The sequence below is a fragment of the Crotalus tigris genome, unplaced genomic scaffold (assembly GCF_016545835.1).
Source record: "Crotalus tigris isolate CLP2741 ecotype Arizona unplaced genomic scaffold, ASM1654583v1 scf7180000024422.1470167, whole genome shotgun sequence".
In the NCBI taxonomy this organism is placed as follows: domain Eukaryota; kingdom Metazoa; phylum Chordata; class Lepidosauria; order Squamata; family Viperidae; genus Crotalus; species Crotalus tigris.
In genome coordinates, this window is record NW_024100588.1 from 350,001 (window position 1) to 471,467 (window position 121,467).

A 121,467-nucleotide genomic window follows, 5' to 3' on the forward strand; every position below is an offset into this window, starting at 1 on the left:
TTTCCTAGCTTTATAAGAAAAGAACCCACCAGCCACATAGTCAGATGAACAGAACAGAACAAAACAGAACAGAATAGCTTTGTTGGCAACGTTTTATCGGACACATAAGGAATTTGTCTCTGGTGCATAAGCTCTCAATGTACATACAAATAACAAAGTAATCTAATCATAAGACACCCATAAGAGAATGTAATAGAAAAGATAAATTATATCTTTAGACATAAGTCAGTAAGACATAAGACAGTATTGTGGGAATTACGTGTTTTAGCAGAAGCACCTAATTCCCACAATAACTCCTCCACAGAAAGAAGTGGGAGGGTGAGATTGAGCATCATGAATGGTCAAGAGGAAGAGTTGCATTCAACTAGAAAATTAATTTAGTTTTAAATACAGCCTAATTATTTATTTAAAACATTTACATAGCAGCCTATCTTATAACCAATTTTCAATTCAATCCAATCCAACCTAACCCAATACCATTTTAATCCAATCCAATCCAATCCCATCCTGACTTTGCTAATACCTTTTGCATTGTGTGCTTCAAAAAGAAACAAAGCCTGTATGGTAATCACATATCACAGAGGTTGGGTTCTCAGTGGTTAAGTCAAAAGCAAACCACAACAAAACTTGGTATGTTGCATGACAGAGAACAAAACAAAGCACAAAGTATGAGGAACATGAGCACAATGATTTTCTCTGTCTTTGGGTTTGACAACAATAAAGGCAGCAGATACAGAATACTTGACGGGTCCTTGGTGCTCTCTGAGTTTGTTCATTTTCTTGCAGACATATCATTACCCAAACTAGGTAACCTGCTCAATTACCTAGTGAGGGAAGTTAGCCCAGAGAAAGAAATATTAAAAAGGGCAGAAAAATAATTTTTCCTCAAAAGGACTTTTTAAAACCAAACCTGGCCCCAAATCTATCTCTCTGCCCCAAGCAAGACTTTAGCCCCGTACAAATGCAGATGTATAACCATCAGAAATTTGGAGCCAGAGCAATCAAGAAGACAAAAGAGAAGATCTGCATACCCCACCCAAACTCTAGGAGTCAGCCTCATCACCTGGGAAGCAAGATATGATAATAGGATTAAACCACAGATATCAAGGCCTAGACAAACACTCAGAAACAGCCTCAAGGTTCATGCCACAGGAACAGGAAACTATTCCAAACAAGGCTAGAGAGGATATAAAAGCCTACTACCCCATGTGCTCAGCCCCCTACTTTCCTCTGCTTTCCTGAAGAACCATCTCTCTGCAATAAACTGTAACCTTCTTCCCAAAGCAATCGCCATGTTTGCTTATTTATTCCCGGCTTGGATGAACCAGGATGAAGACTTTACTTCTAACACTAGTAATGCTTGGGGTATTGTTTACTTGATTATTGGTCTGATGTTAACATTGGAGTTAATCTATGCTGATCTGGGTGCTGGGTGCTGGTGGAGAGGTGCTTGTTAATGTCTTTTCAATAGATACATAGACATTAACAATATCTATAGACTAAGCAAAAGGGACTATCACCCAGCCCAAAAAGACGCAAGAAGACCCAATCACTTCTCCATCAGCAATCAGCATCCAGAAAAGCATAGATTAACTCCAAGGTTAAAATCAGACCAACAGTCAAGTAAACAATTCCCCAATCAAGAAACTGCCAATGAAGCCAATAGCAAACAGCCCAATCAAAGAATCTCTAAGACCATCCCCACCATCACAGACAGGAAAGTCACTAGCAATAGCAATTAGACTTATATACCACTTCACAGTGCTTTACAGCCTTCTCTAAGCAGTTTACAGAGTCAGCATATTGCCCCCAACAATCTGGGTCCTCATTTTACCAACCTTGGAAGGATGGAAGACTGAGTCAACCTTGAGCCAGTGAGACTCGAACTGCCAAATTGCTGGCAGCTAGCAGTCAGCAGAAGTAGTTGCAGTACTGCATTATAACCATTGCACCACTACGGCTCTATAATATAGAGTAGAACAGGGGTCTTCAAACTTGGCCCTTTTATGACTTGTGGACTTCAAGTCCAAGAATTCCTCAGCCCGCGTACCTGGCTGAGGAATTCTGGGACTTGAAGTCCACAAGTCATAAAAGGGCCAAGTTTGAAGACCCCCTGGAGTAGAATATACACTAGAAAAGCGGTCCTCAACCATGGCAACTTTAAGACTTGTGGACTTCAAATCCCAGAATTCCTCAGCCAGCAAAGCTAGTCTAGAATATAAACTGACAGCACTGATGATGTTACCTAGTTTGGGCAATGAAATTTCTGCAAGGAAACAAGCAAGCTCAGAGAGCACAAAGGATCCCTCATGTCAACCCTGAGCTACAAATATTTTCCTTTATTAGTAAGAGAATACTTGATACAGATTCCTTGCAATGCATTTCTTTGCTCCTGAGGGATCTTCATGAGCAAGACTTGAATCACTCTTATACTACATGCTTCAGAAGAGTAACTAGTTCCATTGCCTATGAGAGGTTGCTTCTGTTTTCATTGCCATGACATGTTATTGAAGACAAAGACAGAGACATTGCAGGGGAGGTACATCCATGAGCCAAGAAGACGAGGTATCTTCTCAAAAGCCCTGAGAATGGAGAATGTTATGCTTCCCAAACACTGAATTAAGAGGTAATATTTTAACAGATGCTTTTGCTTTGCCTCTGATTTGTAGGCATATTGAAACACAGTTTAACCATCTACAAAATGGCTTCTACCAGCAGAAATTATAATGAGACAATAGCATAACATCATAACAATGATATGAATATTTTTATATGTAGATTGCAAGGGGTGAAAATGTTAGGCATCAAACATAAGTTGATAGTTCCTTTTTTTCCAATTCTTTTTTCAATATAGGAGTACCACAACTTCTGGAGGCAAGTTGTTAAACTGATTAATTTTTTTTCACTGTCAAGAAGTTCTCCTTAGTTTTAGGTTACTTTTCTCTTTGTTCAGTTTGCATCCATGGTTTCTTGTCTTGCCTTCTGGTGCTTTGGAGAATAGCTTGACCCCCCACTTGTTTGTGGCAGCTCCTTAAATATTGGAACACTGCTATCATGTCATCCCTAGTCCTTCTTTTCATTAGACTAGATGTACCCAGTTCCTGCATGCATTTTAATCATCTTTATCTGTTCACACTGATTCTGTTAACAATCCTCTGTTCCCATTGATTTTAGGTAAAAAAAAATATTGAAAGAGAATTTGAACCCATCTCAGAAGAACAGTCTGGAGAACATTGAGCAAAGGTGAGATAACCAAAATATCATCATCCAGAAACAGATCCTTGCATGTCCACAAAGATGAATTGTTTTTGAGAGGCTGAAACATGGAGAGGTCCCTTGTAGCTCCACTTGGATTAACCACACTCAGAAGAAGACTACAGTGAAGAATTGCCCTGTTTGGAATAACATATTAAAAGAATCGTGGTCTGATTCAAAGCATCAGGTTTTTAACTTATCTTTCATTTTTAATGCAAAGAATGGAAACTGATAAGCTGATGCCCATTTGAAACATGCAATTAAAAGAAGAATGGGGATCTGGAAATTAATATCTTCACTCAATTTTTAGGAATGAACTAATGGCAAATAGGACCACAATAAATGAATTCACACTGTTGGGGCTGAATGCCAACCCTCCAATTGAAGTTAGCCTTTTTCTCCTCCTGCTTGGGATTTATCTTTTGACATTAATAGGAAACACAATGATTGTTATTATCACACTGGTGAATGTTCAACTCTGTAGCCCAATGTATTTCTTCCTCCGACATTTGGCATGGGTAGATATTGGGTATATGAGTACTATAATTCCCAAAGCACTGGTCAACATAGCTACTGGTACTAAGAGCATCTCTTTAGCTGGTTGTTTCATACAGGTATTTCTTTATTTGGTCCTTGGCACCACTGCGTTCTTCCTAGTGGCCACAATGTCTGTTGATCGCTACATAGCCATCTGCAACCCTCTTCACTACACAACCATCATGAATCCCCGAATCTGCTCATTATTAGTATTTTCTTGTTTGGTTGGGGGGTTATCACTAATTCTAGTTATATCCATTCCTTTATTTCTTATGCCATTTTGTGGTCCTAATGTCATGAATCATTTTTTTTGTGACTATGGACCCCTAATGAAGCTGGTATGTGTGGACATCAGCTTCCTAGAAATGACTTATTTTGTAGTTGCCATATTCAGTCTGCTTGGGACCTTAAATGTCAACATTGTCTCTTATGTCAAAATCATTTCCACCATTCTACGCATTCCATCAGCTACTGGTAGGAAGAAGACCTTCTCCACTGTTGCGTCTCACATGACCGTGGTCACTATCACTTACAGCAGTTGCATTTTCATGTATGTCAAGCCAAAAGGCACCGTTGGATTAGACTACAACAAAATAGTGGCTCTTCTGAATACTGTTATTGCGCCCTTTCTCACCCCAATCGTGTACTCTTTGAGGAACAGACAACTGCAGAATGCTTTGAAGGCTGAACTGAGACAAAGGATTGGTTTCGCAAAAAAATGATATGATTGGCTATTGCTAGGGCTCCAAAATAGAAGTTCAGATTTAATGTCTTTCAATGGATTGTGCTGCCTTCAGATGTAATAATTACCCAATTGAGATGGTCTTACAAGGGGATTTGAGAAAGCATAGAGTAGTGGTGGCGAACCTATGGCATGCATGCCAGAGGGGGCACTCAGAGCTCTCTCTGTGGGCACACATGCCTCACTCTTTGGCTAGGTTTTCATAGGAAAAAAGCCATTTTCAGCTTTGAATTATATCAAATCTGACACCAGAAACAGACTACAGATGACCTGAGTGCTGCATATGTTGATTTCAAACTTACAAAATATAAGCCAAGGTTAGACAAATTATCAGCATGCATACAACAACAAAAATCACATTAATGGTTCAAAAGCATGCCTAACGCAAACTGTTTACCTTTCAATAAAAAGTTGTTTGTATCATTGAAAGCTTTGTTATGGTGTTTTTCTTTTAAGACAAAAGATGTTAATCTATGAGTTGTTTTTTCTAAACTAAAACTTCAGTATTCACATTAAATTGTGCTGTTGGCACTTTTCAATAAATAAGTGGGTTTTGGGTTGCAGTTTGGGCACTGGGTCACTAAAGGTTTCGCTGTCACTGGCATAGAGGATGGGATAATCAAGAATGGAAACATCTGATTGATATCAAAGGCCGAATCTCTGAAAAAATTGGTTTGCTAGTGAAGAACAATGGAAAAAGACAATTGCCCATCTCTCCTGGTTGTCCATTTACAAAAGACATCTGGTTGCACATTATGTGACCTAGGAGATATGAGAACTTCACTTAATGCACCCTCAAAGCTCTTACCATCTTCAGAAGAAGAACATACAGCCACCATCTCCTGATTGTTTCTCGGGTTCAAGTATGTTTTATTATTTCTCACTATATTGTACAATATAGTACAATAAGATATTTGGTTTTGGTTTACTTATGGGAGTCAATACTGGTGAATGTAGCTATTCCTCTTGATGTTTATCACAGATTAAAATAACTGAACTGGAGAATGAAGCTCAGTGATTATAGAATATCAGCAGGCAATGCTCCCACTGATAAAGCTGAATGTAACAGAAAATGCATAGTAAAGGCATGAAACATGAGATCTAGAGCTGCAGAATGTTCCTAATATAGAAATTAATGGTTGTAAGGTGCTCATAGTCACCTTAATCTGAGGTGGGCAGTAAATTTGGTTTAATAAATAAAATGAATAAAACAAGTATCTAATTAAGCAGTTTTATTGGTTAATTCAATCCAAACCACAAGAATAAGGACTTTTTAAATTATAGCATCTTATTTCTCAAGACCTATCATGAATTCATACAAAGTTGCCTTGGGATATTGGAGAAAAATAGCAGACAAGACCTCCCTTCCTTTATCTTGCTCAATATGACACATAGTTCTCATTTATAAACATTTTTGGGTATCCAAATAGCTAGCAAAGGTTGAAAGCAGAGGGAAGTTCTTGAACGTCTCAGAATGCAAACAAAACTACAGTTAAATAAAAGAAATGTGAATCCAGATCAGAAATGGGCATTGATGTCCATGTCTGATCATGTTTTGTGATGCTCTGGAATCCTCCCTCAAATAATTTCTGTCTGAATTCACTGTCCCACTGGGAGGCTCAGTTTTATTACCAATGGCCAATGGAATTAGACACGGCCTAGTCCATTTGATTCCCACCATTTTCAATGAGTTTTGTAAATGTGTGCTTTAACTCTTGAATTTGATTGAGAACTGATTTCTATTATTAGATCTGAATTAAATGGCTAATTAAATAAATCTTCAACTGAAGTGAAGACATCCCTTGGAACTTGCACACAATGGTCTTCTCTGTCTTTGGGTTTGACATTAACAATAGAGGGAGATACAGAATATTTGATACAGATTCCTTGTAATGCATTTCTCTGCATTGAGATGTCCCTGAGGGATCTTCACAAATCAGTCTTGAATTTTTCTTATACCACATGCTTCAGAACTGTAACTTGCTCTATTGAGTATAAGATGTTGTTTCTGTGTTCATTGCTATGGAAAGATATTAAAGATGATGGCTGAGATGTTGCAGAAGGGGTACATCCATGAGAAGAAGAAGTAGAAGACAAGGCTTCTTTTCCAAAGGCCTGCGAATGGAGAATGCTATGCCTACCAAACATTGAATTTGATTTATAGGCATAATGATACATTGATTAACCAACTGGAAAATGGCTTTTATGTAGATTGCGAGGAGCGAAAAATAGTTTCCATCCGAAAAATAACTTAGGAAGCAAAATTTGATAGCTAGCTGCTTCAAAACAGTAACTAGTTCTATTGTTTATGAGAGGTTGCTTCCATCTTCATTGTCATAAAAAGGTATAGAAGAAGAAGGCAGCAAAATTGCATAGGGGCTACATATGTGAGCCAAGAAGACAAGACATCTCCTCAAAGTACTAAGAATAGAAAATGCCATGCTTCTCAACAAACTGAATTAAAGGGGTAATATTTTAACAGATGTTTTTGCTTTTCCTCTGATTTGAAAGCAAAACGGACATAGTTTAACAATCGAGAGAAGTAAATGCTATTTCTATATTATTAAACTGTGGTGATTTTGCTTACAGAACTAAGCAAAATAAGCAAAGCATAAATAGGATGACAAAATGGCATAAGGATCTCAAAAATTATGTGAATGCTACAATGATTGATAGGATTCCCAGTGGTGAAAATATTAAGACCATATGCACCGCAATCTAGAAAAACCAGGCCTAATATCATTAAAGTTTGATGCCACCAGAATGTATACACTTACTTACAAACTTTACTCTCTGGGGAACCTATTAACAAATGTCTCCAAGGGTGTATCTCAACTTATACTTTTTAAATGCTAATTTATTTAACTGATTGTTAAAGAGGGATATTGCTGGCTTGGAATTAATCACCTGCTAAGTTCATTTGTGGGGAAAAAGTGTCACAGGATGGAGGAAAATAAAAACATATCCTATGTGTAGGCACATCCATCAGAATGCCAGTCTAAAAAAGACTAAATTGGAAGTGACCACATGAGATCTTCCTGCTGAAAGTTTGGGATATGGAGATGAAAATAGAAGCCACTACTTCTTTTCTTCTTCCAGTTGCAAGCTAGACCTCTCACTGATGATCATCCCAAAGTTTCATTCTTGGGGCCTCTAGTTTCTCTCAGTTCATGTACACCTTATGAGAAGGATACTAGTGATGTTTTCAGATACAGTATGTATTGTGCAATTGTCTATGCATGATTTAGAGGTAGCAACAGGAAGCCACTAGGAATTATGATCAGTCTGGTGACCTTTTCCTCTCATCACTTATATCAGGTATGGCCAATAGGAAACCATAGGAAGAGCTATAAGGTCTAGGACCTTAAACTGAGAAAAGGACAATTCTAGTTCACATTTGTCCTCAATGGCTTCTAACTCCACCTGTCACAGGTATTATAAGCAGCACAACCTCACTATCCATGATAATTCAGAAATCTATACCTTCCAGTATGCTATGTAAAGTAGCACAGATGATGAGACTCATTCATAGAACCTCAGCAATTATGTTTTCATGGTTAAATTGATTTATAATGTAGAATTTCACTTTCAGAGAACCAGTTGGGTTCTTCCTTCCAGAAGACATAGACTTCAGTAAATACATTCCTGAAGAAAAGCCTTAAGTGAAGGCTTTCTGCCTGTCAATCAAGGAGGCATAACTGACAGCATTAAATAGAAAGATGCAAAACTCCATTGATAGAAGATAGTACAGGAGGGCATGGTTATTTCCACATCAATGTCACCCAAGAGATTTTATCTTATTATTGCAAGCTCTGCATGACTTAAAAGAAATGTATTTTATGGTCAGTGTGTTTTACCTGTACCAATAGAAGAACTGAAAGCCACTTGCGGTAAGTTAAAAGAGTTCCTACATGGTTCTCTTAATGTTCCCCTAGTGTGGTTTTGAGTTCTGCATATTTTGTTGAATATACTTACTTAAAGAATACTTTACTTGGCCAAGTGTGATTTATCTCTGGTGTAGAAGCTCTCAGTGTTTAATGAAATGGAGTGGAGTGGAGTAGAGTAGAGTAGAGTAGAGTAGAGTAGAGTAGAATAGAATAGAATAGAATAGAATAGAATAGAATAGAATAGAATAGAATAGAATAGAATAGAATAGAATAGAATAGAGTTGGAAGTGACCTTGGAAGTCATCTAGTCCAACCCCCAGCTCAGGCAGGAAACCCTATACCATTTCAGACAAATGGTTGTCTAATATCTTCTTAAAAACTTTCAGTGCTGGGGCATTCACAACTTCTGGAGGCAGGTTGTTCCACAGATTAATAGTTTTAACTGTCAGGAAATTTCTCCTTAGTTCTAGGATGCTTCACTCCTTGATTAATTTCCATCCATTGCCCCTTGTCCATTCCTCAGGTGTTTTGGAGAATAGCTTGACCTCTTCTACTTTGTGGCAAGAGGTTTATATACAGTACTGTATCTTTATATACTTACATAAAAAGAAGTATCTTCATATACTTCTCTATAAAGGCATTAATTTTATAGACAGTCTTTGTTCATGAAATATGGGAAAGAATAATTTGAGTGAATATCACATAATAGCAGCAATGCCACCTTCCTCCATAAAAACAAGTTCTTCTTTTATTAAAAACCACACACAGTGACTGAAAAACAATGATCCAAACAAAATATCTTCTTTTGCAGAGTTATATTTTGAAGAAAAGTTGACCATCCATTCTCAGTTTCTCCTCCTTGAGAGAAGTCATTTCAGTGCTGGTACATTTCTATCAGAAGAGGCATGATCTCTTGACTTCAGAAGGCTGGGGAGATTTTTCATGAGAGGTCTCCAGTTTTGAACTTGGGACTTAAGAGAAGAAGGCAAAATATATATTTTCTAATTACACCAATCTGAAGTGGTTTGTTACTTTGTTTGATTTATCTCCACCAGCAAATTCGCAATGAGAACTAGGACTCAGAACAGCACAACACAAGTGACAGAATTCATCTTAATTGGCTTCCAACTACCTAGGCCCATGGAATTCTTCCTTTTTTCATTGCTTCTGGTTGTGTTTTTCTTCACCTTAGCTGGAAACCTCATGATTATCACTCTGGTATGCATAGACCAACACTTGAAAACCCCCATGTATTTCTTCCTTTTCAACCTCTCCTTTTTGGAGATATTTTTTGTTCTGACAATCACACCAAAGATGATGATGGATTTAGTTTCTCAGAACAAATCTATCTCTTTCTTGGGCTGCATCAGTCAATGCTATTCTTATTTCTTCCTTGGTACCTGTGAAATCATCCTGATTGCCGTAATGGCCTTTGACCACTACATTGCTATCTGTCATCCGTTGCGCTACACGATCATCATGAATGGACGGGTTTGTGTGAATTTGATATTGGTGTGCTGGATTGGTGCTTTCATGAATAATTTTGGCCCCATTGTTCTCCTGAGCCAACTGTCCTTCTGCAGCTCTAACGTTATTGATCATTTCTTCTGTGACTATGCTCCACTGATAAAGCTTTCTTGCAATGATGTAGATACTCTCCTGACTCTGGAATCTACCCTCTCTCCTCTGGTGTTACTCAGCTCTTTGTGTGTAACTGTCGTCTCTTATCTCTACATAATTGTGACTGTCTTGAGCATGCAGATCAGTGGCAGCCGTGGGAAGACTTTTTCAACCTGTGCTTCTCATCTAACAGTCGCTTCCATCTTCTACGGCAGTGCCATCTTCATGTACTCTTTGCCCAGCAAGGGTCATTCTCGGGATGCCCAGAAAGCTGTGGCAGTTCTAACTGCTGTGGTCACCCCATTACTGAACCCTTTTATTTACACTTTGAGGAATGAGAAGGTCAAAGATGCTTTGCGAGACTGTTTACAAAGGCACAAACGTATTTTGTGAGAAGAAACCATTGGAAACACTTAGCCAACCTTGGCTGATCTCAAACAAATCAACATAGAGTTGGAGTTTGTTGATACATGGATAAGAGAACTATCACCTACTGCTGTAGTCTAGATTGGGATCTCAAAAATACATTCCAGAAGAGCACAGTGAAAAAAGGGCTTCTGTGCTGCTACTAGAAGAATAGCATGGGTATGGCCACAGTTACATCAGAGTTAAATTTTGTGAAAGGTGGTTTTTATATTATGATGGATTGTTCAGGACTTGGAAACAATCTGTGTACATTTTGATGCTTTGAAATTGTTGCATTTCTATTTCTGGTTGTAATCATGATCTTGAATGAAGACTAGCACTGAAATTCTCCTCTGTTGGGACTAGAATTCTTGCTTGGCTGTTCCTTAGATCTCAGCACTCTTGTTTGATCTTTCACCTTCTTGGCTTTTAATTTCTAAGTTACTATTAGAGTAATGTAACTGGTGACGTAGTTTCAAATATATGTGTAAGTATGCAAGGAACAGAATTATTTTCACCCACATAATGTGAAACTGTCACATCATCCTTTTGAAAAAAAAATCATTTTGGGTTGCAGTATCAATAGTATTTAAGAAAAAAAACCAGCTGACATAAATTGATTTGTTTCCTAATTATAATTTAAGTCTTATATGAGAAATATTTGCAAACTGGGAACAGAACAGAAATGATATAAAGAAATGATGATGTATATTTAGAGGTATGAAACTATGGAAGCTGGGAGGAAATAAGTAAGGTATTGTGTCTGGATACAGATCAATGACCTTTGAGTCATCACAGCATGGTTCTAGTGGAGAAAAGGTGACATATTTCCTACATATGTTGGACATTCCAGATGGATTATATACTACCCATGATTCAACACATCACTTCTTTTCATTATTTCTCCAATCATGTCCCCCCTCCCTAAAGCAGGAATGTCCCAATGCTTCGTGTGACAACTATTCTACCACTATTTCCTAGTTTTATAAGAAAAGGACCCACCAGCCACGTCGTCAGATGAACAGAACAGAATAGCTTTGTTGGCAACGTTTTATCGGACACACAAGGAATTTGGCTCTGGTGCATAAACTCTCAATGTACATACAAATAACAAAGTAATCTAATCATAAGACACCCATAATAGAATGTAATAGAAAAGATAAACTATATCTTTAGACATAAGACATTATTGTGGGAATTACGTGTTTTAGCAGAAGCACCTAATTCCCACAATAACTCCTCCACAGAAAGAAGTGGGAGGGTGAGATTGAGCATCATGAATGGTCAAGAGGAAAAGTTGCATTCAACTAGAAAAATAATTTGGTTTTAAATACAGCCTAATTATTTACTTAAAACGTTTACATAGCCACCCATCTTATAACCAACTTTCAATTCAATCCAATCCAACCTAACCCAATATCATTTTAATCCACCCAATCCCATCCTGAATTTGCTAACACCTTTTGCACTGTGTGCTTCAAAAAGTAACAAAGCCTGTACCATAGTTACATATCACAGAGGTTGGGTTCATAGAGGTTAAGTCAGAAGCAAACCACAACAAAACTCAGTATGTTACATGACAGAGAACAAAACAAAGCACAAAGTATGAGGAACATGAGCACAATGATTTTCTCTGTCTTTGTGTTTGACATCAATAAAGGCAGCAGATACAGAATACTTGAGGGGTCCTTGGTGCTCTCTGAGCTTGTTCATTTTCTTGCAGACATTTCATTACCCAAACTAGGTAACCTGCTCAGTTACCTAGTAATACTTGGGATATTGTTTACTTGATTATTGGTCTGATGTTAACATTGGAGTTAATCTATGCTGATCTGGGTGCTGGTTGCTGGTGGAGAGGTGCTTGTTAATGTCTTTTTAATAGACACATAGACATTAACAACATCTAATGACTGAGGAATTCTGGGACTTGAAATCCACAAGTGGCATGGCAACTTTAAGACGTGTGGACTTCAACTCCCAGAATTCCTCAGCCAGCAAAGCTAGTCTAGAATATAAACTGACAGCAAACCCCACTCCTTACTAGCACTGATGATGATGTTACCTAGTTTGGGTAATGAAATGTCTGCAAGGAAACAAGCAAGCTCAGAGAGTACCAAGGATCCCTCATGTCAACACTGAGCTACAAATGTTCTCCTTTATTAGTAAGAGAATAATTGATAATTGATAACAAATTTATTATGCACTCGGTCCTGTAAAACAAAACCTCATCCTGGACAGGCCTTGGCCGGGACAACTCACTGTCAAAAAGCTTTTCAAACACTGAAGGCATTGTTTGCACAAGAGCCTGTGTTGTTGCACCCAGATCCAGAACAACCATTTGTAGTACAGGCTGATGCTAGTGATGTTGGTGTGGGGGCTGTGTTACTCCAAGTGAACAGTCAAGGGAAACAGCAGCTCTGTGCGTATACCTCCCTCAAGTTGACAGAGATGGAGAGAGCAAGGGCTATCTGGGAGAAGGAGGCATTTGGCATACGGTGAGCTCTCTCCACTTGGCAACATCTGCTGGAGGGAGCTAAATATCCATTTGAGGTCTGGACTGACCATAAGAACTTGGAAGTATTGCAAACCCCTAGGCGTCTGTCATCGAAGCATGTGTGTTGGGCACAATATTTCAGAAGATTTTGCTTTCACCTCAAATATGTGTCAGGGGTAAGAATTTCCTCGCTAATGCTTTGTCCCGACTCCCACAATATGACAGTAAAAGAGTTGAGGTAGTGCAAGCAATCCTGCCTACATATGACCAACCTGGGGTACATACTTGCACCAAGGTGGGGTCTTTTGAGGATGATTTGAGAGCGGCACTAGTACAGGATATGTGGCTGTGGGACAATCCTGGCTTGCTAACTCAAAGGGACGGATTGGCATGGTATAGCAATAAACTATACATACCAAAAGAAATGCGAAAACGGGTTTGTCACTGGTGCCATGACTCGAAACAAGCGGCTCACTTTGGATTTTTAAAAACCTTACATCTAGCCAGACGTCAGTTCTTGTGGCCCCGGATGAGGCGGGATATCTAGACATATGTAAATGATTGTCATGTGTGCACTCAGTGAAAACCATATCCCGGGAAGCCGATCGGGTTGCTTCAGCCTGTCGTAGACCCGGACCGTCCATGGCAAGATATAGCCATGGACTTCATTGTGGAGCTGCCTAAGGTTCGAGGGTACACGGTGATATGGACCATAGGAGATTTGTTTTCCAAACAAGACCATTTCATTCCCTGTAAAGGACTATCGTCAGCCAGAAAGTTAGCAAAAATATTTCTGACCCATGTATATCGACTCCACCGGACACCACATCGCATAATCTCAGACCGCGGAGTTCAATTCACAGCACAGTTTTGGCATGAATTCATCCGGTTCCTCGGCTCCACCCAAGGTCTTAGTTCAGCCTATCATCCAAGCACCAATGGTGCAGCAGAATGAGCTAATGCTGCAGTTGAGTGATAACTCCTAAGTTACATCTCATACCAACAGATGGATTAGGTGGATCTGGTAGTATTTGTGGAGATGGCATACAATAATGCTGTACATAGCAGCACTGGATTCACCCCTTTCCAGGTGGTGTACGGTAGGGAATTCGTACCAATACCGGAGTGCAGAACCCAGGAGCCCCAACCCTGTAAGGTCGATGACTGGTACAACCACGTAAAGGGGGTGTGGGATGTAGTCAAAAGAGCACTGACAAAAGCAGGGGAAGTGGCGAAGAAACAAGCAGATGAAAAACGTAGAACTGAAACACCGTTCAAAATGGGTGACCTGGTTTATTTGTCAACAAAATACATAAACCTCCAGGTGCCATGTAGGAAACTAGCCCCTAAGTATATTGGTTCCTTCAGGGTGACCCAAAATCATCAACCCGGTAGCCGTACGATTACGACTACGGCGATTCCTGGGTAAAATATACCTGATGTTTCATGTCAGTTTGTTAAAGCCAGTGGCGGCTGAGGCCATACAAGAAGGGCCAGTCCCAGTCACCCCAGGCAGATATGAAGTACAGGAAATTCTGGATTCAAGAGTAAGGAGGAGTCTACCTTGTACTACCTTGTCCTGTGGAAAGAGTATCCTCTATCCGAGGCATCCTGGGTGGAGGCTAGAGATGTTTCTGCTCCCCGACTTATAAGCAGATATCATCAAACCCATCCCGGTAGGCCGGGCAGGCGGGACACTGGGGCTCAGTAATCAGGGGGCTTCTAACCGTGTTGTGCTTCCTTCCAGGGGGACTCCTGGTAGGGGGAGCTGAATGTCGTGCCCTGCGAGGCCTAGTCGCATTTGGCCTGGTCGGAGCCAATGTTAGTTCCCCATCTGACAAGGCCTTGGTTACCTGCTCCGATGCGATGCTGCTGCCGGTGTTGCTGCTGTTGGTCTCCTGTCGGGGACTGCTGGCGTGACGCATCTGACCATGATGATGTCATCAAGGTGCACCTGGCTGCAACAAAGGGCTGTGGCTATAGAGAAACACCACAGAGAAACACCTCGCTGGGCCGACAACCTTCCATGTGGAACCAGCTTGTTCCAAGGGGCCGCAATGGGTCGGTGGGCCGCAGCGGACCGCAGGTGGTGTTCGCACTGATGGCAAACCCCCCTTGAGAGTAGGACCAAGATGGAGACACTAGTGGGTGGGGCTGGTGCTCGGAATGTGGATGGTGGCTAGGGTGCTAGGGTGGAGACAGGCAGGGTGCTAGGGTGGGGCCAGGCAGGGTGCTCGGGTGCTAGGGTGGGGTCAGGCAGCTTTAGGGTGGAGTGCGTGGATGATATATAAGAAGCTGGGAGGAAGCCACTTCCAGTGCTAATTTTATTTCCAATATCGCAATAAAGCTATTGGTGGTCTCCACGTTCCTGTTTACTGGCTTACTTGCGGAGAAGCTCAAATAGGATGGTCTGACACAGATATTCACCACTATTGAATATTGGACAGTAGAAGGGAAGTGTATTTTTGAAAGAGGGCATGATGCCTCAGCAGTTAAAGATGCTCAGCTTGTTAGCTGGAAAACTGACAGCCTACATTTGAGACCTGAATGCTGTGCAACAGGTTGATCTCTCATAATTTGCTGCAGCTCTTGCCCACCTAGCAGTTCTAAAGCATAGAAATGTGAGTAGATAAATAGGTACCACTTTGATAGGAAGGGAGAAGCATTTTGTGTCCCTCAGCATATAGTCATGCTGGCCGCATGAACACGAAAGAGGTTTTTTTTGTTTGTTTGTTTTGTTTTGGTTTTTTTTGACAACACTAGCTCTCTCAGCTAAAACACAGAGCGTTTCCTAGAGGATATGTTTAATAATGTTACAAATCAGAGGCAAAGCAATAATGTATATCATTTTTTCTCGTTAGTTTATATTTGGCAGGCAGTATTTTCACCACATACAATATACACAAAACAGATTCAGAAATTGTTCATGGTCTCTAGGCTATGGTCTTGCAATTTTCTGTGAGTAAGAGTCATTTTTCTAGATTGTGAAATGGTGCAAAGCAAATGCATCTGTTAAAATGTTACCCCTTAATTCAATGTTTGGGAAGCATAACTTTCTCCATTCTCAGATGTACCTGCTGTGCAGTTTTGCTGCCTTCTTCTTCCATATCTCTTCAGGGCAATGAACATGGAAGCCGCCTCTTATAAACAATGAAGCTAGTTACAGTTTTAAAGCATAATGCGCAACATGTATTCGAGACTAACTGTGAAGATCTCACAGGGCCTTCTCGAGGATCAAAGAAACCTATTGCAAATTGCAAGAAATGTCTATCAAGCATTTTCTTTCAGTTTCCTCTGTAGATATCGAATCCAAAGACAGAACAAAATATTGTGTGCATGTTCCTGATATATTGTGCTTTATTTTGTTGGGGATTATCAGATCTTTGGCTTCCTGATTACCATGTCCTGTTGTAAACCACCTCAGTGTGTGATCATTACATCTGAAAGCAGCACATGCTATAACTTAACAAAGCAGAAGTTGAACTTTAAAATCTGATTCAAGGTCACATCTATAACAAATCACTTCAATTTCTTGCAAAACTCAATCCATTGTCTCAGTTCAGTCCTCAAAGCATCCTGCACTTGTCTGTTCCTCAAACAATATATGAACGGGGTCAAAAGTGGAACCATGACAGTATTCAGAAGAGCTATCATTTTGTTGAAATCTAATTTGCTGCTGCCTTTGGGTCTTATGTACATGAAAAGACAACTGCTGTAAGTGATGGAGACCACAGTCATGTGAGATGCACAGGTGGAGAATGTCTTCTTCCTCCCTGTAGTTGATGGGATGCGCAAAATCGTGGAAATGATTTTGACATAAGACACAATGTTGACACTTAAGGTCCCAAGCAGAGAGAATGTGGCAATCACAAAATTAATCAGTTCTAGGAGACTGGTATCAACACATGAGAGTTTGATTAGTGCTCCATTGTCACAAAAGAAATGATTGATGATGTTAGGACCACAAAATGGCATTTGAAAGAAAAGAATAGATGGAACTAGAATTAGTGACAAACTCCCAATCCAGCAACAAAGTACCAATAATGAGCAGATTTGTTCATTCATGATGGTTGTGTAATGAAGAGGGTTACAGATGGCTATGTAGCGATCAACAGACATTGTGGCCACTAGAAGGAATAAAGTGGTGCCAAGAACAAAATAGAGGAACATCTGTACGAAGCAACCAGCTAAAGAGATACTCTTGTTACCAGTGGCTATGTTGGCCAGTGTTTTAGGAATGATGCTACTTACATACCCAATCTCTATCCAAGCCATATGTCGGAGGAAGAAATACATTGGACTACAGAGTTGGGCATTCAGCAATGTGATAATAATAATCAACATGTTTCCTATCAATGTCAAAATATAAATCCCAAGCAGGATGAGAAAAAGGCCAACAGCAATTTTTTGGTTGTTAGTCAGCCCTAACAATATGAATTCCCTCACTGTGGTGCTGTTTTCCATTTAGTTCATTCCTAAAAAAAGAGTGAAGTGAGAAGAGATTATTCCAACTTCAATTTTGTTTCAGTTGCCCATTACAAATGAACACAATTTCACCAGCTTTAATTCTCTGTAGACCATCAAATGGTTGGTCTCTGACATAAGTAATAAATGATGGTTTGAATCAGATCAAGGTACTTGTAGTCATCAGCCTAAGAGCGTACAGGAAACCACACTGTGTTCTCACCTGTCCAAAATAAGTCATACTTGGAGTCATGAAAAAAATCTATTTTTGCATGGTTAAAGTAACTGATTATTTTATATTTGCTCAATGCTCTCTTCCCATCTCACCTGAGAAAAGTCATTTTTCTCTTTCTGTCAGAAGAAAATTCTGCTTAGAGAGGGCAATAAAGCACTGTATATAATCTAAGTGCTAATGCAGCTGTAGTATTTCTGAGAAAAAAGTCTTACAGTAATTTTATATCTTCTATAATGGTCAATGAATATTGAACAGCTTTCTACCAATACTATGCTAAAGTAGTTATTGCTACTAACCTTGTGTTTCAAATTGATAATGTTTCAAGTCCTGAAGAAAAGATGATCCTATCATTCTTCTCAATGGAGCTGCATTCAGAAAACATACTTGGACCGCTTAGCAGCTTCTCTGGGTTTAAGACTTATCCTGTTGCACTAGCAGAAAATGATGAATCTCGCTTGAAGAGGAATAATTTTTGAGAACTTCCTTGAACAAGGGTGACAGCTCCAGTCACAATTTTGGATAATTGTTGAATAAGGAAGAAAGATGGGGAATAAAAGAAAAAAGAATACTGTATTACCAAATTGGAAAGATGTCCAATATAGATTAATTATCAAATCATTTCCAACTCCTACTGAACAGAAGATCTGTCTTTAACCTAGTCCTTCAAGTCTTCCAATAATACGTTCATCATTGCTGGAACTGAGCCTGTCCACCTTACTGCTGATTGTCCTATTCTGTTGATTCCTTTCATTTTTCTGAGCATTAGATCCTTCTCTGGAAAGCTAAGTGTTCACATTATGTGTCTCTCCATTGTAGACACAGTAGAAAATTCATCAGTCCCTTGTTTCTTCCCAATGATCCTCCCTTCTTGGGTCTACAAGAGGATCCATAGTAACAGAGATAATACAGAAATAGAGAAGAATAGAGTAGGAAGAGTCCTTGGAGGTCTTTAAGTTCAACCTGTCCGAAGCAGGAGACCCTATACCATGCCACACAAGTGGGTCTCCTGCCTCTTCTTAAAAGCCTCCAGTGATGGACCAGCCAGAACTTCTGAAGGCAAATAGGTTACTTGCTAATTGTTAAATGTCCCTTTTGGAAGTTCACTCTAGGACAACACCTTTGTGCTGGTTAACATCTCCTTAGCATTTTGCCATGAGGGTAAAGTGGGGAGATGAATTCAACATAAAGCTTATTCAGGGAAATTTCAGACTAATTAACTCTCTGACAAAATATTCATCATCCAGATTTGTCAGCCAGGCAAATACAATCTGCACGCTTATAAACTAGGATCAAAAGAGACTTGATTCAGAAGTAAGTTCTAATGGGTTCTGCAGGGCATATTCTCCTATGATGAATTATAGGAGGAAAACAAAATGGGCTTGAGTTTTGTTTCTAAACGCATCCTAAACATCACACATTAAAAAGCCTTTACCTACTGCAAAAATCTGAAACTCTGCAGTCACGGTCTTGATATTCAGAGCAGAAGTAAACCTCAATGTTCTTGACCCAAGAATTGAAACATTTCCAAAATACTCACCGTTTCCAATTTATATTAAAATATTCATGCAGATTTTGTGAACCTTATGCTATCTTCAGTAAAATCATCCTCTAGTTTATTAGACTGGGTTGAATATATCAATAAATAAAAAACAAGGAAAGAGCATTCATCAAAACTTTACTCCCTAATTCAAATTTGGGAAAAGAGAACATTCACCGTCCAGAGTGCCTTTCAGAAGATTCTTGGGTCACAGATATACAGAGGACAATTTTTCTGCATACATACATACATATTTTTTCACAGCATTGAGCATAGAAGTAACTTCTTATAAACCATGGAGCTTGTTATTGTTTTGAAGCTTGTGGTGTAAGAGGTATACAGGATTGGCTTGCAAAGCTCCCTCAGAACCTCCTCAAGCAGTAATAAAATGCATTGCAGGGGAATCTGTATCAGGTTTTCTATAACTTCTTCCTCTATTGATGTCAAACCCAAAGACAGGGAAAATCATTGTGTGCACATTCCTTGTGTAGGGCACTTTATTTTCCCCTCTCTCATGCCACACACCAAGTTTGGTTGTGGTTTCGTTCTGCCTTCACATCTGTGATAAATCACATCAACTGCTGTGATTTATAAACCACAACCTAGGGTTTGTTAGTTTTTGAAGCACAGAGTGCAAAAATGGTGTCATCTCATTATGTTATAGGGATAGGTAATTTCCCCCGTGCTTTGGCTGGCCTTGGTTCAATAGATATGTCATTTCAACAGAATAATCCCAAAGGTGCTTTTTCAAATGGTAACTGGAACATTAGAGGTTTTTAAGAAGAGGTTGGACAACTATTTGTCTGAAATGGTATAGGGTTTCTTGCAGGGGGTTGGACTAGATGACCTCCAAGGTCCCTTCCAACTCTGTTATTCTGTTACACACAGAGACACACTGACAAACTTATTATTTTCCAAAATAATCAGAATAGAGAATAGAGCTGAAAGGGACCTAGTACTGTGTTTCCTCAAAAGTAAGACCTACCCCCAAAATAAGCCCTAGTTTGGGGGCAAGGGACACACCTAAAAATCAAACTAGGGCAAGAGTGAGGGGGTAGAGCTGTCCCACACACCCCACACCTGTTTACCTTACCAGTAGGACCGCCGCAGCCAGACTTCCCATGCCCCAACACCTATCTTGCCACTGCCTGAGTTCTTCTGTGTCTGCTTGTAGCTGCATGGCTGGTAACGTGGCAGGAGGCCACATCGCACTTCAGGCTGGTGCCACTCACACCAGCCCGAAGCACCATGTGGCCTCCTGCTGTGAGCAGTGGCACCATCCCAAAGAACCATGCAGCCTCCTGCCATCAGCAGCGGCACCACCGCTATGTGCCACGTGGCGTCTGGCCACAAGAAGCAACACGCAGCCACTAAAGAAGTCAATCAGCAGTGCGACAGGTGTCAGGGTGTTGAAGGCCTGGCTGTGGCAGTCCTAAAGTAAGACATCCCCTGAAAATAAGACCTGGTGCCTCTTTTGGAGGCACAAAATATATAAGACTGGGTCTTATTTTGGGGAAAACATGGTAGATCTTCTAGTCCAACCCCTGCTCAGGAGACCCTATATCATTTCATAGGTGATTGGCCAGTCTCTTCTTAAAAACCTCCAGTGGTGAAGCACCTACAACCTCTGAAGACAAACAGTTCCACTGGTTAGAATTTTGTCCTTAATTCCAGGTTGCCTCTCTTCTTGATTAGTTTCTACCCATTGTTTCTTTTCTTGCCTTCTGGTACTTTGGAAATTAAGTTGACCCTTCTTCTTTGTGGCAGACCCTCAATAATGAAATATTGCTATCATGTCACTCATAATCCTTTTCTCTAGATTGGCCTACTCAATTCTTGCAACTGTTCTTCATGTTTTTGTCTCCAAGCCTTTAATCATCTCAGTTGCTCTTCTCTGCATTTTTTTCCAAAGTTCTCAACATCTTTTTTGTAATGTGGTGACCAGAACTGGAGGCAATATTCCAGGTGTGGCCTTATTCAGGATTTATAAAGAAATACTAATATTTCACGTGATTTTGATTCCATGCCTCTGTTTATACAACCAAGGACTGTATCAGCCTTTTTGGCTTCTGCCCACAGTGCAGGCTCAATATAGTAAGAATACTATATCAAATATTCTATAGTATATCAACTACTTATAAAAATGAAATATATAGGTTGTATTTTAAAGGAATCCATCTTTAAAGAAGCAACAGTCAATTTTTTTACCATTTTACTCTATATTTACCAATTATACTCTATTACCCTTTATTGGACACACTTTTTTTTTTTTAATGCAGGAGATCATTTTAGACTATAATATCTCTATTGGAGTTTAATATTATGGTTATCCTTATAGCAATATATAAACAGTGAGTGGAGCAACTCAACTTCAGTGTATTCCCTGCAGGCTTGGCTGCAAGCTAACATTTTTTTCCTTTACTCTTTGCTGGGAAGGTTTTTTCAAATGAAAGCAATAGGAAGACATTTATACAAATCAAATCTCTGCTTTGAGGTTGTGATGGAAGGCTGAAGATTCTCTTGCATCTAAATCTTATATTTTCAGCCCTCCCCAAATCCATAGTGTGCCCCATTTTTGACCTTTGGAGCCACAAAATTTCCAATATGAAAAAGGACAATAGTGAAAACGTGCAAGATCAAGTTTCTTATCGTTTTTTCATTGAGAAGAAAAATAACCATATCAAACCACCGAAGTCTTCACATCATTTATTTTTGAGCAGAACAAAAACCAACCACCCGACTTTCTTAATAATGAATGGGAAAACTCCTATAGTATCTGTTATAACCTCTACAATAATTCATGGTTGAAAAATGGTTGAAAAGCTTTTCTTCCTGAATGTGAAAAAGTTGTCTCCCATGACATTAAATGTGAGTTGTGGTGCAAGCAGTTTAAGCTGGATCCCAGGTTTTCTCATTCTGATCCAAGGAGTGACACCAGATGTAAATTCTATCAAGAATGCAAAATTCATTAAAGATTTAATTGTAAATCAGACCCTTTGGCCTTAATGTATATAAGTCATTTTTTCTGCCCCTTTAATTTGACTTTCTCTACTTAAGCATTAGCACTGAAGCCAGTTTTGTGAAGCTTCTTGAGGAACTCAATTTGTTTTTAGGATGACATCTTCACATAGAATCCAAAACCTGTCACCTTGAAATGAAATCCATGCTGATTCAGTGACCTCATTAATTTTTGTAAGTAGATATAAATGCCAGCCTTTCTTTTTGTAGAAATCAGAATAAAAAATGGTCTACCATGCTGGATACGGAACTAGAGGCAGAACAAATTATTGTGTACATACTCCAAAATTTCTCTGCTGTCCAGGAAGGGAGTGATGAGAGGACTAATTTGCCAAAGCACAGTGCTTCCCTTTGATCTCGGATGAAATCTCTTCTTATATTCTTTATTTCTTACATTGGTGTGCTGGTCTATTCCATATATATATATATATATATTCCACATATAAAAAGGCAAAGAAATTACTAGACCTACAAATATGAATCAAATTTCCTATATACTATCCATGCATAAACTAGTTTTCCATCAATTTCAGCAACCCTAATATGAAGCTTGCTAAATGCAGATAGGGGTAAACCAGTGGTTCTCAACCTTTCTAATGCCGTGACCCCATAATACAGTTCCCCATGTTGTGGTGACCCCCAACCACTTATACATCACTGGGTGCCAGGGGCGTGGCCAAAGAAAAAGAGGAAAAATGGCAGACAGCCTTGTTTGGCGACCCCCGTGACATGGTCGTTCGACCCCAAATGGGGTCCCGACCCAAAGGTTGAGAACCACTGGTGTAAACGGTTCTCAATGTGGAAAAGAGTTCTTTAGACACTCCTTTAAGACATCCTTGACCTTCTGATTTCTCAGAGTGTAAATAAAAGGATTCAATAATGGAGTAATAACTGCAGTGACAAGTGCAATGGATTTTTGCACACCCTGCGAACGTCCTTTGGTGGGTAAGGAGTACATGAAGATGGAACTGCCATAGAATATGGTAGCTACTGTAATGTGGGAAGCACAGGTGGAAAAGGTCTTCTTCTGGCCTTTGGTGGAATGCATCCGTAGGACAGTCGAAATAATATAGAGGTAGGAGACCCCGTTGACAGATAAGGAGGTGAGCAACATCATTAAAGAGAAAGCTATCTCAAAGTCCAAAAGGAAATGGACGTTCTTGCTGCAAGAAAGCTTTACAATTGGGGCATAGTCACAGAAATAATGGTCAAGGAGGTTAGAGCCACAGAAAGACAGACTGAGAAGGAAGAGCAATGGAATGAGGAGGAGAAGGAATCCCCCAGTTCAGCAGCCCAGAACCAAGAAGACACAGAGATGTTTGCTCATGATGATGACATAACGGAGTGGGTAGCAGATAGCAACATAGCAATCAAAGGCCATCACAGCAATAAGAACACACTCACAGGTACCCAAGGAGAAGTAGAAATAGCATTGGGCAATACATCCCCCAAAAGAAATAGCTTTGTTCGAAGAAATCAGGCTGATGAGCATCTTTGGGCAGATTGTCAAGACAAAGAAAGTCTCCAGAAGAGACAAGTTGCAGAGGAAGAAGTAGATGGGGGTTTGGAGGCGTTGGTCCATGCATACCAGTGTGATGATGGTGAAATTCCCAGTTAATGTGAGCAGAAAAATCAACAGGAACATCCAAAACAAGAAGCATTCCAAGATCCTGGAAAGTTGGAAGCCAACTAAGATGAACTCTCAGCCACCTCTGTGATGTTGGGAGAGTTCAGTTCCATGTCCAATAGGAGTCTGAAGGGTCCTGCAGCATGAATTCTTAGAATTTCAACACACCCTGAAACTTCAGAACAGATTATCAGAATTCCAGATTGTTTCAGCATATAAACTTGTAATTGTCCACATTCAGAATATGAAGGATATCTATTTCTGTGCTGTTTCTGGATTCTGTCTTGAGGTGCTTTTCAATAAGATCACACATCCCAGTAAATTATATTGTTTAAAAACAACAGTCCAAAATGCATACAGTAGCTAGTGCATCATCCCTTACCCATATTTTACCGCCCCAAAAGCTATTTTCTTAAGAAATCCACATTACCAGTGCATTCTTTTTTTTCTTAGATATTTGTCCTTATTTTTCAAGACTAAGGATTACTAGATAACATGGTGTTAAAGTCCACCATCCCAGAATAGACATTAATTTTTATATACTGTTTCAAAGATGCACTGTTTTTAACTTATTTATCTAGCTGAAAGTGTTGATAACAGTAGTTTTCATTCATTTTATCGTTTCTGTCCTCATCTGCAGTCACCTCAATTTTGATGATCTTCTCAGTGAAATATCAAGAACATGGAGAAAATGAGACCAACTTTTTTCATCTTTGGTTGCAGATTTGTGTCACATCCATTGACTGCATGGATTGGATATCCTGCCTGGGTTTCATTGCTGTTATGAAGCTGAACATATGCACTGCAAGCTAGGAAAATCAGGCCTAATATTAAAGTTTGATGCCACCAAAATGAATATATTTACTTACAAACTTTACTCTCTGGGGAACCTATTAACAAATGTCTCCAAGGGCGTATCTCAACTTATACTTTTTAAATGCTGATTTATTTACCTGATTGTTAAAGAGGGATATTGCTGCCTTGGAATTAATCACCTGCTAAATTCACTTCAGGGGAAAAGTGTCACAGGATGGAGGAAAATAAAAACATATCCTACAGTATGCGTAGGCAAAGCCATCAGAATGCCAGTCTAAAAAAGACTAAATTGGAAGTGACCACGTGAGATCTTCCTGCTGAAAGTTTGGGATGTGGAGATGAAAATAGGAACCACTACTTCCTTTCTTCTTTCAGATGCAAGCTAGAACTATCACTGATGATCATCCCAAAGTTTCATTCTTGGGGCCACTAGTTTCTCCCAGTTCATGTACACCTTATGAGAAGGATTCTTGTGATGTTTTCAGATACAGTATGTATTGCCTCTGATTTGTAGACATAATGAAAGACAGTTTAACCATGTACAAAATGGCTTCTACCAGCAGAAATTAAAATGAGACAATAGCATAACATCATAACAATGATATGAATACTTTTATATGTAGATTGCAAGGGGTGAAAATGTTAGGCATCAAAAATAAGGGAATAAAATTTGATAGTTCCTTTTTTTCCAATACTTTTTTTCAGTATTGGAGTATAATAACTTCTGGAGGCAAGTTCTCCACTGATTATTATTTTTTCACTGTCAAGAAATTCTCCTTAGTTCTAGGTTACTTCTCTCTTTGTTCAGTTTGCATTCATAGTTTCTTGTCTTGCCTTCTGGTGCTTTGGAGAATAGCTTGACCCCCCACTTGTTTGTGGTAGCCCCTTAAATATTGGAACACTGCTATCATGTCATCCCTAGTCCTTCTTTTCATTAGACTAGATGTACCCAGTTCCTGTATGCATTTTAACCTTCAGCCCCCAAATCATCTTTATCTGTTCACATTGATTCTGTTAACATTCATATGTTCTCATTGATTTTAGGTAAAAAATATTGGAAGAGAATTTGAACCCATCTCAGAAGAAATGTCTGGAGAACATTGAGCAAAGGTGAGATAACCAAAATATCATCATCCAGAAACAGACCTTGTGGACATCACAAGGATGAATTGTTTTTGACAGGCTGAAACATGGAGGGGTCCCTTGTAGCTCCACTTGGATTAACCACACTCAGAGGTAGACTACAGTGAAGAATTGCTCTGTTTGGAATAACATATTAGAAGAATCGTGGTCTGATTCAAAGCATCAGGTTTTTAACTTCTCTTTGATTTTTAATGCAAAGAATGGAAACTGATAAGCTGATGCTCATTTGAAACATGCAATTAAAAGAAGAGTGGGGATCTGGAAATTAATATCTTCATTCTGTTTTTAGGAATGAACTAATGGCAAATAGGACCACAATAAAGGAATTCACACTGTTAGGGCTGAATGCAAACCTTCCACTTGAAGTTAGCCTTTTTCTATTCCTACTTGGGATTTATCTTTTGACATTAATAGGAAACACAATGATTGTTGTTGTCACACTGGTGAATGTTCAACTCTGTAGCCCAATGTATTTTTTCCTCCGACATTTGGCATGGGTAGATCTTGGGTATATGAGTACTATAATTCCCAAAGCACTGGTCAACATAGCTACTGGTACTAAGAGCATCTCTTTAGCTGGTTGCTTCATACAGGAATTTCTTTATTTCGTCCTTGGCACCATTGTGTTTTTCCTACTGGCCACCATGTCTGTTGATCGTTACATAGCCATCTGCAACCCTCTTCACTATACAACCATCATGAATCCCCGAATCTGCTCATTATTAGTATTTTCTTGTTTGGTTGGAGGGTTTTTACTAATTCTAGTTGTATCCATTCCTTTATTTCTTATGCCATTTTGTGGTCCTAATGTCATGAATCATTTTTTTTGTGACTATGGACCCCTAATGAAGCTGATATGTATTGACACCAGCTTCCTAGAAATGACTTATTTTGTAGTTGCTATATTCATTCTGCTTGGGACCTTAAGTGTCAACATTGTCTCTTATGTCAAAATCATTTCCACCATTCTGCGTATTCCATCAGCTACTGGGAGAAAGAAGACCTTCTCCACTGTTGCTTCTCACATGACTGTGGTCACTGTCACTTACAGCAGTTGTATTTTCATGTATATCAAGCCAAAAGGCACCATTGGATTAGACTACAACAAAATAGTGGCTCTTCTGAATACTGTTATTGCTCCCTTTCTAATCCCAATTGCATACTCTTTGAGGAACAGACAAGTGCAGGATGCTTTGAAGGCTGAACTGAGACACAGGATTGGTTTTGCAAAAAAATGAGATGATTGGCTATTGCTAGGGCTCCGAAAAAGATGTTCAGATTTAATGTCTTTGAATGGATTGTGCTGCCTTCAGATGTAATAATTACCCATTGAGATGTCTTATAAGGGGATTTGAGAAAGCATAGAGTAGTGGTGATAAACCTATGGCATGCATGCCAGAGGGGGCACTCAGAGCTCTCTTTGTAGGCATGCATGCCTCACTCTTTGGCTAGTTTTTTGCAGGAAAAAAGCCATTTCTCAAGCCCCTTCGTAGCCAAAACAAGCCTCTGGAGCGAGCGTGCTCTTTTCAGCTTCGAATTATATCAAATCTGACACCAAAAACAGATTAACAGATGACCTGAGTGCTGCATATGTTGCTTTCAAACTTACAAGTATAAGCCAAGGTTAGACAAATTATCAGCATGCATACAACAACAAAAATCACATTAATGGTTCAAAAGCATGCCTAATGCAAACTGTTTACCTTTCAAAAAAAAATTGTATGTATCATTGAAATCTTTGTTATGTTTTTTTTTTCTTTTAAGGCAAAAGATGTCAATCTAGGAGTTGTTTTTTTAAACTAAAACCTCGGTATTCAGATTAAATTGTAGTATTGGCACTTTGCAATAAATAAGTGGGTTTTGGGTTGCAGTTTGGGCACTCGGTCTCTAAACGTTTCGCTGTCACTGGCATAGAGGATGGGATAATCAAGAATAAAAACATCTGATTGACATCAAAGGCCAAATACCTGAAAAAATTGGTTTGCTAGTGAAGAACAATGGAAAAAGACAATTGCCCATCTCTCCTGGTTGTCCATTTACAAAACAAATCTGGTTGCACATTATGTGACCTAGGAGATATGAGAGCTTCACCTAATGCATCCTCAAAGCTCTTACCATCTTCAGAAGCAGACCATACAGCCACCATCTCCTAATTGTTTCTTGGGTTCAAGTATGTTTTATTAGTTGGCACTCTGTGTGGATCATATGCAATACAATATAGTACAATAAGATATTTGGTTTTGGTTTACTTATGGGAGTCAATACTGGTGAATGTAGCTCTCCCTCTTGATGTTTATCACAGGGTAGAATAACTGAACTGGAGAATGAAGCTCAGTGATTATAGAATATCAGCAGGCAATGGTCCCATTGATAAAGCTGCATGTAACAGAAAATACATAGTAAAGGCATGAAACATGAGATCTAGACCTAGAGAATGTTGCCAATATAGAAATTAATGGTTGTAAGGTGCTCATAGTACCTTAATGTGAGGTGAGCAGTAAATTTGGTTTAAAAAATAAAATGAATAAAACAAGTATCTAATTAAGCGGTTTTGTTGGTTAATTCAAACCAAAACACAAGTCTAAGGACTTTTTAAATTATAGCATCTTATTTCTCAAGACCTATCAAGAATTCATGCAAAGTTGCTTTGGGATATTGGAGAAATATGATAGACAAGACCTCCCTTCCTTTATCTTACTCAATATGACTCACAGTTCTCATTTATAAATATTTTTTGACATCCAAATAGCTAGCAAAGGTTGAAAGTAGAGGGATGTTCTTGAATGTCTCAGAATGCAAGCAAAACCACAGTTAATAAAAGAAATACGAGTCCAGATCAGAAACGGGCATTGACATCCAAGACTGACCATGTTTTGTGATGCTCTGGAATCCTCCCTCAAATAATTTCTGCCTGAATTCACTCTCCCATTGGGAGGCTCAGTTTTATTACCAATGGCCAATGGAATTAGACATGGCCAAGTCCATTTGATTCCCACCATTTTCAATGAGTTTTGTAAATGTGTGCTTGTAATACTTGAAATTGATTGAGAGAGAACTGATTTGTGTTATTAGATCTGAATTGAATGGCTAATCAAATAAATCCTCAATTGAAGTGAAGACATCCCTTGGAACATGCAAACAATGGTCTTCTCTGTCTTTGGGTTTGACATTAACAATAGAGGGAGATACAGAATACTTGATACAGATTCCTTGTAATGCATTTCTCTGCATTGAGATGTCCCTGAGGGATCTTCACAAATCAGTCTTGAATTTTTCTTATACCACATGCTTCAGAACTGTAACTAGCTCTATTGAGTATAAGATGTTGTTTCTGTGTTCATTGCTATGGAAAGATATTAAAGATGAAGGCTGAGATATTGCACAAGGGGTACATCCATGAGCGAAGAAGACAAGGCTTCTTTTCAAAAGCCCTGTGAATGGAGAGTGCTATGCTTCCCAAACATTGAACTAAGGGGTAATATCTTATTAGATTCTTTTGCTTTGATTTGTAGGCATAACAAAACATTGATTAACCAACTAGAAAATAGCTTTTATGTAGATTGCAAGGAGCAAAAATGTAGTTTGCCTCCGAAAAATAACTTAGGAAGCAAAATTTGATAGCTAGCTGCTTCAAAACAGTAACTAGTTCTATTGTTTATGAGAGGTTGCTTCCATCTTCATTGTCATGAAAAGGTATAGAAGAAAGAGGCAGAAAAACTGCATAGGGGCTACATATGTGAGCCAAGAAGACATCTCCTCAAAGTACTAAGAATGGAAAATTCCATGCTTCTCAACAAACTAAATTAAAGGGGTAATATTTTAACAGATGTTTTTGCTTTGCCTCTGATTTGAAAGCAAAATGGACATAGTTTAAAAATCTAGAGAAGTAAATACTATTTTCTATATAGAAGTTTGGGATGAGGAGATGAAAATAGAAGCCACTACTTCTTTTCTTCTTCCAGATGCAAGCTAGACCTCTCACTGATGATCATCCCAAAGTTTCATTCTTGGAGCCACTAGTTTATCCAGTTCATGTACATCTTATGAGAAGGATTCTTGTGATGTTTTCAGATAGAGTATGTATTGTGCAATTGTCTATGCATGATTTAGAGGTAGCAACAGGAAGCCACTAGGAATTATGATCAGTTTGGTGACGTTTTCCTCCCATCACTTATATCAGGTATGGCCAATAGGAAACCATAGGGAGAGCTATAAGATCTAGGACCTTAAACTGGAAAAGGACAATTCTAGTTCACATTTCTCCTCAACGGCTTCTAACACTACCTGTCAGTGGTATTATAAGCAGCACAGCCTCATTATCCATGATAATTCAGAAATCTATACCTTCCAGTATGCTATGTAAAGTAGCACAGATGATGAGAGTCATTCATAGAACCTCAGCAATTATGTTTTCATGGTTAAATTGATTTATAATATAGAATTTCACTTCCAGAGAACCAGTTGGGTTTTTCCTTCCAGAAGACATAGACTTCAGTAAATATATGCCTGAAGAAAAGCCTTAAGTGAAGGCATCATTCTGCCTGTCGATCAAGAAGGTATAACCGAGGAGCTTCCTGTGACAGCAGCGGCGATGGTGGCTGTTTTCAGCCGTCTGCCCTGGAATGTGTCAAAGCCAGCTGAGACAGCGAGCAACAGCAGTCTCGTGGCTTGGAATCTGTCTCCCTGGGCGAAGGGGAGGAGATGAGTTTCCCTCGGATAGTGGCAGGGCTCCCTGAGAGACCCCAAAGTTTTTTTTTCTTTGGTGGTCGGAGGGTGAGAGCTCCCACGGAGTCTGAGGCGTTCTCCACATTCCAGGATGCCTTTTCTCTAATTTTTTTGGGGGGGCAAAGCTAGACGCTGCTTACACATCTGCTTTCAAAATGAACTTGTGAGTAAAATTTAAAGCAGACAGAGCTGACCAGGGAGATTATATCTGTGATTATTTTGAGACTTTAACTCTGGAAAAGATTTCATCTTCTCTCTTTTCTTATTTGAGAGGGGTGAAAAATGGCACTGAGATGTTGTTTTTAAGAGTGAAAGGACCGGAACTTTAATTTGAAATAATGTAACAGCTTTCTTTTTTCTTCTTTTTTTTTATTTACACAGGGGGCTTTTGTTGTTTTTTTTCCCTCCTTTTGTCTTCTTTTCTCTCTCTCTCTCTTTGTTAAAGGTTTTATAAGATTTTAAGAGTTTTTTTTTTTTCAAGATGGCTTCAAAGCATTTTGGAGCTTTTGTTTCTAAAGCCTCAATCTCCTCTTCGGTAATGCAGACAGCTCAGCAAGTCAAGTCTAAATTTCCACCACTTTTCTCAACTTTACCAGCAGTTTTACCTAAAGACTTACAGGACGCTTTGGAAGATAGTGTACGACGGATTGAAAAAGAGATAAGTGAAATTATTGAAAATAAATTTAGGAAATTGAGAGAAGATATAGCGTCTGTGCTTCAGAGGTTTGCTGATCACATAGATCACTTGGATCAGCCTATTGACGTTGCTGTAGAAAATTCTGAAAAATTGGAAGATAAAATCGAAAATAAGGTGGAAATAATTCAGGATGAAATTACTATGTTACAATACAGAAGTATGGAGTTTGCTTTAAGAATAAGGGGAATGCAGGAAAATAATCAACAAGATTTGAGACAAGTGGTTGCAATGGATATAGCTCTTATTTTGGAATCCGAGCCTGAAGAAATATTGAGAGAGACAGAAAAAGTTTTTAGGGTTAATTCAAGGGTTGCAAGACAGAGCAATCTGCCACGAGATGTGGTTATTTATTTTTTTAGTAGATCACTTCGTAATAAAATTTTACAAGCCTTTTACAAGCAGAGATTTCAAATTGCAGCCCAGGATGTTATACTTCTAAAAGAACTACCTTCAAGAATTCTCAAAGTAAGAAAGCATTTTGCTTTTTTGGCTGATGAGCTTAAGAGGCGACAGATTCGTTTCAGATGGGAGATACTGGCTGGAATAGTGGTGAATTATGCAGGGACACGCTACAGACTTGATACAATTTTAAAAGCGAAAGATTTTTATACTTCTGTTTTGAAGGCGGGCTCTTTATTACCTACAGCTGAGATATTAGAAGAAAAATTGGAAGAGCAATTGATAGAAGATATGCAGGTTAAACCTTTGCAACAATCTCTCTTGACAGAAGATTCATTAATGAAATTGAGTACTTGTGGAGCTTTTAGAAGTAAAATAAAGGTGGAAGAAAAGCTGGAAGAGCAGCTGATTGGAAAAAATATGCAGGTTGAACCTTTGCACCAGTCCTCCTTAACAGAAGATTCATCAAAGAAATTGGGCATGACTCGCGCAGCGTTTAGAACTGAGGTATTAGAAGAAAAGTTGGAAGAGCAACTGATAGAAGATTCGCAGGTTAAACCTTTGCAACAATCTTTTTTGACAGAAGATTCATTAATGAAATTGAGTACTTGTGGACCTTTTAGAAGTAAGATAAAGGTGGAAGAAAAGCCGGAAGAGCAGCTGATTGAAGAAGATATGGAGGTTGTACCTTTGCAGCAGTCCTCTTCAACAGAAGATTTATCAAAGAAATGACTCGTGCAGTTTTGTGTCTGGATACAGATCAATGATTTTTGAGTCATCACAGCATGGTTCTAGTGGAGAAAAGGTGACGTATTTCCTACATATGTTGGACATTCCAGATGAATTATACACTACCCATGATTCAACAGATCACTTCTTTTCATTATTTCTCCAATCATGTCCCCCCTCCCTAAAACAGGAATGTCCCAATGCTTCATGTGATAGCTATTCCGCCACTATTTCCTAGCTTTTTAAGAAATGGACCCATCAGCCACATAGTCAGATGAACAGAACAGAACAAAACAGAACAGAATAGCTTTGTTGGCCATGTTTTATCGGACACACAAGGAATTTGTCTCTGGTGCATAAACTCTCAATGTACATACAAATAACAAAGTAATCTAATCATAAGACACCCATAAGATAATATAATAGAAAAGATAAGCTATATCCTTAGACATAAGTCAGTAAGACATAAGACAGTATTGTGGGAATTACGTGTTTTAGCAGAAGCACCCAATTCCCACAATAACTCCCCCACAGAAAGAAGTGGGAAGGTGAGATTGAGCATCATGAATGCTCAAGAGGAAGAGTTGTATTCAATTAGAAAATTAATTTAGTTTTAAATACAGCCTAATTATTCATTTAAAATGTTTACATAGCTGCCCATCTTATAACCAACTTTCAATTCAATTCAATCCAATCCAACCTAACCCAATACCATTTTAATCCAATCCAATCCCATCCTGACTTTGCTAATACCTTTTGCATTGTGTGCTTCAAAAAGTAACAAAGCCTGTATCATAGTTACATATCACAGAGGTTGGGTTCACAGAGGTTAAGTCAAAAGCAAACCACAACAAAACTTGGTATGTTGCATGACAGAGAACAAAATAAAGCACAAATTATGAAGAACATGAGGACAATGATTTTCGCTGTCTTTGGGTTTGACATCAATAAAGGCAGCAGATACAGAATACTTGAGGGGTCCTTGGTGCTCTCTGAGCTGGTTCATTTTCTTGAAGACATTTCATTACCCAAACTAGGTAACCTGCTCAGTTACCTAGTAATACTTGGGGTATTGTTTACTTGATTATTGGTCTGATGTTAATATTGAAGTTAATCTATGCTGATCTGGGTGCTGGTTGCTGGTGGAGAGGTGCCTGTTAATGTCTTTTCAATAGACACATAGACATTAACAACATCTATAGACTATGCAAAAGGGACTATCACCCAGCCCAAGAAGATGGAAAAACACCCAAGCACTTCTCCATCAGCGATCAGCACCCAGAAAAGCATAGATTAACTCCAAGTTTAAAATCAGACCAACAGTCAAGTAAAAAATACACCAATCAAGAAACTGCCAATGAAGCCAATAGCAAACAGCCCAATCAAAGAATCTCTAAGACCATTCCCACCAACACAGACAGGCAAGCCACTAGCAATAGCAATAGCAATTAGACTTATATACCGCTTCACAGTGCGTTACAGCCTTCTCTAAGCAGGTTACAGAGTCAGCATATTGCCCCCAACAATCTGGGTCCTCGTTTTACCAATCTTGGAAAGATGGAATGCTGAGTCAACCTTGAGTCGGTGAGACTCGAACTGCCAAATTGCTGGCAACTAGCAGTCTGCAGAAGTAGCTGCAGTACTGTATTATAACCACTGCACCACCTTGGCTCTGAAATATAGAGTAGAAGAGGGGTCTTCAAACCTGGCCCTTTTATGACTTGTGGACTTCAACTCCCAGAATTTTTCAGCCAAGTACGCTGGCTGAGGAATTCTGGGACTTGAAGTCCACAATTCATAAAAGGGCCAAGTTTGAAGACCCCCTGGAGTAGAATATACACTAGAACAGGGGTCCTCAACCATGGCAACTGTAAGACTTGTGGACTTCAACTCCCAGAATTCCTCAGCCAGCAAAGCTAGTCTAGAATATAAACTGACAGCAAACCTCACTCCTTACTAGCACTAATGATGTTACCTAGTTTGGGTAATGAAACCTCTGCAAGGAAACAAGCAAGCTCAGAGAGCAACAAGGATCCCTCAGGTCAACGCTGAGCTACAAATATTCTCCTTTATTAGTAAGAGAATACTTGATACGGATTCCTTACAATGCATTTCTTTGCTCTTGGGGAATCTTCATGAGCAAGACTTGAATCCCTCTTATACTACATGCTTCAGAACAGTAACTAGTTCCATTGCCTATGAGAGGTTGCTTCTGTGTTCATTGCCATGAAATGTTATTGAAGACAAAGACAGAGACATTGCAGGGAAGGTACATCCATGAGCCAAGAAGATGAGGCATCTTCTCAAAAGCCCTGAGAATGGAGAATGTTATGCTTCCCAAACACTGAATTAAGAGGTAATATTTTAACAGATGCTTTTGCTTTGCCTCTGATTTGTAGGCATAATGAAACACAATTTAACCATGTACAAAATGGCTTCTACCAGCAGAAATTAATATGAGACAATAGCATAACATCATAATAATGATAGGAATACTTTTATATGTAGATGGCAAGGGGTGAAAATGTTAGGCATTAAAAAAGGGAATAAAATAAAATAAAATAAAAAAGTTCCTTTTTTATCCCAATACTTTTTTCAGTATTGGAGTACCATAACTTCTGGAGGCAAGTTGTTCCACTGATTAATTTTTTTTCACTGTCAAGAAATTCTCCTTAGTTCTAGGTTACTTCTCTCTTTGTTCAGTTTGCATCCATAGTTTCTTGTCTTGCGTTCTGGTGCTTTGGAGAATAGCTTGACCCCCCACTTGTTTGTGGCAGCACCTTAAATATTGGAACACTGCTATCGTGTCATCCCTAGTCCTTCTTTTCATTAGACTAGATGTACCCAGTTCCTGCATGCATTTTAATCATCTTTATCTGTTCACATTGATTCTGTTAACAATCCTCTGTTCCCATTCATTTTAGGTAAAAAAAAAAATTGAAAGAGAATTTGAACCCATCTCAGAAGAACAGTCTGGAGAACTTTCAGCAAAGGTGAGATAACCAAAATATCATCATCCAGAAACAGATATTTCCATGTCCACAAGGATGAATTGTTTTTGACAGGCTGAAACATGGAGGGGTCCCTTGTAGCTCCACTTGGATTAACCACATTCAGAAGTAGACTACAGTGAAGAATTGTCCTGTTTGGAATAACATATTAGAAGAATTGTGGTATAATTCAAAGCATCAGGTTTTTAACTTCTCTTTGATTTTTAATGCAAACAATGGAAACAGATCAGCTGATGCTTATTTGAAACATGCAATTAAAAGAAGAATGGGGATTTGGAAATTAATATCTTCACTCTATTTTTAGGAATGAACTAATGGCAAATAGGACCACAATAAAGGAATTCACACTGTTGGGGCTGAATGCCAACCCTCCACTTGAACTTAGTCTTTTTCTCCTCCTGCTTGGGACTTATCTTTTGACATTAATAGGAAACACACTGATTGTTATTATAACACTTGTGAATGTTCAACTCTGTAGCCCAATGTATTTCTTCCTCCGACATTTGGCATGGGTAGATACTGTGTATATGAGTACTATAATTCCCAAAGCACTGGTCAACATAGCTACTGATACTAAGAGCATCTCTTTAGCTGGTTGTTTCATACAGGTATTTCTTTATTTGGTCCTTGGCACCACTGCGTTCTTCCTACTGGCCACAATGTCTGTTGATCGCTACATAGCCATCTGCAACCCTCTTCACTACACAACCATCATGAATCCCCGAATCTGCTCATTATTAGTATTTTCTTGTTTGGTTGGGGGGTTATCACTAATTCTAGTTATATCCATTCCTTTATTTCTTATGCCATTTTGTGGTCCTAATGTCATGAATCATTTTTTTTGTGACTATGGACCCCTAATGAAACTGGTATGTGTTGACACCAGCTTCCTAGAAATGACTTATTTTGTAGTTGCCATATTCAGTCTGCTTGGGACCTTAAGTGTCAACATTGTCTCTTATGTCAAAATCATTTCCACCATTCTGCATATTCCATCAGCTACTGGGAGGAAGAAGACCTTCTCCACTGTTGCTTCTCACATGACCATGGTCACTATCACTTACAGCAGTTGTATTTTCATGTATGTCAAGCCAAAAGGCACCATTGGATTAGACTACAACAAAATAGTGGCTCTTCTGAATACTGTTATCACTCCCTTTATCACGCCAATCGTGTATTCTTTGAGGAACAGACAACTGCAGGATGCTTTGAAGGCTGAACTGAGACAAAGGATTGGTTTTGTAAAAAAAATGAGATGATTGGCTATTGCTAGGGCTCCGAAAAAGATGTTCAGATTTAATGTCTTTGAATGGATTGTGCTGCCTTCAGATGTAATAATTACCCATTGAGATGGTCTTACAAGGGGATTAGAGAAAGCATAGAGTAGTGGTGGCAAACCTATGGCATGCATGCCAGAGGGGACACTCAGAGATCTCTCTATGGGCATGCATGCCTCACTCTTTGGCTAGGTTTTTGCAGGAAAAAAGCCATTTCTCAAGCCCCTTTGTAGCCAAAACAAGCCTCTGGAGCGAGCGTGCTCTTTTCAGCTTTGAATTATATCAAATCTGACACCAGAAACAGACCAATGACCTGAGTGCTGCATATGTTGCTTTCAAACTTACAAAGTATAAGCCAAGGTTAGACAAATTATCAGCATGCATACAATAACAAAAATCACATTAATGGTTCAAAAGTATGCCTAATGCAAACTGTTTACCTTTCAATAAAAAATTGTATGTATCATTGAAAACTTTGTTATGGTGTTTTTCTTTTAAGACAAAAGATGTAAATCTATGAGTTGTTTTTTCTAAACTAAAACCTCAGTATTCAGATTAAATTGTAGTGTTGACACTTTGCAATAAATAAGTGGGTTTTGGGTTGCAGTTTGGGCACTCGGTCTCTAAAAGATTCGCTGTCACTGGCATAGAGGATAGATAATCAAGAATGGAAACATCTGATTGACATCAAAGGCCAAGGCTCTGAAAAAATTGGTTTGCTAGTGAAGAACAATGGAAAAAAGACAATTGCCCATATCTCATGGTTGTCCATTTACAAAACACATCTGGTTGCACATTATGTGACCTAGGAGACATGAGAGCATCACCGAATACATCCTCAAAGCTCTTACCATCTTCAGAAGCAGAACATACAGCCACCATCTCCTGACTGTTTCTTGAGTTCAAGTATGTTTTATTAGTTGGCACTCTGTGTGAATCATATGCAATACAATACAGTACAATCAGATATTTGGTTTTGGTTTACTTATGGAGTCAATGCTGGTGAATGTAGCTATTCCTCTTGATGTTTATCACAGATTAGAATAACTGAACTGGAGAATGAAGCTCAGTGATTATAGAATATCAGCAGGCAATGCTCCCATTGATAAAACTGAATGTAACAGAAAATGCACAATAAAGCCATGAAACATGAGATCTAGAGCTAGAGAATGTTGCCAATATAGAAATTAATGGTTGTAAGGTGCTCATAGTCACCTTAATGTGAGGTGGGCAGTAAATTTGGTTCAATAAATAAAATGAATAAAACAAGTTTCTAATTAAGTGGTTTTGTTGGTTACTTCAATCCAAACCACAAGAATAAGGACTTTTTAAATTATAGCATCTTATTTCTCAAGACCTATCAAGAATTCATGCAAAGTTGCTTTGGGATATTGGAGAAAGATGGTAGATAAGACCTCCCTTCCTTTATCTTGCTCACTATGACTCATAGTTCTCATTTATATAAAAAAAAATGGTATCCAAATATCTAGCAAAGGTTGAAAGCAGAGGGAAGTTCTTGAATGTCTCAGAATGCAAGCAAAACTACAGTTAAATAAAAGAAATATGAGTCCAGATCAGAAATGGGCATTGATGTCCAAGTCTGATCATGTTCTGTGATGCTCTGGAATTCTCCCTCAAATACTTTCTGTCTGAATCTACTGTCCGACTGGGAGGCTCATTTTTATTACCAATGGCCAATGGAATTAGACATGGCCAAGTCCATTTGATTCCCACCGTTTTCAATGATTTTTGTAAATGTGTGCTTGAAACACTTGAAATTGATTGAGAACTGATTTGTATTATTAGATCTGAATTGAATAGCTAATCAAATAAATCCTCAACTGAAGTGAAGACATCCCTTGGAACATGCACACAATGGTCTTCTCTGTCTTTCGGTTTGACATCAACAATAGAGGGAGATACAGAATACTTGATACAGATTCCTTGCAATGCATTTCTTTGCACTGAGATGTCCCTGAGGGATCTTCAGAAGTTAGTCTTGAATTCTTCTTATATCAGATGCTTCAGAACTGTAACTAGCTCTATTGAGTATAAGAGGTTGTTTCTGTGTTCTTTGATATGGAAAGATATTAAAGATGAAGGCTGAGATATTGCAGAAGGGGTACATCCATGAGCGAAGAAGACAAGGCTTCTTTTCAAAAGCCCTGTGAATGGAGAGTGCTATGCTTCCCAAACATTGAATTAAGGGGTAATATCTTATTAGATTCTTTTGCTTTGATTTGTAGGCATAACAAAACATTGATTAACCAACTAGAAAATAGCTTTTATGTAGATTGCAAGGAGCAAAAATGTAGTTTGCATCTGAAAAATAACTTAGGAAGCAAAATTTGATAGCTAGCTGCTTCAAAACAGTAACTAGTTCTATTGGTTATGAGAGGTTGCTTCCATCTTCACTGTCATGAAAAGGTATAGAAGAAAGAGGCAGAAAAACTGCATAGGGGCTACATATGTGAGCCAAGAAGACATCTCCTCAAAGTACTAAGAATGGAAAATGCCATGCTTCTCAACAAACTGAATTAAAGGGATAATATTTTAACAAATGTTTTTGCTTTGCCTCTGATTTGAAAGAAAAATGGACATAGTTTAAAAATCTAGAGAAGTAAATGCTATTTTCTATATATAGGTTTGGGATGAGGAGATGAAAATAGAAGCCACTACTTCTTTTCTTCTTCCAAATGCAAGCTAGACCTCTCACTGATGATCATCCCAAAGTTTCATTCTTGGAGCCACTAGTTTATCCAGTTCATGTACACCTTATGAGAAGGATTTTTGTGATGTTTTCAGATAGAGTATGTATTGTGCAATTGTCTATGCATGATTCAGAGGTAGCAACAGGAAGCCACTAGGAATTATGATCAGTTTGGTGACGTTGTCCTCCCATCACTTATATCAGGTATGGCCAATAGGAAACCATAGGAAGAGCTATAAGATCTAGGACCTTAAACTGGAAAAGGACAATTCTAGTTCACATTTGTCCTCAATGGCTTCTAACTCCACCTGTCACAGGTATTATAAGCAGCACAACCTCACTATCCATGATAATTCAGAAATCTATATCTTCCAGTATGCTATGTGAAGTAGCACAGATGATGAGACTCATTCACAGAACCTCAGCAATTATGTTTTCATGGTTAAATTGATTTATAATATAGAATTTCACTTCCAGAGAACCAGTTGGGTTCTTCTTTCTAGAAGACATAGACTTCAGTAAATACATGCCTGAAGAAAAGCCTTAAGTGAAGGCATCATTCTGCCTGTCGATCAAGAAGGCATAACTGACAGCACTAAATAGAAAGATGCAAAACTCCATTGATAGAAGATAGTACAGGAGGGAATGGATATTTTCACATCAATGTCACCCAAGAGATTTCATCTTATTATTGCAAGCTGTGCATGACATAAAAGAAATCTATTTTATGGTCAGTGTGTTTTACTTGTACCAATAGAAGAACTGAAAGCCACTTGTGGTAAGTTAAAAGAGTTCCTACATGGTTCTCTTAATGTTCCCCTAGTGTGGTTTTGAGTTCTGCATATTTTGTTGAATATACTTACTTAAAGTATACTTTACTTGGCCAAGTGTGATTTATCTCTGGTGTAGAAGCTCTCAGTGTTTAATGGAGTAGAGTAGAGTAGAGTAGAGTAGAATAGAGTAGAATAGAATAGAATAGAATAGAATAGAATAGAATAGAATAGAATAGAATAGAATAGAATAGAATAGAATAGAATAGAATAGAATAGGAGTTGGAAGGGACCTTGGAGGTCATATAGCCCAACTCCCTGCTCAGGCAGGAAACCCTATACCATTTCAGACAAATGTTTGTCCAATCTCTTCTTAAAAACTTTCAGTGTTGGGGCATTCACAACTTCTGGAGGCAGGTTGTTCCACTGATCCTTAGTTCTAGGCTGCTTCTCTCCTTGATTGATTTCCATCCATTGCCCCTTGTCCTGTCCTCAGGTGTTTTGGAGAATAGATTGACCTCTTCTACTTTGTGGCAAGAGGTTTATATACAGGACTGTATCTTTATATACTTACATAAAAAGAAGTATCTTCATAAACTTCTCTATAAAGGCATTCATGCTAGAGTTTTAATATTATAGACAGTCTTTGAACACGAAATATGGGAATGAATAATTTGAGTGAATATCACATAATAGCAGCAATGCCCCCTTCCTCCATAAAAACAAGTTCTTGTTTTATTAAAAACCACACACTCAGTGACTGAAAAACAATGATCCAACCAAAATATATTCTTTTGCAGAGTTATATTTTGAAGGAAGGTTGACCATCAGTTCTCAGTTTCTGCTCCTTGAGAGAAGTCATTTCAGTGCTGGTACATTTCTATCAGAAGAGGCATGAAGGAGAAGAACCCAATCTCTTGACTTCAGAAGGCTGGGGGGATTTTTCATGAGCGGTCTCCAGTTTTGAACTTGGGACTTAAGAGAAGAAGGCAAAATATATATTTTCTAATGACACCAATCTGCAGTGCGTTGTTACTTTGTTTGATTTTTCTCCACTAGCAAATTCACAATGAGAACTAGGACTCAGAATAGCACAACACAAGTGACAGAATTCATCTTAATTGGCTTCCAATTACCTAGGCCCATGGAATTCTTCCTTTTTTCATTGCTTCTGGTTGTTTTTTTCTTCACCTTAGCTGGAAACCTCATGATTATCACTCTGGAATGCATAGACCAACGCTTGCAAACCCCCATGTATTTCTTCCTTTTTAACCTCTCCTTTTTGGAGATATTTTTTGTTCTGACAATCACACCAAAGATGTGATGGATTTAGTTACTCAGAACAAATCTATCTCTTTCTTGGGCTGCATCAGTCAATGCTATTCTTATTTCTTCTTTGGTACCAGTGAAATCATCCTGATTGCCGTAATGGCCTTTGACCGCTACATTGCTATCTGTCATCCGTTGCGCTACACGATCATCATGAATGGACGGGTTTGTGTGAATTTGATATTGGTGTGCTGGATTGGTGCTTTCATGAATAATTTTGGCCCCATTGTTCTCCTGGGCCAACTGTCCTTCTGCAGCTCTAACGTTATTGATCATTTCTTCTGTGACTATGCTCCACTGATAAAGCTTTCTTGCAATGATGTAGATACTCTCCTGACTTTGGAATCTACCCTCTCTCCTCTGGTGTTACTCAGCTCTTTGTGTGTAACTTTTATTTATTTATTTATTTATGAGACTTATATACCGCTTTAAGTGCAAGCACTCTCTAAGCGGTGTACACCAGTAAGCAATGTATATATATATTTACATTGCCCCCAACAATCTGGGTCCTCATTTTACCTACCTCGGAAGGATGGAAGGCTGAGTCAACCTTGAGCCAGTGAGATTTGAACCGCTGACCTGGTGAACACAGTCAGCTAAAGTGGCCTGCAGTACTGCACTCTAACTGCTGTGCCACCTCGGCTCTTTTGTCTCTACATAATTGTGACTGTCTTGAGCATGCAGATCAGCGGCAGCCGTGGGAAGACTTTTTCAACCTGTGCCTCTCATCTAACAGTCACTTCCATCTTCTATGGCAGTGCCATCTTCATGTACTCTTTGCCCAGCAAGGGTCATTCTCGGGATGCCCAGAAAGCTGTGGCAGTTCTAACTGCTGTGGTCACCCCGTTACTGAACCCTTTTATTTACACTTTGAGGAATGAGAAGGTCAAAGATGCTTTCCGAGACTGCTTGCAAAGGGAAAAACATATTTTGTGAGAAGAAACCATTGGAAACACTTAGCCAACCTTGGCTGATCTCAAACAAATCAACACAGAGTTGGAGTTTGTCGATATATGGATAAGAGAACTATCGCCTACTGCTGTTGTCTAGATTGGGATCTCAAAAATACATTCCAGAAGAGCACAGTGAAAAAAGGGCTTCTGTGCTGCTATTAGGAGGACAGCATGGGTATGGCCACAGTTACATCAGAGTTAAATTTTGTGAAAGGTGGTTTTTATATTATGATGGATTGTTCAGGACTTGGAAACAATCTGTGTACATTTTGATGCTTTGAAATTGTTGCATTTCTATTTCTAGTTGTAATCCTGATCTTGAATGAAGACTAGCATTGAAATTCTCCTCTATTGGGACTAGAATTCTTGCTTGGCTGTTCCTTAGATCTCAGCACTCTTGTTTGATCTTTCACCTTCTTGGCTTTTAATTTCTAAGTTACTATTAGAAAAATGTAACTGGTGACGTAGTTTCAAATATATGTGTAAGTATGCAAGGAACAGAATTATTTTCACCCAAGTGATGTGAAATTGTCACATCATTCTTTTGAAAAAAAATCATTTTGGGTTGCAGTATCAATACTATTTAAGAAAAAAATCCAGCTGACATAAAATGATTTGCTTCCTAATTATAATTTAAGTCTTATATGAGAAATATTTGCAAATTGGGAACAGAACAGAAATGATATAAAGAAATGATGATGTATATTTAGAGGTATGAAACTATGGAAGCTGGGAGGAAATAAGTAAGGTGTTGTGTCTGGATACAGATCAATAACCTTTGAGTCATCACAGCATGGTTCTAGTGGAGAAAAGGTGACGTATTTCCTACATATGTTGGACATTCCAGATGGATTATATACTACCCATGATTCAACACATCACTTCTTTTCATTATTTCTCCAATCATGTCCCCCCTCCTTAAAGCATGAATGTCCCAATGCTTCGTGTGACAGCTATTCCACCACTATTTCCTAGTTTTATAAGAAAAGGACCCACCAGCCACATAGTCAGATGAACAGAACAGAACAGAATAGAATAGTTTTGTTGGCCAGGTTTTATCAGACACACAAGGAATTTGTCTCTGGTGCATAAACTCTCAATGTACATACAAATAACAAAGTAATCTAATCATAAGACACCCATAATAGAATGTAATAGAAAAGATAAACTATATCTTTAGACATAAGACATTATTGTGGGAATTACGTGTTTTAGCAGAAGCACCTAATTCCCACAATAACTCCTCCACAGAAAGAAGTGGGAGGGTGAGATTGAGCATCATGAATGGTCAAGAGGAAAAGTTGCATTCAACTAGAAAAATAATTTGGTTTTAAATACAGCCTAATTATTTACTTAAAACGTTTACATAGCCACCCATCTTATAACCAACTTTCAATTCAATCCAATCCAACCTAACCCAATATCATTTTAATCCACCCAATCCCATCCTGAATTTGCTAACACCTTTTGCACTGTGTGCTTCAAAAAGTAACAAAGCCTGTACCATAGTTACATATCACAGAGGTTGGGTTCATAGAGGTTAAGTCAAAAGCAAACCACAACAAAACTTAGTATGTTACATGACAGAGAACAAAACAAAGCACAAAGTATGAGGAACATGAGCACAATGATTTTCTCTGTCTTTGTGTTTGACATCAATAAAGGCAGCAGATACAGAATACTTGAGGGGTCCTTGGTGCTCTCTGAGCTTGTTCATTTTCTTGCAGACATTTCATTACCCAAACTAGGTAACCTGCTCAGTTACCTAGTAATACTTGGGATATTGTTTACTTGATTATTGGTCTGATGTTAACATTGGAGTTAATCTATGCTGATCTGGGTGCTGGTTGCTGGTGGAGAGGTGCTTGTTAATGTCTTTTTAATAGACACATAGACATTAACAACATCTAATGACTGACGAATTCTGGGACTTGAAGTCCACAAGTCATAAAATGGCCAAGTCTGAAGACCCCCTGGAGTAGAATATACACTAGAACAGGGGTCCTCAACCATGGCAACTTTAAGACGTGTGGACTTCAACTCCCAGAATTCCTCAGCCAGCAAAGCTAGTCTAGAATATAAACTGACAGCAAACCCCACTCCTTACTAGCACTGATGATGTTACCTAGTTTTGGTAATGAAATGTCTGCAAGGAAACAAGCAAGCTCAGAGAGCACCAAGGATCCCTCATGTCAACACTGAGCTACAAATGTTCTCCTTTATTAGTAAGAGAATAATTGATAACAAATTTATTATGCACTCGGTCCTGTAAAACAAAACCTCGTCCTGGACAGGCCTTGGCCGGGACAACTCACTGTCAAAAAGCTTTTCAAACACTGAAGGCATTGTTTGCACAAGAGCCTGTGTTGTTGCACCCAGATCCAGAACAACCATTTGTAGTACAGGCTGATGCTAGTGATGTTGGTGTGGGGGCTGTGTTACTCCAAGTGAACAATCAAGGGAAACAGCAGCTCTGTGCGTATACCTCCCTCAAGTTGACAGAGATGGAGAGAGCAAGGGCTATCTGGGAGAAGGAGGCATTTGGCATAAGGTGAGCTCTCTACACTTGGCAACATCTGCTGGAGGGAGCTAAATATCCGTTTGAGGTCTGGACTGACCATAAGAATTTGGAAGTATTGCAAACCCCTAGGCGTCTGTCATCGAAGCATGTGTGTTGGGCACAATATTTCAGAAGATTTTGCTTTCACCTCAAATATGTGTCAGGGGTAAGAATTTCCTCGCTGATGCTTTGTCCCGACTCCCACAATATGACAGTAAAAGAGTTGAGGTAGTGCAAGCAATCCTGCCTACATATGACCAACCTGGGGTACATACTTGCACCAAGGTGGGGTCTTTTGAGGATGATTTGAGAGCGGCACTAGTACAGGATATGTGGCTGTGGGACAATCCTGGCTTGCTAACTCAAAGTGACGGATTGGCATGGTATAGCAATAAACTATACATACCAAAAGAAATGCGAAAACGGGTTTGTCACTGGTGCCATGACTCGAAACAAGCGGCTCACTTTGGATTTTTAAAAACCTTACATCTAGCCAGACGTCAGTTCTTGTGGCCCCGGATGAGGCGGGATATCTAGACATATGTAAATGATTGTCATGTGTGCACTCAGTCAAAACCATATCCCGGGAAGCCGATCGGGTTGCTTCAGCCTGTCGTAGACCCGGACCGTCCATGGCAAGATATAGCCATGGACTTCATTGTGGAGTTGCCTAAGGTTCGAGGGTACACGGTGATATGGACCGTAGGAGATTTGTTTTCCAAACAAGCCCATTTCATTCCCTGTAAAGGACTATCGTCAGCCAGAAAGTTAGCAAAAATATTTCTGACCCATGTATATCGACTCCACCGGACACCACATCGCATAATCTCAGACCGCGGAGTTCAATTCACAGCACAGTTTTGGCATGAATTCATCCGGTTCCTCGGCTCCACCCAAGGTCTTAGTTCAGCCTATCATCCAAGCACCAATGGTGCAGCAGAATGAGCTAATGCTGCAGTTGAGTGATAACTCCTAAGTTACATCTCATACCAACAGATGGATTGGGTGGATCTGGTAGTATTTGTGGAGATGGCATACAATAATGCTGTACATAGCAGCACTGGATTCACCCCTTTCCAGGTGGTGTACGGTAGGGAATTCGTACCAATACCGGAGTGCAGAACCCAGGAGCCCCAACCCTGTAAGGTCGATGACTGGTACAACCACGTAAAGGGGGTGTGGGATGTAGTCAAAAGAGCACTGACAAAAGCAGGGGAAGTGGCGAAGAAACAAGCAGATGAAAAACGTAGAACTGAAACACCGTTCAAAATGGGTGACCTGGTTTATTTGTCAACAAAATACATAAACCTCCAGGTGCCATGTAGGAAACTAGCCCCTAAGTATATTGGTTCCTTCAGGGTGACCCAAAATCATCAACCCGGTAGCCGTACGATTACGACTACGGCGATTCCTGGGTAAAATATACCTGATGTTTCATGTCAGTTTGTTAAAGCCAGTGGCGGCTGAGGCCATACAAGAAGGGCCAGTCCCAGTCACCCCAGGCAGATATGAAGTACAGGAAATTCTGGATTCAAGAGTAAGGAGGAGTCAGTTGTACTACCTTGTCCTGTGGAAAGAGTATCCTCTATCCGAGGCATCCTGGGTGGAGGCTAGAGATGTTTCTGCTCCCCAACTTATAAGCAGATATCATCAAACCCATCCCGGTAGGCCGGGCAGGCGGGACACCGGGGCTCAGTAATCAGGGGGGCTTCTAACCGTGTTATGCTTCCTTCCAGGGGGACTCCTGGTAGGGGGAGCTGAATGTCGTGCCCTGCGAGGCCTAGTCGCATTTGGCCTGGTCGGAGCCAATGTTAGTTCCCCATCTGACAAGGCCTTGGTTACCTGCTCCGATGCGATGCTGCTGCCGGTGTTGCTGCTGTTGGTCTCCTGTCGGGGACTGCTGGCGTGATGCGTCTGACCATGATGATGTCATCAAGGTGCACCTGGCTGCAACAAAGGGCTGTGGCTATAGAGAAACACCACAGAGAAACACCTCGCTGGGCCGATAACCTTCCATGTGGAACCAGCTTGTTCCAAGGGGCCGCAATGGGTCGGTGGGCCGCAGCGGACTGCAGGTGGTGTTCGCACTGATGGCAAACCACCCTTGAGAGTAGGACCAAGATGGAGACACTAGTGGGTGGGGCTGGTGCTCGGAGAGTGGATGGTGGCCAGGGTGCTAGGGTGGAGACAGGCAGGGTGCTAGGGTGGGGCCAGGCAGGGTGCTCGGGTGCTAGGGTGGGTCAGGCAGCTTTAGGGTGGAGTGCGTGGATGATATATAAGAAGCTGGGAGCAAGCCACTTCCAGTGCTAATTTTATTTCCAATATCGCAATAAAGCTATTGGTGGTCTCCACGTTCCTGTTTACTGGCTTACTTGCGGAGAAGCTCAAATAGGATGGTCTGACACAGATATTCACCACTATTGAATATTGGACAGTAGAAGGGAAGTGTATTTTTGAAAGAGGGCATGATGCCTCAGCAGTTAAAGATGCTCAGCTTGTTAGCTGGAAAACTGACAGCCTACATTTGAGACCTGAATGCTGTGCAACAGGTTGATCTCTCATAATTTGCTGCAGCTCTTGCCCACCTAGCAGTTCTAAAGCATAGAAATGTGAGTAGATAAATAGGTACCACTTTGATAGGAAGGGAGAAGCATTTTGTGTCCCTCAGCATATAGTCATGCTGGCTGCATGACCACGAAAGAGGGTTTTGGGTTTTTTTGACAACACTGTCTCTCTCAGCTAAAAAACAGAGCGTTTCCTAGAGGATATGTTTAATAATGTTACAAATCAGAGGAAAAGCAACAATATATATCATTTTTTTCTCCTTAGTTTATATTTGGCAGGCAATATTTTCACCACTTACAATATACACAAAAAAGTTTCAGAAATTGTTCATGGTCTCTAGGCTATGGTCTTGCAATTTTCTTTGAGTAATAGTCATTTTTCTAGATTGTGAAATGGTGCAAAGCAAATGCATCTGTTAAAATGTTTGGGAAGCATAACTTTCTCCATTCTCAGATGTACCTGCTGTGCAATTTTGCTGCCTTCTTCTTCCATATCTCTTCAGGGCAATGAACATGGAAGCCGCCTCTTATAAACAATGAAGCTAGTTACCATTTTAAAGCATAAGGCGCAACATGTATTCGAGACTAACTGTGAAGATCCCACAGGGCCTTCTCGAGGATCAAAGAAAACTATTGCAAATTGGAAGAAATGTCTATCAAGCATTTTCTGTCAGTTTCCTCTGTAGATATCAAACCCAAAGACAGAACAAAATATTGTGTGCATGTTCCTGATATATTGTGCTTTATTTTGTTGAGGATTATCAGATGTTTTGCTTCCTGATTACCATGTTCTCTTGTAAACCACCTCAGTGTGTGATCATTACATCTGAAAGCAGCACATGCCATAACTTAACAAAGCAGAAGTTGAACTTTAAAATCTAATTCAAGGTCACATCTATAACAAATCACTTCAATTTCTTGCAGAACTCAATCCATTGTCTCAGTTCAGTCCTCAAAGCATCCTGCACTTGTCTGTTCCTCAAACAATATGCGAACGGGATCAAAAGTGGAGCCAGGACAGTATTCAGAAGGTTTATCATTTTGTTGAAATCTAATTTGCTGCTGCCTTTGGGTCTTATGTACATGAAAACACAACTGCTGTAAGTGATGGAGACCACAATCATGTGAGATGCACAGGTGGAGAACGTCTTCTTCCTCCCTGTAGTTGATGGGATGCTCAGAATCGTAGAAATGATTTTGACATAAGACACAATGTTAACACTTAAGGTCCCAAGCAGAGAGAATGTGGCAACCACAAAATTAATCAGTTCTAGGAGACTGGTATCAACACATGAGAGTTTGATTACTGCTCCATTGTCACAAAAGAAATGATTGATGATGTTAGGACCACAAAATGGTATTTGAACGAAAAGAATAGATGGAACTAGAATTAGTGACAAACTCCCAATCCAGCAACAAAGTACCAATAATGAACAGATTTGTTCATTCATGATGGTTGTGTAGTGAAGAGGCTTACAGATGGCTATGTAGCGATCAACAGACATTGTGGCCAGTAGAAGGAATTCAGTGATGCCAAGAACAAAATAGACGAACATCTGTATGAAGCAACCAGCTAAAGAAATAATCTTGTTGCCAGTGGCTATGTTGGCCAGCGTTTTAGGAATGATGCTACTTATATACCCAATCTCTATCCATGCCATATGACGGAGAAAGAAATACATTGGACTACAGAGTTGGGCATTCACCAATGTGATAATAATAATCAACATGTTTCCTATCAATGTCAAAAGATAAATCCCAAGCAGGATGAGAAAAAGGCCAACAGCAATTTGTTGGTTGTTAGTCAGCCCTAACAATATGAATTCCCTCACTGTGGTGCTGTTTGCCATTTAGTTCATTCCTAAAAAAAGAGTGAAGTGAGAAGAGATTATTCCAACTTCAATTTTGTTTCAGTTGCCCATTACAAATGAACACAATTTCACCGGCTTTAATTCTCTGTAGACCATCAAATGGTTGGTCTCTGACATAAGTAATAAATGATGGTTTGAATTGGATCAAGGTACTTGTAGTCATCAGCCTAAGAGAGTATAGGAAACCACACTGTGTTCTCACCTGTCCAAAATGAGTCATACATGGAGTCATGAAAAAAATCTATTTTTGCATGGTTAAAGTATCTGATTATTTTATCTTTGCTCAGTGCTCTCTTCCCATCTCACCTGAGAAAAGTCATTTTTCTCTTTCTGTCAGAAGAAAATTCTGCTTAGAGAGGGCAGTAAAGCACTGTGAAGCGGTATATAATCTAAATGCTATTGCTATAGCACAGATGTAGTATTTCTGAGAAAAAAAGTCTTACAGTAATTTTATATCTTCTATAATGGTCAGTGAATATTGAACAGCTTTCTACCAATACTATGCTAAGTAGTTATTTCTACTAACCTTGGTTTCAAATTGATAATGTTTCAAGTCCTGAAGAAAAGTTGATCCTGTCATTCTTCTCAATGGAGCTGCATTCAGAAAACATAATTGGACATGTTAGCAGCTTCTCTGGGTTTAAGACTTATCCTGCTGCACTAGCAGAAAATGATGAATCTCGCTTGAAGAGGAATAATTTTTGAGAACTTCTTTGAACAAGGGTGACAGTTCCAGTCACAATTTTGGATAATTGTTGAATAAGGAAGAAAGATGGGGAATAAAAGAAAAGAAAAAAGAATACTGTATTGCCAAATTGGAAGATGTCCAATATAGATTAATTATCAAATCATTTCCAACTCCTACTGAACAGAAGATCTGTCTTTAACCTGGTCCTTCAAATCTTCCAATAATACGTTCATCATTGCAGGAACTGGGTCTGTATATCTTACTGCTAGTTGCCCTATTCTGTTGATTCCTTTAGTTTTTCTGAGCATTAGATCCTTCTCTGGAAAGCTAAGTGTTCACATTATGTGTCTCTCCATTGTAGACACAGTAGAAGATTCATCAGTCCCTTGTTTCTTCCCAATGATCCTCCCTTCTTGGGTCTACAAGAGGATTCATAGTAACAGAGATAATACAGAAATACAGAAGAATAAAGTAGGAAGAGTCCTTGGAGGTCTTTAAGTTCAACCTGTCTGAAGCAGGAGACCCTATACCATGCCACACAAGTGGGTCTCCTGCCTCTTCTTAAAAGCCTCCAGTGATGGACCAGTCAGAACTTCTGAAGGCAAATAGGTTACTTGCTAATTGTTAAATGTCCGTTTTGGAAGTTAACTCTAGGACAACACCTTTGTGCTGGTTAACATCTCCTTAGCATTTTGCCATGAGGGTAAAGTGGGGAGATGAATTCAACATAAAGCTTATTCAGGGAAATTTCAGACTAATTAACTCTCTGACAAAATATTCATCATCCAGATTTGTCAGCCAGGCAAATACAAGCTGCACGCTTATAAACTAGGATGAAAAGAGACTTGATTCAGAAGTAAGTTCTAATGGGTTCTGCAGAGCATATTCCCCTGTGATGAATTATAGGAGTAAAACAAAATGGGCTTGAGTTTTGCTTCTAAACCCATCCTAAACATCACACATTAGAAAGCCTTTATCTACTGTAACAATCTGAAAATCTGCAGTCACGGTCTTGATATTCAGAGCAGTATTAAACCTCAATATTCTTGACCCAAGCGTTGAAACATTTCCAAAATACTTACCATTTCCAATTTATATTAAAATATTCATACAAATTTCATGAACCCTATGCTATCTTCTTTCTGCCAGTAAAACCATCCTCTAGTTTATTAGACTGGGTTGAATATATCGATAAATAAAAAACAAGGAAAAAGCATCCATCAGAACTTTACTCCCTAATTCAAATTTGGGAAAAGAGAACATTCACCGTCCAGAGTGCCTTTCAGAAGATTCTTGGGTCACAGATATACAGAGGACAATTTTTCTGCGTACATACATACATATTTTTTTCACAGCAATGAGCATAGAAGTAACTTCTTATAAACCATGGAGCTTGTTATTGTTTTGAAGCATGTGGTGTAAGAGGTATACAGGATTGGCTTGCAAAGCTCCCTCAGAACCTCCTCAAGCAGTAATAAAATGCATTGCAGGGGAATCTGTATCAGGTTTTCTATAACTTCTTCCTCTATTGATGTCAAACCCAAAGACAGGGAAAATCATTGTGTGCACATTCCTTGTGTAGGGCACTTTATTTTCCTCTCTCTCATGCCACACACCAAGTTTGGTTGTGGTTTCGTTCTGCCTTCACATCTGTGATAAATCACATCAACTGCTGTGATTTATAAACCACAACCTAGGGTTTGTTAGTTTTTGAAGCACAGAGTGCAAAAATGGTGTCATCTCATTATGTTATAGGGATAGGTAATTTCCCCCGTGCTTTGGCTGGCCTTGGTTCAATAGATATGTCATTTCAACAGAATAATCCCAAAGGTGCTTTTTCAAATGGTAACTGGAACATTAGAGGTTTTTAAGAAGAGGTTGGACAACTATTTGTCTGAAATGGTATAGGGTTTCTTGCAGGGGGTTGGACTAGATGACCTCCAAGGTCCCTTCCAACTCTGTTATTCTGTTACACACAGAGACACACTGACAAACTTATTATTTTCCAAAATAATCAGAATAGAGAATAGAGCTGAAAGGGACCTAGTACTGTGTTTCCTCAAAAGTAAGACCTACCCCCAAAATAAGCCCTAGTTTGGGGGCAAGGGACACAAATCAAGCTAGGGAAAGAGTGAAAGGGTAGAGCTGCCCCACGCACCCCACACCTACTTACCTTTCCAGTAGGACCGCTGCAGCCAGACCTCCCATGCCCCGACAGCTATCTTGCAACTGCCTGAGTTCTTCTGTGGCTGCTTGTAGCTGCATGGCTGGTAACGTGGCAGGAGGCCGCATCGCACTTCAGGCTGGTGCCACTCACACCAGCCCGAAGCACCATGTGGCCTCCTGCTGTGAGCAGTGGCACCATCCGAAAGCACCACGCGGCCTCCTGCTATCAGCAGCGGCACCACTGCTATGTGCCACGTGGCGTCTGGCCACAAGAAGCAACACGCAGCCACTAAAGAAGTCAAGCAGCAGTGCGACAGGTGTCAGGGTGTTGAAGGCCTGGCTGTGGCAGTCCTAAAGTAAGACATCCCCTGAAAATAAGACCTGGTGCCTCTTTTGGAGGCACAAAATATATAAGACCGGGTCTTATTTGGGGGAAAACATGGTAGGTCTTCTAGTCCAACCCCTGCTCAGGAGACCCTATATCATTTCATAGGTGATTGGCCAGTCTCTTCTTAAAAAACTCGAGTGGTGAAGCACCTACAACCTCTGAAGACAAACAGTTCCACTGGTTAGAATTTTTTCCTTAATTCCAGGTTGCCTCTCTTCTTGATTAGTTTCTATCCATTGTTTCTTTTCTTGCCTTCTGGTACTTTGGAAATTAAGTGACCCCTCTTCTTTGTGGCAGTCTCTCAAATAATGGAATATTGCTATCATGTCACCCATAATCCTTTTCTCTAGATTGGCCTACTCAATTCTTGCAACTGTTCTTCATGTTTTTGTCTCCAAGCCTTTAATCATCTCAGTTGCTCTTCTCTGCATTTTTTTCCAAAGTCTCAACATCTTTTTTGTAATGTGGTGACCAGAACTGGAGGCAATATTCCAGGTGTGGCCTTATTCAGGATTTATAAAGAAATACTAATATTTCATGTGATTTTGATTCCATGCCTCTGTTTATACAACCAAGGACTGTATCAGCCTTTTTGGCTTCTGCCCACACTGCAGGCTCAATATAGTAAGAATAGTATATCAAATATTCGATAGTATATCAACTACTTATAAAAATGAAATATATAGGTTGTATTTTAAAGGAATCCATCTTTAAAGAAGCAACAGTCAATTTTTTTACCATTTTACTCTATATTTACCAATTATACTCTATTACCCTTTATTGGACACACTTATTTTTTTTAATGCAGGAGATCACTTGAACATATCAATATCTCTATTGGAGTCTAATATTATGGTTATCCTTATAGCAATATATAAACAGTGAGTGGAGCAACTCAACTTCAGTGCACTCCCTGCAAGCTAACAATTTTTTCCTTTACTCTTTGCTGGGAAGGTTTGTTCAAATGGAAGCAATCGGAAGACATTTATACAAATCAGTTCTCTCCTTTGAGGTTGTAGTGGAAGGCTGAAGATTCTCTTGCATCTAAATCTTATATTTTTAGCCCTCCCCAAATCCATAGCGTGCCCCATTTTTGACCTTTGGAGCCACAAATTTTCCAATATGAAAAAGGACAATAGTGAAAACATACAAGATCAAGTTTCCTACCCTTTTTTCATATCAAACCACCGAAGTCTTCACATCATTTATTTTTGAGTAGAACAAAAACCAACCACCAGACTTTCTTAATAATGGATGGGAAAACTCCTATAGTATCTATTATAACCTCTGCAATTATTCATGGTTGAAAAATGGTTGAAAAGCTTTTCTTCCTGAATGTGAAAAAGTTGTCTCCCATGACATTAAATGTGAGTTGTGGTGCAAGCAGTTTAAGTTGGATCCCAGGTTTTCTCATTCTGATCCAAGGAGTGACAGCAGATGTAAATTCCATCAAGAATGCAAAATTCATATATATATATATATGAATATATTATTATTAATTATTTTATAAGTTGTAAATGTTGTTTAAGTTTTTTTAAAAATTTTTTTTAAATAAGCCTATATTCAGTTCTGGGAAGTTCGGGGAGGGGGGAGGGAGGGGTGGGTTTGGGAGGGATTGGGTGAGGGTTGTTGTTTATTTGTAAAACTTTTAAAAAATTTTCAATAAAAAAAAAGAATGCAAAATTCATTAAAGATTTAATTGTAAATCAGACCCTTTGGCCTTAATGTATATAAGTCATTTTTTCTTCCCCTTTAATTTGACTTTCTCTACTTAAGCATTAGCACTGAAGCCAGTTTTGTGAAGCTTCTTGGGGAACTCTATTTGTTTTTAGGATGACATCTTCACATAGAATCCAAAACCTGTCACCTTGAAATGAAATCCATGCTGATTCAGCCTTTCTTTTTGTAGAAATCAGAATAAATGCCAGCCTTTCTTTTTGTAGAAATCAGAATAAAAAATGTTCTACCATGCTGGATACGGAAATAGAGGCAGAACAAATTATTGTGTACATACTCCAAAATTTCTCTGCTGTCCAGGAAGGGAGTGATGAGAGGACTAATTTGCCAAAGCACAGTGCTTCCCTTTGATCTCGGATGAAATCTCTTCTTATATTCTTTATTTCTTACATTGGTGTGCTGGTCTATTCCCATGCACTGAGAAGTTTGCAATGTCGTTAGGTCATTCTGAATGCCAGAATAAGGTAAACAATGGTACAATAGTCCATGAAATATATGAATTTAAAAGTCCATATACAAAAATGCAGACAAATATCCGTAGCTAAAATGCAAATCCATTGAAAATTAATTACTCTTCTATTGCCATACATTGAGAAGTTAGTAATGTCATTAGAATGTTCTGAACACCAAAATAAGGAAAACATATAAATGAAATAAATAAATTTATATATATATATATATATATATATATATATATATATATATATATATATATATATATATATTCCACATATAAAAAGGCAAAAAAATTACTAGACCTACAAATATGAATCAAATTTCCTATATACTATCTATGCATAAACTAGTTTTCTATCAATTTCTGCAACCCTAAAATGAAGCTTGCTAAATACAGATAGGTGTAACTGTAAACGGTTCTCAATGTGGAAAAGAGTTCTTTAGACAGTCCTTTAAGACATGCTTGACCTTCTGATTTCTCAGAGTGTAAATAAAAGGGTTCAATAATGGAGTAATAATTGCAGTGACAAGTGCAATGGATTTTTGCACACCCTGCGAACGTCCTTTGGTGGGTAAGGAGTACATGAAGATGGAACTGCCATAGAATATGGTAGCTACTGTAATGTGGGAAGCACAGGTGGAAAAGGTCTTCTTCTGGCCTTTGGTGGAATGCATCCATAGGACAGTGGAAATAATATAGAGGTAGGAGACCCCGTTGACAGATAAGGAGGTGAGCAGCACCATTAAAGAGAAAGCTATCTCAAAGTCCAAAAGGAAATGGACATTCTTGCTGCAAGAAAGCTTTACAATTGGGGCATAGTCACAGAAATAATGGTCAAGGAGGTTAGAGCCACAGAAAGACAGACTGAGAAGGAAGAGCAGTGGAATGAGAAAGAGAAGGAATCCCCCAGTCCAGCAGCCCAGAACCAAGAAGACACAGAGATGTTTGCTCATGATGATGACATAACGGAGTGGGTAGCAGATAGCAACATAGAGATCAAAGGCCTTCACAGCAATAAGAACACACTCACAGGTACCCAAGGAGAAGTAGAAATAGCATTGGGCAATACATCCCCCAAAAGAAATAGCTTTGTTCGAAGAAATCAGGCTAACGAGCATCTTTGGGCAGATTGTCAAGACAAAGAAAGTCTCCAGAAGAGACAAGTTGCAGAGGAAGAAGTACATGGGGGTTTGGAGGCGTTGGTCCATGCATACCAGTGTGATGATGGTGAAATTCTCAGTTAATGTGAGCAGAAAAATCAACAGGAACATCCAAAACAAGAAGCATTTCAAGATCCTGGAAAGTTGGAAGCCAACTAAGATGAACTCAGTCACCTCTGTGATGTTGGGAGAGTTCAGTTCCATGTCCAATAGGAGTCTGAAGGGTCTTGCAGCATGAATTCTTAGAATTTCAACACACCCTGAAACTTCAGAACAGATTATCAGAATTCCAGATTGTTTCAGCATATAAACTTGTAATTATCCACATTCAGAATATGAAGGATATCTATTTCTGTGCTTTTTCTGGATTCTGTCTTCAGGTGCTTTTCAATAAGATCACACATCCCAGTAAATTATATTGTTTAAAAACAACAGTCCAAAATGCATACAGTAGCTAGTGCATCATCCTTTACCCATATTTTCCCCCCCAGAAGCTATTTTCTTACCAGTGCATTCTTTCTTTTCTTAGATATTTGTCCTTATTTTTGAAGACTAAGGATTCCTACATAACATGGTGTTAAAGTCCACCATCCCAGAATAGGCATTAATTTTTATATACTGTTTCAAAGATGCGCTGTTTTTAAGTTATTTATCTAGCTGAAAGTGTTGATGACAGTAGTTTTCATTCATTTTATCGTTTGTGTCCTCATTTGCATCCACCTCTATTTTGATGATCTTCTCAGTGAAATGTCAAGAACATGGAGAAAATGAGACCAACTTTTTTCATCTTTGGTTGTAGATTTGTGTCACATCTGTTGACTGCATGGGTTGGATATCCTGCCTGGGTTTCATTGCTGTTATGAAGCTGAACATATGCACTGCAAGCTAGGCCTAATATCATTAAAGTTTGATGCCACCAGAATGAATAAATTTACTTACAAACTTTATTCTCTGGGGAACCTATTAACAAATGTCTCCAAGGGCGTATCTCAACTTATCCTTTTTAATTTTTTATTTTATTTAACTGATTATTAAAGAGGGATATTGTTGGCTTGGAATTAATCATATGTTAAGTTTATTTCTGGGGAAAAGTGTCACAGGATAAAAACATATCCTACAGTACGTGTAGGCAAAGACATCAGAATGCCAGTCTAAAGAAGACTGAATTGGAAGTGACCACGTGAGATCTTCCTGCTGAAAGTTTAGGATATGGAGATGAAAATAGGAACCACTACTTCCTTTCTTCTTCCAGATTCAAGCTAGACCTCTCACTGATGATCATCCCAAAGTTTCATTCTTGGGGCCACTAGTTTCTCCCAGTTCATGTACACCTTATGAGAAGGATTCTTGTGATGTTTTCAGATACAGTATGTATTGCCTCTGATTTGTAGGGATAATGAAACACACTTTAACCATGTACACAATGGCTTCTACCAGCAGAAATTAAAATGAGACAAAAGCATAACATCATAACAATGATATGAATACTTTTATATGTAGATTGCAAGGGGTGAAAATGTTAGGCATCAAAAATAAGGGAATAAAATTTGATAGTTCCTTTTTTTCCAATACTTTTTTTCAGTACTGGAGTATAATAACTTCTGGAGGCAAGTTCTCCACTGATTATTATTTTTTCACTGTCAAGAAATTCTCCTTAGTTCTAGGTTACTTCTCTCTTTGTTCAGTTTGCATTCATAGTTTCTTGTCTTGCCTTCTGGTGCTTTGGAGAATAGCTTGACCCCCCACTTGTGTGTGGTAGCCCTTAAATATTGGAACCCTGCTATGATGTCATCCCTAGTCCTTCTTTTCATTAGACTAGATGTACCCAGTTCCTGTATGCATTTTGGGGTTCTTTGCATGTCCACAAGGATGAATTGTTTTTGACAGGCTGAAACATGGAGGGGTCCCTTGTAGCTCCACTTGGATTAACCTCACTCAGAAGCAGACTACAGTGAAGAATTGCTCTGTTTGGAATAACATATTAGAAGAATCATGGTCTGATTCAAAGCATCAGGTTTTTAACTTCTCTTTGATTTTTAATGCAAAGAATGGAAACAGATAAGCTGATGCTTATTTGAAACATGCAGTTAAAAGAAGAATGGGGATCTGGAAATTAACATCTTCACTCTGTTTTTAGGAATGAACTAATGGCAAATAGGTCCACAATAAAGGAATTCATACTGTTGGGGCTGAATGCCAACCCTCCACTTGAAGTTAGCCTTTTTCTCCTCCTGCTTGGGACTTATCTTTTGACATTAATAGGAAACACACTGATTGTTATTATCACAATGGTGAATGTTCAGCTCTGTAGCCCAATGTATTTCTTCCTCCAACATTTGGCATGGGTAGATCCTGGGTATATGAGTACTATAATTCCCAAAGCACTGGTCAACATAGCTACTGGTACTAAGAGCATCTCTTTAGCTGGTTGCTTCATACAGGTATTTCTTTATTTGGTCCTTGGCACCACTGCGTTCTTCCTACTGGCCACAATGTCTGTTGATCGCTACATAGCCATCTGCAACCTTCTTCACTACACAACCATCATGAATCCCCGAATCTGCTCATTATTAGTATTTTCTTGTTGGGTTGGGGGTTTATCACTAATTCTAGTTATATCCATTCCTTTATTTCTTATGCCATTTTGTGGTCCTAACGTCATGAATCATTTTTTTTGTGACTATGGACCCCTAATGAAGCTGGTATGTATTGACACCAGCTTCCTAGAAATGATTTTTTTTGTAGTTACAATATTCATTCTGCTTGGGACCTTAAGTGTCAACATTGTCTCTTATGTCAAAATCATTTCCACCATTCTGCGCATTCCATCAGCTACTGGGAGAAAGAAGACCTTCTCCACTTTTGCCTCTCACATGACCGTGGTCACTATCACTTACAGTAGTTGTATTTTCATATATATCAAGCCAAAAGGCACCATTGGATTAGACTACAACAAAATAGTGGCTCTTCTGAATACTGTTATTGCTCCCTTTCTCATCCCAATCGCATACCCTTTGAGGAACAGACAAGTGCAGGATGCCTGGAAGACTGAACTGAGACAAAGGATTGGTTTTGCAAAAAAATGAGATCATTGGCTATTGCTAGGGCTCCGAAAAAGATGTTCAGATTTAATGTCTTTGAATGGATTGTGCTGCCTTCAGATGTAATAATTACCCATTGAGATGGTCTTACAAGAGGATTAGAGAAAGCATAGAGTAGTGGTGGCAAACCTATGGCATGCATGCCAGAGGGGACACTCAGAGCTCTCTCTATGGGCATGCATGCCTCACTCTTTGGCTAGGTTTTTGCAGGAAAAAAGCCATTTCTCAAGCCCCTTTGTAGCCAAAACAAGCCTCTGGAGCGAGCGTGCTCTTTTCAGCTTTGAATTATATCAAATCTGACACCAGAAACAGACTAACAGATGACCTGAGTGCGGCATACGTTGCTTTCAAACTTACAAAATATAAGCCAAGGTTAGAGAAATTATCAGCATGCATACAACAACAAAAATCACATTAATGGTTCAAAAGCATGCCTAATGCAAACTGTTTACCTTTCAATAAAAAGTTGTTTGTATCATTGAAAGCTTTGTTATGGTGTTTTTCTTTTAAGACAAAAGATGTTAATCTATGAGTTGTTTTTTCTAAACTAAAACCTCAGTATTCAGATTAAATTGTGGTGTTGGCACTTTGCAATAAATAAGTGGGTTTTGGGTTCCAGTTTGGGCACTCGGTCTCTAAACGTTTCGCTGTCACTGGCATAGAGGATGGGATAATCAAGAATGGAAACATCTGATTGACATCAAAGGCCGAATCCCTGAAAATATTGGTTTGCTAGTGAAGAACAATGGAAAAAGACAATTGCCCATCTCTCCTGGTTGTCCATTTACAAAACACATCTGGTTGCACATTATGTGACCTAGGAGATATGAGAACTTCACCTAATGCATCCTCAAAGCTCTTACCATCTTCAGAAGCAGACCATACAGCCACCATCTCCTGATTGTTTCTTGGGTTAAAGTATGTTTTATTAGTTGGCACTCTGTGTGGATCATATGCAATACAATATAGTACAATAAGATATTTGGTTTTGGTTTACTTATGGGAGTCAATACTGGTGAATGTAGCTATCCCTCTTGATGTTTATCCCAGAGTAGAATAACTGAACTGGAGAATGAAGCTCAGTGATTATAGAATATCAGCAGGCAATGATCCCATTGATAAAGCTGAATGTAACAGAAAATACATAGTAAAGGCATGAAACATGAGATCTAGAGCAAGAGAATGTTGCCAATATAGAAATTAATGTTTGTAAGGTGTTCATAGTCACCTTAATGTGAGGTGGTCAGTAAACTTGGTTTAATAAATAAAATGAATAAAATAAGTATCTAATTAAGTGGTTTTGTTGGTTAATTCAAACCAAACCACAAGAATAAGGACTTTTTAAATTATAGCATCTTATTTCTCAAGACCTATCAAGAATTCATGCAAAGTTGCTTTGGGATATTGGAGAAAGATGGTAGACAAGACCTCCCTTCCTTTATCTTGCTCAATATGACTCATAGTTCTCATTTATAAAAAAATTTTGGTATCCAAATAGCTAGCAAAGGTTGAAAGCAGAGGGAAGTTCTTGAATGTCTCAGAATGCAAGCAAAACTACAGTTAAATAAAAGAAATATGAGTCCAGATCAGAAATGGACATTGATGTCCAAGTCTGATCATGTTTTGTGATGCTCTGGAATTCTCCCTGAAATAATTTCTGTCTGAATTCACTGTCCCACTGGGAGACACAGTTTTATTACCAATGGTCAATGGAATTAGACACAGCCAAGTCCATTTGATTCCTACCATTTTCAATGAGTTTTGTAAATGTGTGCTTGAAACACTTGAAATTGATTGAGAGAGAACTGATTTGTATTATTAGATCTGAATAGAATGGCTAATCAAATAAATCCTCAACTAAAGTGAAGACTTCCCTTGGAACATGCACACAATGGTCTTCTCTGTCTTTGGGTTTGACATTAACAATAGAGGGAGATACAGAATACTTGATACAGATTCCTTGCAATGCATTTCTCTGCATTGAGATGTCCCTGAGGGATCTTCAGAAGTCAGTCTTGAATTCTTCTTATATTACATGCTTTAGAACTGTAACTAGCTCTATTGAATATAAGATGTTGTTTCTGTGTTCTTTGATATGGAAAGATATTAAAGATAAAGGATGAGAGGTTGCAGAAGGGGTACAATAGAATAGAACAGAACAGAACAGAACAGAACAGAACAGAACAGAATAGAATAGAATAGAATAGAATAGAATAGAATAGAGTTGGAAGGGACCTTGGAGGTCATATAGCCCAACTCCCTGCTCAGGAAGGAAACCCTATACCATTTCACACAAATGTTTGTCCAATCTCTTCTTAAAAACTTTCAGTGTTGGGGCATTCACAACTTCTGGAGGCAGGTTGTTCCACTGATTAATTGTTTTAACTGTCAGGAAGTTTCTCCTTAGTTCTAGGTTGCTTCTCTCCTTGATTAATTTCCATCCATTGCCCCTTGTCCTGTCCTCAGGTGTTTTGGAGAATAGCTTGACCTCTTCTACTTTGTGGAAACAGGTTTATATACAGTACTGTATCTTTATATGCTTATATAAAAAGAAGTATCTTCATATACTTCTCTATAAAGGCATTAATTTTATAGACAGTCTTTGGTCATGAAATATGGGAAAGAATAATTTGAGTGAATATCACATAATAGTAGCAATGCCACCTTCCTCCATAAAAACAAGTTCTTGTTTTATTAAAAACCACACACAGTGACTGAAAAACAATGATCCAACCAAAATATATTCTTTTGCAGAGTTATATTTTGAACGAAGGTTGACCAACAGTTCTCAGTTTCTGCTTCTTGAAAGAAGTCATTTCAGTGCTGGTACATTTCTATCAGAAGAGGCATGATCTCTTGACTTCAGAAGGCTGGGGGGATTTTTCATGAGAGGTCTCTAGTTTTGAACTTGGGACTTAAGAGAAGAAGGCAAAATATATATTTTCTAATGACACCTATCTGCAGTGGGTTGTTTCTTTGTTTGATTTTTCTCCACCAGCAAATTCGCAATGAGAACTAGGACTCAGAACAGCACAACACAAGTGACAGAATTCATCTTAATTGGCTTCCAACTACCTAGGCCCATGGAATTCTTCCTTTTTTCATTGCTTCTGGTTGTGTTTTTCTTCACCTTAGCTGGAAACCTCATGATTATCACTCTGGTATGCATAGACCAACGCTTGCAAACCCCCCATGTATTTCTTCCTTTTCAACCTCTCCTTTTTGGAGATATTTTTTGTTCTGACAATCACACCAAAGATGATGATGGATTTAGTTTCTCAGAACAAATCTATCTCTTTCTTGGGCTGCATCAGTCAATGCTATTCTTATTTCTTCTTTGGTACCTGTGAAATCATCCTGATTGCCGTAATGGCCTTTGACCGCTACATTGCTATCTGTCATCCGTTGCGCTACACGATCATCATGAATGGACGGGTTTGTGTGAATTTGATATTGGTGTGCTGGATTGGTGCTTTCATGAATAATTTTGGCCCCATTGTTCTCCTGGGCCAACTGTCCTTCTGCAGCTCTAACGTTATTGATCATTTCTTCTGTGACTATGCTCCACTGATAAACCTTTCTTGCAATGATGTAGATACTCTCCTGACTTTGGAATCTACCCTCTCTTCTCTGGTGTTACTCAGCTCTTTGTGTGTAACTTTTATTTATTTATTTATTTATGAGACTTATATACCGCTTTAAGTGCAAGCACTCTCTAAGCGGTGTACACCAGTAAGCAATGTATATATATATATTACATTGCCCCCAACAATCTGGGTCCTCATTTTACCTACCCCGGAAGGATGGAAGGCTGAGTCAACCTTGAGCCGGTGAGATTTGAACCGCTGACCTGCTGAACACAGTCAGCTAAAGTGGCCTGCAGTACTGCACTCTAACTGCTGCGCCACCTCGGCTCTTTTGTCTCTTATCTCTACATAATTGTGACTGTCTTGAGCATGCAGATCAGTGGCAGCCGTGGGAAGACTTTTTCAACCTGTGCCTCTCATCTAACTGTCGCTTCCATCTTCTATGGCAGTGCCATCTTCATGTACTCTTTGCCCAGCAAGGGTCATTCTCGGGATGCCCAGAAAGCTGTGGCAGTTCTAACTGCTGTGGTCACCCCGTTACTGAATCCTTTTATTTACACTTTGAGGAATGAGAAGGTCAAAGATGCTTTGCGAGACTGTTTGCAAAGGCACAAACGTATTTTGTGAGAAGAAACCATTGGAAACACTTAGCCAACCTTGGCTGATCTCAAACAAATCAATATAGAGTTGGAGTTTGTTGATACATGGATAAGAGAACTATCGCCTATTGCTGTAGTCTAGATTGGGATCTCAAGAATACATTCCAGAAGAGCACAGTGAAAAAAGAGCTTCTGTGCTGCTATTAGGAGGACAGCATGGGTATGGCCACAGTTACATCAGAGTTAAATTTTGTGAAAGGTGGTTTTTATATTATGATGGATTGTTCAGGACTTGGAAACAATCTGTGTACATTTTGATGCTTTGAAATTGTTGCATTTCTATTTCTAGTTGTAATCCTGATCTTGAATGAAGACTAGCATTGAAATTCTCCTCTATTGGGACTAGAATTCTTGCTTGGCTGTTCCTTAGATCTCAGCACTCTTGTTTGATCTTTCACCTTCTTGGCTTTTAATTTCTAAGTTACTATTAGAGGGATGTAACTGGTGACGTAGTTTCAAATATATGTGTAAGTATGCAAAGAACAGAATTATTTTCACCCACATAATGTGAAACTGTCACATCATCCTTTTGAAAAAAAATCATTTTGGGTTGCAGTATCAATAGTATTTAAGAAAAAAAAAAGCTGACATAAATTGATTTGTTTCCTAATTATAATTTAAGTCTTATATGAGAAATATTTGCAAATTGGGAACAGAACAGAAATGATATAAAGAAATGATGATGTATATTTAGAGGTATGAAACTATGGAAGCTGGGAGGAAATAAGTAAGGTGTTGTGTCTGGATACAGATCAATGACCTTTGAGTCATCACAGCATGGTTCTAGTGGAGAAAAGGTGACGTATTTCCTACATATGTTGGACATTCCAGATGGATTATATACTACCCATGATTCAACACATCACTTCTTTTCATTATTTCTCCAATCATGTCCCCCCTCCTTAAAGCATGAATGTCCCAATGCTTCGTGTGACAGCTATTCCACCACTATTTCCTAGTTTTATAAGAAAAGGACCCACCAGCCACATAGTCAGATGAACAGAACAGAACAGAATAGAATAGTTTTGTTGGCCAGGTTTTATCAGACACACAAGGAATTTGTCTCTGGTGCATAAACTCTCAGTGTACATACAAATAACAAAGTAATCTAATCATAAGACACCCATAATAGAATGTAATAGAAAAGATAAACTATATCTTTAGACATAAGACATTATTGTGGGAATTACGTGTTTTAGCAGAAGCACCTAATTCCCACAATAACTCCTCCACAGAAAGAAGTGGGAGGGTGAGATTGAGCATCATGAATGGTCAAGAGGAAAAGTTGCATTCAACTAGAAAAATAATTTGGTTTTAAATACTGCCTAATTATTTACTTAAAACGTTTACATAGCCACCCATCTTATAACCAACTTTCAATTCAATCCAATCCAACCTAACCCAATATCATTTTAATCCATCCAATCCCATCCTGAATTTGCTAACACCTTTTGCACTGTGTGCTTCAAAAAGTAACAAAGCCTGTACCATAGTTACATATCACAGAGGTTGGGTTCATAGAGGTTAAGTCAAAAGCAAACCACAACAAAACTTAGTATGTTGCATGACAGAGAACAAAACAAAGCACAAAGTATGAGGAACATGAGCACAATGATTTTCTCTGTCTTTGTGTTTGACATCAATAAAGGAAGCAGATACAGAATACTTGAGGGGTCCTTGGTGCTCTCTGAGCTTGTTCATTTTCTTGCAGATATTTCATCACCCAAACTAGGTAACCTGCTCAGTTACCTAGTAATACTTGGGGTATTTTTTACTTGATTATGGGTCTGATGTTAACATTGGAGTTAATCTATGCTGATCTGGGTGCTGGTTGCTGGTGGAGAGGTGCTTGTTAATGTCTTTTTAATAGACACATAGACATTAACAACATCTAATGACTGAGGAATTCTGGGACTTGAAGTCCACAAGTCATAAAAGGGCCAAGTTTGAAGACCCCCTGCAGTAGAATATACACTAGAACAGGGGTCCTCAACCATGGCAACTTTAAGACGTGTGGACGTCAACTCCCAGAATTCCTCAGCCAGCAAAGCTAGTCTAGAATATAAACTGACAGCAAACCCCACTCCTTACTAGCACTGATGATGTTACCTAGTTTGGGTAATGAAATGTCTGCAAGGAAACAAGCAAGCTCAGAGAGCACCAAGGATCCCTCATGTCAACACTGAGCTACAAATGTTCTCCTTTATTAGTAACAGAATAATTGATAACAAATTTATTATGCACTCGGTCCTGTAAAACAAAACCTCGTCCTGGACAGGCCTTGGCCTGGACAACTCACTGTCAATAAGCTTTTGAAACACTGAAGGCATTGTTTGCACAAGAGCCTGTGTTGTTGCACCCAGATCCAGAACAACCATTTGTAGTACAGGCTGACGCTAGTGATGTTGGTGTGGGGGCTGTGTTACTTCAAGTGAACAGTCAAGGGAAACTGCAGCTGTGTGCGTATACCTCCCTCAGGTTGACAGAGATGGAGAGAGCATGGGCTATCTGGGAGAAGGAGGCATTTGCCTTGGGGTGAGCTCTCTCCACTTGGAAACTTCTGCTGGAGGGAGCTAAATATCCGTTTGAGGTCTGGACTGACCATAAGAACTTGGAAGTATTGCAAACCCCTAGGCGTCTGTCATTGAAGCATGTGTGTTGGGCACAATATTTCAGAAGATTTTGCTTTCACCTCAAATATGTGTCAGGGGTAAGAATTTCCTCGCTGATGCTTTGTCCCGACTCCCACAATATGACAGTAAAAGAGTTGAGGTAGTGCAAGCAATCCTGCCTACATATGACCAACCTGGGGTACATACTTGCACCAAGGTGGGGGCTTTTGAGGACGATTTGAGAGAGGCACTAGTACAGGATATGTGTCTGTGGGACAATCCTGGCTTGCTAACTCAAAGGGACGGATTGGCATGGTATAGCAATAAACTATACATACCAAAAGAAATGGGAAACCGGGTTTGTCACTGGTGCCATGACTCGAAACAAGCGGGTCACTTTGGATTTTTAAAAACCTTACATCTAGCCAGACGTCAGTTCTGGTGGCCCCGGATGAGGCGGGATATCTAGACATATGTAAATGATTGTCATGTGTGCGCTCAGTGAAAACCATATCCCGGGAAGCCGATCGGGTTGCTTCAGCCTGTCGTAGACCCGGACCGTCCACGGCAAGATATAGCCATGGACTTCATTGTGGAATGAAGTCCATGGCTATATCTCTCCTTAGTGTATATTTGGCAGGCAGTATTTTCACCACTTACAATATACACAAAACAGATTCAGAAATTGTTCATGGTCTCTAGGCTATGGTCTTGCAATTTTCTGTGAGTAATAGTCATTTTTCTAGATTGTGAAATGGTGCTGATTTTGCTTACAAATCAGAGGCAAAGCAAATGCATCTGTTAAAATGTTACCCCTTAATTCAATGTTTGGGAGGCATAACTTTCTGCATTCTCAGATGTACCCTCTGTGCAATTTTGCTGCCTTCTTTTTCCATATCTCTTCAGGGCAATGAACATGGAAGCTGCCTCTTATAAACAATGAAGCTGGTTATCATTTTAAAGCATAAGGTGCAACATGTATTCGAGACTAACTGTGAAGATCCCACAGGGACTTCTTGAGGATCAAAGAAACATATTGCAAATTGCAAGAAATGTCTATCAAGTATTTTCTGTCAGTTTCTCTGTAGATATCAAACCCAAAGACAGAACAAAACATTGTGTGCATGTTCCTGATATATTGTGCTTTATTTTGTTGAGGATTATCAAATGTTTTGCTTCCTGATTACCACGTCCTCTTGTAAACCACATCAGTGTGTGATCATTACATCTGAAAGCAGCACATGCCATAACTTAACAAAGCAGAAGATGAACTTTAAAATCTGATTCAAGGTCACTTCAATGACAAATCATTTCAATTTCTTGCAAAACTCAATCCATTGTCTCAGTTCAGTCCTCAAAGCATCCTGCACTTGTCTGTTCCTCAAACAATATATGAACGGGATCAAAAGTGGAGCCAGGACAGTATTCAGAAGAGCTATCATTTTGTTGAAATCTAATTTGCTGCTGCCTTTGGGTCTTATGTACATGAAAACACAACTGCTGTAAGTGATGGAGACCACAGTCATGTGAGATGCACAGGTGGAAAATGTCTTCTTCCTCCCTGTAGTTGATGGGATGCGCAGAATCGTGGAAATGATTTTGACATAAGACACAATGTTGACACTTAAGGTCCCAAGCAGAGAGAATATGGCAATCATAAAATTAATCAGTTCTAGGAGACTGGTATCAACACATGAGAGTTTGATTAGTGCTCCATTGTCACAAAAGAAATGATTGATGATGTTGTTAGGACCACAAAATGGCATTTGAAAGAAAAGAATGGCTGGAACTAGAATTAATGACAAACCCCCAATCCAGCAACAAAGTACCAATAATGAGCAGATTTGTTCATTCATGATGGTTGTGTAGTGAAGAGGGTTACAGATGGCTATGTAGCGATCAACAGACATTGTGGCCAGTAGAAGGAATTCAGTGGTGCCAAGAACAAAATGGAGGAACATCTGTACGAAGCAACCAGCTAAAGAGATACTCTTGCTACCAGTGGCTATGTTGGCCAGTGTTTTAGGAATGATGCTACTTACATACCCAATCTCTATCCATGCCACATGTCGGAGGAAGAAATACATTGGACTACACAGTTGGGCATTCACCAATGTGACAATAATAATCAACATGTTTCCTATCAATGTCAAAAGATAAATCCCAAGCAGGATGAGAAAAAGGCCAACAGCAATTTGTTGGTTGTTAGTTAGCCCTAACAATATGAATTCCCTCACTGTGGTGCTGTTTGCCATTTAGTTCATTCCTAAAAAAAGAGTGAAGTGAGAAGAGATTATTCCAACTTCAATTTTGTTTCAGTTGCCCATTACAAATGAACACAATTTCACCAGCTTTAATTCTCTGTAGACCATCAAATGGTTGGTCTCTGACATAAGTAATAAATGATGATTTGAATCGGATCAAGGTATTGTAGGCATCAGCCTGTGTTCTCACCTGTCCAAAATGAGTCATACTTTGAGTCATGAAAAAAAATCTATTTTTGCATGGTTAAAGTATCTGATTATTTTATATTTGCTCAGTGCTCTCTTCCCATCTCACCTGAGAAAAGTCATTTTTCTCTTTCTGTCAGAAGAAAATTCTGCGTAGAGAGGGCAATAAAGCATTGTATATAATCTAAGTGCTAATGCAGGTGTAGTATTTCTGAGAAAAAAAGTCTTACAGTAATTTTATATCTTCTATAATGGTCAGTGAATATTGAACAGCTTTCTCCCTATACTATGCTAAGTAGTTATTGCTACTAACCTTGTGTTTCAAATTGATAATGTTTCAAGTCCTGAAGAAAAGGTGATCCTATCATTCTTCTCAATGGAGCTGCATTCAGAAAACATACTTGGACCGGTTAGCAGCTTCTCTGAGTTTAAGACCTATCCTGCTGCACTAATAGAAAATAATAAATCTCACTTGAAGAGGAATAATTTTTGAGAACTTCCTTGAACAAGGGTGACAGCTCCAGTCACAATATTGGATAATTGTTGAATAAGGAAGAAAGATGGGGAATAAAAGAAAAGAAAAAAGAATACTGTATTGCCAAATTGGAAAGATGCCCAATATAGATTAATTATCAAGTCATTTCCAATTCCTGCTGAACAGAAGATCTGTCTTTAACCTGGTCCTTCAAGTCTTCCAATAATACGTTCATCATTGCTGGAACTGAGTCTGTCCACCTTAATGCCCGTTGTCCTATTCTGTTGATTCCTTTCATTTTTCTGAGCATTAGATCCTTCTCTGGAAAGCTAAGTTTTCACATTATGTGTCTCTCCATTGTAGACACAGTAGAAAAGTCATCAGCCCCTTGTTTCTTCCCAATGATCTCCCCTTCTTGGGTTTACAAGAAGATTCATAGTAACAGAGATAATACAGAAATACAGAAGAATAGAGTAGGAAGAGACCTTGGAGGTCTTTAAGTTCAACCTGTCCGAAGCAGGAGACCCTATACCATGCCACACAAGTGGGTCTCCTGCCTCTTCTTAAAAGCCTCTAGTGATGGACCATCCAGAACTTCTGAAGGCAAATAGATTACTTGCTAATTGTTAAATGTCCCTAAAATGCCTTTTTGGAAGTTCACTCTAGGACAACACCTTTGTGCTGGTTAACATCTCCTTAGCATTTTGCCATGAGGATAAAGTGGGGAGATGAATTCAACATAAAGCTTATTCAGGGAAATTTCAGACTAATTAACTCTCTGATAAAATATTCATCATGCAGATTTGTCAGCCAGGCAAATACAACCTGCACGCTTATAAACTAGGATCAAAAGAGACTTGATTCAGAAGTAAGTTCTAATGGGTTCTGCAGGCCATATTCCCCTATGATGAATTATAGGAGTAAAACAAAATTGGCTTGAGTTTTGTTTCTAAAACCGCATCCTAAACAGCACACATGAGACAGTCTTTACCTACTGCAACAATCTGAAGCTCTCCAGTCACAGTCTTGATATTCAGAGCAGTATTAAACCTCAATATTCTTGACCCAAGTGTTGAAACATTTCCAAAATACTCACCGTTTCCAATTTATATTAAAATATTCATACAGATTTCATGAACCCTATGCTATCTTCTTTCTGCCCGTAAAACCATCCTCTAGTTTATTAGACTGGGCTGAATATATCGATTAATAAAAAACAAGGAAAAAGCATCCATAAAAACTTTACTCCCTAATTCAAATTTGGGGAATGATGAAATTCACCATCCAGAGTGTCTTTCAGAAGATTCCTGGGTCACAGATATACAGAGGACAATTTTTCTGCATACATACATACATATTTTTTTCACAGCAATGAGTATAGAAGTAACTTCTTATAAACCATGGAGCTTGTTATTGTTTTGAAGCATGTGATGTAAGAGGTATTCAGGATTGGCTTGCAAAGCTCCCTCAGAACCTCCTCAAGCAGTGATAAAATGCATTGCAGGGGAATCTGTATCAGGTTTTCTATAACTTCTTCCTCTATTGATGTCAAACCCAAAGACAGGAAAAATCATTGTGTGCACATTCATCGTGTAGGGCACTTTATCTTGGCCTCTCTCATGCCACACACCAAGTTTGGTTGTGGTTTCGTTCTGCCTTCACATCTGTGATAAATCACATCAACTGCTGTGATTTATAAACCACAACCTAGGGTTTGTTAGTTTTTGAAGCACAGAGTGCAAAAGTGGTGTCGTCTCCTTTTGCTATAGGGATAGGTAATTTCCCCCGTGCTTTGGCTGGCCTTGGTTCAATAGATATGTCATCTCAACAGAATAATCCCAAAGGTGCTTTCTCAAATGGTAACTGGAATATTAGAGGTTTTTAAGAAGAGGTTGGACAACTATTTGTCTGAAATGGAATAGGGTTTCTTGCTTGAGGAGAGGATTGGACTAGATGACCTCCAAGGTCCCTTCCAACTCTGTTATTCTGTTACACACAGAGACACACTGACAAACTTATTATTTTCCAAAATAATCAGAATAGAGAATAGAGCTGAAAGGGACCTAGTACTGTGTTTCCCCGAAAGTAAGACCTACCCCCAAAATAAGCTCTAGTTTGGGGGCAAGGGACACACCTAAAAATCAAGCTAGGGCAAGAGTGAGGGGGTAGAGCTGTCCCACGCACCCCACACCTGTTTACCTTACCAGTAGGACTGCCACAGCCAGACTTCCCATGCCCCAACACCTATCTTGCAACTGCCTGAGTTCTTCTGTGGCTGCTTGTAGCTGCATGGCTGGTAACGTGGCAGGAGGCCGCATCGCACTTCAGGCTGGTGCCACTCACACCAGCCCAAAGCACCATGTGGCCTCCTGCTGTGAGCAGTGGCACCATCCGAAAGCACCACGCGGCCTCCTGCTATCAGCAGCGGCACCACTGCTATGTGCCACGTGGCGTCTGGCCACAAGCAGCAGCAAGCAGCCACTAAAGAAGTCAAGCAGCAGTGCGACAGGTGTCAGGGTGTTGAAGGCCTGGCTGTGGCAGTCCTAAAGTAAGACATCCCCTGAAAATAAGACCTGGTGCCTCTTTTGGAGGCAAAAAATATATAAGACTGGGTCTTATTTTGGGGAAAACATGGTAGATCTTCTAGTCCAACCCCTGCTCAGGAGACCCTATATCATTTCATAGGTGATTGGCCAGTCTCTTCTTAAAAACTCCAGTGGTGAAGCACCTACAACCTCTGAAGACAAACAGTTCCACTGGTTAGAATTTTGTCCTTAATTCCAGGTTGCCTCTCTTCTTGATTAGTTTCTACCCATTGTTTCTTTTCTTGCCTTCTGGTACTTTGGAAATTAAGTTGACCCTTCTTCTTTGTGGCAGACCCTCAATAATGAAATATTGCTATCATGTCACTCATAATCCTTTTCTCTAGATTGGCCTACTCAATTCTTGCAACTGTTCTTCATGTTTTTGTCTCCAAGCCTTTAATCATCTCAGTTGCTCTTCTCTGCATTTTTTTCCAAAGTTCTCAACATCTTTTTTGTAATGTGGTGACCAGAACTGGAGGCAATATTCCAGGTGTGGCCTTATTCAGGATTTATAAAGCAATACTAATATTTCACGTGATTTTGATTCCATGCCTCTGTTTATACAAACAAGGACTGTATCAGCCTTTTTGGCTCCTGCCACACACTGCAGGCTCAATATAGTAAGAATACTATATCAAATATTCTATAGTATATCAACTACTTATAAAAATGAAATATATAGGTTGTATTTTAAAGGAATCCATCTTTCAAAAAGCAACAGTCAATTTTTTTACCATTTTACTCTATATTTACCAATTATACTCTATTACCCTTTATTGGACACACTTATTTTTTTTAATGCAGGAGATCACTTGAACATATCAACATCTCTATTGGAGTCTAATATTATGGTTATCCTTATAGCAATATATAAACAGTGAGTGGAGCAACTCAACTTCAGTGTATTCCCTGCAGGCTTGGCTGCAAACTAACAATTTTTTTCTTTACTCTTTGCTGGGAAGGTTTTTTCAAATGAAAGCAATAGGAAGACATTTATACAAATCAAATCTCTGCTTTGAGGTTGTGTTGGAAGGCTGAAGATTCTCTTGCATCTAAATCTTATATTTTCAGCCCTCCCCAAATCCATAGTGTGCCCCATTTTTGACCTTTGGAGCCACAAAATTTCCAATATGAAAAAGGACAATAGTGAAAACGTGCAAGATCAAGTTTGTTACCATTTTTTCATTGAGAAGAAAAATAACCATACCAAACCACCAAAGTCTTCACATCATTTATTTTTGAGTAGAACAAAAACCAACCACCAGACTTTCTTAATAATGAATGGGAAAACTCCTATAATATCTATTATAACCTCTGCAATTATTCATGGTTGAAAAATGGTTGAAAAGCTTTTCTTCCTGAATGTGAAAAAGTTGTCTCCCATGACATTAAATGTGAGTTGTGGTGCAAGCAGTTTAAGTTGGATCCCTGGTTTTCTCATTCTGATCCAAGCAGTGACAGCAAATGTAAATTCTATCAAGAATGCAAAATTCATTAAAGATTTAATTGTAAATCAGACCCTTTGGCCTTAATGTATATGTCATTTTTTCTTCCCCTTTAATTTGACTTTCTCTACTTAAGCATTAGCACTGAAGCCAGTTTTGTGAAGCTTTTTGAGGAACTCAATTTGTTTTTAGGATGACATCTTCACATAGAATCCAAAACCTGTCACCTTGAAATGAAATCCATGCTGATTCAGTGACCTCATTAATTTTTGTAAGTAGATATAAATTTCTTTTTGTAGAAATCAGAATAAAAAATGGTCTACCATGCTGGATACGGAACTAGAGGCAGAACAAATTATTGTGTACATACTCCAAAATTTCTCTGCTGTCCAGGAAGGGAGTGATGAGAGGACTAATTTGCCTAAGCACAGTGCTTCCCATTGATATCGGATGAAATCTCTTCTTATATTCTTTATTTCTTCCATTGGTGTGCTGGTCTATTCCCATGCACTGAGAAGTTGGCAATGTCGTTAGGTCATTCTGAATGCATGAATAAGGTAAACATATACAGTCCATGAAATATATGAATTTAAAAGTCCATATACAAAAATGCAGACAAATGTCTGTAGCTAAAATGCAAATCCATTGAAAATTAATTACTCTTCTATTGCCATACATTGAGAAGTTAGTAATGTCATTAGAATGTTCTGAACACCAAAATAAGGAAAACATATAAATGAAATATATTTCATTTTATATATATATATATATATATATATATATATATATATATATATATATATAAAATGAAATATATTTTGTACATATATTTGTATATGTATATATACATATACATATATATATGTATATATACATATACATACACATACGTATATGTATATGTATGTGTATATATATATATATATATATATATATATATATATATATATCCCACATATAAAAAGGCAAAGAAATTACTAGACCTACAAATATGAATCAAATTTCCTATATACTATCCATGCATAAACTAGTTTTCCATCAATTTCTGCAACCCTGAAATGAAGCTTGCTAAATGCAGATAGGTGTAAACCAGTGGTTCTCAACCTTTCTAATGCCATGACCCCATAATACAGTTCCCCATGTTGTGGTGACCCCCAACCACTTATACATCACTGGGTGCCAGGGGCGTGGCCAAAGAAAAAGAGGAAAAATGGCAGACAGCCTTGTTTGGCGACCCCCGTGAAATGGCCGTTTGACCCCAAATGGGGTCCAGACCCACAGGTTGAGAACCACTGGTGTAAACAGTTCTCAATGTGGAAAAGAGTTCTTTAGACACTCCTTTAAGACATCCTTGACCTTCTGATTTCTCAGAGTGTAAATAAAAGGATTCAATAATGGAGTAATAACTGCAGTGACAAGTGCAATGGATTTTTGCACACCCTGCGAACGTCCTTTGGTGGGTAAGGAGTACATGAAGATGGAACTGCCATAGAATATGGTAGCTACTGTAATGTGGGAAGCACAGGTGGAAAAGGTCTTCTTCTGGCCTTTGGTGGAATGCATCCATAGGACAGTGGAAATAATATAGAGGTAGGAGACCCCGTTGACAGATAAGGAGCTGAGCAGCACCGTTAAAGAGAAAGCTATCTCAAAGTCCAAAAGGAAATGGACATTCTTGCTGCAAGAAAGCTTTACAATTGGGGCATAGTCACAGAAATAATGGTCAAGGAGGTTAGAGCCACAGAAAGACAGACTGAGAAGGAAGAGCAATGGAATGAGAAGGAATCCCCCAGTCCAGCAGCCCAGAACCAAGAAGACACAGAGATGTTTGCTCATGATGATGACATAACGGAGTGGGTAGCAGATAGCAACATAGCAATCAAAGGCCATCACAGCAATAAGAACATACTCACAGGTACCCAAGGAGAAGTAGAAATAGCATTGGGCAATACATCCCCCAAAAGAAATAGCTTTGTTCGAAGAAATCAGGCTGACAAGCATCTTTGGGCAGATTGTCAAGACAAAGAAAGTCTCCAGAAGAGACAAGTTGCAGAGGAAGAAGTACATGGGAGTTTGGAGGCGTTGGTCCATGCATACCAGTGTGATGATGGTGAAATTCCCAGTTAATGTGAGCAGAAAAATCAACAGGAACATCCAAAACAAGAAGCATTCCAAGATCCTGGAAAGTTGGAAGCCAACTAAGATGAACTCAGTCACCTCTGTGATGTTGGGAGAGTTCAGTTCCATGTCCAATAGGAGTCTGAAGGGTCTTGCAGCATGAATTCTTAGAATTTCAACACACCCTGAAACTTCAGAACAGATTATCAGAATTCCAGATTGTTTCAGCATATAAGCTTGTAATTGTCCACATTCAGAATATGAAGGATATCTATTTCTGTGCTATTTCTGGATTCTGTCTTGACGTGCTTTTCAATAAGATCACACATCCCAGTAAATTATATTGTTTAAAAACAACAGTCCAAAATGCATACAGTAGCTAGTGCACCATCCCTTATCCATATTTTACCCCCCCAAAAGCTATTTTCTTAAGAAATTCACATTACCAGTGCATTCTTTCTTTTCTTAGATATTTGTCCTTATTTTTCAAGACTAAGGATTACTAGATAACATGGTGTTAAAGTCCACCATCCCAGAATAGACATTAATTTTTATATACTGTTTCAAAGATGCGCTGTTTTTAAGTTATTTATCTAGCTGAAAGTGTTGATGACAGTAGTTTTCATTCATTTTATCGTTTGTGTCCTCATTTGCATCCACCTCAATTTTGATGATCTTCTCAGTGAAATGTCAAGAACATGGAGAAAATGAGACCAACTTTTTTCATCTTTGGTTGTAGATTTGTGTCACATCCGTTGACTGCATGGGTTGGATATCCTGCCTGGGTTTCATTGCTGTTATGAAGCTGAACATATGCACTGCAAGCTAGGAAAACCAGCTTGATGCCACCAGAATGAATAAATTTACTTACAAACTTTACTCTCTGGGGAACCTATTAACAAATGTCTCCAAGGGCGTATCTCAACTTATACTTTTTAAATGTTGATTTATTTAACTGATTATTAAAGAGGGATATTGTTGCCTTGGAATTAATCATATGTTAAGTTTATTTCTGAGGAAAAGTGTCACAGGATAAAAACATATCCTACAGTACATATAGGCAAAGACATCAGAATGCCAGTCTAAAGAAGACTGAATTGGAAGTGACCACATGAGATCTTCCTGCTGAAAGTTTGGGATGTGGAGATGAAAATAGGAACCACTACTTCCTTTCTTCTTCCAGATTCAAGCTAGACCTCTCACTGATGATCATCCCAAAGTTTCATTCTTGGGGCCACTAGTTTCTCCCAGTTTATGTACACCTTATGAGAAGGATTCTTGTGATGTTTTCAGATACAGTATGTATTGCCTCTGATTTGTAGGGATAATGAAACACACTTTAACCATGTACAAAATGGCTTCTACCAGCAGAAATTAAAATGAGACAAAAGCATAACATCATAACAATGATATGAATACTTTTATATGTAGATTGCAAGGGGTGAAAATGTTAGGCATCAAAAATAAGGGAATAAAATTTGATAGTTCCTTTTTTTCCAATACTTTTTTTCAGTACTGGAGTATAATAACTTCTGGAGGCAAGTTCTCCACTGATTATTATTTTTTCACTGTCAAGAAATTCTCCTTAGTTCTAGGTTACTTCTCTCTTTGTTCAGTTTGCATTCATAGTTTCTTGTCTTGCCTTCTGGTGCTTTGGAGAATAGCTTGACCCCCCACTTGTGTGTGGTAGCCCTTAAATATTGGAACCCTGCTATCATGTCATCCCTAGTCCTTCTTTTCATTAGACTAGATGTACCCAGTTCCTGTATGCATTTTAACCTTCAGCCCCCAAATCATCTTTATCTGTTCACATTGATTCTGTTAACGTTCATATGTTCTCATTGATTTTAGGTAAAAAATATTGAAAGAGAATTTGAACCCATCTCAGAAGAACAGTCTGGAGAACATTGAGCAAAGGTGAGATAACCAAAATATCATCATCCAGAAACAGTTCTTTGCACGTCCACAAGGATGAATTGTTTTTGACAGGCTGAAACATGGAGGGGTCCCTTGTAGCTCCACTTGGATTAACCTCACTCAGAAGCAGACTACAGTGAAGAATTGCTCTGTTTGGAATAACATATTAGAAGAATCGTGGTCTGATTCAAAGCATAAGGTTTTTAACTTCTCTTTGATTTTTAATGCAAAGAATGGAAAGAGATAAGCTGATGCTTATTTGAATCATGCAATTAAAAGAAGAATGGGGATCTGGAAATTAATATCTTCACTCTGTTTTTAGCAATGAACTAATGGCAAATAGGTCCACAATAAAGGAATTCATACTGTTGGGGCTGAATGCCAACCCTCCACTTGAAGTTAGCCTTTTTCTCCTCCTGCTTGGGACTTATCTTTTGACATTAATAGGAAACACACTGATTGTTATTATCACAATGGTGAATGTTCAACTCTGTAGCCCAATGTATTTCTTCCTCCGACATTTGGCATGGGTAGATCTTGGGTATATGAGTACTATAATTCCCAAAGCACTGGTCAACATAGCTACTAGTACTAAGAGCATCTCTTTAGCTGGTTGCTTCATACAGGTATTTCTTTATTTGGTCCTTGGCACCACTGCGTTCTTCCTACTGGCTACAATGTCTGTTGATCGCTACATTGCCATCTGCAACCCTCTTCACTACACAACCATCATGAATCCCCGAATCTGCTCATTATTAGTATTTTCTTGTTTGGTTGGGGGTTTATCACTAATTCTAGTTATATCCATTCCTTTATTTCTTATGCCATTTTGTGGTCCTAACGTCATGAATCATTTTTTTTGTGACTATGGACCCCTAATGAAGCTGGTATGTATTGACACCAGCTTCCTAGAAATGACTTTTTTTGTAGTTACTATATTCATTCTGCTTGGGACCTTAACTGTCAACATTGTCTCTTATGTCAAAATCATTTCCACGATTCTGCGTATTCCATCAGCTACTGGTAGGAAGAAGACCTTCTCCACTTTTGCTTCTCACATGACAGTGGTCACTATCACTTACAGCAGTTGTATTTTCATATATATCAAGCCAAAAGGCACCGTTGGATTAGAGTACAACAAAATAGTGGCTCTTCTGAATACTGTTATTGCTCCCTTTCTCATCCCAATTGCATACTCTTTGAGGAACAGACAAGTGCAGGATGCTTTGAAGGCTGAACTGAGACAAAGGATTGGTTTTGCAAAACAATGAGATGATTGGCTATTGCTAGGGCTCCAAAAAAGATGTTCAGATTTAATGTCTTTGAATGGATTGTGCTGCCTTCAGATGTAATAATTACCCATTGAGATGGTCTTTCAAGGGGATTAGAGAAAGCATAGAGTAGTGGTGGCAAACCTATGGCATGCATGCCAGAGGGGACACTCAGAACTCTCTCTATGGGCATGCATGCCTCACTGTTTGGCTAGGTTTTTGCAGGAAAAAAGCCATTTCTCAAGCCCCTTTGTAGCCAAAACAAGCCTCTGGAGTGAGCGTGCTCTTTTCAGCTTTGAATTATATCAAATCTGACACCAGAAACAGACTAACAGATGACCTGAGTGCGGCATACGTTGCTTTCAAACTTACAAAATATAAGCCAAGGTTAGAGAAATTATCAGCATGCTTACAACAACAAAAATCACATTAATGGTTCAAAAGCATGCCTAATGCAAACTGTTTACCTTTCAATAAAAAGTTGTTTGTATCATTGAAAGCTTTGTTATGGTGTTTTTCTTTTAAGACAAAAGATGTTAATCTATGAGTTGTTTTTTCTAAACTAAAACCTCAGTATTCAGATTAAATTGTGGTGTTGGCACTTTGCAATAAATAAGTGAGTTTTGGGTTGCAGTTTGGGCACTCGGTCTCTAAACGTTTTGCTGTCACTGGCATAGAGGATGGGATAATCAAGAATGGAAACATCTGATTGACATCAAAGGCCGAATCCCTGAAAAAATTGGTTTGCTAGTGAAGAACAATGGAAAAAGACAATTGCCCATCTCTCCTGGTTGTCCATTTACAAAACACATCTGGTTGCACATTATGTGACCTAGGAGATATGAGAGCTTCACCTAATGCATCCTCAAAGCTCTTACCATCTTCAGAAGCAGACCATACAGCCACCATCTCCTGACTGTTTCTCGGGTTAAAGTATGTTTTATTAGTTGGCACTCTGTGTGGATCATATGCAATACAATACAGTACAATAAGATATTTGGTTTTGGTTTATTTATGAGAGTCAATACTAGTGAATGTAGCTATCCCTCTTGATGTTTATCACAGAGTAGAATAACTGAAGTGGAGAATGAAGCTCAGTGATTATAGAATATCAGCAGGCAATTCTCCCATTGATTATAGAATATCAGCAGGCAATGCTCCCTTTGATTATAGAATATCAGCAGGCAATGCTCACATTGATAAAGCTGAATGTAACAGAAAATACATAGTAAAGGCATGAAACATGAGATCTAGAGCTACAGAATGTTGCCAATATAGAAATTAATGGTTGTAAGGTTCTCATAGTCACCTTAATGTGAGGTGGGCAGTAAATTTGGTTTAATAAATAAAATGAATAAAACAAGTATCTAATTAAGCGGTTTTGTTGGTTACTTCAATCCAAACCACAAGAATAAGGACTTTTTAAATTATAGCATCTTATTTCTCAAGACCTATCAAGAATTCATGCAAAGTTGCATTTGGATATTGGAGAAAGATGGTAGACAAGACCTCCCTTCCTTTATCTTGATCAATATGACTCATAGTTCTCATTTATAAACATTTTGGGTATCCAAATATCTAGCAAAGGTTGAAAGCAGAGGGAAGTTCTTGAATGTCTCAGAATGCAAGCAAAACTACAGTTACCATAAATAAAAGAAATATGAGTCCAGATCAGAAATAGACATTGACGTCCAAGTCTGATAATGTTTTGTGATGCTTTGGAATTCTCCCTCAAATAATTTCTTTCTGAATTCACTGTCCCACTGGGAGGCTCAGTTTTATTACCAATGGCCAATGGAATTAGACATGGCCAAGTCCATTTGATTCCCACCGTTTTCAATGAGTTTTGTTAATGTGTGCTTGAAATACTCAAAATTGATTGAGAGAGAACTGATTTGTGTTATTAGATCTGAATTGAATGGCTAATCAAATAAATCCTCAACTGAAGTGAAGACATCCCTTGGAAGATGCACACAATGGTCTTCTCTGTCTTTGGGTTTGACATCAACAATAGAGGGAGATACAGAATACTTGATACAGATTCCTTGCAATACATTTCTTTTCACTTAGATGTCCCTGAGGGATCTTCACAAGTCAGTCTTGAATTCTTCTTATACCACATGCTTCAGAACTGTAACTAGCTCTATTGAATATAAGATGTTGTTTCTGTGTTCATTGCTATGGAAAGATATTAAAGATGTTGGCTGAGATATTGCAGAAGGGGTACATCCATGAGCGAAGAAGACAAGGCTTCTTTTAAAAAGCCCTGCGAATGGAGAATGCTATGCCTCCCAAACATTGAATTTGAATTGTAGGCATAACGATACATAGATTAACCAAATAGAAAATGGCTTTTATGTAGATTGCAAGGAGCGAAAAATATTTTGCATCCGAAAAATAACTTAAGAAGCAAAATTTGATAGCTAGCTGCTTCAAAACAGTAACTAGCTCTATTGTTTATGAGAGGTTGCTTCCATCTTCATTGTCATGAAAAGGTATAAAAGAAAAAGGCAGCAAAACTGCATAGGGGCTACATATGTGAGCCAAGAAGACAAGACATCTCCTCAAAGTACTAAGAATAGAAAATGCCATGCTTCTCAACAAACTGAATTAAAGGGGTAATATTTTAACAGATGTTTGTGCTTAGCCTCTGATTTGAAAGAAAAAGGGACATAGTTTAACAATCGAGAGAAGTAAATGCTATTTCTATATTTTTAAACTGTGGTGATTTTGCTTACAGAACTAAGCAAAATAAGCAAAGCATAAATAAGATGATAAAATGGCATAAGGATCTCAAAAATTATGTGAATGCTACAATGATTGACACGATTCCCAGTGGTGAAAATATTATGACCATATGCACTGCAAGATCAGAAAACCAGGCCTAATATCATTAAAGTTTGATGCCACCAGAATGAATACATTTACTTACAAACTTTACTCTCTGGAGAACCTATTAACAAATGTCTCCAAGGGCATATCTCAACTTATATTTTTTAAATGCTGATTTATTTAACTGATTGTTAAAGAGGGATATTGCTGCCTTGGAATTAATCATATGCTGAGTATATTTATGGGGAAAAGTGTCACAGGATGGAGGAAAATAAAAACATATGTGTAGGCACAGCCATCAGAATGCCAGTCTAAAGAAGACTGAATTGGAAGTGACCACGTGAGGTCTTCCTGCTGAAAGTTTGGGATGTGGAGATGAAAATAGAAGCTACTACTTCTTTTCTTCTTCCAGATGCAAGCTAGACCTCTCACTGATGATCATCCCAAAGTTTCATTCTTGGGGCCATTAGTTTCTCCCAATTCATGTACACTTTATGGGAAGGATTTTTGTGATGTTTTCAGATACAGTATGTATTGTGCAATTGTCTATGCATGATTCAGAGGTAGCAAAAGGAAGCCATCAGGAATTATGACCTTTTCCTCCCATCACTTAAATCAGGTATGGCCAATAGGAAATCACAGGAAGAGCTATAAGGTCTAGGACCTTAAACTGAGAAAAGGAGAATTCTAGTTCACATTTGTCCTCAATGGCTTCTAACTCTACCTGTCAGTGGTATTATAAGCAGCACAGCCTCATTATCCATGATAATTCAGAAATCTATACCTTCCAGTATGCTATGTGAAGTAGCACAGATGATGAGAGTCATTCATAGAACCTCAGCAATTATGTTTTCATGGTTAAATTGATTTATAATATAGAATTTCACTTCCAGAGAACCAGTTGGGTTCTTCCTTCCAGAAGACATAGACTTCAGTAAATACATGCCTGAAGAAAAGCCTTAAATGAAGGCATCATTCTGCCTGTCAATCAAGAAGGCATAACCGACAGCATTAAATAGAAAGATGCAAAACTCCATTGATAGAAGATAGTACAGGAGGGCATGGTTATTTTCACATCAATGTCACCCAAGAGATTTCATCATATTATTGCAAGCTCTGCATGACTTAAAAGAAATGTCTTTTATGGTCAGTGTGTTTTACCTGTACCAATAGAAGAACTGAAAGCCACTTGTGGTAAGTTAAAAGAGTTCCCACATGGTTCTCTTAATGTTCCCCTAGTGTGGTTTTGAGTTCTACATATTTTGTTGAATATACTTACTTAAAGAATACTTTACTTGGCCAAGTTTGATTTATCTCTGGTGTAGAAGCTCTCAGTGTTTAATGGAGTGGAGTGGAGTGAAATAGAATAGAATAGAATAGAATAGAATAGAATAGAATAGAATAGAATAGAATAGAATAGAATAGAATAGAGTTGGAAGGGACCGTGGAGGTCATATAGCCCAACCACCAGCTCAGGCAGGAAACCCTATACCATTTCAGAAAAATAGTTGTGTAATCTCTTCTTTAAAACTTTCAGTGTTGGTGCATTCACAACTTCTGGAGGCAGGTTGTTCCACAGATTAATTGTTTTAACTGTCAGAAGTTTCTCCTTAGTTCTAGGGTGCTTCTCTCCTTGATTAATTTCCATCCATTGCCCCTTGTCCTGTCCTCAGGTGTTTTGGAGAATAGCTTGACTTCTTCTAGTTTGTGGCAAGAGGTTTATATACAGTACTGTATCTTTATATACTTACATAAAAAGAAGTATCTTCATATACTTCTCTATAAAGGCATTAATTTTATAGACAGTCTTTGGTCATGAAATATGGGAAAGAATAATTTGAGTGAATATCACATAATAGCAGCAATGCCACCTTCCTCCATAAAAACAAGTTCTTCTTTTATTAAAAACCACACACAGTGACTGAAAAACAATGATCCAAACAAAATATCTTCTTTTGCAGAGTTATATTTTGAAGAAAAGTTGACCATCCATTCTCAGTTTCTCCTCCTTGAGAGAAGTCATTTCAGTGCTGGTACATTTCTATCAGAAGAGGCATGATCTCTTGACTTCAGAAGGCTGGGGAGATTTTTCATGAGAGGTCTCCAGTTTTGAACTTGGGACTTAAGAGAAGAAGGCAAAATATATATTTTCTAATTACACCAATCTGAAGTGGTTTGTTACTTTGTTTGATTTATCTCCACCAGCAAATTCGCAATGAGAACTAGGACTCAGAACAGCACAACACAAGTGACAGAATTCATCTTAATTGGCTTCCAACTACCTAGGCCCATGGAATTCTTCCTTTTTTCATTGCTTCTGGTTGTGTTTTTCTTCACCTTAGCTGGAAACCTCATGATTATCACTCTGGTATGCATAGACCAACACTTGAAAACCCCCATGTATTTCTTCCTTTTCAACCTCTCCTTTTTGGAGATATTTTTTGTTCTGACAATCACACCAAAGATGATGATGGATTTAGTTTCTCAGAACAAATCTATCTCTTTCTTGGGCTGCATCAGTCAATGCTATTCTTATTTCTTCTTTGGTACCTGTGAAATCATCCTGATTGCCGTAATGGCCTTTGACTGCTACATTGCTATCTGTCATCCGTTGCGCTACACGATCATCATGAATGGACGGGTTTGTGTGAATTTGATATTGGTGTGCTGGATTGGTGCTTTCATGAATAATTTTGGCCCCATTGTTCTCCTGAGCCAACTGTCCTTCTGCAGCTCTAACGTTATTGATCATTTCTTCTGTGACTATGCTCCACTGATAAAGCTTTCTTGCAATGATGTAGATACTCTCCTGACTCTGGAATCTACCCTCTCTCCTCTGGTGTTACTCAGCTCTTTGTGTGTAACTGTCGTCTCTTATCTCTACATAATTGTGACTGTCTTGAGCATGCAGATCAGTGGCAGCCGTGGGAAGACTTTTTCAACCTGTGCCTCTCATCTAACTGTCGCTTCCATCTTCTACGGCAGTGCCATCTTCATGTACTCTTTGCCCAGCAAGGGTCATTCTCGGGATGCCCAGAAAGCTGTGGCAGTTCTAACTGCTGTGGTCACCCCATTACTGAACCCTTTTATTTACACTTTGAGGAATGAGAAGGTCAAAGATGCTTTGCGAGACTGTTTACAAAGGCACAAACGTATTTTGTGAGAAGAAACCATTGGAAACACTTAGCCAACCTTGGCTGATCTCAAACAAATCAACATAGAGTTGGAGTTTGTTGATACATGGATAAGAGAACTATCACCTACTGCTGTAGTCTAGATTGGGATCTCAAAAATACATTCCAGAAGAGCACAGTGAAAAAAGGGCTTCTGTGCTGCTACTAGAAGAATAGCATGGGTATGGCCACAGTTACATCAGAGTTAAATTTTGTGAAAGGTGGTTTTTATATTATGATGGATTGTTCAGGACTTGGAAACAATCTGTGTACATTTTGATGCTTTGAAATTGTTGCATTTCTATTTCTGGTTGTAATCATGATCTTGAATGAAGACTAGCACTGAAATTCTCCTCTGTTGGGACTAGAATTCTTGCTTGGCTGTTCCTTAGATCTCAGCACTCTTGTTTGATCTTTCACCTTCTTGGCTTTTAATTTCTAAGTTACTATTAGAGTAATGTAACTGGTGATGTAGTTTCAAATATATGTGTAAGTATGCAAGGAACAGAATTATTTTCACCCACATAATGTGAAACTGTCACATCATCCTTTTGAAAAAAAATCATTTTGGGTTGCAGTATCAATAGTATTTAAGAAAAAAAACCAGCTGACATAAATTGATTTGTTTCCTAATTATAATTTAAGTCTTATATGAGAAATATTTGCAAACTGGGAACAGAACAGAAATGATATAAAGAAATGATGATGTATATTTAGAGGTATGAAACTATGGAAGCTGGGAGGAAATAAGTAAGGTGTTGTGTCTGGATACAGATCAATGACCTTTGAGTCATCACAGCATGGTTCTAGTGGAGAAAAGGTGACGTATTTCCTACATATGTTGGACATTCCAGATGGATTATATACTACCTATGATTCAACACATCACTTCTTTTCATTATTTCTCCAATCATGTCCCCCCTCCCTAAAGCAGGAATGTCCCAATGCTTCATGTGACAGCTATTCTACCACTATTTCCTAGCTTTATAAGAAAAGGACCCACCAGCCACATCGTCAGATGAACAGAACAGAATAGCTTTGTTGGCAACGTTTTATCGGACACACAAGGAATTTGTCTCTGGTGCATAAACTCTCAATGTACATACAAATAACAAAGTAATCTAATCATAAGACACCCATAATAGAATGTAATAGAAAAGATAAACTATATCTTTAGACATAAGACATTATTGTGGGAATTACGTGTTTTAGCAGAAGCACCTAATTCCCACAATAACTCCTCCACAGAAAGAAGTGGGAGGGTGAGATTGAGCATCATGAATGGTCAAGAGGAAAAGTTGCATTCAACTAGAAAAATAATTTGGTTTTAAATACAGCCTAATTATTTACTTAAAACGTTTACATAGCCACCCATCTTATAACCAACTTTCAATTCAATCCAATCCAACCTAACCCAATATCATTTTAATCCACCCAATCCCATCCTGAATTTGCTAACACCTTTTGCACTGTGTGCTTCAAAAAGTAACAAAGCCTGTACCATAGTTACATATCACAGAGGTTGGGTTCATAGAGGTTAAGTCAAAAGCAAACCACAACAAAACTTAGTATGTTACATGACAGAGAACAAAACAAAGCACAAAGTATGAGGAACATGAGCACAATGATTTTCTCTGTCTTTGTGTTTGACATCAATAAAGGCAGCAGATACAGAATACTTGAGGGGTCCTTGGTGCTCTCTGAGCTTGTTCATTTTCTTGCAGACATTTCATTACCCAAACTAGGTAACCTGCTCAGTTACCTAGTAATACTTGGGATATTGTTTACTTGATTATTGGTCTGATGTTAACATTGGAGTTAATCTATGCTGATCTGGGTGCTGGTTGCTGGTGGAGAGGTGCTTGTTAATGTCTTTTTAATAGACACATAGACATTAACAACATCTAATGACTGAGGAATTCTGGGACTTGAAGTCCACAAGTGGCATGGCAACTTTAAGACGTGTGGACTTCAACTCCCAGAATTCCTCAGCCAGCAAAGCTAGTCTAGAATATAAACTGACAGCAAACCCCACTCCTTACTAGCACTGATGATGATGTTACCTAGTTTGGGTAATGAAATGTCTGCAAGGAAACAAGCAAGCTCAGAGAGCACCAAGGATCCCTCATGTCAACACTGAGCTACAAATTTTCTCCTTTATTAGTAAGAGAATAATTGATAATTGATAACAAATTTATTATGCACTCGGTCCTGTAAAACAAAACCTTGTCCTGGACAGGCCTTGGCCGGGACAACTCACTGTCAAAAAGCTTTTCAAACACTGAAGGCATTGTTTGCACAAGAGCCTGTGTTGTTGCACCCAGATCCAGAACAACCATTTGTAGTACAGGCTGATGCTAGTGATGTTGGTGTGGGGGCTGTGTTACTCCAAGTGAACAGTCAAGGGAAACAGCAGCTCTGTGCGTATACCTCCCTCAAGTTGACAGAGATGGAGAGAGCAAGGGCTATCTGGGAGAAGGAGGCATTTGGTATACGGTGAGCTCTCTCCACTTGGCAACATCTGCTGGAGGGAGCTAAATATCCGTTTGAGGTCTGGACTGACCATAAGAACTTGGAAGTATTGCAAACCCCTAGGCGTCTGTCATCGAAGCATGTGTGTTGGGCACAATATTTCAGAAGATTTTGCTTTCACCTCAAATATGTGTCAGGGGTAAGAATTTCCTCGCTGATGCTTTGTCCCGACTCCCACAATATGACAGTAAAAGAGTTGAGGTAGTGCAAGCAATCCTGCCTACATATGACCAACCTGGGGTACATACTTGCACCAAGGTGGGGTCTTTTGAGGATGATTTGAGAGCGGCACTAGTACAGGATATGTGGCTGTGGGACAATCCTGGCTTGCTAACTCAAAGGGACGGATTGGCATGGTATAGCAATAAACTATACATACCAAAAGAAATGCGAAAACGGGTTTGTCACTGGTGCCATGACTCGAAACAAGCGGCTCACTTTGGATTTTTAAAAACCTTACATCTAGCCAGACGTCAGTTCTTGTGGCCCCGGATGAGGCGGGATATTTAGACATATGTAAATGATTGTCATGTGTGCACTCAGTGAAAACCATATCCCGGGAAGCCGATCGGGTTGCTTCAGCCTGTCGTAGACCCGGACCGTCCATGGCAAGATATAGCCATGGACTTCATTGTGGAGCTGCCTAAGGTTCGAGGGTACACGGTGATATGGACCATAGGAGATTTGTTTTCCAAACAAGCCCATTTCATTCCCTGTAAAGGATTATCGTCAGCCAGAAAGTTAGCAAAAATATTTCTGACCCATGTATATCGACTCCACCGGACACCACATCGCATAATCTCAGACCGCGGAGTTCAATTCACAGCACATTTTTGGCATGAATTCATCCGGTTCCTCGGCTCCACCCAAGGTCTTAGTTCAGCCTATCATCCAAGCACCAATGGTGCAGCAGAATGAGCTAATGCTGCAGTTGAGTGATAACTCCTAAGTTACATCTCATACCAACAGATGGATTAGGTGGATCTGGTAGTATTTGTGGAGATGGCATACAATAATGCTGTACATAGCAGCACTGGATTCACCCCTTTCCAGGTGGTGTACGGTAGGGAATTCGTACCAATACCGGAGTGCAGAACCCAGGAGCCCCAACCCTGTAAGGTCGATGACTGGTACAACCACGTAAAGGGGGTGTGGGATGTAGTCAAAAGAGCACTGACAAAAGCAGGGGAAGTGGCCAAGAAACAAGCAGATGAAAAACGTAGAACTGAAACACCGTTCAAAATGGGTGACCTGGTTTATTTGTCAACAAAATACATAAACCTCCAGGTGCCATGTAGGAAACTAGCCCCTAAGTATATTGGTTCCTTCAGGGTGACCCAAAATCATCAACCCGGTAGCCGTACGATTACGACTACGGCGATTCCTGGGTAAAATATACCTGATGTTTCATGTCAGTTTGTTAAAGCCAGTGGCGGCTGAGGCCATACAAGAAGGGCCAGTCCCAGTCACCCCAGGCAGATATGAAGTACAGGAAATTCTGGATTCAAGAGTAAGGAGGAGTCAGTTGTACTACCTTGTCCTGTGGAAAGAGTATCCTCTATCCGAGGCATCCTGGGTGGAGGCTAGAGATGTTTCTGCTCCCCGACTTATAAGCAGATATCATCAAACCCATCCCGGTAGGCCGGGCAGGCGGGACACCGGGGCTCAGTAATCAGGGGGCTTCTAACCGTGTTGTGCTTCCTTCCAGGGGGACTCCTGGTAAGGGGAGCTGAATGTCGTGCCCTGCGAGGCCTAGTCGCATTTGGCCTGGTCGGAGCCAATGTTAGTTCACCATCTGACAAGGCCTTGGTTACCTGCTCCGATGCAATGCTGCTGCCGGTGTTGCTGCTGTTGGTCTCCTGTCGGGGACTGCTGGCGTGACGCGTCTGACCATGATGATGTCATCAAGGTGCACCTGGCTGTAACAAAGGGCTGTGGCTATAGAGAAACACCACAGAGAAACACCTCGCTGGGCCGACAACCTTCCATGTGGAACCAGCTTGTTCCAAGGGGCCGCGATGGGTCGGTGGGCCGCAGCGGACCGCAGGTGGTGTTCGCACTGATGGCAAACCCCCCTTGAGAGTAGGACCAAGATGGAGACACTAGTGGGTGGGGCTGGTGCTCGGAGAGTGGATGGTGGCTAGGGTGCTAGGGTGGAGACAGGCAGGGTGCTAGGGTGGGGCCAGGCAGGGTGCTCGGGTGCTAGGGTGGGGTCAGGCAGCTTTAGGGTGGAGTGCGTGGATGATATATAAGAAGCTGGGAGCAAGCCACTTCCAGTGCTAATTTTATTTCCAATATCGCAATAAAGCTATTGGTGGTCTCCACGTTCCTGTTTACTGGCTTACTTGCGGAGAAGCTCAAATAGGATGGTCTGACACAGATATTCACCACTATTGAATATTGGACAGTAGAAGGGAAGTGTATTTTTGAAAGAGGGCATGATGCCTCAGCAGTTAAAGATGCTCAGCTTGTTAGCTGGAAAACTGACAGCCTACATTTGAGACCTGAATGCTGTGCAACAGGTTGATCTCTCATAATTTGCTGCAGCTCTTGCCCACCTAGCAGTTCTAAAGCATAGAAATGTGAGTAGATAAATAGGTACCACTTTGATAGGAAGGGAGAAGCATTTTGTGTCCCTCAGCATATAGTCATGCTGGCCGCATGACCACGAAAGAGGTTTTTTTTGTTTGTTTGTTTGTTTTGTTTTGTTTTTTTTGACAACACTGGCTCTCTCAGCTAAAACACAGAGTGTTTCCTAGAGGATATGTTTAATAATGTTACAAATCAGAGGCAAAGCAATAATGTATATCATTTTTTCTCATTAGTTTATATTTGGCAGGCAGTATTTTCATCACATACAATATACACAAAACAGATTCAGAAATTGTTCATGGTCTCTAGGCTATGGTCTTGCAATTTTCTGTGAGTAAGAGTCATTTTTCTAGATTGTGAAATGGTGCAAAGCAAATGCATCTGTTAAAATGTTACCCCTTAATTCAATGTTTGGGAAGCATAACTTTCTCCATTCTCAGATGTACCTGCTGTGCAGTTTTGCTGCCTTCTTCTTCCATATCTCTTCAGGGCAATGAACATGGAAGCCGCCTCTTATAAACAATGAAGCTAGTTACAGTTTTAAAGCATAATGCGCAACATGTATTCGAGACTAACTGTGAAGATCCCACAGGGCCTTCTCGAGGATCAAAGAAACCTATTGCAAATTGCAAGAAATGTCTATCAAGCATTTTCTTTCAGTTTCCTCTGTAGATATCGAATCCAAAGACAGAACAAAATATTGTGTGCATGTTCCTGATATATTGTGCTTTATTTTGTTGGGGATTATCAGATGTTTGGCTTCCTGATTACCATGTCCTGTTGTAAACCACCTCAGTGTGTGATCATTACATCTGAAAGCAGCACATGCTATAACTTAACAAAGCAGAAGTTGAACTTTAAAATCTGATTCAAGGTCACATCTATAACAAATCACTTCAATTTCTTGCAAAACTCAATCCATTGTCTCAGTTCAGTCCTCAAAGCATCCTGCACTTGTCTGTTCCTCAAACAATATATGAACGGGGTCAAAAGTGGAACCATGACAGTATTCAGAAGAGCTATCATTTTGTTGAAATCTAATTTGCTGCTGCCTTTGGGTCTTATGTACATGAAAAGACAACTGCTGTAAGTGATGGAGACCACAGTCATGTGAGATGCACAGGTGGAGAATGTCTTCTTCCTCCCTGTAGTTGATGGGATGCGCAAAATCGTGGAAATGATTTTGACATAAGACACAATGTTGACACTTAAGGTCCCAAGCAGAGAGAATGTGGCAATCACAAAATTAATCAGTTCTAGGAGACTGGTATCAACACATGAGAGTTTGATTAGTGCTCCATTGTCACAAAAGAAATGATTGATGATGTTAGGACCACAAAATGGCATTTGAAAGAAAAGAATAGATGGAACTAGAATTAGTGACAAACTCCCAATCCAGCAACAAAGTACCAATAATGAGCAGATTTGTTCATTCATGATGGTTGTGTAATGAAGAGGGTTACAGATGGCTATGTAGCGATCAACAGACATTGTGGCCACTAGAAGGAATAAAGTGGTGCCAAGAACAAAATAGAGGAACATCTGTACGAAGCAACCAGCTAAAGAGATACTCTTGTTACCAGTGGCTATGTTGGCCAGTGTTTTAGGAATGATGCTACTTACATACCCAATCTCTATCCAAGCCATATGTCGGAGGAAGAAATACATTGGACTACAGAGTTGGGCATTCAGCAATGTGATAATAATAATCAACATGTTTCCTATCAATGTCAAAATATAAATCCCAAGCAGGATGAGAAAAAGGCCAACAGCAATTTGTTGGTTGTTAGTCAGCCCTAACAATATGAATTCCCTCACTGTGGTGCTGTTTTCCATTTAGTTCATTCCTAAAAAAAGAGTGAAGTGAGAAGAGATTATTCCAACTTCAATTTTGTTTCAGTTGCCCATTACAAATGAACACAATTTCACCAGCTTTAATTCTCTGTAGACCATCAAATGGTTGGTCTCTGACATAAGTAATAAATGATGGTTTGAATCAGATCAAGGTACTTGTAGTCATCAGCCTAAGAGCGTACAGGAAACCACACTGTGTTCTCACCTGTCCAAAATAAGTCATACTTGGAGTCAGGAAAAAAAAATCTATTTTTGCATGGTTAAAGTAACTGATTATTTTATATTTGCTCAATGCTCTCTTCCCATCTCACCTGAGAAAAGTCATTTTTCTCTTTCTGTCAGAAGAAAATTCTGCTTAGAGAGGGCAATAAAGCACTGTATATAATCTAAGTGCTAATGGAGCTGTAGTATTTCTGAGAAAAAAGTCTTACAGTAATTTTATATCTTCTATAATGGTCAATGAATATTGAACAGCTTTCTACCAATACTATGCTAAAGTAGTTATTGCTACTAACCTTGTGTTTCAAATTGATAATGTTTCAAGTCCTGAAGAAAAGATGATCCTATCATTCTTCTCAATGGAGCTGCATTCAGAAAACATACTTGGACCGCTTAGCAGCTTCTCTGGGTTTAAGACTTATCCTGTTGCACTAGCAGAAAATGATGAATCTCGCTTAAAGAGGAATAATTTTTGAGAACTTCCTTGAACAAGGGTGACAGCTCCAGTCACAATTTTGGATAATTGTTGAATAAGGAAGAAAGATGGGGAATAAAAGAAAAAAGAATACTGTATTACCAAATTGGAAAGATGTCCAATATAGATTAATTATCAAATCATTTCCAACTCCTACTGAACAGAAGATCTGTCTTTAACCTAGTCCTTCAAGTCTTCCAATAATACGTTCATCATTGCTGGAACTGAGCCTGTCCACCTTACTGCTGATTGTCCTATTCTGTTGATTCCTTTCATTTTTCTGAGCATTAGATCCTTCTCTGGAAAGCTAAGTGTTCACATTATGTGTCTCTCCATTGTAGACACAGTAGAAAATTCATCAGTCCCTTGTTTCTTCCCAATGATCCTCCCTTCTTGGGTCTACAAGAGGATCCATAGTAACAGAGATAATACAGAAATAGAGAAGAATAGAGTAGGAAGAATCCTTGGAGGTCTTTAAGTTCAACCTGTCCGAAGCAGGAGACCCTATACCATGCCACACAAGTGGGTCTCCTGCCTCTTCTTAAAAGCCTCCAGTGATGGACCAGCCAGAACTTCTGAAGGCAAATAGGTTACTTGCTAATTGTTAAATGTCCCTTTTGGAAGTTCACTCTAGGACAACACCTTTGTGCTGGTTAACATCTCCTTAGCATTTTGCCATGAGGGTAAAGTGGGGAGATGAATTCAACATAAAGCTTATTCAGGGAAATTTCAGACTAATTAACTCTCTGACAAAATATTCATCATCCAGATTTGTCAGCCAGGCAAATACAACCTGCACGCTTATAAACTAGGATCAAAAGAGACTTGATTCAGAAGTAAGTTCTAATGGGTTCTGCAGGGCATATTCTCCTATGATGAATTATAGGAGGAAAACAAAATGGGCTTGAGTTTTGTTTCTAAACGCATCCTAAACATCACACATTAAAAAGCCTTTACCTACTGCAAAAATCTGAAACTCTGCAGTCACGGTCTTGATATTCAGAGCAGAAGTAAACCTCAATGTTCTTGACCCAAGAATTGAAACATTTCCAAAATACTCACCGTTTCCAATTTATATTAAAATATTCATGCAGATTTTGTGAACCTTATGCTATCTTCAGTAAAATCATCCTCTAGTTTATTAGACTGGGTTGAATATATCAATAAATAAAAAACAAGGAAAGAGCATTCATCAAAACTTTACTCCCTAATTCAAATTTGGGAAAAGAGAACATTCACCGTCCAGAGTGCCTTTCAGAAGATTCTTGGGTCACAGATATACAGAGGACAATTTTTCTGCATACATACATACATATTTTTTCACAGCATTGAGCATAGAAGTAACTTCTTATAAACCATGGAGCTTGTTATTGTTTTGAAGCATGTGGTGTAAGAGGTATACAGGATTGGCTTGCAAAGCTCCCTCAGAACCTCCTCAAGCAGTAATAAAATGCATTGCAGGGGAATCTGTATCAGGTTTTCTATAACTTCTTCCTCTATTGATGTCAAACCCAAAGACAGGGAAAATCATTGTGTGCACATTCCTTGTGTAGGGCACTTTATTTTCCCCTCTCTCATGCCACACACCAAGTTTGGTTGTGGTTTCGTTCTGCCTTCACATCTGTGATAAATCACATCAACTGCTGTGATTTATAAACCACAACCTAGGGTTTGTTAGTTTTTGAAGCACAGAGTGCAAAAATGGTGTCATCTCATTATGTTATAGGGATAGGTAATTTCCCCCGTGCTTTGGCTGGCCTTGGTTCAATAGATATGTCATTTCAACAGAATAATCCCAAAGGTGCTTTTTCAAATGGTAACTGGAACATTAGAGGTTTTTAAGAAGAGGTTGGACAACTATTTGTCTGAAATGGTATAGGGTTTCTTGCAGGGGGTTGGACTAGATGACCTCCAAGGTCCCTTCCAACTCTGTTATTCTGTTACACACAGAGACACACTGACAAACTTATTATTTTCCAAAATAATCAGAATAGAGAATAGAGCTGAAAGGGACCTAGTACTGTGTTTCCTCAAAAGTAAGACCTACCCCCAAAATAAGCCCTAGTTTGGGGACAAGGGACACAAATCAAGCTAGAGAAAGAGTGAAAGGGTAGAGCTGCCCCACGCACCCCACACCTACTTACCTTACCAGTAGGACCGCTGCAGCCAGACCTCCCATGCCCCGACAGCTATCTTGCAACTGCCTGAGTTCTTCTGTGGCTGCTTGTAGCTGCATGGCTGGTAACATGGCAGGAGGCCGCATCGCACTTCAGGCTGGTGCCACTCACACCAGCCCGAAGCACCACGCGGCCTCCTGCTATCAGCAGCGGCACCACTGCTATGTGCCACGTGGCGTCTGGCCACAAGCAGCAGCAAGCAGCCACTAAAGAAGTCAAGCAGCAGTGCGACAGGTGTCAGGGTGTTGAAGGCCTGGCTGTGGCAATCCTAAAGTAAGACATCCCCTGAAAATAAGACCTGGTGCCTTTTTTGGAGGCAAAAAATATATAAGACTGGATCTTATTTTGGGGAAAACATGGTAGATCTTCTAGTCCAACCCCTGCTCAGGAGACCCTATATCATTTCATAGGTGATTGGCCAGTCTCTTCTTAAAAAACTCCAGTGGTGAAGCACCTACAACCTCTGAAGACAAACAGTTCCACTGGTTAGAATTTTGTTCCTTAATTCCAGGTTGCCTCTCTCCTTGATTAGTTTCTATCCATTGTTTCTTTTCTTGCCTTCTGGTACTTTGGAAATTAAGTTGAGCCCTCTTCTTTGTGGCAGTCCCTCAATAATGAAATATTGCTATCATGTCACTCATAATCCTTTTCTCTAGATTGGCCTACTCAATTCTTGCAACTGTTCTTCATGTTTTTGTCTCCAAGCCTTTAATCATCTCAGTTGCTCTTCTCTGCATTTTTTTCCCAAAGTCTCAGCATCTTTTTTGTAACGTGGTGACCAGAACTGGAGGCAATATTCCAGGTGTGGCCTTATTCAGGATTTATAAAGCAATACTAATATTTCACGTGATTTTGATTCCATGCCTCTGTTTATACAACCAAGGACTGTATCAGCCTTTTTGGCTCCTGCCACACACTGCAGGCTCAATATAGTAAGAATACTATATCAAATATTCTATAGTATATCAACTACTTATAAAAATGAAATATATAGATTGTATTTTAAAGGAATCCATCTTTAAAGAAGCAACAGTCAGTTTTTTTACGATTTTACTCTATATTTACCAATTATACTCTATTACCCTTTATTGGACACACTTATTTTTTTTAATGCAGGAGATCACTTGAACATATCAATATCTCTATTGGAGTCTAATATTATGGTTATCCTTATAGCAATATATAAACAGTGAGTGGAGCAACTCAACTTCAGTGTATTCCCTGCAGGCTTGGCTGCAAACTAACAATTTTTTCCTTTACTCTTTGCTGGGAAGGTTTTTTCAAATGAAAGCAATAGGAAGACATTTATACAAATCAAATCTCTGCTTTGAGGTTGTGATGGAAGGCTGAAGATTTTCTTGCATCTAAATCTTATATTTTCAGCCCTCCCCAAATCCATAGTGTGCCCCATTTTTGACCTTTGGAGCCACAAATTTTCCAATATGAAAAAGGACAATAGTGAAAACGTGCAAGATCAAGTTTGTTACCATTTTTTCATTGAGAAGAAAAATAACCATACCAAACCACCAAAGTCTTCACATCATTTATTTTTGAGTAGAACAAAAACCAACCACCAGACTTTCTTAATAATGAATGGGAAAACTCCTATAATATCTATTATAACCTCTGCAATTATTCATGGTTGAAAAATGGTTGAAAAGCTTTTCTTCCTGAATGTGAAAAAGTTGTCTCCCATGACATTAAATGTGAGTTGTGGTGCAAGCAGTTTAAGTTGGATCCCAGGTTTTCTCATTCTGATCCAAGGAGTGACAGCAGATGTAAATTCTATCAAGAATGCAAAATTCATTAAAGATTTAATTGTAAATCAGACCTTTTGGCCTTAACGTATATAAGTCATTTTTTCTTCCCCTTTAATTTGACTTTCTCTACTTAAGCATTAGCACTGAAGCCAGTTTTGTGAAGCTTCTTGAGGAACTCAATTTGTTTTTAGGATGACATCTTCACATAGAATCAAAACCTGTCACCTTGAAATGAAATCCATGCTGATTCAGTGACCTCATTAATTTTTGTAAGTAGATATAAATTTCTTTTTGTAGAAATCAGAATAAAAAATGGTCTACCATGCTGGATACGGAACTAGAGGCAGAACAAATTATTGTGTACATACTCCAAAATTTCTCTGCTGTCCAGGAAGGGAGTGATGAGAGGACTAATTTGCCAAAGCACAGTGCTTCCCATTGATCTCGGATGAAATCTCTTCTTATATTTTTTATTTCTTACATTGGTGTGCTGGTCTATTCCCATGCACTGAGAAGTTGGCAATGTCGTTAGGTCATTCTGAATGCATGAATAAGGTAAACATACACAGTCCATGAAATATATGAATTTAAAAGTCCATATACAAAAATGCAGACAAATGTCCATAGCTAAAATGCAGATCCATTGAAAATTAATTACTCTTCTATTGCCATACATTGAGAAGTTAGTAATGTCATTAGAATGTTCTGAACACCAAAATAAGGAAAACATATAAATGAAATATATATATATAAAATGAAATATATTTTGTACATATATTTGTATATGTATATATACATATACACATATATATGTATATATACATATACATACACATACGTATATGTATATGTATGTATGTATGTGTGTATATATATATATATATATATATATATATATATATATATATATATTCCACATATAAAAAGGCAAAGAAATTACTAGACCTACAAATATGAATCAAATTTCCTATATACTATCCATGCATAAACTAGTTTTCCATCAATTTCTGCAACCCTGAAATGAAGCTTGCTAAATGCAGATAGGTGTAAACCAGTGGTTCTCAACCTTTCTAATGCCATGACCCCATAATACAGTTCCCCATGTTGTGGTGACCCCCAACCACTTATACATCACTGGGTGCCAGGGGCGTGGCCAAAGAAAAAGAGGAAAAATGGCAGACAGCCTTGTTTGGCGACCCCCGTGAAATGGTCGTTCGACCCCAAATGGGGTCCAGACCCACAGGTTGAGAACCACTGGTGTAAACGGTTCTCAATATGGAAAAGAGTTCTTTAGACACTCCTTTAAGACATCCTTGACCTTCTGATTTCTCAGAATGTAAATAAAAGGATTCAATAATGGAGTAATAACTGCAGTGACAAGTGCAATGGATTTTTGCACACCCTGCGAACGTCCTTTGGTGGGTAAGGAGTACATGAAGATGGAACTGCCATAGAATATGGTAGCTACTGTAATGTGGGAAGCACAGGTGGAAAAGGTCTTCTTCTGGCCTTTGGTGGAATGCATCCATAGGACAGTGGAAATAATATAGAGGTAGGAGACCCCGTTGACAGATAAGGAGGTGAGCAGCACCATTAAAGAGAAAGCTATCTCAAAGTCCAAAAGGAAATGGACATTCTTGCTGCAAGAAAGCTTTACAATTGGGGCATAGTTACAGAAATAATGGTCAAGGAGGTTAGAGCCACAGAAAGACAGACTGAGAAGGAAGAGCAGTGGAATGAGAAGGAGAAGGAATCCCCCAGTCCAGCAGCCCAGAACCAAGAAGACACAGAGATGTTTGCTCATGATGATGACATAACGGAGTGGGTAGCAGATAGCAACATAGCAATCAAAGGCCATCACAGCAATAAGAACACACTCACAGGTACCCAAGGAGAAGTAGAAATAGCATTGGGCAATACATCCCCCAAAAGAAATAGCTTTGTTCGAAGAAATCAGGCTGACGAGCATCTTTGGGCAGATTGTCAAGACAAAGAAAGTCTCCAGAAGAGACAAGTTGCAGAGGAAGAAGTACATGGGAGTTTGGAGGTGTTGGTCCATGCATACCAGTGTGATGATGGTGAAATTCCCAGTTAATGTGAGCAGAAAAATCAACAGGAACATCCAAAACAAGAAGCATTCCAAGATCCTGGAAGGTTGGAAGCCAACTAAGATGAACTCAGTCACCTCTGTGATGTTGGGAGAGTTCAGTTCCATGTCCAATAGGAGTCTGAAGGGTCTTGCAGCATGAATTCTTAGAATTTCAACACACCCTGAAACTTCAGAACAGATTATCAGAATTCCAGATTGTTTCAGCATATAAACTTGTAATTGTCCACATTCAGAATATGAAGGATATCTATTTCTGTGCTGTTTCTGGATTCTGTCTTGAGGTGCTTTTCAATAAGTTCACACATCTCGGTAAATTATATTGTTTAAAAACAACAGTCCAAAATGCATACAGTAGCTAGTGCATCATCCCTTACCCATATTTTACCCCCCAAAAGCTATTTTCTTAAGAAATTCACATTACCAGTGCATTCTTTCTTTTCTTAGATATTTGTCCTTATTTTTCAAGACTAAGGATTCCTACATATCATGGTGTTAAAGTCCACCATCCCAGAATAGACATTGATTTTTTATATACTGTTTCACCAGTTGCGACCCTACCTGGACTTGGAGGCTCTCCTTACAGTCACTCATCCCTTGTCACATCACGTCTGGACTACTGCAACGCGCTCTACATGGGTCTACCCTTGAAAAGTATTCGGAGACTACAGTTGGTCCAGAATGCAGCCGCGCAAGTGATAGTGGGTGCTCCTCGATACACCCACATTACATCTATCCTCCGTGAGCTGCACTGGTTGCCTATTGGTCTCCGGGTCCAATTCAAGGTGTTGGTTATTACCTTTAAAGCCCTATATGGCTCAGGGCCAGGCTATTTGCGAGACCACCTACTACCTCATAGTTCCCTTCGTCCGGTTAGATCCCTCAGGCTGGGTCTCCTTCAGGTCCCGTCGGCCAAGCAGTGCCATTTGGCGGGGCCGCGGGGGAGGGCTTTCTCTGTGATGGCGCCAACGTCTTGGAACCAGCTCCCCCCCGGAGATTAGGACCACTCCCACTCTGTTGGTTTTCTGTAAGCTGCTTAAGACCTGGCTTTTCCGGCAGGCCTGGGGTTTATAAAACCTGACCCCGGGGTGAATGTTATTGTACTGTTTGTTTTGTCATGTTTTATGGTGTTTTTATTATTAGCCGCCCAGAGTCCTGCGGAAGTGGTGCGGTTTATAAATTAAAAAAAAAAAGATACACTGTTTTTAAGTTATTTATCTAATCATCTGCAGCCACCTCAATTTTGATGATCTTCTCAGTAAAATCTCAAGAACATGGAGAAAATGAGACCAACTTTTTTCATCTTTGGTTGTACATTTGTGTCACATCCGTTGACTGCATGGATTGGATATCCTGCCTGGGTTTCATTGCTGTTATGAAGCTGAACATATGCACTGCAAGCTAGGAAAATCAGGCCTAATATCATTAAAGTTTGATGCCACCAGAATGAATAAATTTACTTACAAACTTTACTCTCTCGGGAACCTATTAACAAATGTCTCCAAGGGCGTATCTCAACTTATACTTTTAAAATGTTGATTTATTTAACTGATTATTAAAGAGGGATATTGTTGCCTTGGAATTAATCATATGTTAAGTTTATTTCTGGGGAAAAGTGTCACAGGATGGAGGAAAATAAAAACACATCCTACAGTATGTGTAGGCAAAGCCATCAGAATGCCAGTCTAAAGAAGACTGAATTGGAAGTGACCACGTGAAATCTTCCTGCTGAAAGTTTGGGATATGGAGATGAAAATAGGAACCACTACTTCCTTTCTTTTTCCAGATTCAAGCTAGACCTCTCACTGATGATCATCCCAAAGTTTCATTCTTGGGGCCACTAGTTTCTCCCAGTTTATGTACATCTTATGAAAAGGATTCTTGTGATGTTTTCAGATGTATTGCCTCTGATTTGTAGACATAATGAAACACAGTTTAACCATGTACACAATGGCTCCTACCAGCAGAAATTAAAATGAGACAATAGCATAACATCATAACAATGATATGAATACTTTTATATGTAGATTGCAAGGGGTGAAAATGTTAGGCATCAAAAATAAGGGAATAAAATTTGATAGTTCCTTTTTTTTCAATACTTTTTTTCAGTATTGGAGTATAATAACTTCTGGAGGCAAGTTGTTCCACTGATTTTTTTTTTCACTGTCAAGAAATTCTCCTTAGTTCTAGGTTACTTCTCTCTTTGTTCAGTTTGCATCCATAGTTTCTTGTCTTGCCTTCTGGTGCTTTGGAGAATAGCTTGATCCCCCACTTGTTTGTGGAAGCCCCTTAAATATTGGAACACTGCTATCATGTCATCTCTAGTCCTTCTTTTCATTAGACTAGATGTACCCAGTTCCTGTATGCATTTTAATCTTCAGCCCCCAAATCAACTTTATCTGTTCACATTGATTCTGTTAACATTCCTCTGTTCCCATTGATTTTAGGTAAAAAATATTGAAAGAGAATTTGAACCCATCTAAGAAGAACAGTCTGGAGAACATTGAGCAAAGGTGAGATAACCAAAATATCATCATCCAGAAACAGACCTTTGCGTGTCCACAAGGATGAATTGTTTTTGACAGGCTGAAACATGGAGGGATCCCTTGTAGCTCCACATGGATTAACCACATTCAGAAGTAGACTACAGTGAAGAATTGTCCTCTTTGGAATAACATATTAGAAGAATTGTGGTCTGATTCAAAGCATCAGGTTTTAAACTTCTTTGATTTTTAATGCAAAGAATGGAAACTGATAAGCTGATGCTCATTTGAAACATGAAATTAAAAGAAGAATAGGGATCTGGAAATTAATATCTTCACTCTGTTTTTAGGAATGAACTAATGGCAAATAGGACCACAATAAAGGAATTCATACTGTTGGTGCTGAATGCCAACCCTCCACTTGAAGTTAGCCTTTTTCTCTTCCTGCTTGGGATTTATCTTTTGACATTAATAGGAAACACAATGATTGTTATTATCACACTGGTGAACGTTCAACTCTGTAGCCCAATGTATTTCTTCCTCCGACATTTGGCATGGGTAGATACTGGGTATATAAGTACTATAATTCCCAAAGCACTGGTCATCATAGCTACTGGTACTAAGAGCATCTCTTTAGCTGGTTGCTTCATACAGGTATTTCTTTATTTGGTCTTTGGCACCACTGCGTTCTTCCTACTGGCCACAATGTCTGTTGATCGCTACATAGCCATCTGCAACCCTCTTCACTACACAACCATCATGAATCCCCGAATCTGCTCATTATTAGTATTTTCTTGTTTGGTTGGGGGGTTATCACTAATTCTAGTTATATCCATTCCTTTATTTCTTATGCCATTTTGTGGTCCTAACGTCATGAATCATTTTTTTTGTGACTATGGACCCCTAATGAAGCTGATATGTATTGACACCAGCTTCCTAGAAATGACTTATTTTGTAGTTGCTATATTCATTCTGCTTGGGACCTTAAGTGTCAACATTGTCTCTTATGTCAAAATCATTTCCACCATTTTGCGCATTCCATCAGCTACTGGGAGGAAGAAGACCTTCTCCACTTTTGCTTCTCACATGACAGTGGTCACTATCACTTACAGCAGTTGTATTTTCGTGTATATCATGCCAAAAGGCACCATTGGATTAGACTACAACAAAATAGTGGCTCTTCTGAATACTGTTATCACTCCCTTTCTCATCCCAATCGCATACTCTTTGAGGAACAGACAAGTGCAGGATGCTTTGAAGGCTGAACTGAGACAAAGGATTGGTTTTGTAAAAAAAATGAGATGATTGGCTATTGCTAGGGCTCCAAAATAGATGTTCAGATTTAATGTCTTTGAATGGATTGTGCTGCCTTCAGATGTAATAATTACCCATTGAGATGGTCTTACAAGGGGATTTGAGAAAACATAGAGGATGGGGTAATCAAGAATAGAAACATCTGATTGACATCAAAGGCCAAATCCCTGAAAAAAATTGGTTTGCTAGTGAAGAACAATGTAAAAAGACAATTGCCCATCTTTCCTGGTTGTCCATTTACAAAACACATCTGGTTGTACATTATGTGACCTAGGAGACATGAGAGCTTCACCTAATGCATCCTCAAAGCTCTTACCATCTTCAGAAGCAGACCATACAGCCACCATCTCCTGATTGTTTCTTGGGTTCAAGTATGTTTTATTAGTTGGCACTCTGTGTGGATCATATGCAATACAATACAGTACAATAAGATATTTGGTTTTGGTTTACTTATGAAGTCAATACTGGTGAATGTAGCTATCCGTCTTGATATTTATCTCAGGGTAGAATAACTGAACTGGGGAATGGAGCTCAATGATTATAGAATATCAGCAGGCAATGCTCCCATTGATAAAGCTGAATGTAACAGAAAATGCATAGTAAAGGCATGAAACATGAGATTTAGAACTAGAGAAGTTTGCCAATATAAAAAATAATGGTTGTAAAGTGCTCATAGTCACCTTAATGTGAGGTGGGCAGTAAATTTGGTTTAATAAGTAAAATGAATAAAACAAGTATCTAATTAAGTGGTTTTGTTGGTTAATTCAAACCAAACCACAAGACTAAGAACTTTTTGAATTATAGCATCTTATTTCTCAAGACCTATCAAGAATTCATGCAAAGTTGCTTTGGGATATTGGAGAAAGATGGTAGACAAGACCTCCCTTCCTTTATCTTGCTCAATATGACTCATAGTTCTCATGTATAAACATTTTTTGGTATCCAAATATCTAGCAAAGGTTGAAAGCAGAGGAAAGTTCTTGAATGTCTCAGAATGCAAGCAAAACTACAGTTGAATAAAAGAAATATGAGTCCAGATCAGAAATGGACATTGATGTCCAAGTCTGATCATGTTTTGTGATGCTCTGGAATCCTCCCTCAAATAATTTCTGTGTGAATTCACTGTCCCACTGGGAGGCTCAGTTTTATTACCAATGGCCAATGGAATTAGACACGGCCAAGTCCATTTGATTCCCACCGTTTTCAATGAGTTTTGTAAATGTGTGCTTGAAATACTCAAAATTGATTGAGAGAGAACTGATTAGTATTATTAGATCTGAATTGAATGGCTAATCAAAGAAATCCTCAATTGAAGTGAAGACATCCCTTGGAACCTGCACACAATGGTCTTCTCTGTCTTTGGGTTTGACATCAACAATAGAGGGAGATACAGAATATTTGATACAGATTCCTTGCAATGCATTTCTTTGCACTGAGATGTACCTGAGGGATCTTCACAAGTCAGTCTTGAATTCTTCTTATATCACATGCTTCAGAATTGTAACTACTCTATTGAGTGTAAGATGTTGTTTCTGTGTTCATTGCTATGGAAAGATATTAAAGATGATGGCTCGATATCGCAGAAGGGGTACATCCATGAGCGAAGAAGACAAGGCTTCTTCTCAAAATCCCTGTGAATGGAGAGTGCTATGCTTCCCAAACATTGAATTAAGGGTTAATATCTTAATAGATGCTTTTGCTTTGATTTTTAGGCATAACAAAACATTGATTAATCAACTAGAAAATAGCTTTTATGTAGATTGCAAGGAGCCAAAAATAGTTTGCATCCTAAAAATAACTAAGGAAGCAAAAATTGATAGCTAGCTGCTTCAAAACAGTAACTAGCTCTATTGTTTATGAGAGGTTGCTTCCATCTTCATTGTCATGAAAAAGTATAGAAGAAGAAGGGGTTACATATGTGAGCCAAGAAGACAAGACATCTCCTCAAAGTACTAAGAATGGAAAATTCTTAGTACTTTGGAAAATGCCATGCTTCTCAACAAACTGAATTAAAGGGTAATATTTTAACAGATGTTTTTGCTTTGCCTCTGATTTGAAAGCAAAATGGACAATCTAGAGGTGTAAATGCCATTTTCTATATTATTAGCCTGTGTCCATTTTGCTTACAGAACTAAGCAAAATAAGTAAAGCACAAATAAGATGACAAAATGGCATAAGGATCTCAAAAATTATGTGAATGCTACAATGATTGATATGATTCCCAGTGGTTAAAATATTATGACAAACCAAAAATACATTAGCAAGTAAATGTTGGATGTTTTTGCTTTGCTTCTGATTTGTAACCATATTAAAAATACCTTGGTGCATGACTGAGATGATGAGTATAATGATCTTGAAAAAATTGTGAATATTTTGTAAGTGTATGTAGTTTGCCAGGATTGAGTGTTTTTGCATTTTTTTTAATGTGTGTAAATCTCAAAAGTGGTGAGCTAAAATATTACTTTGTAAAACTAAGAAATGGATTTCTGAATTCCAAAGTAGAATATTAAGTTAGTTAATTTCTGATTTGTAATGCCTGGACTGGTTTGGAAGCAAATGTAAATTATATCTAGGTCCAATATTTACAGGGGAATATGCTAGATAACTAATGAAACCTACTGCAAATGCCTTTATTGTTCTTAAATTAAGCTACAATTGGTGAAAGTTTCACATTATACTATTCATAAACTATGGTTTGCAAACTATAAATGCCTACTTCATGCTACATATAAACCACACAACGACTAGACACAATGCCACTTGTTATTTCTAGCTTAATGAAAAGAAGGACTAGGGGTGATATGATAGCAGTCTTCCAATATCTCAGGGGCTGCCACAAAGAAGAGGGAACCAAGCTATTCTCCAAAGCAACTGAAGGCAGGAGGAGAAGCAACGGATGGAAACTAATCAAGGAAAGAAGCAACCTGGAACTAAGGAGAAATTTCCTAACAGCAATTAATTAGTGGAATAGCTTGCCTCCAGAAGTTGTGGGTGCTCCAACAGCAGGTTTTTTTTTTCTTACAAAACATTTTTGCTAGATTTCTTTAATGAACTAACATTCTGGAGGTGAAAAGATCAGAATTATATTCTTATTTATTTCCAGGGACAATTCAGAAATGGAGATTTTGATCATAAAAATGTTGAGGAAGTTTGAATGTTTAGCTTATCTCTTTTATTCAACCCCATATTGCAAGAAAAAATTGTGAAAGTCCAGGTTTAGAAACTGGGCAATGGTGGGATTCAAATATGTGAAACAACCGGTTCTTTGTGTGGATGCTACTGCTGGAAGTCCATTCTGGACCTGGGCAACAAAAAATTAGCTACCGGTTCTGCCAAACTGGTGCAAACCGGCTGAATCCCACCACTGAAATTGGACCAGGATTGTTTTCTTCTTGGTATCTTTTTCACAACATCCCCAATTATAATTAAGTTTGGCTTCCTGGATTGTGCCAAAAAAGGTGTATGGTAGAAACCTTGTTGAGTTGACCCAATTCTGCAAGGAAAGACTATCTACAGAAGCAACTTGTGCAGAGATGCTCCTCTGAAACAAAAAATTTCTCCTGAATTACACTGTTCCTCCTGTCCCACAGCACTTACAGGTCTTAAGAAATAAATGACAATTAAATCCATTTCTTCCCAGGACAGTTTGTCTTCATGCTGTCTACTTGGAAGCATCTGAAACCAATGTTGGCCAAAGGAGAAGTGACAACTATTATCAGTGTATTTAGAAAACTTTTATGAAAGAAAAAAAAGATTGTTCTCCTCCCCATCCATTCAAAAGGTGATCCCTGTAAGTGTTTGCATTTTTTAAACAAGATAGGGTGATGACTCCCCCAGCTGCTTTCCCAGTTATCTCTCCAGATGTCAGCTGGGAGGAAGATGAACCATTTCCAGGTACATCTGCAAGGGAGTTAATGGTTCCAAGCAGCCGTCTGAGATGGAGATGGCTCAAATACAGCTGCAACAGGACAGCCCTGAGGCTTCAGGTGGGGAAAGCATGTAGCTGCAGCCTGTCAGTGATGAGGAAGAGGAACTGCCTGCTGCACCTGATCCAAGAACACATAGGACAGAGAAAAGGCAGGAGCAGAGAAGGTCAGCCAGATTACTTGCAAGGAGAAAGCCTCACCCTTCTTGATTGACTGAACAAGAAGCTGGTCATTTAGCACAGCAGATAGATGGAGGTAATGCTGGGAATAATGTGTTCATTTCTTAGCTGTGTGTTTTCCAGTCATTGCAATTTTTGCCTTGCTTTAGGACAGTGGTGGCGAACCTTCGGCACAGGTGCCACAGGTGGCACTCAGAGCCCTCTCTGTGGGCACGCACGCTGTCGCCCCAATCCTAGGCCTTCAGCTGGGTTTTATAAAACCTTTTCATTTTAGGCCTCTGCCACCATGTGCAAAAAAAAATGGTTCAATCAGTCAATTTCAACTTCTCGCGGGAAAAAAAAAGATCTTGCAAAGTTGGAATTGATTGATTGAACTTTTTAGTCCCACCCAGTCTGTCATTACCACCATGGCCACGCCCACCCAATGGGCCACACCCAGCCAATGGGCCACACCCAGTCAATGGGCCACACCCACCCGGCACTCGACGATGCATAAGTGGGTTTTGGGTTGCAGTTTGGGCACTCGGTCTCTAAAAGGTTTGCCATCACTGCTTTAGGATGATACCGTGCCTTGATTTGGACTGTGCGTTGTGAACTCTGAACTTTTCTTGCCTCGTGAATCCTCTTGTATTATGGATTTAATTTTGACTGGTGGGTTTATTTTGATTGGAAAGTCTTTAAATGCCTTGTGGACTCATTGACCATTGCTCTATGAACTTGCATTGGTCTAATTGTGGCTGGACTTAATTTGGACAGTTCTGGGTTTTTGTGAAGGGCGTTGCAGGGGAATATTGATAAACCCACTAAACCACAGTTATGTGTGTGAGAGTGTGTGTGAGTGGGACAGCACAGTTACAAAGTATTCTAGTCAGAAGAGGGTGAGTCTGAGGAATTGTAAGTTATTTTCCATCAAGGTTAGTAGTCATTCAAAGTAAGCCTTTGATCGGTCTCCAGTCTTGGACACTAGACACATTATGTGCACTTACATGCACATCTTGCTTCTGAATAAGAAGATGTCATGAGAACATCTGCAAATCATTTTTGAGATTAGAAGGGAGATCAGTCCTAGTTCCAAGCAGCCCTGGGCTATTGTTGGGTTGAACCAATCTTCTTTTTCTGATGTATTGTCCAAACAGGACAGCAGGATGAAGAGAATGCTGACTTATTCATGTTTTCAACATAGAGGTAATGCTACTGAGTGGCCCCATCATAACTGGGTTCACTCTAGGAACATCACCTCTCTTTCTTTTAATGCCTTTGCAGCTGCTGGAAGGAAGTGAGAAGCTATTCTATGAAATTCCATAAGAGAAGTAAGAACTTTTTGAGGATGTCTATCTCCATAGCCACCTCCAAGGTCAGTGTCTGGAGAAACCTGAGCAAAGCTGGGGAAAAAAAGACAACCATTATTCAGAAAAGAATCTTTGCTTGTTGATACACAAGAAAGATATATTATTGTATGGAGAAGATGGATAGATTATATTCAGAAGACATATAGGACTATAAAGTTTCATTTATTTTATGAGTAAATTTTATAGTAAATGTGGTATAAGAGATTTGTTTATGATGATGTAATTTAAGGGGAGTTAAAGCTAAGTATGATTTTTTTTCTCTTTTTCTTTTTTCTTTTTTATTGCATATTGTTAATTTTGTTATTAATGACCTTGTACTCTGCTCTGGGAAGTGAGGGGGGGTTGAGGGTGGGTGGGTGGGTGAGTGGGTGGGTGGGTAAATAGGTAGAATAGGATAATATAGATATGGTAATTTATGAGAGATGTGCTGCTTGGGCATTTCCCCTACGCTATATTCCTGTATTTGAGAGGGATGAGAGGGGAGGAAGGTGAAGGGAGGAAGTAGAATGGTAAGAGGAGAAGGGGAGGGGAAGAGAGTAGTGAGGGGAGGAGAGAAAGAGGAGGGAAATAACGAAGGTATTAGGGAGGGTGGATACAGCTTGGGGGGAAGGAGCAAGCAGCACCTATGGTCATGGTTATGGTTATGATTATGAATTTATTTTATTTTGTAAAGTGAATTTTGTTGTATAACTATGTTGGATAAATGGAAAATAAAAAAAAATTATTAAAAAAAAAAGAATCTTTGCTTGTTCACAAGAACTAATTGTTGTAGACAAGTTGACACATGGAATGATCTTTCTTACTTCATTTGGCTTAAACACAACCAGAATTAGAGTGCCTACAAGAATTACTCCACTTACAATAACATATTTGAAGTATCTTGGTTTAATTCAAACCATCAAGTTTTAACTTCTATTTGATTTTAATACAATGAATGAAAAGGGATGAACTGGTATCCATTTGAAACATGTGATTAAAAGAAGAATGGAGATCTGGAAATTAATTTCTTCGCTCTACTTTCAGGAATGGACTAATGGCAAGTAGGACCACAATAAAGGAATTCATACTGTTGGGGCTGACTAACAATCCCCAAGTTGCAGTTGGCCTTTTTCTCCTCCTGCTTGGGAGGTTTTTCTTGCCTAAATGTTCTACATTTAGGCACGAAAAACCAAATGCACAAGTACAGCATAGGTGGCACCATGCTCAATAGTAGTAACTGTGAGAGGGACCTCGGAGTCCTAGTAGACAATCACTTAAATATGAGCCAGCCGTGTGCTGCAGCTGCCAAAAAGGCCAACACAGTGCTAGGCTGCATTAATAGAGGGATAGAATCAAAATCATGTGAAGTATTAATAACACTCTTCAATGCCTTGGTAAGGCCACACTTGAAATACTGCATCCAGTTTTGGTCACCACGATGTAAAAAAGATGTTGAGACTCTAGAAAAAGTACAGAGAAGAGCAACAAAGATGATTAGGGGACTGGAGGCTAAAACATATAAGGAACGGTTGCTAGAATTGGGTATGTCTAGTTTAATGAAGAGAAGGACAAGAGGGGACATGATAGCAGTATTCCAATATCTCAGGGGCTGCCATAAAGAAGAGGGAATTAAGCTATTTTCCAAAGCACCTGAAGGCAGGACAAGAAGCAACAGGTGGAAACTAATCAAGGAGAGAAGCAACCTAGAACTAAGGAGAAACTTCCTGACAGTGAGAACAATTAATCAGTGGAACAGCCTGCCTCCAGAAGCAGTAAATGCTCCAACACTGGACAGCCATTTGTCCAAAATGGTGTAGGGTTTCCTGCCTGAACAGGGGGGTTGGACTAGATGATCTCCAAGGTCCCTTCCAACTTTACTACTATTACTATTACTATTTAGCTTTTGACACTAATAGGAAACATGTTGATTATTATTATCACACTGCTGAATGTTCAGCTCTGTACCCCAATGTATTTCTTCCTCCGACATTTGGCATTGGCAGACATAGGGTCCCCAACTACCGTAATTCCCAAAACACTGGCCAACATAGCCACTGGAAGCAAGAGCATCTCTGTAGCTGGTTGCTTCATACAGTTATTTCTAAATTTTGCCTTTGGCACCACTGACTTCTTTCTAGTGGCCACGATGTCTGTTGATCGCTACAAAGCCATCTGTAACCCTCTTCACTACACAACCATCATGAATCCCTGAATCTGCTCATTGTTGGTAATTTGTTGCTGGGCTGGGGGAATATCACTAATTCTAGTTCCATCCATTCCTTTATTTCTGATGCCGTTTTGTGGTCCTAACGTCATGAATCATTTCTTGTGTGACAATAGACCCCTAATGAAGCTGGTCTGTGTTGACAGCAGCTCCCTAGAAATGACTTATTTTGTAGTTGCTGTATTCTCTCTACTCGGGACCTTAAGTGTCAACATTGTCTCTTATGTCAAAATCATTTCCACCATTTTGCGCATCCCCTCAACTACTGGGAGGAAGAAGACCTTCTCCACTTGTGCTTCTCACATTATTGTGGTCCTGATCGCTTACAGTACTTGTATTTTCCTGTATATGAAACCAAAGGATGCCAATGAATCCATCTTCAACAAAATAATGACTCTTCTGAGTACTGTCATGATTCCTTTCTTGATCCCAATCATATACTGTTTGAGGAACAAACAGGTGCAGGATGCTTTGAGGACTGAACTGAGACAATGGATTGGGTTTTGCAAGAAATTGAGATGATTGGCTATTGATATAGCACTGAATAAGTAGGCAGCTGGGCTATGTGATGGACTGTCTCTCTCCGATTATATCTGCGCAGTCTGTCAGGTCAACAGAGAAGGCATGTTGTGGCTTCCATTTGCCAGGAAATTACATATGGCACATACCAGGAGGCAGGTCTTCTTTGGTACGGAGTCCATCTTGTGGAAACCTTTGCTCCATCCTCTCCTTAGCTACCGGTTCTGCTGAAGTGGTGCAAACTGGCTGAATCCCACCACTGCCTACGTCCAACCCTTGAATCCCATTGACCCTTATCTAATTCTAAGCACTTAGTTGAGAAGATTCCTGTGCCCAGGCTGTTTAGCAATCAATCAGTTTAATTGGGCCTTCCTGTGTGGGCCTGTCAGAAATACACTGTCAGACTCGCAATTTTTCTGCTAATATAACCTTACAATAAAGTGGAATTAATTGATGGGCATGCTAATTATCTGAACTAGCTCTCCAGGCTGACAGCTGTTAAATTTATGAGGGTTATCATACAGGGAGTCCTTGGCTTACAACCACAACTGATTCCAACTTTTCTGTCGTTAAGTGAGATGTTGGTTAAGTGAGCTTTGCCCTATTTTACAACTTTTTTGCCACAGTTGTTAAGTGAATCACTGCAGTAACAAGGTTGTTAAGTGAATCTGGCTTCCCCCCATTAACTTTGCTTGTCAGACGGTCGCAAAAGGAGATCATGTGACTTCAGGACACTGTAACCATCCATATATCCCTAAGAATATCCCTAAGATATTAAAAAAAAAAATCACAAATATGAACCAGTGGCCAATTTGGATCATGTGACCACAGGAATGCTGCAATGCTTGTAAGTGTGAAAGGGAAAAAAAGGTTATGTCACTTTTCTTTCTGTGGTGTTGTAACTTCAAACGGTCACTAAATGAACTGTTGTAAGTTTTTAAAAAGAGACTGGACAGCTATTTGTCTGAAATGATATAGGGCTTCCTGCCTGAGCAGGGAGTTGGACTAGATGATCTCCAAGGTCCCTTCCAACTTTATGGTTATGGTTATGGTTATGTGGAGGACTGCCTGTATTCACTTGTTTCTTTTAAACAAAATAACTCGACAATATGTAATGTTGCAATCATAGATGGTATGAAGACACTATGGAAAAAAAGAGTGAATCTTAAAGTGACAAAACGGAGTACCTATTAAATAAATGGAAAATTATCATTTCAACCTTGTTTGAATATTTTAATATTTGCATTAAACTGAATATCATGTAGAGGGGTTGTTTTTCCTTCCCAGGCTCCTTTCTTGGAATGCTCTGGAACATAGTTTCCACATTCAGACTGGGAAAAAATGTTAGAGCATGCACAGTCTTATTGCATGAGATAACCCAGGAGTAAACACAGTAAACAGTGGTCTATATTAAAGGTGGTTTATCTTACACTATCTACAATATCATACACCAGGAATAATATACATATACCTGCCAATACAGCAGGATCCAACACACCACAGTTACAGCAGGAAACGGAAGAGAGAGAACACATCAACGGAGACTTCCCTTTATACAAAGGCTCTTAAAGAGACACAGACCCTGCTGGTTCTTAAAGAGACACAGACCCTGCTGAGTCATTCCCATCTTTACATCTTACATTACATAAGCTGGTTAGCTGTTAAATCATTATCTTGACAAAAAAAAAAGAGTGGGATACCACTGTTTTAAATTCTGGCTTTCCCTACAAACCTGACCAAAACTATGAAGAATTTCTGTACCTTCTGAACCGTGAAGGTTTGAGCCTGTTCAAAGAGCTTTTGCAGAATTGTCTTCACCAGGTCATTCCTCAGGGTGTACACAAAAGGACTCAGGAATGGGTTTACTATGCTGCTGAGTAAAGCCGGGATTTTGCGAGCCCCCAAAGTTGATTGCTTAGATGGGATCACATACAGTAAGATGGAGACACTAGAAGCCATCAAGAACAATGTGAGATGAGATACACATGTGTTGAAGGCCTTCTTCCTCCCAGAGCCAGTGGGGATAACCAAAATAGCAGAGACAATGTAAATATAAGAGACTAAGGTCAGGTTCAAAGAACAAACAATGACAATTGATGATAACACAAATAGGATTATTTGTATCGCACTGGTATCCATACAAGATAACTTCAGTAGTGGTTCACTGTCACAGAAGAAGTGATCAATGACATTGGAGTGGCAATAGGAAAACCTGGTGACCATGATGGTTGGATAGAGGACAAAGGCAAACCCAGCCAACCAACAAGCCACTACCATTTGAATGCAAAAACAGTCATTCATGATCACCGGATAATGTAAGGGGTTACAAATGGCTACATAGCGGTCATAAGACATACATGTCAAGAGGAAGTATTCCACTGTGCCCAGGAAGAAGTAGAAATAGGATTGGGCCATGCAGCTAGCAAAGGAGATGGTCTTGTTTCCAGAGAGGAGATTCCTCAACAAACTGGGAGTAGTCACTGTTGAAAAAAAAAGGTCTAGGACAGAAAGATTGCCAAGGAAGAAATACATTGGTGTATAGAGACAACTGTTGGTAATGGTGATGAACAAAATAGTCAAGTTACCAAATATTGTTGACGCATACACCACCATCACTATTGTGGCCAAGAATATCTCTGCTTTTTGCCCAATCAGGAAGCCCACGAGGATGAATTCTTTGTAACTGGTGTGGTTTCCCATTTCTAATCAGAATAACAAAATAACATAGTTGGAAGGGACCTTGGAGGTCTTCTAGTCCAACCACCTGCTCAGGCAGGAAACCCTATAACCTTCCAGACAAATGGCTGTCCAGTCTCTTCTTAAAAGGCTCCAGTGATGGAGCACCCACGACTTCTGAAGGCAAGGCGTTCCACTGGTTAATTGTCCTCACTGTTAGAAAATTTCTTCTTAGTTCTAGGTTGCTTCTCTCCTTGATTTATTTTCATCCATTGCTTCTTGTCTTGCCTTCTGGTGCTTTGGAAAATAAGTTAATCCCCTCTTCTTTGTATCAGCCACTCAAATATTGGAACACTGCTGATCTCACAAAGAAAAGAAAAAGAAGAGTTGGCTTCAGAGAAAGAGGCTTTCTTTTCCAAGAAAGAAGCATGATTCAATAATAACAGTCTACTTCTTCCCTTGTTTGATATTCAAAAACTTTCTTCTCCCATTCCTTTTGTACATGCTTTGGCCCATGATGATGATGATGATGATGATGATAATGTTGGAAGGGACCTTGGAGGTCATCTAGTCCAACCCCCTGCTCAGGCAGGTAACCCTATACCATTTCAGACAAATGGCTGTCCAGTCTCTTCTTAAAAACTTCCAGTGTTGGAGCATTCACCGCTTCTGGGGGCAGCTTGTTCCATTGGTTAATTGTTCTAACTGTCAGGAAGTTTCTCCTTAGTTCTAGGTTGCTTCTCTCCTTGATTAGTTTCCATCCATTGCTTCTTGTCCTGCCTTCAGGCACTTTGGAAAATAGCTTGACCCCTCTTCTTTGTGGCAGCCCCTGAGATATTGGAACACTGCTATCATGTCCCCCCTCGTCCTTCTCTTCATTAAACTAGACATACCCAATTCCAGCAGCCTTTCCTTATATGTTTTAGCCTCCAGTCCCCTAATCATCTTTCTTGCTCTTCTCTGTACTCTTTCTAGAGTCTCAACATTTTTTTTACATCGTGTTGGCCAAAACTGGATGCAGTATTCCAAGTGTGGCCTTACCAAGGCATTGTAAAGTGGTATTAATACTTCAGGTGATTATACAAAGCCATTATACAAAGCCATCCCATTGGGGATAGTCGTAGAAAAGGGCTGAGCTCACCCAACTGCTAGACTAGGTTAAATTGGAGTTGAACAATTCACCAATTAAAATCAAAATGTGCTGTGGGAGTCCAGGATATGTCTTATCTGCCTGTATGAATCAATTCTTCCAGCATAAACTGATTCATTCACTGAAGAAATTAATTTATCTGAACCCAGGAATTCTGGCTTGTTAAGCCAGAACTCAGCTTCCTATGCAAAAGAAATATTTTGAGAAAGGATTGTTTTTTTCTATTCTCATCTCTGCCTATGTAGACAGATTTCACACATGTTCTTGCAGGTAGCTGTTACCATAGATTTGAATTTTAACAATGCTACTGTAAATTTTGGATTTTTTTTAAAAAATGTAAGTACTAAATTCCAAAGGTTGTTTCTTCCCTCATTTCTTTCTGATCCTAAACTACCTTCACAATAAGAGATCAGTTATGCCCCTCTTTCCTTCAAATAATAAAACAAATGTCTGCAGCCAAGCTAACAAACAATCTTCCAGCCAAAGTTCCTTTGCGTGGTTTCACTGTTTAACTCTTTCTCCCCTTTCCCGTTTTGATCCTTGTATTCAACTAAAGTTCTTCTTAGATTAGACCTACAATAGTTTCATTTAAGAACTGATGGACATAAAAGTAGATCCACCTTTTCTATTGCCCTAAAATAAAACATATATGGACATTTACAGGTTTTGGTTTAGCAGCTAGGTTTGGATTGATGTAAGTTTCATATTTTAGCCTTTAAAAAACCTTCCTTCCTTCCTTCCTTCCTTCCTTCCTTCCTTCCTTCCTTCCTTCCTTCCTTCCTTCCTTCCTCCCTTCCTATAGCTATATACCCAAGCACCAAGAAAAACCAAATGCACAAGTACAGCATAGGTGGCACCATGCTCAATAGTAGTAACTGTGAGAGGGACCTCGGAGTCCTAGTAGACAATCACCTAAATATGAGCCAGCAGTGTGCTGCAGCTGCCAAAAAGGCCAACACAGTGCTAGGCTGCATTAACAGAGGGATAGAATCAAGATCACGTGAAGTATTAATACTACTTTACAATGCCTTGGTAAGGCCACACTTGGAATACTGCATCCAGTTTTGGTCACCACGATGTAAAAAAGATGTTGAGACTCTAGAAAGAGTACAGAGAAGAGCAACAAAGATGATTAGGGGACTGGAGGCTAAAACATATAAGGAACGGTTGCTAGAATTGGGTATGTCTAGTTTAACGAAGAGAAGGACAAGGGGGGACATGATAGCAGTATTCCAATATCTCAGAGGCTGCCATAAAGAAGAGGGAATCAAGCTATTTTCCAAAGCACCTGAAGGCAGGACAAGAAGCAACGGGTGGAAACTAATCAAGGAGAGAAGCAACCTAGAACTAAGGAGAAACTTCCTGACAGTGAGAACAATTAACCAATGGAACAATCTGCCTCCAGAAGCAGTAAATGCTCGAACATTGGAAGTTTTTAAGAAGAGACTGGACAGCCATTTGTCCGAAATGGTGTAGGGTTTCCTGCCTGAGAAGGGGGTTGGACTAGATGACCTCCAAGGTCCCTTCCAACTTTACTACTACTACTACTACTATTATTATTATTAACCTTTGCATAGACTTGCAATATTTTCCATATATTCATAAAACCATAAAACCATTGTATTCAAGCCTTCCTTTCTCCCTCCCTCCCTCCCTCCCTCTCTCTCTCTCTCTCCCTCCCTCCCTTCCTCCCTTCTCTCTCTCTCTCTCCCTCCCTCCCTTCCTCCCTCCCTTCTTCTTCTCTCTCTCTCCCTCCCTCCTTCTCTCTCTCTCTCTCTCCCTCCCTCCCTATCATAGCCATGTCATTCGACTTCAGGTATGATTTATACTATATGTCCTTCAGAGAGTGATATTAAAATTATTAGACAACTTTCCAAGAGCCTTGGAAAAAACAATTAGAAAGGAGGACAGGTATATTAGTGCTTAATATGCTTAATATAAAAAGGGGGGAAAAAGAATATTCAAATCAACCCCATACACTAAGCCACATAGACCAGTATTGGCGATAGTACAAGTAATAATGCAATGATTCACATGAACACAGATGGTGGTATGAAGAAAATAGTAACTATCACCTCCCTTAGCCAAAGTATATTTCTAAACACAGAGCTTCCCTCACTTAAGTTCTCCGTACCAAGAAGATATTATTGATGATTGAAAGAAGAGGAAGGAATATTGATATCCACGCACAAACTCTGAAGACATACTAGATGAAATACTGTCTCCCATACCTGCCCCTTCTCCATTCATTCCATGTTTGAGGGCAAAGAAAGCCTTGCCATAATCATTTGAGGCTTACCAACCTTTACCAGCGTATGGCTCATATTTTAGATCTTCATGGTGCCTGCTGTATTGTAGAGTCTTTTGGAAGAAGAAATTGACACTGTCACACAACCATACAAATCCAGGCATTTCGTCTCCATTTCATTGACTCAAAACCATGAAGTGAGATTCATGAAAAATCTATAAAACTGAGGGAACATCATGAAAAGCAAGGACTGCTGATGTCACTTGAAGCCCCCAAAACAGACTATCAGATAGTCCAAGACTATACACTTGATAGGTTTGTGATACTCTTCTGGGGTAACAAGATCTTCCTTCTCCTCTTCATTCTGTGAGATGTCGTGTTCATTTTTCTTTATTCCATCATCACAATTCCCCTATATCTTTTTCTTCAGAGGCCACCTCATAGAGTTCAAAAAGTTTTAGTTCCCCATGTGGGATAAGGGAAGTATATGTAATTAGTTTCACATTATCTTCTCAAAACAGCAAGCAATGAACACAGAGCCCAGATAGTCAAAATGATGTAATCAAAAGCCAGTTCTCTATGGTACTAGAGAACACGACACTAGACATGTTTGGAATCATAATACTTTCTGCTTGCAATTTGCCTTGCTAATCAGTTTTTGTAACTGTGTGTTTTTAAGAACCAAAAGTAATGGTTTTGCCACCTATTTGTTTCCCATTGAGATATAAATAGGGTTGTGTGTGTGAAAATTAGGTGAAATAGGAAATAGTAGGGAGAGAAAGGGATGTATGAGAGAAATGCCAACCTATTAAAATAGAGATGATTGATAGAAGAGATAGATAGATAGATAGATAGATAGATAGATAGATAGATAGATAGATAGATAGATAATTATTATTTAAAATATGAAGGACTTTCTAACAACTTTCAGTCAGCATTCAAAAAAATTCCCTGTATTAACTGTACAGGAAAGAAACTTGTACAGTTTCTTTCTGTCCAATTATTAGTGAGAAAGGATAATTTTATTCTGTACTTTTAAAAAAAATTCTTTCTCAAAACCCATTGGGTTTACTTCCATGGGAGAATATAACCCATCACCCTAGGGATCCAATTAGAAACAATAGTACCTAGAAACCAAGATGTTGCTATATTATGCTTTCCTGAAATGAAACTATTGTATTTATCTTTTCTCAAAGTCCATTTATTAAAAATAAATCTAGTGGGTCTTAAATTTCTAGTAGGATATATGGTTTCCATGAAAAGGTTTCAAATTTGGCCCCAACTTCTCCAACAAGTTTAAAATTCCATACCATCACCAATTTCAATCGCAAAAGACTTTAAACCAGTTTGGCATCAACTCACATGACTAAGCTATACTGTGACTGTTGAACCTCAAGAACTAGCCATAGGTATTACTCGTTCAGCACCGTTGCAAGTTCAAACAATTGTCAAACAAATGGACATTAAAAAAAGGACCATTTGTGTTTTCTACCAACCAATGTATGGGGTTTCCTGCCTGAGCAGGGGGTTGGACTAGAAGACCTCCAAGGTCCCTTCCAACTCTATTATTCTGCTGTTGTGTTATTTATGACTGGTGCACCAGTCCCATGTTTATGTGATTGCAATTCAGAAGCTTGGCAACTGGCTCATATTTATGACCGATGCAGTTCCTGTGGTCATTTGAATTCAATTTATAACCTTTCTTGCCAGTTTCCAAAAAAACTAAACTAAAGTAAACTAAACTAAAGTAAACTAAACTAAACTAAACTAAAACTAAAACTAAAGATAAACTAAATAAAATAAAACCCACATCCATTTGGAAGAATGGGTTCACACTTACAATTATGGTGCTTACTTAACAACTGTAGGTTTGGTTAATCAGCATTGTATAAATGGTTGCAAAATTGGTGCCATTTGACTTAAAATCATGTTTCTTACGATAAAAATTCTGTCCCAATTGTGATCATAAGTCGAGAAACTACCAATATATTGTTACTGAACCCTTTTTCCTATTACTTTGTTGCTCTTTAAAATTAAGTGAAATCCTATGTACTCGGGGAGATCCTATAGGTATCTTTGAGAGTTCCCCTTTTTCAGAGTTAGAAATGTTTTCCCTCTATCTTTATAATATGTGGAGAAATTATAGGACACCCAGTCACTTGGTTGGCGTTTAAACAACGAAACAAATGGAGATTGAGTGACTGATTTAATGATTTGTCCAATTGAAATGCCCACCCATCTATCACAAAAAAAAAAAAAAAAACTTCTGGGTGGTGACAAAATAGTAATAACAATAGATTTATATACCCTTTCACCATGCTTTACAGCCCTTTCTAAGTGGTTTAAAGCAGGGCTTTTCAACCAGTGGTACGGGTACCACCTGTGGTACATTGGCACCTGGCAGGTGATACGCGACCATCCTAGAAAAGTGGTAGCAGGGGAGGGGAATGAGCTGAACCGGTGGCAGCACCGCACAAGCCTGAGTGAGAGATGGCTGGAGATGCAGGGCTGTCAGGGCTCAGCGGAAGTGCCAGGATCAGCGCCAGGCTCCAGCTGGAGCTCAGCGCTGATCCTAGCGCTTCTGCTGAGCCCAGAAGAAGTGCCGGTCAGCTGGAATGCTGCAGCATCTCCAGGATACATTCAGATGCTTGGCAACTGATTCATATTTATGAAGATCACAGAGTCCCAGGGTCATGTGAAGTGACCAAAACCTGCTGCAACCACACAGCAGATGGGGGGAATAAAAACCAAACATCCCCTACCCCACCCTCACTGCCAATCCCCAACAGAAATGCTCACAACAATAAAAACCTCAGACAGGAGGAAGAGCACGGCCGGGTGGGCAGGCATGGGTCTTGCTCGGCTGTGCCTTGGGGGAACACTTTTTTCAGTGCCATTATAATTTCGAACAGTCACTAAGCGAACTGTTGTAAGTCGAGGACTACCTGTACTTTATTACTTTTTTCCTTTTTTGGGGGGGTCATCAAGTTTTTGACATCTTGCTAGGCGACTGGCGGTACTCGGATGTTGCCATATCCTAAAAGTGGTACAATGGGTGAAAAGGTTGAAAAGCCCTGGTTTAAAGATCAGCCTATTGCCCCCAACAATCTGGGTCCTCATTTTATCGACCTCGGAAGGGTGGAAGACTGAATCAACCTTGAGCCAATGAGAATTCAACTAATGAATTGCTGGCAGCCGGCAGTCAGCAGAAGTAGCCTGCAGTACCGCATTCTAACCACTGCATCACCACACACCAAAATAATAATCTATTTAGAACAGTAGTTCTCAACCTTTTTAAGGCCGCAACCCCCAACCGGTCGTAAGTCGAGGACTACTCAACCGGTCGTAAGTCGAGGACTACTCAACTGGTGCAGCACCGTTTGCAGAATGGGACTTTTGGCGGGCTCAGCAGGGCAGAGACAGCCTGGACAATTCCTATTGGCTTTTGAAAGCCAATAGAATTAGCCTTTATTCAAGAGAGTCTATTCTATTGGCTTTCAAAAGCCAATAGAATAAAAGGGAGTAGCACAGCTAAGGCAAAGGGGAAAAAAATGGCGGAATGCGTTGTTTGGCAACCCCCGTGAAATGGTCATTCGACCCCAAATGGGGTCCCGACCCACAGGTTGAGAACCACTGATTTAGAACAAAAGAAACTGAATGAGATCCAATACAATGTCAAAATCTACTTTTGCCAGGCCTGAGGAACCAAGAATGACACAAGGAATTAGTCCACAGTAGTTTCTTTATTGCTGCTCGCTTATAGACAGGAATCTTAAAAGCAGCCTGGTTTTAAATGTAGGAAAAACAAAAGAGATTATTGTCGATTTCAGAAAAGGTAGTCACAGCCATATAGCTCTGTGTATTATCAATTCAACTGTGGAGGTGGTTAGTAGTATCAAGTTTCTGGGTGCGCAGTTGATGAGCAGGTTAGCTTGGTCACTCAACAGTGAGACATTGGTGAAGTGGGCACAGCAACACCTGTATTTTCTGTGTCACATCTTCCTTCACCTATCCTTACCATTTTTTATAGAGAGACAATTGAAACCATCCTGTCATATTGTATTACTGTGAGGTTTGGACAGGAAGGCTGGGCAGAGAGTGGTGAGGACAGCAGAAAAGATTGTTGGAAGTTCCTTCTGTCCAGGACATGGCATATAAGCAATGCTTGTCCAGGATCTGCAGTATTGGTCTGGGATGCTACACATCCTCACCTTGACCGGTTTTCTTTGTTATCTTCTGGGAGGAGGCTTTGTGTTATCTGAAGCAGTACAATTAGATTCTGAAATAGCTTTATACCATATATTATCAACCTTGTTAAATCTCAAGACTCTTTTTTCCCTTATATTATCAACCTTGTTAAATCTCAAGACTCTTTTTTCCACTATGTATTCAAAATGGACTGTGTGTGTGTGTGTGTGTGTGTGTGTGTAGACCAGTGGTTCTCAACCTTTTTAATGCCGCAACCCTAACCGGTTGTAAGTCGAGGACTACCCAACCAGTCGTAAGTCGAGGACTTTCCCTGCCCGGGAGCGCCACGCATGCGTGGTGCCGCCCCCTGTGCTGTCCAAGATGTAGCTGACAAGGGGCAGTGATGGCGCAGGGTGACCACTGGCTGGGCCACCAGCTGGCCCAGCCCAAGGGAGGTAACGCACCCGCCGGGCCCCACGCACGCCAGCAACCCTCCCTGTGCCCGCCAGCCTCCCACGTCCCGTCCCTGCCCCTCTTTTACTTACATTTTTAGTAGTTGCTCAGCAGGGAGGGGTGGAAGCTTCCAGACAGCTCGCCTTCACTGCAGACAACTTGCAGCACCATTTGCAGAATGGGACTTTTGGCGGGCTCAGCAGGGCATAGACAGCCTGGACGATTCCTATTGGCTTTTGAAAGCCAATAGAATTAGACTCTATTCAAGAGAGTCTATTCTATTGGCTTTCAAAAGCCAATAGAATAAAAGGGAGTAGCACAGCTAAGGAAAAGGGGGAAAAAATGGTGGACTGCGTTGTTTGGCGATCCCCGTGAAATGGTCGTTCGACCCCAACTGGGGTCGTGACCCACAGGTTGAGAACCGCTGGTGTATACAGTATATGTCATATGTATATGCATGGCATATGTATATGTATGTGCATGTGTGTGTATGGGTATATAAAAAGAATTTCTTCTAAGAAGAAATTTCCTGACAGTTAAAACAATCAATCAGTGGAACAACCTGCTTCCAGAAATGGTGAATGCTCCAACACTGGAAGTTTTTAAGAAGAGACTGGACAACCATTTGTCTGAAATGGTATAGGGTTTTCTGCCTGAGCAAGGGGTTGGACTAGATGGTCTCTAAGGTCCCTTCCAACTCTGTTATTCTATTCTATTCTATTCTATTCTATTCTATTCTATTCTATTCTATATATACTATATATTATTTTGGGAGTGGGCATCAGAATTTAATTTTTTTTAATGTGTGCCAGTATGTTCACAGAAAAAAAAGTGTCAATAAAGGTTATCTTATGTGATGTCTCCCCT

The 121,467-nt window shown here is 39.2% G+C and overlaps 13 protein-coding genes and 3 pseudogenes across 23 annotated transcripts; 11 read left to right on the forward strand and 5 right to left on the reverse strand.

Moving 5' to 3' along the window:
• Nucleotides 1-2,286: 2,286 nt before the first annotated feature.
• Nucleotides 2,287-4,914, forward strand: LOC120302015 (olfactory receptor 49-like). The gene is made up of 2 exons (XM_039329916.1): nt 2,287-2,626; nt 3,175-4,914. The coding sequence occupies exon 2, from the start codon at nt 3,576-3,578 to the stop codon at nt 4,512-4,514; it is 939 nt and encodes a 312-aa protein (XP_039185850.1). The 5' UTR covers nt 2,287-2,626; nt 3,175-3,575; the 3' UTR covers nt 4,515-4,914.
• A 2,874-nt stretch (nt 4,915-7,788) lies between these two features.
• LOC120302047 (olfactory receptor 6M1-like) lies at nt 7,789-10,796 on the forward strand. The gene is made up of 2 exons (XM_039329952.1): nt 7,789-7,852; nt 9,233-10,796. Exon 2 carries the CDS (start codon nt 9,487-9,489, stop codon nt 10,432-10,434), a length of 948 nt encoding a protein of 315 aa, XP_039185886.1. The 5' UTR covers nt 7,789-7,852; nt 9,233-9,486; the 3' UTR covers nt 10,435-10,796.
• A 4,986-nt stretch (nt 10,797-15,782) lies between these two features.
• On the reverse strand, nt 15,783-19,860 carry LOC120302058 (olfactory receptor 49-like). Of its 2 annotated transcripts, none has more exons than XM_039329981.1 (3): nt 19,427-19,860; nt 17,936-18,140; nt 15,783-17,415 (listed from the first exon to the last, which is right to left on the reverse strand). In XM_039329981.1, exon 3 carries the CDS (start codon nt 17,402-17,404, stop codon nt 16,460-16,462), a length of 945 nt encoding a protein of 314 aa, XP_039185915.1. In that variant the 5' UTR covers nt 17,405-17,415; nt 17,936-18,140; nt 19,427-19,860; the 3' UTR covers nt 15,783-16,459. The 2 variants fall into 2 exon arrangements, with proteins under 2 accessions (XP_039185915.1, XP_039185914.1); XM_039329980.1 differs by having other exon boundaries at nt 19,177-19,860.
• Nucleotides 19,861-24,841: 4,981 nt separating this feature from the next.
• On the forward strand, nt 24,842-29,430 carry LOC120302065 (olfactory receptor 49-like). The gene is made up of 2 exons (XM_039329996.1): nt 24,842-25,127; nt 25,682-29,430. Exon 2 carries the CDS (start codon nt 26,080-26,082, stop codon nt 27,016-27,018), a length of 939 nt encoding a protein of 312 aa, XP_039185930.1. The 5' UTR covers nt 24,842-25,127; nt 25,682-26,079; the 3' UTR covers nt 27,019-29,430.
• Nucleotides 29,431-34,430: 5,000 nt separating this feature from the next.
• LOC120302007 (olfactory receptor 49-like) lies at nt 34,431-36,700 on the forward strand. Of its 2 annotated transcripts, none has more exons than XM_039329897.1 (3): nt 34,431-34,689; nt 35,257-35,323; nt 35,646-36,700. In XM_039329897.1, the coding sequence occupies exons 1-3, from the start codon at nt 34,656-34,658 to the stop codon at nt 36,598-36,600; spliced, it is 1,056 nt and encodes a 351-aa protein (XP_039185831.1). In that variant the 5' UTR covers nt 34,431-34,655; the 3' UTR covers nt 36,601-36,700. The 2 variants fall into 2 exon arrangements, with proteins under 2 accessions (XP_039185831.1, XP_039185832.1); XM_039329898.1 differs by having other exon boundaries at nt 34,431-34,686; nt 35,255-35,323.
• A 4,542-nt stretch (nt 36,701-41,242) lies between these two features.
• On the forward strand, nt 41,243-42,363 carry LOC120302080 (annotated as a pseudogene).
• A 4,857-nt stretch (nt 42,364-47,220) lies between these two features.
• Nucleotides 47,221-51,860, reverse strand: LOC120302012 (olfactory receptor 49-like). Of its 4 annotated transcripts, none has more exons than XM_039329908.1 (3): nt 51,404-51,860; nt 49,902-49,969; nt 47,221-49,365 (listed from the first exon to the last, which is right to left on the reverse strand). In XM_039329908.1, the coding sequence occupies exon 3, from the start codon at nt 49,352-49,354 to the stop codon at nt 48,410-48,412; it is 945 nt and encodes a 314-aa protein (XP_039185842.1). In that variant the 5' UTR covers nt 49,355-49,365; nt 49,902-49,969; nt 51,404-51,860; the 3' UTR covers nt 47,221-48,409. The 4 variants fall into 4 exon arrangements, with proteins under 4 accessions (XP_039185842.1, XP_039185844.1, XP_039185843.1 ...); XM_039329910.1 differs by having other exon boundaries at nt 51,400-51,860; XM_039329909.1 differs by having other exon boundaries at nt 51,331-51,860.
• Nucleotides 51,861-57,123: 5,263 nt separating this feature from the next.
• Nucleotides 57,124-78,690, forward strand: LOC120302014 (olfactory receptor 49-like). 2 transcript variants are annotated; one of them, XM_039329915.1, is made up of 2 exons: nt 57,124-57,338; nt 76,855-78,690. In XM_039329915.1, exon 2 carries the CDS (start codon nt 77,253-77,255, stop codon nt 78,189-78,191), a length of 939 nt encoding a protein of 312 aa, XP_039185849.1. In that variant the 5' UTR covers nt 57,124-57,338; nt 76,855-77,252; the 3' UTR covers nt 78,192-78,690. The 2 variants fall into 2 exon arrangements, with proteins under 2 accessions (XP_039185849.1, XP_039185848.1); XM_039329914.1 differs by lacking the exon at nt 57,124-57,338 and adding an exon at nt 76,052-76,301.
• On the forward strand, nt 58,119-59,097 carry LOC120302081 (olfactory receptor 49-like). Its single transcript, XM_039330011.1, has one exon. The coding sequence runs from the start codon at nt 58,119-58,121 to the stop codon at nt 59,055-59,057; it is 939 nt and encodes a 312-aa protein (XP_039185945.1). The 3' UTR covers nt 59,058-59,097.
• Nucleotides 62,071-63,286, forward strand: LOC120302082 (annotated as a pseudogene).
• Nucleotides 67,058-70,566, reverse strand: LOC120302009 (olfactory receptor 49-like). Of its 2 annotated transcripts, none has more exons than XM_039329901.1 (3): nt 70,210-70,566; nt 68,694-68,762; nt 67,058-68,196 (listed from the first exon to the last, which is right to left on the reverse strand). In XM_039329901.1, exon 3 carries the CDS (start codon nt 68,183-68,185, stop codon nt 67,238-67,240), a length of 948 nt encoding a protein of 315 aa, XP_039185835.1. In that variant the 5' UTR covers nt 68,186-68,196; nt 68,694-68,762; nt 70,210-70,566; the 3' UTR covers nt 67,058-67,237. The 2 variants fall into 2 exon arrangements, with proteins under 2 accessions (XP_039185835.1, XP_039185834.1); XM_039329900.1 differs by having other exon boundaries at nt 69,952-70,566.
• Nucleotides 78,691-81,240: 2,550 nt separating the features above from the next.
• On the forward strand, nt 81,241-102,451 carry LOC120302013 (olfactory receptor 49-like). 2 transcript variants are annotated; one of them, XM_039329912.1, is made up of 2 exons: nt 81,241-81,550; nt 100,360-102,451. In XM_039329912.1, exon 2 carries the CDS (start codon nt 100,756-100,758, stop codon nt 101,698-101,700), a length of 945 nt encoding a protein of 314 aa, XP_039185846.1. In that variant the 5' UTR covers nt 81,241-81,550; nt 100,360-100,755; the 3' UTR covers nt 101,701-102,451. The 2 variants fall into 2 exon arrangements, with proteins under 2 accessions (XP_039185846.1, XP_039185847.1); XM_039329913.1 differs by lacking the exon at nt 81,241-81,550 and having other exon boundaries at nt 100,223-100,425; nt 100,746-102,451.
• Nucleotides 81,543-84,548, forward strand: LOC120302010 (olfactory receptor 6M1-like). Of its 2 annotated transcripts, none has more exons than XM_039329903.1 (2): nt 81,543-82,217; nt 82,985-84,548. In XM_039329903.1, the coding sequence occupies exon 2, from the start codon at nt 83,239-83,241 to the stop codon at nt 84,184-84,186; it is 948 nt and encodes a 315-aa protein (XP_039185837.1). In that variant the 5' UTR covers nt 81,543-82,217; nt 82,985-83,238; the 3' UTR covers nt 84,187-84,548. The 2 variants fall into 2 exon arrangements, with proteins under 2 accessions (XP_039185837.1, XP_039185838.1); XM_039329904.1 differs by having other exon boundaries at nt 81,543-81,642.
• On the reverse strand, nt 89,485-93,611 carry LOC120302011 (olfactory receptor 49-like). 2 transcript variants are annotated; one of them, XM_039329906.1, is made up of 3 exons: nt 93,181-93,611; nt 91,690-91,894; nt 89,485-91,167 (listed from the first exon to the last, which is right to left on the reverse strand). In XM_039329906.1, the coding sequence occupies exon 3, from the start codon at nt 91,154-91,156 to the stop codon at nt 90,212-90,214; it is 945 nt and encodes a 314-aa protein (XP_039185840.1). In that variant the 5' UTR covers nt 91,157-91,167; nt 91,690-91,894; nt 93,181-93,611; the 3' UTR covers nt 89,485-90,211. The 2 variants fall into 2 exon arrangements, with proteins under 2 accessions (XP_039185840.1, XP_039185839.1); XM_039329905.1 differs by having other exon boundaries at nt 92,931-93,611.
• A 5,745-nt stretch (nt 102,452-108,196) lies between the features above and the next one.
• On the forward strand, nt 108,197-109,888 carry LOC120302083 (annotated as a pseudogene).
• Nucleotides 109,889-111,160: 1,272 nt separating this feature from the next.
• On the reverse strand, nt 111,161-112,683 carry LOC120302008 (olfactory receptor 6J1-like). Its single transcript, XM_039329899.1, has one exon. The coding sequence runs from the start codon at nt 112,583-112,585 to the stop codon at nt 111,593-111,595; it is 993 nt and encodes a 330-aa protein (XP_039185833.1). The 5' UTR covers nt 112,586-112,683; the 3' UTR covers nt 111,161-111,592.
• Between the last annotated feature and the right edge of the window lie 8,784 nt (nt 112,684-121,467).

Bases quoted from the DNA above. Each gene is read 5' to 3' on its own strand.
- LOC120302015 (XM_039329916.1), top strand. From the start codon at position 3,576: ATGGCAAATAGGACCACAATAAATGAATTCACACTGTTGGGGCTGAAT.
- LOC120302058 (XM_039329981.1), bottom strand. From the start codon at position 17,404: ATGGAAAACAGCACCACAGTGAGGGAATTCATATTGTTAGGGCTGACT.
- LOC120302014 (XM_039329915.1), top strand. From the start codon at position 77,253: ATGGCAAATAGGTCCACAATAAAGGAATTCATACTGTTGGGGCTGAAT.
- LOC120302065 (XM_039329996.1), top strand. From the start codon at position 26,080: ATGGCAAATAGGACCACAATAAAGGAATTCACACTGTTAGGGCTGAAT.
- LOC120302013 (XM_039329912.1), top strand. From the start codon at position 100,756: ATGGCAAATAGGACCACAATAAAGGAATTCATACTGTTGGTGCTGAAT.
- LOC120302081 (XM_039330011.1), top strand. From the start codon at position 58,119: ATGGCAAATAGGTCCACAATAAAGGAATTCATACTGTTGGGGCTGAAT.
- LOC120302010 (XM_039329903.1), top strand. From the start codon at position 83,239: ATGAGAACTAGGACTCAGAACAGCACAACACAAGTGACAGAATTCATC.
- LOC120302009 (XM_039329901.1), bottom strand. From the start codon at position 68,185: ATGGCAAACAGCACCACAGTGAGGGAATTCATATTGTTAGGGCTAACT.
- LOC120302007 (XM_039329897.1), top strand. From the start codon at position 34,656: ATGTTATGCTTCCCAAACACTGAATTAAGAGGTA. The intron at 34,690-35,256 runs ATATTTTAACAG...TTCATTTTAGGT, and splicing joins AAACACTGAATTAAGAGGTA to AAAAAAAAAAATTGAAAGAG. The intron at 35,324-35,645 runs GTGAGATAACCA...CTCTATTTTTAG, and splicing joins CTGGAGAACTTTCAGCAAAG to GAATGAACTAATGGCAAATA.
- LOC120302012 (XM_039329908.1), bottom strand. From the start codon at position 49,354: ATGGCAAACAGCACCACAGTGAGGGAATTCATATTGTTAGGGCTGACT.
- LOC120302047 (XM_039329952.1), top strand. From the start codon at position 9,487: ATGAGAACTAGGACTCAGAACAGCACAACACAAGTGACAGAATTCATC.
- LOC120302008 (XM_039329899.1), bottom strand. From the start codon at position 112,585: ATGGGAAACCACACCAGTTACAAAGAATTCATCCTCGTGGGCTTCCTG.
- LOC120302011 (XM_039329906.1), bottom strand. From the start codon at position 91,156: ATGGAAAACAGCACCACAGTGAGGGAATTCATATTGTTAGGGCTGACT.